Genomic DNA, 121,082 nt, shown 5'->3' on the forward strand with positions numbered 1-121,082 from the left:
AAGGCATGTCTGAGCTCTGTGTGAGACAAAGTGCACAGAGGTCTTTTCTCTTTAAGTCTTCAGGAGCAGGTTGAATGAGTATTCCCAGGAGCGCTGATTCCTCATATAAGCAGCAGATTTATTTAGCGCAGAAGGTGGAGCCACTTGGTTATTGGCCACAGAAGAGTTCAAATCGCCCAGTCGTGGTATGTGAACGACCTCGGCTTAATCATCCACCTTCCTCGCCCCGGTAGCTCTCCCCCATATTTGGGTGAGGGGAGAGTAAACAGAGTATCTGTTCTAAGGTGGAGTAGTTAAAGAATGACAGACATGGTATAGAACGGAGGATGAATGATTGAAAGTGGAAGGCACAAATCAACTCCCGTTGGTTTTCTCATTGTACTCCTCTCTGACAAATGAGTCAGTTAAGAATTCTGAATTGAATCCTGACAAGAAATATTGCATCATTTTATGGTTTGTGTTATTAACAACTCGGACGTGGGAACAAATTGATCATGCTCGTTCTTTAGAAACCAGTGGGAGTACTCTGATTATCTGAAGAGTGTTTTTGTAACTGCCCGGTGAGAGCCTCTGTATCCTTCAAATTCATTCGATAAAATGATGATGATGTTTACATTTACTGTAACCATCATCATTTACCATAATTTAAAATAATTTCATCCCGAAACCACAAGATGATTCAATAATGCGTAAGGATGTTGGGCGTGAATGCTGCTACGTGATGCTAAAAACAGAACTTTCCCCAGCTGCCTCGGGTGATCATGGGATGTTAATAACTGAGACCAAGTGCAGGAACTGCAATACAAACGAGACAAAACCCCTCTGAACATACAGCATCTGCACGTGAAAGGCTCACAGGAATATAATTTATGGACAGCGTCTGCATTTCTTTGAGGACATAGACAGGTTTCCAGAGATGATTCTAGAGAGTGGGTCAGACAATTTGTCTGTGTGCCTGTGCAACAAGGGGGGTCTTATCAGTGACCTTGCTCTGAAGGTCGCAGTGCATCATGGGATTCCACCTCAATTTAACATTTGCTCATGCCACGGAAAACTACCCTCCTCCGTGCACACTCAGACCTCCAGGAGTTTGACCAGGACCCCTCATCACACTCTCAATCTAAACAGCACCTCTACCAATTTATAGTCTGATTGCGCAAAATCCACACACATTATTTAAAAACCCACCTATTTTTAGGCGTCTGCTTGAAAAGTGCATACCCAAACTAAAAAGGGTGTATCTCTGCAACCACTAGGGCTTTTTGTTTTAAATAATGTTTTGTTTTTGAATAATGTTGGTGTTATAATAAAAGGTAGACATGTGCAATTTTGTTCAGATAAATATCAGTCTATATGTTACTGGTTAAGAGAAATTAAAAGGTTTCAGTTCCAAAAAAGCACTTTCAGGATAATTATTTCTTTGAAATGATGCAGCTGTAAGGTCTAACTCTAACCCAAATCATAACACAATATGTGAACATCTTCTCTGTATACTTTGACAAAGTGAAGCAGAACAACGTTAGAGAGGGTTTTAGTTCAGAAAATTCAGGCGAGGTCTCATTGGGGCCCATTGGGGCACATTTTAATGCTATTTGAGGGATTGGTTTAGATTTGGTTAAGAAGTGTCTCATGGTGGTCATGAGGTAATGTGCTCACATTTACGCACGCCTTGCTTGCAAAGCTAATGTCAGCGTTTGTGGTTGCTTTTCGTTGGAACTCCTGTGACGTGGGAGCTAGTGGGACTGGGCTGTTGCACTTTCCCGTAACACATGACTGCACAGATGGGCTCAGTTACACATTCCTGTCAGCAGGATCTGTGGTCACTCACAGACCCTGCTGACAGGAGTTTAACAGAGGGAGTTTAAGGGATATTTAGAAGCCTCTCCTTTTCGATCAATAACCTTATTTCTCAAGCCAAAGCAAGTTAAGAAAGCAAGGAATTATTTTTATGTTTATCTTTGTTTCTCGAACTTTCATCGCTTTGGTATTGCTGGTAAATTGCCATGGAAGCTTGTATGTCTTCTATACATTGTAGTATGTTCTAAAATGGTTCTGAATGAGATTTTGGGAAGTCTCAAAAGGAGGCTTTGTCCTGTTGGCTCTACTGCTCTGTTGACAGATTGACATGCAGATTGAAAATGTAGAAGTGTTGTTCAGGGACGAAGCCCTGAGGAGTAGCACAGGCTTGTAAAAGAACACAACACATTTAGGTGACCCTGAATGCAGCACTGTTGAGGTGTTAGCAACTTTCTACAACAAATCCAAAGGAATTTTACTAATTTATTTTTCTTCAAGTATCTTCTTTTGTTTTGTCATTTAGATTTTTTTAAATGTTCATTAACTCTTTGAGACTTTCGATGCACTTTCAATACAGTGAATCCAACCTGACTAAAGTAAACAGTGGGAAGGCGTCTGATCAATAGGGTCTTTGTGGCTCAGTTACAGTGCAGGTTGCATACTCCAGCAGAAGGAAACTTTTATCTCCGCCTCGGTTTCGCTCTCGCAAATAGAGGACGGGCTACAATAGAAGGGGAAGCATAAGGTGCTCCTCGGAAACAAGCCACCCATTGTTCATTCATTTGCATTTAAATAAAATACCTAATTTTGCCGTGGAACTTCTTATAGGTCAGACTCTGATCTACAGCTGGCATCCGCCCTAAATAACGCATGCAGGCAGAGTTGTCATGTTACTAATGTTAATTTAACAGTTAATTCCTGACTCTTAGGCATGAAAGAGGAACAAAGTTAATCTTCACCATGAAAACCATGAAGTTTTGCTCTTTTGTTTGTAACATTGCATAAAACTTGCTTTAATCAGAAGTAAATTGCACAGGAATTGTGTATTTATTTAATATAAGACACCATCTTAATGTTTCTTGGGGAAAAAAAAGCTTGTAAAAATCTACAAGTAAAATTAAAAGCAATCGAAGATGCCCATCACTACAGAAACACATCATGAAGCATGCATCAGTGATTTTAAACCTAATGTCATACTTTATGTCCAAATCCACGATGCTGCATTAACATCTATGCCACCAAACATCCACCTGCTGTGCACACACCGGTCATCGTATCTTCACATGTCACATGTTCAAACATAGTCTCTTCTGGGGTATCCATTCACTGACATGATCTTGACAGCCGAGTAGTCCGCCTGGGGGGCCACGGAGCCGCCACCGCTCAGTGCGGTAGCCGGCGTGGGCGGGCAGGAGCAACATAGCAGGGCTCCCCCGAGTATGAGGAGGCAGGAGGAAGCCCAGCCAAAGTACAGAGCATTCCCAAACTCCCTCTTCCCCGTCTCCTGCAGCAGCGGGTCGTAGAAGCCCAGGACGATGGCGTGCGCCGTCCAGGACACAGCCACCAGCAGCAGCAGTCCGGCCACCGCGAAGGTCACTCCGGCGGTCACCACAAGCCGTGGCTTGCTGCTCACGTTGCGGCTGCAGTTGGTGCACTTGGCGCCGGCCACCGACAGTCCGATGCCCGCGATGCACAGCACCATGGAGACGATGACCAGAGCGCGAGCTGCTTGCAGGTCCACCGGCAGCCCCAGCATGGAGTCGTGCACCCTGCAGTGCATCTGGCCCGTGCTCTGCACAGAGCAGTTCATCCACAGGCCTTCCCAGATCACCTGGGAGATGACGATGTTCTGACCGATGTAGGCGGCTACCCGCCACATGGGCAGGCCGCAGGTCACCATCACCCCCAGCCAGCCGGCCACGGCCAGGATCATCCCGAGGATCTCCAAGCCTGCGGAGTACATAGTCGGAGCCGGGGATGAAGAAGGAGCTGAACAAGACTCTTTTTCCAGGGCTCTGTGGGATAGAAGCCCCCTCTGTGTCCGCAGGCTCAACCCTCCCGAGATGAAGGCGATATCGGATCTCGTTGGCTCAACGTCCTATAAGACTTTTTTAGTGAGAGGGAGAAACAGATTCTACCTTCTTTATACAGCTTAGACGACTGAAGGTGGAGTCAGCTTAAGGTGGCATCATGTTTACCCTCAAACTACGCGTGCAAATGGCAATGGTTTCACATTATTTCAACTGAAATTGTTGTCACATGGGAAAACCATGAGTATTCTTTCTGAAAAAAACTATATAATGATGTACTTGTAGAGACTTTGGATGCCAGTAAAGAATAACATGTAATGGATTCTGGAGGATGATGTCTTAAATCACATTTACAGAATAAATGCTAACAGCAACCATTTAGTCAGTTCTGATTATATTACATAAGTATGTTTGTACCAGCATTCCATTTTAAGTCTTTTAGATGTGAGTATATGTGTATGTGACAACCTTGAGGAACATTGCTGAATCACTATCTGAATGCAACAATGACAGACCCTGTTTTTGGCTGGTCAGATACATAATCCCTCCTGGGAGAAACACACACACACACACACACACACACACACACACACACACACACACACACACACACACACACACACACACACACACACACACACACTGGGTTTGAGTTAACAGGCCTCATTGTCAGTGGGTATGTTCGAGGCGTTGTCCTTTAAAATGGAGGATATATGATAAAATATAAAAAAATACACAGAGAATATCATCCCGAAAGTATTATTACCGGACATAAAGCAGATGGTACTCTTTTAAATCTCCATGTGTCATAAGATTTGAAACCATAAACTTAATGGTAGGTCTGTGTAAAATGTTTTTGGGAACCTCAGAGGATAGAGAGAGAAGTCAATCTAACAAAAACTCTAAATTACTATGATTTTACATTGTATATTTTCAATTACTGTTATATCCTTAGCTGAAAATGCATCATCCGTTGTGCAACATGTGCTGAACACCAAATGAATAAAAGAATACCTCACAGGTGGGGCTATCAGGGTCTCTTGTTGTTCAACAGACAACAGGACCGTTGAGGTCGGCGGACAGTCGAGCTCTGTGTCATTACAGGCTTTCCTCTAATTAACAGAGGTCACTTGGGGTCAGCGGTCATGACTATCTCTGTTATCTTGTGGTTAACCCCCTTCACAGACATGTACACACACACACACACACACACTCACTCACTCACATCCTCCCACACATCTGACTGTTAGCATCTGCACCATTTCAACTGGCAAAGGGATTTTGCATTATTGCAAAATAGGAAGGATGAACTTTAAAAAAATCATCAGCTTTGAATATTCTCAGTTTGTTCAAAGAATGTTTTTTTTTTAAACGTAATCTTCATCTCTGGTAATCCAGTTTCAAAGTCGAAAGTGCCTTTTTTTTAACCCCCCCCCAAAAAAAAATCAATCAAGGCAGGATGGGTGTGTGCGTGTGGCGCCCCAGTTGTCTGCAGCTCTGTATGGCACTACCTTCAAAGTCCGCCCACTGTTTAGCGGCCCAATCAAATGCAAAGGAGTCAATTTGAATCTGTCTTGTAACTAGGGATGCCCCCCCCCGATACCCGGTTCTAAACGGGAACCGATAAGACAGTAGTAAAAACCCAGAGTGCCGATAAGGTCCAGAGTTAACGGATGTGCTATCTCCACGGAAAAAAAACAGCTTCTCTCTGTTTCTGTTTCTTTGCATGAGCGGATGAGTATAGCTTCACTCTAGCACTCACACCGACTCCTGCTCAGTACAGTGTGAACTGTTACCCAGTTTATTGTCAAAGGCAATAAGGTGACCCTTTCTCAACAGTGGAGTAAAAGGGATTTAGGTAACAATTATGAAGTTGTTTGATACATAGTTATTCATAAAGCCTAGTTTATGGTTCTCCGTCACGTCGTGACGCCGTCGTTAAGCATTCGAAGTTCTGCGTCGAGGGACCATGTTGCTCTGCAATTAACCGCCATGCCGCCAGGGGTGTGTGTCTGTGTGGCTGTGTGGTTTCCGGGGTTATAGCCGAATTCCGGTCACAGTAAACAATGGCGACCAAGTTAGAACCGCTGCATTAAAGTTGGAGCTCATCAATATTGAAGAGCAAATGCTTATATTGCAAATGTTGAAGCGCAGGCGACAGAGAAGACGTTTGCGGAGGTGGTCTGTACGACCACTAAACCGGTCAAGGCTGGGAAAAAGCAACTGCCTGAGCGGACCAATCACAGCGCTTGCGGTCCGCGTCAACGCGACGCGTAGTTAGGATTTTTTGGAGGTGCGCGTCAGGCTACGGCGTAGGGGTCTGCGTCGACGGCGTAGGTACGGCGTCGACCTGACGGAGAACCATAAACTAGGCTTAAGGGGAGCAGCTGTGTTTTTATAAGTTGGTGTTATAACTCATAACCCAAACCTATAACAACACAGACCAGCAGCTTCAAAATAACAGTAGTTTATGACAAAAACAATAGTACTAGTATTGATAAATTCCTAACAATACACATCCCTACTTGTAGCCAGGCGGCAACCTCCGGTTCTTTAAGTGTCTTAAAATTTGCATTTTCTCCACTGACCAGCAGGGGGCGACTTCTCTGGTTGCAAAACAAAGTTTCGTTGTATAGAAGTCTATGGACCCGTACTTGTACAGCGCTTTTCTAGTCTTCCGACCACTCAAAGCGCTTTAACACTACATGACATCATTCACAGATTGTTGTTATCATCATCTGGTTTGGATTTGCAGCTGTCTCTGTGCAAGGAGTGTTCAATATGAGGGACGTTTTTGTTTGTGTCTCTTGGAAGCTCTGACGGCCAGCAGTCGGGAAACGGCGTGCAACTGCGTAGATCCCCAGAAAAAGTCAGATCAAATCAGATTCTGCTTGATTCATAACAGCAGACGTGATTGGCTGATGCATCCAGGAAGCTACTCGGTGGAGGGAGAGACAGTACTGTGTTTTTTAATCTTCCTGCAGGATCAGTTAAGTAACACCAACACCCTGATTACAAGTTTTCCCACAACGTATCTAAATACATGGACTGAACCAAAAACGATAAAACATGACATCATTCACCCATTCACACACTGATGAGAGGAGCTAACATGCAAGGGGCCACATCAGGATTATCAACCATTCATACACTGTAGGCGCAGCTACGGGAGCAATTTAGGGTTAAGTGTCTTGCTCAAGGACACATCGACATGGGTTAGCACAGCCGGGGATCAAGCCGCCGGTCCTCTGATTGAAGGACGACCCTGCTCACCACTGAGCCACAGTCACTCTATGAGAAAATAACTTCTCTCTTGATTTATTCCCTCAGTAAACATTGTAAACATGAGTTTATGTCTCAATCTCTGGTTTCAAGTATTCTTCAATACAGCATGATGTTCATTTAGTAAATTATGCTCCATTTAGAGTCAAACAGACCATAAAGCAGGGTATGCTTTAGGGCGGGCTTATGTGATTGACAGGTCCCTGCCACTACCAGAGCAGCATACGGGCGTCTCTACGTCGCTCCTCCACATTCCAGATATGGTAACTTCGATTCATTGGTTGCAAAAACAAACAACATGGCAACGACCGTAATCCAAGATGAAAATGGCGAAATCGTCAAACTGGAGTCTTCATAACATCAGTCCACAAACCAACAGGTTACATCAAAATGATTACATCCACTTCTTATATACAGACTATGGTTGTAATTGTACGCTGCTGAAATATTCCGTTTCACTGGGGAATACGTCACATTAGAGAAGCTGTAGACGATCTAAGTTCTGTTTCAGTGGGATATGAAGACTTAAGTCACACATTTGTTCACATGAGGGCAGACTTTGGACACTTTATTTTAAGATAGAGCATGTGCATTATACAGTAAGTGTATGTTTTAACAGGCAGAGGGAGCCACTGTTGCGTTCTCCCTGTGTTGTAGTAATTACAGTATGTTTGTCTGGAAACACCATTCATTAGAATCTAAGCTGTTTAGTCACATGTGATAGTGGATACATTACTGATTCGCAGATCATTTCTAAAAAAGAAGATTTTTTTTGGTTGGCTCTTTTTAAATCTTCTTCATTGTACTTTATGTGGGAGCTTATCCTGATTATACTGGAGTTTATTTTATTTAATTTGAATGATTTTCATTTTGAATTAGCTTTATTAAAATTGTTCATTATCCGTTTTTATATCGTGATTTTATAAAAAAAAAGTTTAACTAGTTGCCTTGCATTGAGCACTTTGCAATTGTGTTTTCAAAAGTGCTCTATAAATTATGTTTCTGGTTCTATAGATGTGAGAAAAGACAGTTTGTTGTTATCATCATCTGGTTTGGATTTGCAGCTGTCTCTGTGCAAGGAGTGTTCAGTATGAGGGACGTCCAAGAATCAAATGTTTGTGTCTCTTGGAAGCTCTGACGGCCAGCAGTCGGGGAACGGCGTGCAACTGCGTAGATCCCCAGAAAAAGTCAGATCAAACCAGATTCTGCTTGATTCATAACAGCAGACTTGATTGGCTGATGCATCCAGGAAGCCACTCGGTGGAGGGAGAGACAGGACTGTGTTTTTTAATCTTCCTGCAGGATCAGTTAAGTAACACCAACACCCTGATTACAAGTTTCCCCACAACGTATCTAAATACATGGACTGAACCAAAAACGATAAAACATGCATAACTGATACAAAACCGCCACTCTTTTCCGTACTGTCGCAATAAACAACTCACCGTTATGCAACATATACAAATAATTCACACGCGGAGCAAGTTGAGTTGGTTACTCTGTAACATACGGAATATGACTTGAAACTAGAATCTGTCTGAGGCAAGGGTATGTGCTCCGATGGACAATCAATGACTTTAGTTTAAAAAACACGCTGGCTTATTTTAAAAAGGCCGAACAATACCTCACTCAATCGGACGCACAGAGACTGATTCACATTTTAGTTTGGTCTTGTCACGACTTTTGCAATTCTCTTTTCACCGACTCACTTTTGGGGTTTCAGGTTTCTTGATTTGCGTACGATGGTCCAGTTTTTAGCCAGATTTACGTTAAAATCTATATAAATTCAACAAAAGCATAACCTTTTCTTTGTAAAACCTTCCTAGTGATGACTTTATGTAAAGCAGATACTTTAAAAAAAAATCTTATAAAATCCCATTCCTGCAAAATCATGCATTCAATTTTGAATAAACCAGCTGGTTTCCTTCCACTGAATGATATATTTACCGGGAGTCAAAACATTCCCACATTCTTTTATCTCATGCACATGTGTGTTGTGTGCTGGATGCAATAGATCCGGGCGGTAGATAGATATTATAGATATTATCTCTGAATAAAGGCTACTCTTTATCCGCACCACACATGACTCTTGTAAGGGAGTTCAACTTTAGTTTATTTTCTCTGCAGGTGCAACCACTTGTAAATATACATGTAGTCACTCGCAGAGAGCAACCTGCTGATCATTCACCTGTCATGGGAACGGGAGCAAGTCGGACCGGTTTCCACGAGTCTACTGTAGGTTGTTGTTGTCTCACAGTGAGCTTTCCTTTCTACCAACGACTATCAGAATTGTGACAAATTCTGTCTCCATTCATAGTCAGTTCACACTTTATTTTCTTTGGATTTTGTTTGTTATTGCGTTTATTTCATCATTAAATCATTACAGCAGACATAATTAAAGCCCAGATTTGAAAGATCATGTATTCGGAAGTGAATTAATAACAAGTGAGGAAGCAAACGTTGTTCCTGTGTTTTGTTTGAAAGCAACAAAAAAAAGGCCCTAATTCCTGTCTCTAACAGAGAATACAAAGGAGGAACTGAACGGTTCCTCAGGCCAAAATACAAACCTTCAGTCACTCCCTAGAATGTTTAGTTTCACGACCGGCTATCGCCTATGGCTTTTATTAGCCCACAATACATTTTACACCACCTGGCTTTCACTCCCGTTCAGACATACATGAGATGTAATGTGATCTGCAGCAGGTTTCAAATTCCCTGTATGTGCAACATACTTGGCCAATAAATATTTCTGATTCTGATTCTGATTCTGAACGAGTCCTACGTCACCAACATAAAATGAACGAAATAGACTAGATTGCACATTTACTCCGGTACTGTACTTAAGGACAAACCTGATGAACTTGTACTTCCATTTTATGCAATTTGTATGTAATGTTTGTGATAAACTGAAGGACAAAGTGCTTCTTAATGTGTTGAGGGAATTCTTCTTCTTCTTCAGCAAAATAAAATATTTAAAAGAAAGAGGTAGACTTTAGAGTACTTTTAAATACATATTATGTAATATGATGCATTTCTGTATAATATAAAGAAAAACATTTACAGCACTAAAATGCATCATACACATTAATCCAGCTGCAGTAAAACAGTGACTGGGAACATTTCACAGATCAATGAATAGTTTTACTTTTGACACTTAATTAAATAAGGTTTTGAATGCAGGACTTTTGCTTGTAGTGGAGTATTTGTTTTTCCCGTCAACGTCATGTGATCACGTGTCATGCCCAGACACGCATGAGTCACTGAGGATCCCACAACCACACTCACGTGCTTCAGTTACCCAGTGAAACTGTGACTGGTACCTCGACGCGCCAAATACAGACACGATCCACACACACACACACACACACACACACACCTACACCTACACACACACACACACACACACACACACACACACACACACACACACACACACACACATGTTCTTCCTCCTCTGACGCATGAAACTACGTCCTTTTTTTTACCTCTTCGCGTTTCATGTTTGGTACAGTGGAGTAACTGCAATGAACACACTATTCATTTAGCATTAGTAAAGCATGAATAAATACAAATTCCTCATTTATACAGCATTATTCCAGCATGAACACTCATTAGTAACTCATTAGTATGCAATTCATAAACACAGTTATAAATGTTTCATTCTTGATAAGCTTGGGTTTTCATACTTTATAAATGATGGATTCCTTGTGCTACTGACGTGCATCGGCTAACATCAACTGGCCGGCGCGGGCCAGGGTGATGATACGTCATCACGTGGGACACACGTTTACGCTCTAGGAGCACCCGGTGGGTCCCACGATGCCGGGTCAGAAAGTCTCAGTCCCATCAGCTGGCTGGAGTTATTTCTGACCAGGCACTGTGGTAGGACAGAGCAGGGATTCTCAACTGGTGGGTCCCATTTTCTCAACTGGTGGGTCCCGCTTTCAGTGGGTCGTGGGCCCTTGGCCCATACTGTGGTTTTATTTTTAAGGGACTTTTTTATGCAGCGGAGTGTTGGGTTTTTTGCCGGCTCCGGTTTCAACTTGTTTTGCACTTGTCCATCCATGTTTTCAGCAGCGTGTGGTTGAGTCAAACCATCCTGATATGGGGGAGACTTTGGGTTTTTAGGATAATTAAATTAAACCGCCTACTGAATATAAACTTCACAACTGATGGCTCTGCCTGCATGACAAACTCGGGGGTCGTGAGGATAATTGAGTGCTGCTTAAATTTCTGTAAAGCGCACTGTTTTTCAGTATTTACTGATGAGGTAATCACAAGAACAGTTAATTTTGTGTATATTAATGGTTTTGAATTGCACTTTTTGTCTAATTTATTTTGAATTTGTGGAAAAGCTGCTGCTCAAGACAGTGACTTTTTCCATAGTAAACTGTTTGTCATAGATTCACTGAGTGTGTATTCTCAGTTAAAGTTAGGTAATTTGAGTCTTTGTTGGACTGTTTTGTTTGTGTATGGAAGCTATTGAGTCTGTTTACAAATGGCTGAAGAAGATTCTGAATGGTTATGTATGTTGTAATACATCGTGTCCTGAAGATGCACTTTTTGGTTTCTAATTAAAATGCAGCTAATTGAGTGTAAAAGGGAATATTTCCCTCTCTAGCATCGCCACCAGCTGGTCGTTTTGGTTTTTTCATTAAATTTGTTTTTGTGTTGGCATACATATTCTCTACTATCTCAGTTCAAACTGCACCATCTTTTCATTCAATACATTTGAGAATGTTCCTCGATTTGGGTCGCGGCTTGTCATTCAGGGGGGATGGTGGTTCCCGCAGCCAGACCAGTTGCGAACCACTGTCCTGGAGCGTAAACGCGTGTCCCATGTTGATGACGTGTCACCACCGTGGCCCGCGCCGGCCAGTTGATGTTAGCCGATGCATGTCAGTAGCATGTTTTTTTCAGTTTGCTGGTACAAATGATTGATTATGAGTCTCTCGTTATCACCTGGATTGGCCTACTTACAATTGAGGAGGAGGATATGTCACTCTTACCTGTCTTAAAAACTTGAGAGGCCTCGTTACTATTTCATTTTGGTTTGTTTTCACTCCGGCTTGTCATCGTTCAAAAACACACACACACAAAACCTCTCCGCCCCGTTGCCCACAGATACGTGCGCGCGCACACAGGTGAGCGCTGAGCACACACACCAGCGGACAGAGAGCGTCGAAAAATATGTCGCGTGAAAAGTATCTGCGTTTTAAACGCTCCCAGTGTGAAGATGCAACAGCAGCTCTCATATGAGGAGCACCGGAGTTCTCCTCGCACCGGAGCAGCTCTCTGAACCCGGAGCAGCTCTCCTGCTCCAGGTGAAACGAGTCACGGTGCTCGTGTCTTCTACCATCAATGAGCTGCTGGCTTCACATATTACAAAAGTACAAAGTACACGGATATAAAACTAAGTCATTAATAAATACATGGACAAATGCCTGTACTTTCGGGTAAATGGTTACGGTACGCCGTTAACAGGTTACGTTTGCGCATGCGCGATTTGACGCGATGCCGTGAGCTCCGTGAGCTCGTCTTTTCTTGCTGTTGTGTTTCTCAAAATAAAAAAACAGATCTAAGCTCAATATTGAGCATGAATTGAGAGAGGCCGTATCAAATCTACAACCCCGTTTATAACATATGTGTCGAGGAAAGCAGCTCACTGCAGCCACTAATACTGATACAACCTGATGCTCACATATCTGCACTCATTCTGTTTTGTTTGGCAAAAAAAAATTAAAAGCTTATTGTTTTCCACAATGAGCTATTTAGTAGTAAATAAATCTGAGTTATTTTTTGCACAGATAGAACTTACACAAAACATTGTCTGATGGGGCAATCTGATTTACTTGAAAGTGATTGCAATTTTCTTTATTCTGTTATTTATAAAAGCACAGCTTTAAGTGTTTGTGTCGGAGTCGCCGCCGCCTATTTTGCACTATTACAATACTTATAGGCAACTAGTTATCATGTCTTCCGTTCCATGAAACGCATGTTAATGCTCAGTAGTACACATATGGTACTTTAATGTATTTGCATTGTAATAAAATGTGATCATTTTAAATGGGCATATATGCAGCTGAAACGGGTAGCCTAGTGCATCCCACATTTTTCAACATAACATTTTAAAACATTATAGTCATTATTGCCTTTATAAAAATGATTGTTTTGGGGGGAGGTGGGGTAGTGCACTATAGGCCCCTTAAGAGTTTGTCCTTAATGGAAAAAAAACATTCCCCTTACATTACTTTTACTTTTATACTTTTAAGTAGTTTTTAAACCAGTACTTTTACACTTTTACTTAAGTAAAAAGCTTGAGTTGATACTTCAACTTTTACAGAAGTATTTTTTAAACCCTAGTATCTATACTTCTACTTGAGTAATGAATGTGAATACTTTTGACACCTCTGTACTTAACTAACGAGTAGTAACTACCTGAACTTTTTTTTATCATTTACTAACACTTTTCAAATGATCCTGTTAATAAGTCCTTAATACTTAATTTACAAATGGGGAATCCATAATTTATATAGTATGAAAACCCAAGCTTATTAATCAAGAATGAAACATTCATAACTGTGATCATGTGTGATCATGTAATCATGTTGGAATAATGCTTTACAAATGATGAATTCAGTGTTTATTCATGCTTTACTAATGCTACATAGTGTGTACTAATTATAAAGTTCTACCAAGTCCTGTCCTGTCCAGAGTCTCCTCAGATTGTACTCTGTAAAACTGACTACAACAATAATACCAATCTCAACTGTTTGACTACAGTATGACTAAAATCAGCAGTATTGCAACTTTATTCCTTTTACGCAAAGATTTGCACGAGTAGAATGTATAAATCCACCACACGAAACTAGTTTCTCTGTTCTCTCACCCAAAATATCGAAAATTGCTGCTGCAACTCCAAGATACTGGAAAATTTGCCAAATGGAAGGGAAACAAGGGACTTTAAGTATGCCAATGACGGAAGAAGACAATATTCACCAAAACCAATGCCCTTATTGTTTTAAAGCATCTATTCATCTGACTCCTGAGGAATTGAAAGTTTCCGAAAATCAGAAAACAAACCCACTTCTGTCTAACCTGACTTGCAACAGCAGTCATTTTGGTACATTCACCTGGCACTCTCATTCAGACAAACATCAGATGGTATCTGCTGCAGAAATTAGATATAACAAACACGGCTGTAGTGTAAAAAAGCGAAATAGCTAAATAGACAAATGAAGACACCTAAACGCTTATTTAAACTGAGGGCAGATGTTGTTTATTAAAATACTTTTTCATTGATATTCCGACTGACCCGGCCGGTTTTGATTGAAGGGTTGGACACCTGAGGGAGCGCCAAAGCCAGCCGTTACCCGTGAAGTCTGGGCATGCCTCAAAAGGCCTGCTGACACTTGTTACCTTGGCTCCCTCTGGCATTTTCTCACGGCTGCTGGAGTCTTTTCAGCCGCTGCTGCACACTTCGCACTGTGCAACGTTGCCTCGATGAAGGAACTCACGCGCTTCATTCGTTTTCTGGCAATAATTACTAAACACTGAAAGTTTGCATTATTCGAACCCTCAACTTTTAAAAACACTATTGTGCATAAGCAGCTGCATATGACGTGACTTTATTTTACGATCAGTCTGATTTGAAAATATTGAAATTACTCAGCTGATCCAACGGGTTGTCGCTGTGCTGAAGTTGCTGCATGTGTACAAATTGTTCGAAGACATGAGACTAATCTCACCCCGAAACCATCTCTCCTCAGATTCCTAATAATGGAAATTCCTCCCTGCCTCCTTGTGTGTGGAACCCAATCTCCATGGCCAGGCCCTGAGTAGCTTTAATGATCCTACCTCGGATAAAATAGAGGCATTATAGTCCTAACGGCAGTTTTGGCCCTTAAACACTGCCTCCATTCATTTCTGCAACAATCTGATTCTCTCTCTACCTCTCTTTGCCCCCTCTCACCATTCCCTCTTTTTGCAACAGTGTCAACAGGAATCACTTGGCATAGTGTCCGCCGTTTCCCCCGAACATCTCCCTCCTGACATCTCCTCGCTGCTGTGGCGAGCTGTCGATAAATCGAGGGGGACCCCGGGACTGCAGAGCGCACCGACGGGAGGAGGCTCGCAACCCTTCGGCCTTTAAGGACCAACATCACCACAAGGTCAGCTTTATTCTCTTGGTTGTTTTTCACTCACTGCGCTGTGGACAATTGTTTTGTTTTCCTTTTTAATGGAATCATTTTTAGAAATATTTAAATATAAATATTTTCTTTGGCCAACGATGCTCTTCTGTTACTGTTACAGTACTGTGCGAGTGAGCCGGTTTAAGTCAGTGTAGGATGTAACATGTCTTTGATTCTTAATGTATAATATATGTGGTATTGGACAGGGGGACTGATTAATAAGAGAATGATCTCAGCATTGAGCAAACCAGTCGCATTTTGTAGTTAATAGTTCAAAAGTAATTTATTTATTATGGACAAAGCTGTACATTATACTAGTCATATTCACAACGATGGACCTTATTAAATCCTGTGCAGCAAATATGTAATCATAAGACGAAGAAATATTAAATAATACAGCTTAATGCTCTTGCATACTTGTTCTTCACTTCAGTGAGTACGATTAGTGGTCGTTTGTGTATTCCACCTTTAGTGTCAAACTGATTGGAAATGCAAACGACTTCACTGAAACAAGTGTTCTGACATCAGAGGTTCAAATGTTTGATGAAAACCCTGAAAGTCTGAGAACATCTTTGCTGTGTCTCATGTTTTAATGAAACAACACCTGCTCCATTACAGCCCGAAAATACAATCTTTAGATCAAGGAAAAAATTTGGGGACTATACTCAAAAGTACAAAGTCTTCAACGGGGAAAGTTGTATTTTCAGTCACTGTTACAATAGTACATCACAGAAAACGTATATTAAGAAAATACAGGACTCCAAAAGCAACCTGATGGATTTTGAAAACTAAATGTGAAGTCAAAAAGTACAAATTTACGATCTTCAACGCCAAAGTTGTATTTTCATTCAATGTACAGCATATAAGAGGAAACTGAACAAAGGAAAAAGCTACCTAATGGCTTCTTTGTGGGTGCGGCTCATGGCATTTTTCTGTGAAACCGATTTCAATAGAATATGTGTGAGTCACAGTGTGGCTGTTCAGCCTGTGACGAAAACTGACATGATGACACATGCCAATGGTGGGGGGGGGTGGGGGGGGTGTAGTCATCACGTCACAGCTCCGTGCGACAATGTGTGTGTGTTTGTGTGAAGCCCCTCCCGACTTAAGTGTATAAAAGAGCCGATCCGTCCTCACTCTGACATTTACTCTTGGGGATCTCTTGAACAAGACTTCACTGACTATTAGAGACACTTTTGAACCTTTTTCCTTTTTTGGTTTGGGACGACTTAGCAAGAAGACATGGTGTCTGCCGGCTTTCAGATGATGGGCACTGCCCTGTGCATTATTGGCTGGATCGGGACCATCGTAGTCTGCGCCCTCCCCATGTGGAAGGTGACAGCGTTCGTCGGCCAGAACATCGTCACCGCTCAAACCACCTGGGAGGGCATCTGGATGACCTGCGTGCACCAGAGCACGGGCCAGATGCAGTGCAAGGTCTACGACTCCATGCTGGCCCTCTCTTCAGACCTCCAGGCCGCCCGCGCCCTCATCATCATCTCCATCCTCCTCGGCATCATCGGCATCCTCCTCGCCCTCGCGGGGGGCAAGTGCACCAACTGTGTGGAAGATGAGGTGTCCAAAGCCAAAATCGGCGTGGCGTCCGGTGTGGTCTTCATCCTCACCGGCATTCTCTGCCTCATCCCTGTGTGCTGGACGGCAAACACCATCGTTCAGAACTTCTACAACCCAATGCTGGGTGGCCCTCAGAAGAGGGAGCTCGGAGCTGCGCTCTTCATCGGCTGGGGGGCCGCAGGCATCCTCATCCTGGGTGGAGCACTGCTCTGTGCCAACTGCCCTCCTAAGGATAACTACTCTGCCAAGTACGCTGCTGCCCGTCCAAATGCGCCCAAGGACTTTGTATGAGGGTAAAAGAGCCAAAGAGACTGGGAAGAATAAAAAAGAGACTTGAGTCAAATGCCTTGTGGTCCATGACATGGATTCATGTTGCACAAGGATTTTATTGTGCTCACAGTTTAGTTTGATGCTTTCATGTTGACTTACAGCACTTCAAGATGTGTCTCATCAGCGCAAAGATGAGGACCACGCCCAAACCAAATGGGCCGAGTGATGCATTGCTTAATCAGTGGAAGCTAGACATATGTAAACATATTTGTGTCCATTTTTTTTCATAATTTTTTTTGATATGTGACTGTTTGAAACTGTAAATAAAGATTCTTTTTTTTAATCAACACTGATTGATCATCCTTTATTTTGTTCCTTTAAATCTGTATTGTTAAAACTGCTCCATCTACAATTAAACGGTGACTTCAGAATAAGGCCGCACTCTATCAACTAAAAACTGTGATGTATGAAAAGGTCATACAAAAATTTGCCATATGATACATTTCCCCCCCCCCAAAAAAGAGTGTAAAATAAAACCCTTAGTTCACTACCCTGAAAATGTATTTCAAAAGAATTTCTGGAGTGTAAGTAAACCAAAGGAGTGTAAAAATAAAAATAAACAGAATTTACTACTTTATAATACAACATGTACTCATTTCCGAAACATGTTTCTAGTCATTACCAGTCCAACACTGCCCCTTGCTGTAAAAACAAAAATAACATCCAGTTTTCACACATGATCATGTGTACACACACGGGGAACAATACTTCTATCACCTGCAGCTGTAAGGTTGAACATTTCTGAAACATGTTTTCATTTTTAAATAAGATTACCTGAAAAGTGAATTCATAACACCGTTTTCCTCTTTTCCTCTTGGGTGTATACAACATTTACTTTACAGCGCACATATTCCATTTCTAGGAAAAAGTGGGTCAGTTACTCATGTGTCGTATTACTGTGATTAAAGCGTTATAAATGTGTGAAATATTTTTTTTCCCATCGTTCTTGGATTTTTTTACTGAGCGAGGAACAAAGCCCAGCAAAATGGTTTCTCAGGGGATTCAGATCATGGGCATATCGATGGCCTTGATCAGCTGGTTCATGGTCATTGTGGTGTGCCCATGAATAGAAGATACTTCACCTCCTTAAACAACACAGCTTTAAGTCGTGTGGGGTTCAGGTTCAAGACTGCAATTACGTCTTGGAGGTCGTACGAGTTGTTGGACAGTTAACTCCATCATCAGGGATCCGGCTGGATAATCAGCAGAGACATGAAATGTTTATGGCTTGAGATCTGTCTCTTATGAAAACAAGTTTTCAGCCCCCGGTTCTTTAACATCTTTCTAACTCAAGCCTTTTTTTTTGTGTGGAAATTGCGAAAAAATTGCAAAAACGACTTTATCTCTGCAACCACAAGGGCTATTGGAATAATTTTGGTGTTATAATAAAGACTATATTTTGTGAGATTTGCCCAGATGTATAGATATCAGTATATATGTTACTGGTTAAGAGTAAATGAAGATGGCACACAGCAAAAATGAATAAAAAAAGAAAAGCACTTGATTAAAATTGAATGAATGATTATCTCTTAAGCATGATGCAGCTGCAGGGTTTAACATCTACCAAATCAAAGCGCAATATGTGAACAGTCTGTCTGCAAAGTTAGACTTTGATAAAGTGAAGCAGAAAAGAATTTGAGAGATTTTAGTACAGACCGTTCAAGCGAATCTCCAAATTGTCCGTTTTGGATTTGTGCGTGCCATTTATATTTTCTCATTTACCATGCTATATATTTCACTTGTATATCACTAATGGTGTTCAATACATCCAAATACAGCAGTCACATACACAAAATAAACCAAAAATAATGCTCTGTGCCCTCATATCATCATGCAATATTTGCGCATAATCGTATTTTTCATTGCTTGGCCATTTAACTCACCGCCGGAATTGCGACCGTAAAATGCGGGTTATAAGGCTACTAAATAAATAAAAAAAGTCGCATTTACTCATAAACAAGCCACGGCGGGTTATAAGCCGCTGTTGCTGCTGCTACTGCCCGCGTCCCTGCTGTCCGAGTCGGGCGTCGAGCCTGGGCTGGTCTGCTACCGTCAGTGATTGCTAGCTGCAGCTAGCCCTGACAACACTTTTTTATTTTTGTGCTGAATTTTCCGTGTTGTTTACTTGAGCTCAAACAGTGCAGCCACAAATGATTGTGGCTAGCGCTGTGGAGGTGGTGTGGGAGGCAGGGGTTCCCTTGCTTTCAGACCTGTTTTCCATCGCGCCTTCTCAGGTGAGCGTGGCGGTATCGTCAGTGGGTGCCGGCAGAGAGCCAAGCGGAGTGGCGGGGTGAGAGGCGCCGCGGGGCTGGGAGGACAGCAGGGAGCTTGGCTGCTGCTGCTGCTGAGAGGACCCTGTTTTACAGTGAGATCACTCATCAAGGAGATTTGGGAATATTTCACGTGAATTTTGTACCGTATGTCTCTACAACTGCTGCTAAATTTAGAATCGGAAAAATCCACAAACTAGCCGCACCGATATTTAAGCCGCACGGGTAAAAGTTGAGGAAAAAAGTAGCGGCCTATAACCCAAATTTTACAGTATATGAACCTAATGCGCCTCATTTTAATCCTTACGTAGGATCTCACTATATCAACCACAATGAGATTGACAGCACTGTTAGCCAACCAGAATAATTTTGTTGTCAAACGCTCACTACGATTGACTGAAATGGACCCAGAAATGCTGTTCTGCGTATTACAAGGTTAGTCGTCAGTTAGCAATGCGGATACAGCGATCGGCTTTGTTTAGTTAAAGTCAATCATATTTCTCTAAAATCGCTGGGAACGTTTTTTTGTGAAGCATGGCTGTATTGGGTTAATGTTTTGCTGATTCTTTGTTGGAGAATACATTTAAGGATATCTTGTAAATCTGTCACAGTTCATCTTCCATTTTCTCCTGCCACTCTGGCCGTTTCTCAATACCCAAGTACACAAGTACGGACTTGTGAACTTTTGGAGTCTGGATTCGGAGTCTGGACTTGGGAGTCCAGACTCTCAAGGACGGGAGGACGCAGGACGGTCTTTCTGCAATTGGAACAGCAACTGACTTGATGACGTCACCACCTCAGCTGTCATGAGTCAATCTGATTCTTCACTGTAAAGTATTTGTACAGTCAAACAAAATATGACAGCCCTGCTTTTTGCACTGGTTTCACAGACAAACACATATCATTGTATATATATATTGTGTTTATAAATATATATTATATATATATTATTGTGTTTATAAATATATGTTATATGTATATACACAGATACACATATCATTGTGTATATATTGTGTTTATTAATATATATATATATATATATTATTGTGTTCATAAATATATGTTATATATATACACAGATACACATATCATTGTGTATATATTGTGTTTATAAATATATATTACATGTATTATTGTGTTTATAAATATGTTATATATATAGAGAGAGAGAGATCATTGTGTGTATATTGTGTTCATAAATATATATATTATATATATATACAGATACACATATCATTGTGTATATATTGTGTTTATAAATATATATTATATATATATTATTGTGTTTATAAATATGTTATATATATAGATCATTGTGTATATATTGTGTTTATAAATATATATTATATATATACACACAGATATACATATCCTTGTATATATAATATGTTTATAAATATGTATTTCATATATATATATATATATATATATATATACAGTTATATATTTATATAGATACACATATAATTGCAAAGAATTCGGTCAAAAGTAATAAGACACCGCTGTAGTTCAAAGTAAAAGTTAAATAAAAATCTTAAGTTATACATCTTAGCCTTTCCCTCTGATTTAATGTGACTGTGAATAAATAATAAAATAATAAATATTGCTCGATAGATCCTCGAAACCGAATTAATAACTCATGTTTAATCGATACGGAGACATCGGAGCCAGCGGAGCCAGCGGATCATTTCAAAAAGTCCAGCCGAGATCAGGTTGCTCTCGGCGGGCAGCAGAGCGCTGACGGCCCGGTGCTGCGGGGCTCAGCGGTCCCGCGAGTAGGACCTCAAACCGTCGGCGTATCTTTTTAAGTCGGCTGATTATTGACAAACCGACCACAGATTTTATGCTTAAACAATTAACTTCTCGCCTGAAAACATCCTAAAATAACATTTTGTGACTCAACAACGGTAGTATTCATAGAATGTCAACTTTCAGTTATGAGTTTTCTCATCTGCCATTGTTCCCCGTTTGCTGGTCCGAAATGCATTCTGGGATATTGGCTCTCTCAAGTACGCTCAAGTCTGCTCTGATGCATCCCCGGTAAAATGGGCGGATCAAGTCACATCACATGCCCACTCTGCTGCACCTACTCCATTCAGTACATAAGCCTCAGCTTTACTCACAGTCACCAGATCGTTTTCCATGTTCTCCGTGTTATGCCAGATCATCCAGCACTTCTCCCCCTCAGTACGATCCTAAAGAGCTCCTTGAACTTCTCCACCTTGCCTCTGTCCTGGTTACCACCATCAGATTCTGTCCCCGTCCCCAAGATTCCTGCCTTCTTCCTTGTCTGTTTCCTTTGTGTTTTCTGCCGGAAAAAAATCTCTATTCAACCCATCATTCTGTCATATTGCGTTCGGGTCCTTCCACCACCCGTTACAGAATCTGCAGGTTGTCTACTTTCAAGAAAGCTATTTCGTTCGTCTCTAGCCAACCCTGTCTCCTAAAAATGACGTTCCCCCAGAACTAACACACATTCTCAATTACGTTTGACCAGAAACATATCTCCTCCCTGATTATGTTTGTGTTTGACGTATTACAAATACGTTTATAATTGTGTGTTTGTGTTATTTTCTTGCTTTCCTGCTGAATTTAAGCATATTTTAATTTCTAAACTCTGCGGAGGAAAATAAAAAGGATTCCCTCAGAAGCGGCAAGCGAAGAGGGGCGGGGTGAGGCCGATAACGGGTCTGGTCTGAAGACCGCTTGCCCGCCAGTGTGAGACCGGTAACAGCCTCCGTTGCGCCGGGTCCAGTCTTCTCTCAGTCGGGTTGTTTGGGAATGCAGCACAAAGTGTGTGAGAGCCCCAATTGTGGGGCTCTCGTGCCTAAAGCCTAGAAGGACACTGGCATTCATTCAAAAAAGCTGAGCGTGTTCTATAAAAGCAGGTGATTGACGTCATTATTCTAAGAGGAGTTTTAGATTAACCTAAAGTGAACTGTTTCTGAGTTTTAACCGGGAGAGCTTTTAATTGGTGCGTTATGGCAAAGTAGGGTTGGACACCTGAGTGAGCGCCAAAGCCAGCCGTTTCCCATGAAGTCTGGGCTTGCATGGAGCGGCTTGCTGACACTTGTTACCTTGGCTGAAAACACTGAAAGTTTGCATTATTCACACCCTTAACTTTCAAAAACACTATTGTGCATAAGCAGCTGCATTTTGCGTGACTTTATTTTACGATCAGTCCAATTCAAAGATATTGTAATTACTCAGCTGATCCAGGGGGTTGTCACATGAGACTGATCTCACCCCGAAACCATTTCTCCTCACATTTCTAATTGTGGAAATTCCTCCCGGCCTCCTTGTGTGTGGAACCCAATCTCCATGGCCAGGCCATGAGTAGCTTTAATGATCCTACCTCGGATAAAATAGAGGCAGTATAGTGCTAACGGCAGTTTTGGCCCTTAAACACTGCCTCCATTCATTTCTGCAACAATCTGATTCTCTCTCTACCTCTCTTTGCCCCCTCTCACCATTCCCTCTTTTTGCAACAGTGTCAACAGGAATCACTTGGCATAGTGTCCGCCATTTCCCCCGAACATCTCCCTCCTGACATCTCCTCGCTGCTGTGGCGAGCTGTCAATAAATCGAGGGGGACCCCGGGACTGCAGAGCGCACCGACGGGAGGAGGCTCGCAACCCTTCGGCCTTTAAGGACCAACATCACCACAAGGTCAGTTTTATTCTCTTGGTTGTTTTTCACTCGCTGCACATGCTCATATCAAGCGTATCATATCAAACTGTTTTGTTTTCCTTTTTAATGGAATCATTATTAAAAATCTTGTATTTGTTTTCTACTCATTACAAAAGCAGCAGGTTTAAATCAGTGTAAGATGTAGCATGTCCTTGATTCTTAATGTATAATAAATGTTATTTGGCAGGGGGACTGATTAATAAGAGAATTATCTCAGCATTGAGCAAACCAGCTGCATTTTGTATCTGCATCTGTTCAGCAGTAATAAAGTGGCTGCAATAGAGACCCAGAATGTTCAACTAATCTAGTCGTATTCACAATGGAGGACCTTGTTAAATCTTGTGCACTAAATATTTAATTATTAGATGAAGAAATTAAATAATACAGCTTAATGCTCTTGCATAGTTATTCTGACATACATTTTCACTTATGCAATTTTTAGTGTATCCGGTTAGTGGTCGTTTGTGTATTCCAGATTTGTGTGAAATTGATTGAAAATGCAAACGACTTCACTGAAACAAGTGTTCTGACATCAGAGGTTCAAATGTTTGATGAAAACAATGAAAGTCTGAGAACATCTTTGCTGTGTCTCATGTTTTAATGAAACAACACCTGCTCCATTACAGCCCGAAAATACAATCTATAGATCAAGGAAGCATTTGGGGATTACAGTCAAAAGTACAAAGTCTTCAACGTGGATAGTATTCTCAGTCACTGTTACCGCAGTGCATCACAGAAAAAGTACAGAAAATACTTTGTGGGAGCGGCTGATGGTATTTTTCTGCAAAAAAGGAGTCACAGTGTATCTCTGATCCTGCGAAGAAAACTGACAAAATGAGACATGCGCATGGTAGGGGTTGTTTGTCTTTGTGTGAAGCCCCTCCCGACTTAAGTGTATAAAAGAGCCGATCCGTCCTCACTCTGACATTTACTCTTGTGGATCTCTCGAGCAAGACTTCACTGACTTCCAGAGACACTTTTGGACCTTTTTTAATTTTTTGTTTTGGGACGTGACAGCGTTCGTCGGCCAGAACATCGTCACCGCTCAAACCACCTGGGAGGGCATCTAGATGACCTGCGTGCACCAGAGCACGGGCCAGATGCAGTGCAAGGTCTACGACTCCATGCTGGCCCTCTCTTCAGACCTCCAGGCCGCCCGCGCCCTCATCATCATCTCCATCCTCCTCGGCATCATCGGCATCCTCCTCGCCCTCGCGGGGGGCAAGTGCACCAACTGTGTGAAAGATGAGGTGTCCAAAGCCAAAATCGGCGTGGCGTCCGGTGTGGTCTTCATCCTCACCGGCATTCTCTGCCTCATCCCTGTGTGCTGGACGGCAAACACCATCGTTAAGAACTTCTACAACCCGTTGATGATGAGCTCTCAGAAGAGGGCGCTCGGAGCTGCGCTCTTCGTTCTCTGTGCCAACTGCCCTGCTAAGGATAACTACTCCGCCAAGTTTGCTGCTGCCCGTCCAAACGCGCCCAATAACTTTGTATGAGGGGAAAAGAGCCAAAGAGACTGGAAAGAATAAAAAAGAGACTTGAGTCAAATGCCTTGTGGTCCATGACTTGGATTCATGTTGCACAAGGATTTTTTATTGTGCTCACAGTTTAGTTTGATGCTTTCATGTTGACTTACAGCACTTCAAGATGTGTCTCATCAGCGCAAAGATGAGGACATGTGTATGTACCAAGCCCAAAGCAAACGGGCCGAGTGATACACAAGAATGTGTAGACGTATTTGTGTGTATTGGATCCACATTTAACTTGATTTGATTTATAGATTTATTTTTTGCTTTGCTTTTATCCATTTGTTCCCTTATACATATTTCATTTGAAACTGGGTATTACATTTGATTGAAACTGTAAATAAAGATTTTTTTTTTATTAAAACGTCTCCATCTAAAGATAAAACGGTGGCTTCAGAATAAGGCAGCACTCTATCAACTCAAAACAAAAATTCTAATAAAAAATAAAAATAAATAAAAAGTACAGTATAAAATAAAACCCCTAATTCACTACCCTGAAATTGTACTTCGAAAATGTGTCTGGCGTGTAAGTAAACCAAAGGAGTGTAAAAATAAAAAAGCTGAATTTACTACTTTAAAATACAACATATACTCATGTCCAAAACATGTTTCTAGTCATTACCAGTCCAACACTGTCCCTTGCTGTAAAAACAAAAATAACATCCAGTTTACACATATGATCATGTGTACACACGCGGGGAACAATACTTCTATCACCTGCAGTTGTCAGGTTGAACATTCTGAAACATAAAACAAATGTTTTCATTTTTAAATAAGATTACCTGAAAAGTGAATCCATAACATTGTTTTCCTCTTGAACATGTTGGGTGTATACAACATTTACTTCACAGTGCACAGATTCCATTTCTAGGAAAAAGTAGATTGGTTACTCATGTGTAGTATTACTGTGATTAAAGAGTTATAATTGTGTGAAATAATTTTTCCACGTGATTATAGCTAAACTTCATACTTTTAAATCTTCATCAATTAGAGAATAAACGGTTTGTGGACAAGGACATTTTTCTTTTATCTGACCTTGAACCATTGGATTCAGGCAGGTCAGCACTGCTAAAGGTCACCAGGTCTCTGTTTGTGTGTAAACTCCTCTTAGCCAATAGGAGCTAAGGACTGTGGCATCACATACCCTCATGCCCTGTGTCCTCTTCTTCTAAGACGACAACCTATAAGTACGAGCTCCCACCGTCCCACTTGTCTCTCTTCTTGGATTTCTTTACTGAGCGAGGAACAAAGCCCGGCAAAATGGTTTCTCAGGGGATTCAGATCATCGGCATATCGATGGCCTTGATCGGCTGGTTCATGGTCATCGTGGTGTGTGCCCTGCCCATGTGGAAGGTCACCGCTTTCATCGGGGCCAACATCATTACGGCGCAGACCATCTGGCAGGGCATGTGGATGAACTGCGTGGTGCAGAGCACGGGCCAGATGCAGTGCAAGGTGTACGACTCCATGCTGGCGCTGCCACAGGACCTGCAGGCCGCCCGCGCCATGGTCATCATCTCCATCCTGACGGGGATCATCGGGGTGATCTTGTCAATCGCCGGCGGGAAATGCACCAACTGCATCGAGGACGAGCGAGCCAAGGCGAAGGCCTGCATCCTGGCTGGTGTCTTTTTCATCATCTCGGGTCTGCTCTGTCTCATTCCTGTGTCCTGGTCCGCCAACACCATCATCAACAACTTCTACAACCCACTGGTCATCACAGCCCAGAGGTACGAGCTGGGGGCGTCGCTGTATATCGGTTGGGCGGCCGCTGCACTGCTGCTCATGGGAGGGGGGCTGATGTGTTGGAACTGCCCGCCCAAACACGAGCACCCCCACTACACGCCCCAATTCAGACCCGTGAAGTCAGTCTCCACATCAAGAGAATACGTGTAAGATGGTCAGCGCTTCCTGACATGGACTCTTGAGGTCACTCTTGAGGTCAAAAACGTATATTCACCGGCAATGTAAATATAGTATGAAATCACACCGTAGCCACAGGCTTGACACCTGAGCTTTGATTGCTGTTAGCCTGTGTGTCAAAGTGACCTTTCTCACAGCGGACATTTTGTCTTTGTCAAGCGAGTGTAGCTGACACCATAAACAACGACTGCATCCCGTTTAGTTTAGCCAGCGGGGCCCGGAGATTGGGCCCCTTGGTTTACTGTCACACCTCAATGGATCAGATCATCAATGTGAACTTCTCCTGCAACAATGAGAGAACATGTTTGCTGTGAAAACAGTCCGTCTCACACCCAAAACAGGAAATATGGCTTTTGTTCTTGCCTCAGTTTGACATTTCAAAATAGAAGAGCCTTTAAGGACAATTTGAATCCACGCTGTTTTGTGGCTGGTTGATGAGTAACTAGCATTTTAATTATGATCCTAATGAATCCGTGTAAATATTTAGTCAGTTCTTATGGCAACATCCCCAAAAAACAAAAGGCAGAAATACTTCATGTAGGCATCTGTCTCAATAACTACAAAGGTGTCACTAACAACTAAAATGTTTAGGTCAAGGAGAATCTATGCATTTTTATCTGCTGTCCTTTTAATTTTCACACAGCTTGTGCCTCTGAATCTTGTAATATTCTGGTACTGTAAATAAACTCTATACTAACTGAATGATCACTGTTTACTTGCCTCTGAGGAACGCGAAGCATGGAATAGCATCATAGGGATTTATAGAGAGGGACGAGGTAGCCCAATCAACATGACAAGGTACTGTATGCTGAGGACATGACGTGCATCAATGCAGCGGGCATTAATTAACCCAAATGTGCAATGAGTTGGGATGTAGTTCCCCTGGAGACAAGCGATAGAAGATAAATCACCTCCTTAAACAATTCAGGTTTAAGTCATGTGGGGTTCAGGTTCAAGACTGCCATCGCGTCTGGGGGTCGCTTTGACTCGGGCTGTTGGACAGTCAACCCATCATCAGGGATCCGGCTGGATGCTCAGCAGAAACATGAGATGTTGATGGCTTCAGCTACGCGTTCTTTAAAGCCTAGAAGGAAACTGGCATTCATTCAAAAAAGCTGAGGGCGTTCTACAAAAGCAGGTGACTAGCTTCATTATTCAGAGAGGAGTTTTAGGTTAACCTAAAGCGAAACATTTCTGAGTTTTATAACCTGGAGAGCTTTTAGTTGGTGTGTTATGGCAAAGCAATAAGTTCATGAAACACATTTACGTCACTGGATCGCACTGTGGAAACGGTTGTTTGTGCAGTGTCACATTCCTGGATAAGGTGTGTGAAAGATGGAGCGGGTTTGTTTACCCGACAGAGGTATTTGTCTTAGGATCTAATAGTTTGTTTGCAAAGTGACGCCGTCAGCTGACTTGACTGGCTTCCTGTGTCTCATTACTGCAGTGAGGTGATTATTATTAATACTGAAACCGATCTCCTCCTCCTCCTCGGCTCGGGACTGAGTATCTGTCTGGACCGCGTCACATCTTGATCTTGGCACGTGCCATGTTGAGGTCGGCTTGCTGTCCATGCTTTTTATCTTAAAAGAAGCGACCACATCATTTAGTCACACAAAAATACAGAGAAGCCTTTCCTTTCAAATTGTCTGTGTTGTAACGTAAATATGAAATTATTTTTTATGAACAATAAAAACCACCTCTTAAAATAATAGCGTGACCTTCAGAGTGAAAAGAGATAATCTTATTATCTTTTAGTGTTTCAGTCATCATTTGCATGTGGGGGTTGCATTAAGATGTGACTGATTGTAAATTAGCACGTCAAAGAGGCTGTTTGTGGACAATCACCTGGTCGTAATTTGATCATCTTTCACAGCCTGAGCGGGTTTCAGTACCTTCTGAAGTCCCAAAGTGGCTGCAACTCCATCCAATAACCACATCCTCACTGCAGGAGAATCTGCATATGAGAGTGCATTTTCCAAGACCAAAAGCACAGCATTGTTTAAAAAAAGGGGTGGCACTCCTCTAGCTCGAGGAAACAGAATCTCGTTTGGCCAGAAGAACTCACCTGACGACGAGACAGCCCTCCTCCTGTGCGCTTCTCTGACAAACAAGGAAGAGCGCTGCGTCACTCCGAAAGAGGACCAGACCAGTGCGCTGAAACTTTCTTCTCTCCTGCCACAGACGAAGCCTATTCACCATGGGAAGGATCGGCAAGGAGGTGGCAGGTCAAGTTATAAGCTTCATAGGCCTTGTTGGGGTTGCGGTGACCTGTGGGATCCCCATGTGGAGAGTGACCTCCTTTGTTGGAGCCAACATCGTGACAGGCCAGACCATTTGGGATGGCCTGTGGATGCAATGCGTGATGCAGAGCACCGGGCAGATGCAGTGCAAGCTGAACGAGTCTGTAATGAGTCTGGCCAGGGACCTACAAGCCGCCCGAGCCCTGGTCATTATCTCCCTCATCTTCGGCTTCATCGGCTTCATGATCACCTTCATTGGGGCCAAGTGCACCGGCTGCCTGGACAACGATTCCTCAAAGGCCAAGGTGGTGATCATAGGTGGCTGTTTCATCATTGTTTGCGCCGTCCTGGTCCTGATCCCCGTCTGCTGGTCCGCAGCCATCACCATCGCAGACTTCCAGAACCCCTTGACCATTGATTCACAGAGGAGGGAACTTGGAGCGTCCATCTACATCGGCTGGGCCTCTGCTGCAATTCTTCTGATCGGTGGGATCACCCTAACCACGTCCTGCCCTCCTCGAAAGGCCATGTATGGATACCCGGGGTACCCACCAGCACCGATGTACCCTTACGCAGGCCCAGGCCCAGGCCCGTCAGTGTATGGTTCAGCGTATGGTCCAGTGTATGCGCCCGCATCCAGCCAACCGTACACAGGCACTGGGACATACATACCTAACAAACCATATGCAGTACCAACCGCATACTCTGCCAGACAATACCTCTAAACCACGACAAGACGGAAGAGGACAAACACTGAGATTTCAGCCAGGATGACTGCAAATTGTGATGCCCTTATAAAGTAAAATAGCATCAAAATACGCATTGTATCTCTAGAGGATGGTATGTATTCCAATGCATTGTTGGAATGTATGATGAATGCACTCAAGCAAGCCCTGTAACTTTTTTTTAGATATTATCAATCTGTCATGAAATGTTTTCTCTTTTGGATTGATTCTGTGCTCTAAAGTAGAAATCTTCTCACTCTATGAAGTATTGATGTCAGATGAATATTGTGTCAACATGGCTGTGTGCCCTGAAAGTTGCATTGCTTTTCACTGTTTCCAGGAAGTCACTGTCCATATATTTATTTTTTTATTGTGCAGAGCGGCATTTTTAAATAGTGATGATTTGTGAAGTTTTCTGTCAATGCATCTTTATTTTTAAAGATTTTCAATAAAAAAAGTGTTGTATATGAACATTTCTGTTTGTGGAGTCATTAATATATTGTTACTCTGTGTTATTAAATAGTATCTATGACATTTTACTGGGCCAGGGCCCTCCTGTGTGAGCGGGAGGCAGAAACTATATTTAAAAAAGGCTATAAAGGCTATAAAGGATATAAATATGCCTCTCTAAAATATATAAAAAATTATAACATCGAATTTTCTGAAGCAAAACAATATATATTTATGTGTGATCAAAGATCTTGTTAAAACATATAATACAAAAAGAAACATTTTAATTGATCAAATTTTTTTTTATTATTATTATTAATTAATTAATTAAACCATGTGAAAATAAAGTCAAAATACTAAAAAGAGATTCTTGTTGTGATCCAATCAACTATTTTATTAATCAACGTGAGTGCTGATTGAACAAACAACAACTACTAAATCAATCATGAGATAGTATGTTCTATATGGTGATGATTAAACGGAGGTAATGAGTCAAACCATAAATGGAGGCTCCTTCCGTTGACTTCTGACAACCCTGATGATACTCCCTCCCATGTTGAGGCTTCCTTTAAACCTGAAACTGTGACTGAACCTGATCTTCCGGTAACGTGCCCAATAAAAAGTCTGGCCACTAGCAGACCGTGGCTTCAATCAGCAACGAGCCTCATTTACATAGTGGTTTCAAGCTGATACTCATCGAAACTACCCCCTCTCAGCTCACAGGACATTTCAAGAATCTGGTTGGGCAGGTAAGCCGTTCAGCCGGCTGGTTTCAGGTCATGAGGGAATGGCATTTTGGCTCCACCTTCAAAAAATACATCTTTATAACCAAAGGAAGCGCTCAACCATCATTACTCAACCTTACAACTCGAGCTAAGCTGACCTGCTCCTGAAAAAGCTCAACTCTTCTGCCGCTGTTCGAGTGACTCAAACAAGACCTCATCATGGTATCAATGGGACGACAGATGCTGGGCTTTGCCCTGGGCATCATTGGCTTCCTGGGGACCATCATTGTGTGCGCCCTGCCCATGTGGAAGGTCACGGCCTTCATCGGAGCCAACATTGTGACGGCGCAGGTCATCTGGGAGGGCTTGTGGATGAACTGCGTGACGCAGAGCACGGGCCAGATGCAGTGCAAGATCTACGATTCCCTGCTGGCTCTCCCAGAGGACCTCCAGGCGGCCAGGGCCCTTGTGGTCATCTCCATCATCGTCGCTGCCTTGGGGGTCATCTTGGGTGTTGTCGGAGGCAAGTGCACCAACTTCGTGGACAACGAACACTCCAAAGCCAAGGTGGCCATTGCCGCTGGGGTCGTCTTCATTTGCGCCGGCGTTCTCATTCTCGTTCCCGTCTGCTGGTCCGCCAACACCATCATCAGGGATTTCTACAACCCCATCATGACCAACGCCCAGAGGAGGGAGCTGGGGGCCGCGCTCTACATCGGCTGGGGCACAGCCGGGCTTCTCATCCTGGGTGGTGCCCTCCTCTGCAGCTCCTGCCCACGCAAAGACAGCCCAGAGTATCCAGTCAAGTACGGCGGCGCCAGGTCCGTAGCCACCAGCCGAGAATATGTCTGAGAGGTCTGTTCTCCTGAGAAAGACTTTTGATCATCTTAATTTTTATGAGATCCTCCTTCGTTGTGAATTTATGACAGCACCACAAGTTTATTTTTTTCTTAAAGTGACCGAGTGACTGAGAACAGTTTTTTGGGAAATTCAGATTTCTTTGAGGCAAGAGAAAGTGTTTCTTGCTGAACAAGAAACATAGTACAAACAATATGGTGTGAAGAAACATCTCCCAGCAGCATGCTGACTGGACTGAATGAGCGCTGTTCTCTATAAAGCTTGTATCAAACCTCTCTGTAAATGCAAATCGAAGCTGTGCTAGGACGATGTTAATGATCAACAAGGGCAATGATAGCAGGAAGCTTGTACACTACCCTTGATGTATTGTGAATTTACTGTATAAAATATTTTACTCATATCTTTGGTCAAATGCAATATCTGTTAACAAATAATATCTGTTTTTATTTAATAAAACATTTACTAAAGTGATATTCTTTTCTCTGCCTATTTATTTTGAACTTGGTTTTTTGCTGTTTACGTTCACAATTTTTATTCTAAAATTGACAGTCTAGATCAACTTAAAATAAATACAGAAACAGACCAGTGAGAATCAAAAATGCAGAACATTTAGTTTTTTCAGCAGGGATCAATTTCAAGCATAACATTTCCAAATGTTGGCCAGCGTCTCATGGGAGCTGACAGAAAGGCCGATCACATTTATTCCTAGAAACTTAGTTTACGAGAAATAAAATTGTCAGAGGTTACACATTAGAAAGTTGAATGAAGCAGGAAGGAGTGTAACAACAAAGTGTGTTTAAAAACATTCGGCTCTGTGTCGACATCGCAGTGCAGACGTTAAACTAGTTCAACCAGTTTCATAGTGTTGAGTTCTAGCCAAAACGTTGTCATGGAATCGTTTACAGTGTGTTTGTTTCCACATGAATTAAGGGCCATACCCATACTGCACCAGCATTTAAACAATGAAGACGTATTTGCTTCGATTTGAGTAAAGAAAAGACTAAATAAATGATTGATGAATACATTGGCACTATAGGTCAACACTGATGTTTGAGGAGGATAAGGCTGTCGTTATTCTACATTTTTGTCCTTGTCATCAAATCCCAAGAAAAGGCCGAAAGCAACCGTGTCCTCATTCTTTCTTACTTCCCTCCTCAGTGTCCGGCACTACAGGCCCAAGCACATTGGTTTCTACTAAATCTTAAAATATGTTTCACAAATATAAAGTAGACTGAATAAGGTGAAATAATTGACACACTGGGCTTTGTCGTTTTCAGCAAATACTCAAACATAAATAAATTATATTTATATGGTTGTCAGCTATGATGATTGATCCATTTGGTGCTTTAGGGAGTATTTAAAGCATGATGCGGGATTGACAAATACAAACAAACCTTTACAAATGGATCTTAATTCATTCCAAAACTTCAACATTTTACTTTATAAAAGAGGAATGGGTCCTTACACAGACAGAGTCAATTAAAGCTGAAAGTCAGTGAGTCAACCTCATAGTCATTAATTCAGATAAATATAATATTTTAATGAATTAGGCGGAACATGTGTAACTGTCCGTCCAAATGAGACTGTCCCCCAAAAAGACATGAGTGCTTATGTTTTAGTGACAAATCCCACTGGTGTGTATGAGGACGTCAGGTGACTTTAACACGGGACACCGATGTTTGTTTCTCAGGGTCTTCCTTCAATCAGAGGATCGGCGGTTCGATCCCCGGCTCCGCTAGTCCACGTCGATGTGTCCTTGGGCAAGACACTTAACCCCAAATTGCTCCCGTAGCTGTTCCTACGGTGTATGAATGTGAATGAACGTTAGTTAGTCCTGATGAGCAGGTGGCACCTTAGCAACTGCCGTACAGTTTCCTATTTACAAAGTAATTGATCAGCTGATTTGGAGAAATTGTGTACAAATGAATGTCATTGTATGACATCTAGGAAACAATTTCTGCATTTTTATGATGTTACACAGGCGACTCATTACGAACATAATGTCAACACAGCATTACAAGGTGTTTCACTGGTTTGAACACACCCTTTTTTTATACCTAGTTTCACATTTCTAACTTGGCCTCAGCCATCAGAGAGAAAACCTCATTGAACCTGTTGTGTATTAATGACGGTGTGCAAAACTCCCTGTTGTCAGAGTAGACAATGGAACAAATGCATCACTGTGTAACTAAGCAGTGATTGAAAAATTGGTTTCAGTCAAATCATTTTTGAGAATGCCTTTTTAAGTATATGTTGTACCTGATGATAAACTATATTTCCCACTTTTTTTACAAAGCTTTTAGTGAGCAACCTAAGGATATATGTCCCATAAAGGCATACTGTTTATAGTTTTACAAAACCAGAGAGTGAAACTAAAATAATCTAAGTTATTAGTGCAACTAAGCAAAATTGAAAGCATCGCCTACGTGAAGGCGTAACAAAATATTTTGACAGACAGATGCACATAAATACGTTACATGAGCAGAGGCAGGAGCTTACAGTCCAACATCTTGCTTCTGTGCCCAACAATATTTAAATTTGACGGTATGTTTCACTTACAACCAGCTGTGATTTATTTTAACTTCCTCTCAAACACTCGTTGGTGTGGACACATGTACGTATTTGGAGGCGTGTCACTGTTTGCTTTGATCCTTTGCTGATTTCCTTTCAGTAAACCTTCACGTCGGCGCCACTCAAACCCTCCCTTTGCCTTACATTAAATAGTAAGTGAATCTTCTGCCACATACGTCTTTTTCCTTGTTGAGAGTACCAACAAAAACTTTTTGCAACACGATCCTCATCTGCATCAAGAAGAATAAGTGAAGCCCCAACCTTTTATTGTCCCGCCACACAAAGAATCCTGCACGGCTGGTATTCTGTTTCCTTAATAGCTCGGCTCTCACGCCTCCCTTTCTTCATTGTAACTCTGCCTCAGATGAACGTAAACACCCCGATCGGCTCCAAACATTCTCTCAGAGACACACTCGGAGAGGGAAGGTGATGGCTTCCATGGGGATGCAGATGGCGGGGTGCGCCATGGGCCTCCTGGGCTGGATCGGGGTGCTCATCGTCTGTGGCACGCCCATGTGGCGGGTCACGGCCTTCATCGGCAGCAACATAGTGACATCCCAGGTTGTGTGGGAGGGCATCTGGATGACCTGCGTGTCCCAGAGCACGGGCCAGTTGCAGTGTAAGGTGTACGACTCCATGCTGGCTCTGAGCGGCGACATGCAGGCGGCCCGGGCCCTGGTGGTGGTTTCCATCGTCGTGGGCATCGCGGGGATCTTCACAGCGTTCGCCGGCGGGAAGTGCACCAACTTCATTCCAGACGGGAGGGCCAAGGCGAGGGCTTCGGTGGCAGCGGGCGTGTTGCTGATCATCAGTGGACTCCTCTGCCTTATCGCCGTTTCGTGGACCGCCAGCACTATCATAAGAAACTTCTACAACCCCGTGCTGCTGGACGCCCAGAAAAGAGAGCTGGGGGCCTCTCTGTACATCGGCTGGGGGGCCGGAGCGCTGCTGCTCTTGGGAGGAGGTCTTCTGTGTGCCAGCTGTCCCCCCAAGAAAGATGAGACCCCCTCAGTGAAGTACCTCCTAAACAATTCTGGAAACGGCAAAGTTGAATCAATTTACTCTTTTACGCCGAACAAGACGTATATCTGAGATTTCTAAAGGGACAAATGAGAAGTCTGTCATGAAGTAAAATAAACTCAGGAGTTTAATCAGCTGGTGTGAAACATGAAGGAAAAGGACACACAATGAAGGAAATACGCACTTTATACTTATTAAGATATTAAGAGAATCACTGTTTGGATGTTGGAAGAAGCTCTCTGTCTGAGATGGCTTCGAATATTGTTGGTAATGAACATTTATACGGTGGTAGAAACTGTGTTTTACATCTTTGGGAAAGTGGTTGGTTCACTTGGCACCTTGCACCTTTTTGATACTGTAATTCTATTTTTTTTCACAATAAATTACTTTCCATTGTAAGTGCTGTTTCTCTCACGCTTCCTGTTTATGTACCTTTAAAAAAGAAAAAAAGCACCTGAGGTTATTTATAACCGGAGAACCTGTTTGACAGGTAACTGCCACAGATCACTATACGGGGAACAAAGATGGTGACTCAGTGGTTTATAATCCTGTTGGCCGAGCTGTTGGTAAAGCATGACCTGCTTTCAAACATCAACGTTTGCAGCATAAATACTCGTAAACAAATTAAAGTAATACATGAATAATATAATATGTAAGTGCTACATAAATTAAATGTAAAGGGGTTTATCTAAAAACAAAAGTAATACAATTACTGTTAGATTTATCTCCTTAAAATCTTAAATGTTTGCTTTTGAATTGGCTTTGATTTGAATTGTCAGTGTTATTGGTTCACATTCAGCCAGCGGGAGCGTTGTCATGCAATCAGGCTGCGGATCAGAGAGGGAGGGTGGAATTACTCCAAGGTCTCCGGAAGAAGAGCGTTCTTGCTTCCTCGGTCGTTTGCCTTCATGTTTTTCTCTTCAGCGACTCTCTGTTGTGAGCGTAACGAGGGAATGAAGACAGAGGTTGATGAGGATCAAACTTTAGGACGAGGGAAAGATTCACGACCTCTTATGTAATGTGACATAAAAAAATAATAATACACGTGATTAGACTTAAATAAGATATTCATAAGATTAGTTATTCAAAAGAAAATTGACACCTAGAATAAATGCACAAATTAAACGGATAAAGGGTGTTTTACTTGTTGTCAGACATTACTGTGTCTTTAGCTTTGGCCATTAAACAACATTTTGACGTTGATATATTTTTATGTCTATATATATGTATATATATATATCTATATATATATATATATATATATATATATATATATATATATATATATATATATATAATATATTCTTAAATAATAAAGATCTGTGTGTGATAATTCTCCTACAAAGGTGATTCTGCAAGATGATGCTTGATATACATTTCTTTCATTTTTCTTCTTCAAATTTCAAACATTGAATTTTGAGAATCTTTTCAAATATAAAAACAAACAGATTTTTGGTTCCTCCAGTCAACAGCACTACAGGACCTGATTCCTTGATACTGTGACATACTGCAACCTAGTGGCCATTTGCCTTCATGGCTAATCATCAGCCATTTTTATCTAATGACACCGGTGACAGAAAACAACCTGACATTCACATAAAAGTATCTCTGCGGTTGCTGTCATCATCACATCTGATCATAATGAACCCAGTGTGCCTGCACAAAGACCCCTTGTATCTGCAGCTTATCTCATCATACCTCATATTTCTTTTAGTTTACATGAATCCTCGTTGTGGGCTGAAAAGAAAAGCTGTATGAACGTGATTCTGCTCTTTGTTCCCCAGGCTGTGTGAGGGTCCCGCCGCTGTCCCATGGCTATGCAGGAGCTGGGCATCAGCCTGTCCATGATGGGTGTCGCCGGCACCATCCTGATATGCGCCCTGCCCATGTGGAAGGTGACAGCGTTCATCGGCACCCACCTGGTGGTCATGCAGGTGTTCTGGGAGGGCCTGTGGATGACCTGCGTCAGCGAGTACACCGGCCAGATGCAGTGCAAGCTCTACGACGCCCTGCTGGACCTGTCGCCGGACCTGCAGGCGGCCCGCGGCCTCATCTGCATCGGCCTGGTGCTGGGGTGCCTGGGCTTCCTGGTCTTTCTCCTGGGGGCGCGCTGCACCAACTGCCTGGGCCACCCGGCGCTCAAGGCGCGGCTGGTGCTGGGCTCCGGGGCCGTCTTCTGCCTTGCGGCCCTTGTCACTGTGGTCGCCGTCTCCTGGACGGCCAACTCCATCATCAGGGACTTCCACAACCCGCGCGTCCCCGAGGTGCTCAAGAGGGAGCTCGGGGCGGCCATATACGTAGGCTTCGTCGTGTCCGGGCTGCTGTTCTGCGGGGGGGCCATCTTGTGCACGAGCTGCCCGCCACAGAGGGCCGGGTTCCCCTCCGGCGGGTACACACTGGCCAAGACACCCACGCGCAGCAGCTACGCCATCAAGAACTACGTGTGAGGGCATCGATCAAGTCACCACTGAAGGATAAATGCATTGAACCGTGTGATATGATGCAACTGGCCATATGTAGGTATTTAAAAACAAAGCGTGTTTAAACATATGAAAGGACCCAAAGGTGTGCTTTGCAAGTCATTCTAATATGTCGTCCTTTTAGAGTCACATGGATTTGACTATTAGCAAGACCAGGTTGACCTTCCTTAAGACCCAGAGCAGTAGATACTGATAGTAGCTCTGCTGTCTCTCTTCATGGAATCCTGCATCAAGGGACATGAGGAGAGACGGAGTCCAATGTCTAAATATCGCAACATACACACATACCCGGAGGCTTAAAGAAGGAACGACATCATGACCTCTGCCTGCATCTGTACAGTGTATAAGCCTGGCAGGAAAACGACCATATTTGGTATTTTATCAATTTCTGTACATCCAGCACAGGCCTTTGAGAAGCAAAAACCTTCTGAATTGAAGGTAGCGATGCATCTTGACCACATTCTTGTATTTTTTTATTTTGTTTTACTTGTATTGCTGTGGGGCTTCTCCTCTCGAATTCAAGCTTCAATAAACCTTCAGCTTAAGACACAGAGTCTCCCGCTGCTTCTTCAGTCTCCAGCTCATCTGCTCACAGCATTTACATCATCACGGTGTCAATTTGCAGAATTTGGCCATTATATTGATTATCTGACATCTTTTGAAATAAACTGAACAACAGTCTGTATTTAAAAAGAGGACGTAGTCGTCGTGACCCATTGGTTTGTGGACTGCCGTTATGAAGCCTTGAGTTAAGCGATTACGACCATCACTATGTTGTTTTCTAGACAACTAATCAGAATCAGAAACCGTTTATTTGCCAGGAATGTTTACACAAACAAGGAATTTTTCTAGGCGGAAGGTGCATACATTAGACGAGACAAACAACAATCAACGACAACAACAGTGCAATGGGTATTAATGAACAGAATACCATATTTGTAACGTGGAGGAGGCACAAAGAGACGCATTGTCTGGTAGCGGCAGCGACTTGTCAATCAAAGTCAGCCCCGCCCTAAAGCGCACTCTGTTTTATGGTCTGTTTGACTCTAAATGGAGCATAATTTACGAAATGAACATCATGCTGTATTGAAGAAGACTTGAAACTAGAGATTGAGACATAAACTCATGTTTACAATGTTTACTGAGGGAATAAATCAAGAGAGAAGTTTTTCTATTTTCTCATAGACTTCTATACAACCTGATTTATTTTTTGCAACCAGAGGAGTCACCCCCTGCTGGTCAGTAGAGAGACTGCAGGTTTAAAACCTTTCACTCCTACAGGAGGTTGCCAGAGAACACACGACCAGTTGACTTTGTAAGTCGGGTCCCATTAGCTGTCATTGTTTCTCCACTGCCCCACTGCTGCTCCTATTGAATATCTGTAAGAGTGTGTGCTTGTTAAATCAAGTCTCTCCCTCAGAAACATGACACATCAGCTGAACAATCAGACAATCAGACACAGTGGAGGCTCTGTTCTCTCTCTCTCTCACTCTCTCTCTCTCTCTCTCTCTCTCTCTCTCTCTCTCTCTTTGCAAAACAACAGGGAGAAAGGGATTGTTTTGATACCATGGCAGAGAAAACAGAGGAATTTCCCTCCTCCACCCAAGGCCTTGCCTCCTTTTTCGGGAATGTCTCTGAACAGACATGCAAAACAGTTTTGCCCACCCAAAACATACACAGAAGGTTTTAAAAACAAAAAAAACGACACACCCCAACCTCAACCCCAACCCGCCTGTACGCCTCTGGTCCGCCCGCAGACAGAGAGGAGGAGGATCAGGGCCGGGAGTCATGAAGTGGCAGCTGGAGCTCGTGGCCCTCGGCATGGCCCTCGCCGGGTGGCTGTGCGCCGTGCTGACGCGCTGCCTGGCCCTGTGGACGGTGAGCGGCACTGTGGACAACGTCACGGCCACCCTGCCGGCCTACTGGGACGGCGTGTGGCTGGAATGGGATCACTGGGATGTGGCCCACGACGGCAGCCTGCACTGCTCCTTCTACCAGTCCCTCATGTCTCTCTCCGGGAGCTTTCGGACGTGGCGGGCCCTCGTCATGGCCGCCATCGGGGCCGGGGGTTTTGCCGCGGCCGTCGGAGCCGCGGGGGTCGTGTGGTTCCCCGCGCGCGGCCAGGTCAAGGTGTTCTCTGGCGCCCTCTTCGTCCTGTCCGGGATCCTGCTGCTGGTTCCCATCGCCTGGACGTGCCACCACACCGGGCAGCCGCTGGAGGGCGCCGTGCTGCTGCAGAGGGACTGGGGGCCGGCGCTGTACCTCGGCTGGATCTCCTTCGCCCTGATGGTGGCCGGGGGCGCGCTTCTCGCGACCAGATGCCCCACCGCCGAGAGGCCGGCAGAGCGGCCGGGGCCGGAGGGGCCGGGGGGGCCGGAGGAGTCCAGTCACCCGCTGAGTCGGATCAGCAGGACTGTGTTCACACACAGCCAGTATGAGCGCAGAGCCGAGCCCATCTGAGGGGGATAATGAATATTCACGTGGGGTGCACTGGCTTAACTGAGCTTCAGAAGGTGAAGCAATAGCACTGTATCACACACTATTGCTACTAAACTGTACATTCAGGCAGTACAGCCCTTTAAAACTGGTACTTAGTTCACATTAGTTATACAGTCTTTGTTTTGAGGGGGATTATACTGCACAAAAAGGACACGGTGGAATAAATTGCATTGCAAATGACTCGAAGGTATATTGATTAAGGTATATATTGTTTACAGGAGTTATTTGACTTGTTTTGACGTTTTACTCACTCTGCCACTCACTTGATGTAATAGGGTTAGCAGTCATTTGGAAACATCTGTAAAGTTGTTGTCTTTAAAAAAGAATGGAAAGGAGGCAGACACTGTCTTTTAAATGGGTTGAAACATTTACATACGCACACAAACACGGTGTGTGGGGGGTTTATAGCTCCATAATGTTGTTACAATGTTTTAATAACTAAAATAAATGTTTAATACTAAAAATCTATTTGATGATTTTAACAGGAGTCCAAAGTGTAGAATCAGGACTGGATGACATTCTGAGCGCAAAGGGCCCGCAGTCATTTAATGCAAAAGTAGAGGGAAAGTGCAATATGCGGATAATCTGATGTTATCTTGTCACCTTTCGCCTTTGAATAAATTTACAAAGAGAGAGGGCACACTCTTTTTATAAATCTATTTTTAATCCTATATAGTTTACAGAGTATGATGTAGTGCTCGGAAAACTCTTGGGGTGGATTCTGCAATTAACTTAATAAAGTTACTCTTTTAAAGCAATATATACAAACATTGTATTCTTTTCTGAACACCGAATATATATATATATATATATATATATATATATATATATATATTATATTATTATATAATATATATATATACACACAGACACAGACACAGACACACACACACACACCGAAAGGGAGAAGGAGACACACCTGGTTGAGATCTGCACATTTCTAAGTGCACTTTTCTAGCTCTTGTTTTGGGACTACAGGCAGAACATTTCAGGAAATTATCCTTTAAGACATAATAGATGGTTTGTGCTTGAGGAGCACAAGAAAGAATTGTCCTCAAACTGCTCAGGATTTGTGTGGATGGCTATATTGACCAAAAAGAAGAGTGATCATAGTTTGGCCGAATCTCACCGGAGGCTGGGGTTTCTCATAACCCTGTGATGGAGCATAGTAGGATTTGCTTAAAGGAATACTAATCTAGGATGTCATAACCTATATTTTATACTATAAGGTATGCTGGTAAAAAAGAAGATATTTAGATATTATTTTAGCATTTTATTGATTGATAATAGAAGGTGTAAAATGTCAAACGTTTTATTTAATTTGATGATTTGTTGACTTTGTTACCAAATTATAGGCGTGGCAGACAGTGCAGGTCTCCATTTAACCATTGTGATTCATTTTGTAACTTGAAAAGGATTTAAGTATAATGTAATGTTCGTCAGGTCATCATTACATTAGGCGCATTGTGATTACATGATCAGATGATCAATATATGACACAATATATAGACCGAAGTTTCTGTTGTACAAGGTTTTGATCGATCTTCCACGAAAACTTATGCAACAAGTCCGTTTAGAAAGTGGTTTGGTGTTGGAGCATGACGTGTGAACGTCTAGGAGTTCTGTCCAGTCGGCTGAAGGAACAAGAGGACTTGAAGGACCTGGAGGAGACGAGAACTGGAGTGCTTGGAGCAAACATTTAATCCTCAAACCTACAAGTGGTAGATGTTGTAGTTATGTTGTAAAAGCTGTTGCAGTAATGTTAGAAGTAGTTGTTGTAGTCATACTATATTATATCTTTTTTTATTTTTGAAAGCCATAAAAAGTCATAGTGTGATGTAATGAAATATGGTAGAATAGTATAATAGGCCACATATGTTGTAAAACATGTAATCATACAGTATGCCATAAAAACAGCATATCAAAGTTATAAAAAGTCTAAATATAAATTGTCATGATAAATAATGCTATAGAAATGTCACAGATCATCAAATAAAAAAAATGTAATAATCATAGCGTATGATGACATGGATATGTTTTGAAAATGTCACAGTATATATGAAAAAATCATAGTATGGTAAATCAAAATATAATATGTCAAACTAGAAATCCTGGTTGTATGCCTCCGCCAACTAGTCATGTTGTAGTCGGTCCAAAATGTCGTCACTTCATTTCATACTATATTAGACATTTGTGTAAAATTGTTGTGATGAATTCTTAGGTTATGCTAACAGCTTGTTTTGTGGGGTCAGCGAGACCTTGACCTTTGAACATCAACTTCTGATCAGTTCAGCCTTCAGTGTGAGTGATGTTAATGCCAAATGTAAAGAAATCCCCTTCCTGAGGTTTAACGATCATGAGGATGGAGCGGGAGGACTAAAGAAAGTCATCACATTACATTCACAGAACATTCATTCCCTGTGAGTGAACCAATCTTGACATTCTTCCAAGTTTTCTCCTCAGTTGTGTGGACAAACACATTTTCTCATCAAGATACTTTACATATACTGCAATATTTCAATGGACAATCTCACCATTTTGTAATAATTAAAGTCTTATGGTGACCATTTGTGGTGATGTAGTGCCCTCTGTTGGGCTTCAGAATAAACTACACAGTGATGTTGCCAAGTTACACTGTAGTTTCTATTCAAATATACATTTTATATTCCTTATAATTACAGAACACTCTCAGTTCCGCAGATTTTAATAGAGAAAGAAATATTTGAAGTGTCTTCTTCTTTCTTGACCTTGTGATGCTGCAAACGACTATCAACCAAATGTAAGGGATTATCCTCAGAACTTTGTTGTGTTGGCCCTCTGCTGCAGGACAAACTCTTCCAGCTGATGGCACCTGACTCCACCTGCAGGAAGATCACCGACCTGTCTGACAGCAAGCGTCACATGGAGCAGTGAAAAGACGTCTCTGATTCTCAGACCAATCAGCACTGGATCTTCCCCCTTCCGCTCATCTCCACACGGCAGAACCTCCAGTCACCAGTCTGTCAAGCTCCAACACCGCCCTCATGGGTCCCGGCTCTGGTTGAGTCAGCCTGGAGCTGGGAGGGTTGACCATGTAAACGTATTGTTTAAAAAGCACTTATTAAACAAAATCTAAGAAGTCATTAGGAACAAAGTGATTTAGCAGCCGCTAAGACTAGAAAACATATTGCATTTATAAATACAATATGTTTTTAAAAGCTATCATTTAGTCATGAAAAAGAACAGTATTAATAAGAGTACCTCCTTGCAGTAATAAAATCCTAAAAGATACATATCCCTACCTGAAGGCCACTGTAGTTCTCTGGCACACTTAGAAAGGGAGGGGTTTGCAGAACATTTGAATCCAATCTTAAGCAGTAAGATATGTTTCTAATAAGTACATATCTCAAATTACCCAATGTAATACATGTGTGCCTACTCCATAAAGGCACACTGTTCACAACCACTGATGGAAATAGTTTGGAAGATAACACATGGTTTAGTCTCTTATTCAAAACTGTGACTTAATTTTGTTTTCTAACAAACTGTGTGCATGAGGAAAACACTGAGCTTACACAAACAAAACGATTTCGTTAGATATTTATTTGCTGCAGAGCAAGCTTGTTCATTATGACAAAATATAAGTATATGTTTTGAAGTAGTGATCCATAAAACTGGGATTTGAGCATGACTATATGGGACACAAAAGGTTAATGGAAGGCAGAAAAGTTATGTAAATGGTAATAAAAACCTAAATAAATAGGTGAATGCAAACCGGAATTATTTACTGACCGGCACGTTTGGGTATAAATACACAAACAAACTTTCAAAACTACATTCCACCCAGCATGCAAATCTGGCAAAGTTAAACAAATCCTTTAAATCATAGAGAGACTCGTAAACGGTAAATTAGCATGAATCTCATCAAAAGTATAGGCTCTTCCATGAGTTTGCAGTTTGTGTGCCGAGGTCTGGCACGTTAGTGTGGATAAGGTGCAGAGTCCCGACGGACTGGGATTTCTAGAATTTCTCATCTCCCTCCTCCACGTCCTTCAGACTGAGAACCTCCAGAGAGCCTTTGCCTCTGGTCTCACAGCGGATCAGCTCATCGATCTCCCTGAAGCAGCCGGGGTCTACCAGACATACCTGAGGAGGAGGAGGAGGAGAATGTTACCAAAAAAATAAAAAAGGCACAGAAGATAAAAGTGTGGATTTTTGATTATTCTCCACCCCCCCTCACCATTTCCAGCTGCTCGTCAAAATCTTCACTCTCCACAACCTGCAGGAGCGGCTTCAGCTTCTCCTTCAGCCTCTTGGCCTCCTTGGCTGGCAGCATCAATCGCAGCCTCATGTGGGCCCTCTGGATCTCCATAGACTCCTTTAGCTGCCGAATCACTTCCAGAGCCTTGAAGGGAACAACAGGTAGACCAGTTTGTCAGAAGTCACGCAAATGGAACGTCGTTCCAGACTAAAGTGAACGGCAAAAGCACAGAAGACGCAGAGCGTCATGGACGGATTTCTCCTGCATACAGAACTTAAAGACCCCTTCTTGGCCAAAACTTGACCATGTCCCCAATAATAATAATAATAATAATAATAATAATAAGCTTCTGCAGAGTGTTGCGTTAAATGCATCACTGGAATTGCAACAGCACGTTGACTCCAAGGCGGCGCTAGGTGCATTCACAAAGCTCACTTCCTGATGAGGGAAATCTGCATTTTACAGTCTACACAAAGGCACACAAACACATTTCAATCCATCTGCAAATTTTCTCACATACGCTTTGAAAAAGGACAAAACATGTTAATGCATAACAATTGCAAAAATAAATCAAACAGATCAAATAGATTCTCCGTGTTGCACGGCACTTTGTGTCGTCTCTAAATCACGAAAAGTCTGACGGATGGTATGTGTCTCCTCACCTGCTGTTTCGTGCTCTTGTTGGCCTTGACAGAGTAGTGGATGTCCTTCATCGCCCCCTCGATGAGAGTGACTGTATACGGCCTCTTGGTCTCAGGGTTGACGCACTTCTCGGCCACGATAGTCGCAATGTCCCGGAACATCGTCTCCAGCTGAGAATGCCTTTCCTTGTCTGACACTTGGAGCTCTCCTTTGGCCAGGATCTGTTCGAGGAGGTGTGGGGGAGTGAAGGTGAATACAGCAAAAGGCCCCTTGAGGGTGATACGTGGGCAGGGAAATACTTCTTACCTGTTTACAGATTTCTGTCAGATCATCTGTCCCAAAAGACTTGGTCAAGTCATCCTTCTTAGCCACCTGCCCTTTGGACACATTGACGAAGACGGAGTGCGTCTGCAGAACCTCGTCCAGGTCTTTCTCTCTGGAAGAAAACCGCGATGTGTGGCAATCATTTTTCAATACAATGTCAAACCCTTTCATATATATCGTATATTAAACAACGACAGCTGTACGACAACAACAGGCGCGTTGGCTGAAAGTCGCCTCTTAACAGGGTCGCATGCCAAACGGAAACACCGGAGCATCGACGGACGTTAAAGTATCATTTATAAATCAAGACAGCGAAAGTCCGTTGACTTTGAGAGACAATTGATGGGACATTTCGTCACTGTTTGGTCAAAACATGTCAACACTTGTGGGTGTTACTCACGCTCCAGCACGCCAGTTCACAACTTTATTCTTGTAGCAGGCGATTTCAAACCGCTTCCCTCCCTTCTTCATCCTCACCACCGCCACATTTGTCAGTCGTATTTGGTTTGTTGGCGTAAATATAGACATACTGATGTTTATCAGGACAGTGCTAGGTCGCAAAGCTGCTGTTGACAAGAGAAAAATAGTATGCCGTCAGATAACTGCGTTGTCAATGCGCTACGAGTGCGTTTCCAAATAGTGTCCGCTGTGAAACATCGACGTCGAAGATCAGTTCCGCTGCAGTTTTGTAGATTCAGTCAGTAGGCTCGTTCGTTAGAGCCGCGCCTCGCCTGGAATCCAGACGAGAGCAGGCGGCCGCAGCAGGAGGCGTTGACAAAAAACTGCAATCAAGTCGGACAGTTGTCAGCTGTCAGCTGTGTATACGCAGGAAGTCACAGAAAAAAGTACTTCCTGTTTCCGAACTTTTGTTTACTTGTAGTTTACAGATCACGTTTGGATTTATTATATGTGTTTATAAATATATATTTATGTAAAAATGAGTGTGTAGCTGCATCCTTTGGTCTTTTGATGTCTGTCTGTGAAATACACTACTAGTAGTTTTGATGTGTGTTGTATAAATACGATTTTGTATTAACAACCACACAATAAATGTTTTTAGATCAAACATGAGACTAATAGTCAACAATCCAGCGTTAAGTATTACAACTACACATAAAATACGAATTTTCTACAACACGTGGTGTTTGCTGTCAGATCTAAGAGCCAATCAGCTCTCTGATGTGGCGAGAGCCAGGCGTTTCCCATCATGCACTGGGCCAAGCAGTTGGGGGAGAGCCACTGCAGCGCCTGCCTCTGAAATCGACGGTCGGCTTAGTCTCATGAGAGTATCGTTGACCACGTGTGCATGACGTCAGAGCAAGTCGGGAGCAAGTCGGACACAAATCTAACCGGCATGTATTGCGCGCCGATCGATTCTGCGCAGAACTGGCTCTTCTCGAACGAGCCTAATTTCATTTATTAATTAAATGAAAATGAAATAATTAATGAAACGAAATACTAATGCCTACTCAAGTGCCTCCAAAAGTCCTTACCCAGAAGTTAGTTAGTATTCATACACTATCGGTTCCCTCGTATCAAAAATGCTCTTTTAAATGTGTTTTGGTAAAAGAAACGCAGTTGCTAAAAAATTGCAGCATGAGACTACAAATCGTCATCACGCCGACTCGTCCTCTCTCACAACCTTGTTGTATATACTCGCTGTCATACGACAGTGGTGTAGTTCGTTAATATACTAACGTTTACGTTTTGCTTCTTGCGAGTACGTTCACAAATGATACAAGTGGTGTTCATTTGTATGGATAATTATGCTGAATCTAACTTGCAATAATCATAAACTTGTGTGTGCCACTAATCTTATTCACTTTCGCCGAGGGAACCAGTGCGACGCCGACTACAAAACATATGTCACACAAACATACGTCATAACTGCACTACACTGCTCTATTATCAGAATAAACTAGTTCTAGCCCTTGTTTGGCACGCAGGTTTTCGCAAGAGATCGATATGTTCTGCCACCACACCCCCGCTTTGAAAGTCGCACTCCACAGAGAACTCCACTTCCCAGCATGCTCCCCGGCCACAGGCAGGTTGCACTCCACATCAGCTGCAGAGGACTGTGTGTTTGAATACACCATTTGCAGCTATGCTGAGCGCCTTCGTGGTTGTTACGCTTTGCATGAGTCGCGTGTCTGCCTCGGATACTAAAGGTGAGCTCGTTTTCAATGTTAACGACACAGGGAACTAACTTGGCGTTATGTTTTGTCCATTGCTGGTAACATTGCTAGGTAGCATGTATGGCTAGCCACCCGCCTTTTATTGCAGGTGACCTAAGGTCGCTGCTTTCGGGTTAGCGACAGGTTGCATTTGAGCGCGTGGTGAAGTTAGCGGACCGTTGTTATTGATTCACGTGCAAACAGAGTTCTCACTTGGCTAACATCCTTTTTTTCCTCCCCCCCTCCAGCCTCACAGGATGCACTCAGTCCCAGTGAGAGCTACCTTCAGTCGGTGTGGCACAACAGGCTGTACTTGTATTCAGCCGCCGCGCTCGTCTTTGGGATCTGGTTCTCACTAAAGGTGGCTCTAAAGAAGGTGAGTTGACCTCTCTGCTTCACTTCATCTGTTATGGGAAACGTACTGTCCTGGTTGTTTCTAGGAGACTTCTTTAAAAAAAAAAAAAAATCCTCAGTGTTTCAGGCACTCTGCTCATGATGTCACGAGGGAACCAAAATAATCATTAACTATGTTAAACATAGAGAAATATCGTCGTTATGTATGCGTTATTATGCTATGATTTTACTGGTCTGGCCCACTTGAGATCAAAATGGGTATCATGTGGCCCCTTAAGTAAAATGAGTTTGACACCCTTGCCTGTTGCAAATACATGCTTTTAAAAAAAACTTTGAATACACTAATTAAGGCAAGCAGAAGAAGTTTCATACCGAAAAAGTTCTTATTAATATTTCCCCTAGATTTTCAAACTTGACCAATTTGACCCATGTCGAACCACGTTTCGGACTAAACTCCAAAATTTATCTGGTCACATTTTGCTCCCCAAAGTAGCATTTCATATCATAGTTCCGAGGTGAAGACAACAAATCCCACACTGAAGGAACCATGTAAAAACTGAAGAACTGAGCTGTTAAAATGTTCATGTCTAATGATGTATTTTTTTCTCTTTTTAAATAAACCATCTGGATTGGAATGAATAAATCAGATTCCTGTTTCCCAAACATTCTTGGATGTCTGTGACTGCGTGAAAGTGATGCTCCATGTTCTAAGACCGACTGTCATTTGTTATCCTCATGTAATTTACTATTTATTCGTCTGTTTGCTTTGACATGCTTTTGTTTAAGGAAAAGTTCTCCAAAGTTGAGAAGAGCAGCGACCGCTCTGACAGAGACACTGGGGCTGCTCACGTGTCTGGAGTAAAAATCTTCTATGGCTCGCAAACCGGAACAGCAAAGGTACAGTCAAACTCCGTTTACTGAGAACATCCTCCCCCACCTCATGATTGTGACATATAGACAAGCTGATGCTATAGTATGATGATATAGACAAACACCGGCGATGATGTTCTACCTCACTATTTGTATTCCTTATAGTAGACACTACAAAAAAAGTAGTAACGGAACCAAGTTACTACAAACCTGAACACAAGTTTCATAAAATTAGGGGTTTCGGCAGCGGGTGTAATGCATTTATGTGTGACAGGCGTTAACTGGGACTTCTCATTCGTTCAGGGCTTTGCAGAAGAGCTGTCGGAGGAGGTGAAGACGTTGGGTGTGCCGGCAAAGGTGATTGACATCAAAGACTACGATGCAGATGATCAGCTTGCTGATGAGGTGAGCCCCGTCCAAAGAGAAGATGCTTTTTCCCCCCTTTCTTGTTAAAAGGTCAGACGGATGCGGCTTGTAGCGGCATGTGGCCAAATCTCAGCGCTAAATCTCAGTGCTGCACCTCCACACGTAACCTGACCAAAGGATTAAGGATCTCTCACACGGCCAGAGGATAAATGTGTCTCATGAATCCTGCTCAGCTGACGAAAGATGGCTATTTTCACAAGTGTTCTCTTTTTCATTTTGTGGCCACAGGCACCGTGTAGTGCGTTGAGAGATGGATAGGAGGTTTCTGGGCTGCTACACGCAGCAAGAGGGGGAAATAAACTGCTTTGATCTATGGGGGAAATGGCCGCAGGCACCATAGATGCAGCTGATCCTTTGACCATCAGTCGAGGAGGCACTGTCTGTTCGACAGCTAAGACACGAGACGACAGACTCAACCCTGACGTTTTCTGTTCATTTACACAAGGCCCCCCCTTGTACTTAAGAATCCAGATTGATTATCTGCTGTCCTTCACGAAATTTTAGCCATAGCTGAAAATATGGTTGCCATTTTTAGCGATCTTGTGACTGTTACGTGTACACGTGTCATGCGTTTGTGTCGTACATGATTTGCAGTACATTGGTCCGTGCAGCTCAGACGCTGTGATACTTCACCTCCAAGGACTTCGCGACTTTCCTGTTTTTCCATCTGGTTCTTCGTCAGTTGAATCAATTTGCACATTTGTTTTGTGCCGTTGGCGGTTTAGTCAAACTTTCCGGGCCTCGGTCAAACAACTAAACTTGCTTCACCGCTGTCTCATTGTCATCGTCATTGTGTAAAACGGATGCACACAATTAATGCAGCAGAGCATGTGCAGTGTCGTCTGGTTCCCGTTCTGACTAACAGGAATATTTAAATTTCACTGGTGCAACAAATATACAACATTTATACGATTTTGAGGTGCACTTTTTACTTTTTTGCTGTCCCTATTTCTAATGTTAAAACGTGATTTCTACTGATGGAAACCGAAGGTTTAAATTTAGTTTTGGGGAAGAAGAAACCCTATATTTCCAAATGTCTAATGGAATGCTCTTCCGTCATTGTTTCTTCTTTGGATTGTCTCCGTTCAGTGCACCAACAGGTCAGTTTGCGTGTTTCTCTTGGCGACCTACACTGACGGACAGCCCACAGAGAATGCAGAGTGGTTCTGCAAGTGGTTGGAGGAGGCGTCCACCGACTTCAGATACGGCAAGACCTACCTCAAAGGCCTCCGATACGCGGTGTTCGGTCTCGGCAACTCTGTCTACGCCGGCCACTATAATACGGTAAGAAATGCTCTTCATAGTACGCATTATCAGAATGATATGCTTTCACTATCATTTACTCTACGTATATCCACAGCACCGAGGTTTACGGTATATTCCAGGTTTAAACTTGACCTAACGTGCAGTTCACCCAGTCAAAACCTTTTTGTCGAACCAGGTGGGTACCAACGTGGACAAGTGGCTCTGGATGCTGAGCGCCGTGCGAATCATGACCAGAGGAGAGGGAGACTGTGACGTGGTGAAGAGTCGTCACGGCAGTATTCAGGCCGACTTCCTGGCCTGGAAGGTCAAGTTCCTGATCCGCCTCCAGGCGCTGGTCAAGGGTGAAAAGAAGAGCTGCGGCGGGAACTGTAAGACTGCAGACTCCTGTAAGAACCACAGGAAAGACGGACAGGAAGAGGAAGAGGAGATGGCAGCTTCGCAGAACAACAGCTCTGAGGTAACGGAAAAAAACTTGATTTTACTATAGAGGGGCAAAGCCTTTCGGTGTGCCCCATGGGACCTGATTACGGAAGAAATATGCATATGAGTTAAAGGCGACGTCACCCATCGGCTTGTAGATTTGCGGTTTTAAAGCTACATGTTTGGCGGTTTTGATTACGCCCGCAGCCGCCTTTTTTGCAACCAGGGAACGGAAGTGACCTTATCTGGACGGCAGAAGTGACGTAGAGACAGATCATGCTGTATTGAAGAAGACAAGAAATTGAGACCATAAACTCATATTTACATTGTTTACTGAGGGAATAAATCATTTTCTCATAGACTTCTATGCAATCAGACTTCTTTTTGAAACCAGAGGAGTTGTCCTTTGCTGGTCAGTAGAGAGACTGCAGGTTTTAGACACTTCAACATTAGATTCACTCTTCTGAACCGGAGGTTGCCGCCTGGGAGCAAGCCCCCCTGTACCCCTCTTTGGCCAGTGGTTCTCAACTGGTCTGGCTGTGGGACCCACCATCACCCCTGAATGACAAGCTGTGACCCAAATCGAGGAAAATTATCAACTTCTCAAATTGATTTAATGAAAAGATGGTGCAGTTTGAACCTGAGATAGTACAGGATAGCACGGTATGCACGAAAAAAATAGGTAGAAATAATCCCTTTTTTATAGTCTACTATTAAACAAAAAGTCCATCTTCAGGATACAACGTATTACAACATGCATAACAATTCAGTAACTTCAGCTTTTTTTTAAACTTGCACAAACAGGAAATACAAAAAAGACTAAAATAATGTAACTTTAGCTGAGAAGTACTCACTGAATCTATGACGACCAATGCTGCACTATGGGGAAACATTCTGTGTCTTGAGGAGCAGCTTTTATATACACACTCAAAATAAATTAAACAAGTGCAACTAAAAAAAGATTCAAGTACACAAAATTAACTTATCTTGTTATTACCTTATCGGTATTTAAATATTGAAAAACAGTAGACATGAAGGGTCGTGACCTACCAGTTGAGAATCACTGTCCTAGAAGGTCCAAGGTCCGCCTATCATCATAGTCTTACAAAATCCTGGGGAAACACTGATATCAGTTGTGTGTCTTGTCACACACTGTCTGTTTACATTGTTCAGGAGAGACACAGTGACATGCTTGGCTTGCTCTCACAGTGACAGTTTGTGTTTCCATGTCGTTTCCTCTAACAGTCCCCCGTTTGTGTACGTCACGTGGACAGGAACTCTGTAAAACTTGCCTTGTCCATGTTCATTTTGGACAATGAAGCCGTCCAAAATTGCTCTCCTGGCTTCCTCCTGAGCTGTTATAATTCACAAAATGACAGTAAGAAAGACAGTTTACAGTTCAGCACATGGAGTGTGTGTGGGGGACACGTCCTGTGTTACCTGAAGAGCTTGACAGACAGTTGCAACCTCACTTCTGTTAGTTAGGGATGGGTATCATTTGGGTTTTTTCCGATACCGGTGCTAAACCGATACTTTTAAAACGATACCGGTGCCTGAACCAATACTTTTTTATTGCCAAGGCAATTTTTTTTCTTCAAATTGAACAATATATTAACCTTTTAAAGTATACTATACATATAAATACATACATACAAACAAAACACTTCAAACTATAAACAACATATATTTAAAAAAAGAACAGACTCAAGCATCAGGTGGCCTGATGGGACCGTGTGCAACAGAACTCAGAAACTGTTGGATCCTAAAACTGCTGCTTTACTGGACTACACGTCATCATTAATATCAACTGGGAGAGATTTGTTCCAGCAAGCCGAGGACGGACGTTCAAAAGCTCGTGCTCGTGTCTGCAGCGATCTCTGTGTGCGCGCACTGTGTGTGTGTGTGTGTGTGTGAGCGCTGGAAGCCCCGCCCCCTTGAGCCCCGCTCTGCATGCAGGCGGACAACAGAGAGTGGAGGAGTGCGCTCTGATCCGCGCTATTTTAATAGTATCCATACATTAAAATCCTATCGTTTTTAATGTGTGGGTACCGCGTTACCTTTTTAGTATCTATATACCGTGCAACATTACAGAGTTGTGTAAAAAAAAAAAAGAAAGTATTTAAATCGGCTCAGGCACCGGAAGAGAGCACCGAAATCTGCGTTGCTTTTCGGTCCGATAGGTGCCGGACGTGTTGGAACCGGTTCTCGGTACCCAACCCTAGCTAGAGTCCACTCGACCCAGAACACAAATAAGTGAAGACTATTGGTGAGTACAAGTAAAGGCCTCATGCTGCACTCCTGCAATGTTTTTTTTTTTTTTTCAGCGTTGATTTTGATGGTGTTATAAATGTTCTGCACATGAAATGTGTCATCGCTGTCGAGGCCATCATGTCAAAATACGAAAATAGCACTCACTTCGAACCCCACCTCCTCCTGTCCACATGTCGAAGTTGTCCTGCGGGCGAGACACTTCTTCCCCGATGGTAGCGGCACCTCGCAGGGTAGCCTGCTGTCAACAGCTTTTCATATGCACACACACACACACACACACACACACACACACACACACACACACACACACACACACACACACACACACACACACACACACACACACACACACAGACAGACAGACAGACAGACAGACAGACAGACAGACAGACAGACAGACAGACAGACAGACAGACAGACAGACAGACAGACAGATGACCGGTTGTCATGGCACTGATTGCACTCGCCGCAAAGGTGACATTGAATCAGAAACCGAGAGTAGCTGAAAGCTGTGGCGATCATGATCAGGATGTATCTACCCACTGTACCGCTCATGCATTTCCTCATGCTGCCACACGTGTGGGCGGGAGCTTTGCATCGTGATGAAGACATCCTTAGTAAACGTGCATATGCAGGGTTCCCTAAAATACCTGCACATGTTTATGTACATGTTCCAGATCATATAAACATTCAAATGGTACTTGGTACCATTTTTAGAGCGCCGCAAGAATGAGTCCTTTTTTTTTTTTCTCTTCCGGTTGCCTCATCTCAAAGTCAGTGGGGCTTTTTGTTTAGATGCCTGAAATAAGGTCTGTGCTTCACACACGCTTGTTGCATGTACTATCACTCATGTGAGAGCAGTGTAGTTTGTTTATAGCTTAACGTTCGCTTTTTTACTTCTGCCGATTACATTTGTGCTTAAAAAAATTGTAACGGTGGTGAAATTTTGAAGATTTTCTTGCTGAGCAAAACATAAAAGTATCAAACTTATTTTCTGCAATACGGCAATGAAAAATCATTGGTGATGACGTGTGATGCTAAATTGAATGCTAAACTGGATGCAAAAACCTCCGTCATCCCTTCAGCAGGCTATAAGCTAGAGGTCGGCCAACCATGTTCTTGACCTGTTTTAGTTTTGTTAAAAACGTTTTCACCACATTTCAGGCTTTTGTCTCCCCTTTCTTGTTTCAGGAGGATCTGCTGGAGTCCAGCAGTGACGAGGAGGAGTCTGGCCTGCAAGATGAGAAAAAGTCTGGTTCAGTGGTTGACATGGAGGATCTGGGCAACCTCGTGAGCAGAGCCAAGAGAGCAAAGGTCAGACTCTGTCCACAGCAACAGTGATGTATAACCTGCATAAGTAGCGACTGTGGCTCAGTGGTTAGCATGCCCGTCTTTCAATCAGAGGATTGGTGGTTTGAGCCCTGGCTCCGCTATTCCATGTCGATGTGTCGTTGAGCAAGACACTTGCCCCCAAATTGCTTCCTGTTGCTTTGTCTACGGTGTATACATTTTTTTTTTTTAAGTCGCTTTGGATAAAAGCGTCAGCTAAATGTAATGCAATAAGTCTACAGCGATTCATCTACAGGTGTTAGCTGACGCTGAGGCAACACCACAGAGGGGAATAAGACAATGAAAGTGAGCATTCAGAAGTGAATACGGTTTGATTTATAGTATTTAGCTGCCCGCTTCACAATAACAGTTAGGTCGTTGAATAATTTTAAGTTGGCGCTCCTGTCATCACCCAGCAAGTTTATTTTCAGCGTTTCCTGCAGTCTACGATCAAGCGCCAACGAGGCATTGAGCCTTCACCATCTCGGCTCAAAGGAGTCACTGAGGGAGTAGTGGCAGATGGGTTGATAGACTCCAGACCCCCGTCAGGCGAGAAGCGGAGGCTTGCGTAAGAGCCAGGACGCCCACTCCACAGACTTGTGAGGGCCGAGTGACTCAAGAGAAAGCAGCGTAAGAAAATAAAACGAGAAGGAAGGAAGAGGCTTCGTCGAAACTCTTTGCACGCCGATAAACCACAGAGATAAGCCCCGCCCCCTCTCTGGCGCGTCCAGCTCGAATGATGCGACTATGCAGACTGTAACACAAGCAGTTCAGTTTGTCAGGTGCAACATTTATGAAAGTGTTGGTCAGTTTGTCTGCTTGACAATCACATTTTGCTGCAATAAAAATGATTAAAGTGTGATGAAACTTAATCTTCTTGGATACAATATGTTGACAAAGTTTTCCTTTGGGGACAATTTGCGGTGAAAAAAATCGCAATACTCAATATATCGCAGAATCGTGATAGTATCGAATCGGGACCCAAGTATCGTGATAAAATCGAATCGTGGGACCTCTGGTGATTCCCACCCCTAGTAGTTTATTACAATGTCCTTCCTGCTCTTTACAGAATTGTTTGTATAAAAAAAAAAGCAAAAACATGACTGTGGGAAAAGAGACATCTTTTAATGGCTCGAGGCGCTCTGTATGCGTCAGTTTAGTCTGCCGCAGTGGAGGGAGCCGGATCTTCTTATTTTTTAAACTTTCACAAGGTGTTTGTTTCATTTATTTTTTATTTTTTTTACGAGGAAGCCGTGTGTTTCCTCCCAGTCATTTCTTTCCCCTGAGGATGCTCTCATTTATTCTTGTAATGGCCAAATGCGAAACCCGGGTATCGACGTCACCTGACGCACATGCGCTCTAACGGGCCACCGCGTTTTACATATGCTCATTCGCTGAGATGACTTGTATCGTCACACTCTTGTCAGGATGAACATTTTGCTGTTTCTCTCTCCGTGGAAACAAATTAGTGTTGTTTTTTTTAATTTATTTTTTATGCGTAATTTGGTCACACAGACCAGGCAGCGTGAGCTGTAATTAGTTTGTAGATTAAACGTTTGCCAAGAGACAAGTATTTAGCCGAGCTGCAAATTAAGTGCTAATTTACAGTGTGGAACCACATCTGTTTTTCAGTTAATGAGCTGAACATGTTGCAAATTTTTTTTTTTTTTTTTTTTTTTACAAGAAGAAGCTGCAGGCGGGAGTAAGGCTGTACGGTATGGGCAAAAATTCATATTACGGTATTTTGTAAGATTCTGGCGGTTTCACGGTATATCACGGTATATATTGTTTTAAACAAGTAAACACATTGATCCCATTAACAGCACCAGTCAACTAGACAGCAGTACTGTCAGCGAGCCGTCCATAGCTGCAACAACAGCAGGCAGCAACATTGACTTTTTACAGTTTAATACTGGGAGCGCAGTGGAGCTACTTACCTGTCAGTGTAACTGGGCTCAGTCAAGGTTCACACTTGTTATAAAATTACAGCGCCGAATTGCATGGTGGGTAGAGTTCGCGCACAAAAAAAAACAGGAAGAGACAGACCGGAAGACACGCCACACAAACAGCTGTTCGCCGCCCAACTTCCCAGCATTCAATTTGGCCGTGTAATTTTGAACCATGAGTGAACCAAGTTACACTGACAGCTAAGTAGCTCCACTGCGCTCCCGGTATTAAACTGTAAAAAATAAATGTTGCCGTTTGCTGTTCTTGCAGATATGCACGGCTTGTTGACGGCGCTGGTCGCTGACGGCACCGCTGTCTAGTTGACCGCCATAGCGCAACAACAGTTGTTACGTGTAATCACCGGTATGATGGTATATGAAAAATTCATACCGTATGGAAATCTGAAACCAGTATACAGTTTGAACCGGTATACCGCACAGCCCTAGGCGGGAGCTCACTTTCTTGTGTTGGACCACAAGGTGATGGCAGAGACTCTCAGCTCACGTCTCACCTTTACGCCACACTGCCGTTTTCCCTCCCTAAGCAAATATTTGCATGCGCTCTGTGTGAACATCAGCTGATTTTGTCACTTGAGTCCGTGTTCAAGGGCTTTCAGTCAGGGTAGGTGAGTGTTTTTAAGTGTGTTGCCTAGGGTTATGTCTGGTGGGAGGAAATATCAATCCACTCGAGCGTCGCAATGTTATGTTTCAGTGATGCAGTGTTGAAAGACTTGCTCAGGTTGCACAGAAAAAAGGGCGACGATGTCGGATGCTTCGTGGCGATACCTCGAAAACCTGGAGTGATTTTCTTTCTTCAAATTTGGCTCAAATGTCCACTTGGACTTTTCTTGAAACACATTAATTGATATGCTCATTATGACGATTCTGCACAAAGGTCTTATAGGATTAAATGATGAAGGAAAGACATTTTGGACAGACATCGATAAACTGCAAGTCGATGGATTTGGCGGAGCAAACAACCACAAGATGGTCATTCTCATGCATATGTCGGTGTGCTCCTCTATAAAGACCCAAAGACTGGGTCGGGGCCCCGCATGTGGGTTGCAAGAGATTTCCTTATGGTCTTTTTTTCTTTTTTACTTAACATTTATATCTGCAGTTTGTCTTTGAGCCACATGAGGGAACCATAATGCTTGTATTGTTCTGATAAGTGTAGCCGATTTGATAACATTTAATCGAATATGAAGGCGTGCATTCTATGTGTTTTACTGATAAGAGGAAAAGAATGAGATAGCCAGTAAACTCCGCCTAACTGTATTGATGTGGTCTTATTTAATCTCAAATATTTAACATGTCTATGTTTTCAATAAGACGTGCAAAACTCTTTTTTTATATCGCCTTTATTTCTAAATGGCTGCTTTACCCATTTGAAGATCATTTAAGGTGATGCGGAAATGGCAGTAAAATGTATTAAATCAGTAAAAAAAAGTTTTTTGGGTGGGTTTTCAGAAAAAAATATTCCTGACTGGGTACACACATTTCTTGCATTAAAAAAAAAAAAGAGGATGATTGGGTTACTGCTAAACTTGATCATGATGATAATCAATTTGTTTAATATTTCAGTTTTTCTTCAAGTGTTTCCAATGCTGTGATTCACCGTTCACATTGCCCAACCAGTCGATATTAATCTTTGGCTAAAGTTCTACTTGTGTCCTACCAAGTGCTGACCAGCTTCATTTCCATTGTTTCTCTTCACAATTTTGCACAAACGTTCGTTGCGTCGGCATCTAAACTTTGTCCCAGGAGGTGTCCGTTTCTGTCAGAGTGGTCCATTTCATGCTGTTTGGGCGGTTGCCAGATAGGAGTTAGTGTGGCTGAACGGATCATTAACCCGAGCAGCCACACAGATTTCCTGGTCTGGGTTTTTGATGTTTTCAGCTCCGTGTCTAGAGGGAGGAAGCCGAGAGGAACTCCTCTGACTGAAAGGGCCGTTGTGTTGCCTCATTGAGTGTAAAATGATTGAAGTCTTCTAGCCCGTCTTTTGAATGCCAAATATGTGATGATTATTGTGGATTTGTCAGTCAGGTTATTACTGGTAACATATCGACAATACGGGGCCAGATGAATAGATACAATATTTTAGCAATACCACCCTTCAGACTTGTTTTAAGGCGCATAAAACACTGCAGACTGATTTTATTCAGTTGGTTACAATCTGCAACCTCACCGCTAGATGCCACTCGATCTTATTCTCCCAAACAGACCTGCACATCGCTCCCCCACCATCTGTGGTAAGTCTGAACAACTCGGCGTCGTCCCAACAAATTGCCGGTACGTGGACATTTTTGATTTTTAGGGCTGTCCTCGACCCCAAAAAATTGGGTTGACTAACACTCATGTAATTTTGCCGACTAATTGATTAGTTGAAATAATCGACGGCTCTACAACATTTTGTTTCTCCACAAAGAATCACACAAAGGCACCATTTTAAGTTCTGTTTACCAGACGTGTGCATTAGTTTCTTGGAAATTAGTCATTCAGCCTTCAGCTTCAAGCTGTGAACATTAAATGTTGTTGCCTGCCAGTATGACGGTATATGAAAAATTCCTACCGTACGGAAAACTGAAACTGGTATACCTGTTGAACCGGTATACTGCACAGCCCTACGCTGCAGTCTGCCCTTGTCATTGGCAGTGGCTGCAACGTACCAGACACTGATGGAGGAGCAGAGGATGGACTCAATGATGGCAGTGTAGAAGTCCACCATCATGGTCTTTGGCAGGTTAAACTTCTTCAGCTGCCTCAGGAAGTAATATTTACATATAAATGCTGTACACTGCAATAGTGAAACCCTGACCTGAATAATGTTTTTGGGCTGCAGCAGCTTGGAGTATAAAGTCCAACAATTGTCTTTTTGTTATGCTGTGTAGACCTTGTGTTGCATTTCCCTGGTCCCCTGAAGGGCCTTAAACCCAGATAACCCGGCACTTTCCCGACACGGTGATGTCCCTTTTATTGAAAAAGGATCTTGTCATGCAGTGGTTATGTGGCACACAAAGTCATACGAGGACTGCAGAATCTCAACCCTTGATCTTCAGTCAAATCCAGCATCAAACAAAGGAGCTGCTTTTAACTTTTAAAGTGGTGAGCATCAAATCATGTGGCAAGCAAGACGCCACATATTCTAACTGGCTTTTTAAAGACTGCTGTTGTCTACTGTTGCAGTTTAAAAATATCTTTGTACTGTGCATTTTCCTGTGGAAAACTCTTTATTCCACTGACCCACATTTCAGGACTCCCACCTTGCATCCTGCAGCAGTTTAATCAGTGTCAACATATTAGGACTTTCAAGTGGCGTGCGGGATTAATCGGCAGGCGGCGGGACAATGTCTTAACACGTGATGACAGTCTATTTGAGTCGTTTGATTTCTCCCAAATGCACTAAAACTTGGCAGATTAGAGCAATATAATGCCTCATTTTCATATGTAAACACTATTTTTCTGAAAACACCATTCTTTTGTTTGCTGAAACACTTTTTAAAAATGATTTGCAATTGTTTTACATTGTTTTGTATTATTTACATCAGTTTATTACTTTTATAGTTATAGTCACGTAAACAATACATGACTTTGAATTTTATGTCTCCACAGAGCCAAGAGGAGGCTCGAGCAGACGGCCAGATGGTGAAGCTATCCAAGGTGAACGGAGTGAGGAAGACTGACGATGAGGGGGAAAGAAGAGAGATGATCACCCCGGCCCTGAGAAAAGCACTGACAAAACAAGGTGAGGCAAATAGAGATTTGGATTCTTTTTTTTCTTTTTTTTTGTGGGGGGGGGGGATTTGTAGGTATACAAGAATGAAGTGTTTTTTTTATGTTTTGGGGGATTTTATGACTGACTAAAGTGTAAACTTTTTGTCCATTTCCAAAAGAACATCTGCTGGTGTGACTGGATAATATATTCATATTATCTAGCTGCACTGCTTTGCAGTAAAAAATAATAATTACATTACAGACCAGCTGCTTGTCAGCATAGCCTTAACCTTTCGGTTTCCACAAGGGCAGCAAAGTTGTAATTCACTTTAAAACATGAGTTATGAGTCACGTCATTTTTTCAAACTTCAGCATTCAATCTTACCGCCGTACACAAATATCCAGGAGAGGAGTCAATTTAGTTTAAAAAAAAAAAAGTTAGATAGAAATCTTGTTTATAAATGCTGTTTTTAAACTTTTGACTGAGCGGTATGACATGCAGCAAAGGCTACGAAGTAACAGCCTTTGTTGAGAGTATAATCAAACCCACAAATGTGATGCTCCAGATACTCAACTAGCTCAAAGGAAGGCCAGTTTTATAGCTTCTCTAACCAGCATAACTGTTTTCAAGGGTTTTCTAATCATCCATTAGTCTGAAATCAAACCCGGGACATTGCAACTCTATGGCATGCGCTGCAAACACTCTGCTACCAGGTCGCTCCACTGGTCTCAATGCTAATTAGTCTGGCACAAAGGAGTCCCGCGTTGGAACAGCTGCTTAGATTATGTGTAAATTCATCATCTGATCAAATTTCATCCCGGTGTTATTAATGGCCAATGTTCTAACTCATGTTGATTATTTATATTTCTCCCGATATCACTAACTTATCTCGGGACTCGTGTATTTAGATGTCGAGCAGCCTCCAGGTCAATCAGCTGCTGAAGCTGCAGTCCTTGTTCCAGCCTGTAATAGTGTTGCCTGTGTGAAACGTTGGATGTATTGAAGTCGAGTCTGAAGTGGTGAGTCTGGCTCAGCTTTTATGATATTGCACCTTTTTAAGGTTTCAGTAAGTGAAGCCACATGCAGTGTCCGTGTAGGCGGTCGCCTCCCTTACAGCCTCAGCGTCTTGGTTGGCGACTCATTAGTTCTGTCTAAAACGTTTCACCATCTCTTCTCTATTTAGTCCATTCACCAGCGTAACAAAGGCCAGCCATTTTCAGCCAGTTAACCCCCCACTGTTGGCTTACACAACTCTCTATAAATAGGACTCTGAGCAGGACTTCACTTCATGGCGCTTATGCTGGCAACAGTCAGAATTGGTTTGTTTCATGTGCAATGAAAGAATGAAGGATGAATGTTTTGGCATTGTTCTCATGATATTGGGTCTTGGAAGGCTGCATTTCCTGTATAGCCCTTTTTTTTCCTGGAGTGACATGGATGCAGAATCCATCGAGACTCTTGTGTAATGTCCGAGAACATTTGAACAGAATGCTGCACATTTATCAAAATAGTTTGCTTGGAATCAGCAAACTGTCTATGAAATCTGTTTGTTTGTGATGATAAAGAGACGTCCGTTTGAAATAGCCATGGTAACGGGTTAGAGCACATGTATCTCGTCAATTATAATCAATAGTGAACGCTAATGACGTAATGATAATACGGTAGCATGACAATGCAGAAGTACACCCTCTCAAAGAGCAGTGAACTGTTAAATCTTATGAATATTCAGACATTGGGTGGTAAAGAAATGTAGCGGTATTTACATTTTAAAATTATTCTTTTTTTATTGTAATTTTAAATCCCTTATTAGGCCCACAAGGGGAAATGTATTCTCTGCATTTGAACCCATCCTTAGTAATTAAGGAGCAGTGGGCTGCCTCGTGAAGTGCCCGGGGAGCAAGTGTCTTGCTCAAGGACGCTTCGACATGCAAACCAATGTGGGGAGACCAGAGATCGAACCGGCTACCTTGTACCACTAAAACCACACAACCAGAACAATAAATAGAATGGACTCCCGGGCTCGGTTAACACAAATGTGCTTCAATGGGAGGGAAAACCCTGCTGCTCATTCTGACATGATGATAAATGTCAAGGTCAGCAGAAACAATTGAGGTCATGTCCATACATCGTATGATAAGTCGATAACATCATTATCGTGACAGGCCTACTGTCACATATAAAAGTGTGATTGAAACATTAAAAGAATATTATGTCTTCTTTTTAATCACTTTTTATTTGTGAAACTAGTTCCTGTGAGATACTGAAAAAAGACCTTTCCAAACAAATTAGGCTGATTTTAAAAAAGAAAAGAAAAAAAGAAGAGAAAAACATTCCCTTCTCTTTGAAACGCATTCCATCGCTGCTCGTTTTATTTCCCTCAGGCAGCTCAGAGTGGAGAACAGAGTATCAAAGTATAAATTGTTTGAGGAATGGCCAATAATGTCTTTTATTTCAAGTTATTTAAGTCCACAGTTGGCCCACTAGAGAGTCGATCTGTATTGCGTTTTTGTTCGGTTCAGATGGAAAGCTTGTGGGTAAGGACTTGTTTCCCTTCAGCAGCTGTCTGTAGCAGCGCGCTGCCTTGAAACGGCAAACTGAAGTCCTCCTTGAAGAGTTGGTCGAGAAGCAGGCGGTCACTCATACCATCACTGGAAGCTGTCTCAGGGACCACCTGCAGGGAATTTCTTCAAATCTGTCATAAAAGGCCACCTGGAGCTCAAAAGGTTAACTGATTTAGAATTTGTTGGTTAAAAAGTCAGAAAACACCTCTTTTCAGTTTTCAAATTTTCATCCAGAGTGACTGTTAGATGTGAGGATGTTTTTTTCCTCCACACATCCATGCACTTATATACCTGTGCATGTCCGGCTTTATTGTTGTTGTTGTTGTTGTTCTGATGCCTCCTGGTGATTTCGGACAATATCAACCTCCCCTCTACCCCCTTGTTGTTTCAATTATTGATGCCTGGCACAATTCTTCAGCTGATGCCATTTCTCAGAGACAACATTGACAGGGGAGATGGAAAGACATTCATCTCCAACCACCTCCCCCTCACCTTGGCCTCTCCCCTGACTCATTGAAGGACACCGGAGGCATTGGAAATCGATTTCCCCAAACAAACACGAGAGAGGGAAACGTTGCTTATCAATAATGCTTAAACAAACCGCCAGCGGGGCGACGTCCACAATCTTGTTGGCCTGAGTATTTTTGTAATGCGTCTTGCAGTTGCTGGGAGCAAGGTTAGTGCAGGACGTGGGCTCGTAAGGGTCTTTTTGTTTTTTTTGGGTGGAAAAACAATTTGGTGCCAACTTGTTTTTTCTCCACTCCAGACAACAAAGGAATATAATTGTGTTTGTCAGCTAGTTCTGCTTCTCAAAAGAACGTCTTCGATCAAAAGGCAAACCGTTTAATTCAGCTGGTACATCAAAACCTGAGTATTTTCCCCATTCAGCCTTTATGAATAACAATTGTATTTGACTCATCCAGCATCAAACTGACACAAATATCCTGCTGTGTTTTTGATTGGATATTTCAGCTACAAGGATTTAACAGCATAAAGGCTTCACAATAAAGAGCTGCCACCTGAGTTCCGCATTATTTCTGCTCCGTGCCCGCTCGGCTTAACCGGAAAGTCTCTTTGTTGGGCCCTTCTAGATTCCCCATGAAGCCGCCCCGATACCATGTTCCAGATCTAAGTGATACAGATGAAGCTATTCTCTTTGACAGACATCACAGACGTGTGAAAGAAACGGAGAAGCCAGCAAAGACTCACCCAAGCGTGGCCTTTTGTAGCCAGTGGCATTAGGGCTGCGGCGGTACAAGAGGATAAGGAGGCAGACCTATGAAGTACTGTATCCTCCCTTTGTGCCGACGGGAGCATTTGAAATGGCCGCCCTCTCCTCCCTACTGCTGACGTGCCCTTGACGGGCTTTACTGGAGATGTTCAGTAGCCCCAGAGGACTGTGACTGAATGGGACTTTTTGAACGTTTAGCAGGTCCCTGCTGATGAACCCCGCTCTGACAGAATGGGATCCCCACCTTTTTCTGTGTTAATTATCTGGCCCACGTGGCTCTGGGTCAAAAAGGTGATTACTGCTCTTCTCACATTGTTGATTGTTGTTTGTCTCGTCTAACGTCTAATGTATGCACCTTCCTCGTTTGTGTAAACATTCCTGGCAAATAAACGGATTCTGGTTCTGATTGTCTCTCTCTCTTTCTCTCTTTCTCTCTCTCTTTTCTACAGGCTACAAACTCATTGGAAGTCACTCGGGAGTGAAGCTTTGCCGATGGACCAAGGTAACTGAGGGGGGATGGGGGGGGAGCTTACTCAATAAAGCGTGTGACACTCTTTTTATTTGAATTTATTATTTTTTTTAACCGAATGCACGAATCACGTGAAAGGTGTTTTGTTTTCTGTGGATCAGTCCATGTTGCGGGGGAGAGGGGGCTGTTACAAGCACACGTTCTATGGCATCGAGTCCCACCGCTGCATGGAGACCACCCCCAGCCTCGCCTGTGCCAACAAGTGCGTCTTCTGCTGGAGGTACGTACCTGAAGGATGAAGTTTAATTCTAATTTAAAATGTTGTGTGTCTGTATATCAGGCTAAGAATGATGTTTGAACCAAACCTCTCTGTAAAAACCTTCAGAATATAGATGGGAATGAAACGGGAGAGTTTGTATGTAAATGCTACTAAAGTGGACATTTCTCGCTCGGCTTAAGAAAAGAATAATACAAAAAAACATGCTTCAAAGATATGTTTGGTAAAATGGCATGCATTTAAAGAATATCTCACATAACCCTTGCAGTACTACCCAGTAGCCCTAGGGGTACTCGTACCCCCATAGGAGACCTAGCTCAGATCAAACCAACAGTCAGACCTCAGATAGCAGTCTGAATTCATCTGTTGAACAAAGCTGTCTGGTTCATGAATATCAAGTAAGACTGCCAAGCGACTGCATCAGATCACTCGGCACAGATTTGAGAGAATAATTAAGGCCGGCCCGAACAATGCAGATGAGTCTAAAACTACTGTATTTCACAGAACATTTGAGCCGTATCCAGTTTTAAGCACAGATAACAGACAGTTATTCTATACAATGAAAAGCTTATTTTGCTGGGTCCTCCTAACACATAGAATTAGAATAAACTTAAGTTAAAAAATGAATAAAAACAAGGCGCAAAATATAAAGGATATTGCTACAATGTCCAATGTTCACCAGCCTGATGGCCTGCGGGTAGAAACTGTTCGTCAGTCTCGTGGTTCTGGACTTCAGGCTCCTGTAGCGTCTGCCTGATGGCAGGAGCGAGAAGAATCTGTGCTGGGGGTGTGTTCTGTCCCTGATGATGTGGTGTGCTCTCCTGGTTACTCTGGTGGAGTGAATGTCTTGACGAGAGGGGAAGGCTGCCTGGGCAGTGCAGCCCAGGACAGGAATCAGTTTAGTGTGATACGAAGCTACAGAGTAGTGTTTGCCACACACACGCACACACAAAGTTTGGTTTCGTATGACCGGTGTGTGCAGGATGAGCCATCAAGCTTTAGAAAACCCTAACAGAAGCTAGAGACACCCTAACAGCCGTTTCACTGGAAAACTCTGCATCATCTATCGCAGCATGTGAAGTTTATTAAATTATTATTTATATAATAGATAAAGATTGCAAAATATGGCTGCAAGAGTAATCGGCATTTCAAAGTGTTTTACTATTGTTGGATCCATGCTTCGCTTTCTCCTCACCTGACTTGTTTAACCTCGTTAGTCAAGATTACTTGCACAATGTGCCGTCATCCCGCCGCGGCGAACCGGTTAATGATTTACGCGCAGAAGACGAATGGCGGGCATGACCGCGAGGCCCAAAGGTGGACACTGATTCATCACGACAGCGGAGAGACACCAGGGTCTTTTTCACTCCATTCGAAAAAGGTGACCGCGCTGGGCACGGAAAGGTCGCTGCGGCAAACTGCTTCCCTGTCACCACAGATAAGCCAGTCTCCTTTTAAGACGGCTATGTGGCGTGACAGGAAGTAAGCAATTTCAGGGCACAAATGTAATCTCACAGCGGCCCTCACCGGCCACCTCTTTGTAGTGCGTGCGTGCGCATGCACAACAGACTCGTGATGAAACTCATGATGCCTTCAGCATTTGTTGTTGCACCTAGACATCACACTTAGACAGTCGGAAGGTGTTATTCACACCCAACGGATGTAGCGTTCAAGACGCCCGTGCGCTGCTTGTTGTTTACTCTCATGAGAAACTCAATATGCAAGACTGGAGATGGAGTTTGAGAGAGAGTCTTGTACGACTGGCTTATTTCACGAGTTTACAAGCTAATTTAACATCAGTTAAAAAACGAAGTCATCATCAGACGATAGCCGGTGGGTTCCCAGATTACAATTGTAACACTGTTTGTAGAGATTCAGTTACTGCTGATGGAAAAAAATAAAATAAAAAAGCTTTTTAAATAACAAAATAGCAGTAAGAATTTATGGGAAAAGTTGGTTTATCACCAAACTATCGGAGCACAGCTGGTGGCTGTTCTTAAATAAACAGAAATTTGACGAATTCTGTAAGAGAAGGCAGCACAAATGACAGGATTTTCAGGAAATAAAATGTGCTCATCTGTCGTTTAACTGCCTGTGTTGACCGCTTAATTTATCCGATTGTTTTACGGTCAGGCAGGTTGCATTGTTTCAATTGAGGTCACACACGTGTGTGTCGACGCGGCTGAGTTCCGATCTGGCGCGTCCTGTCACAAAGGTGGCATGGAAAAGACGAGCGTAACCACGACCGTAGTGTCCCAGCAGGCAATGAACAACTGGTAAAGTAGCACCGGTTACGGTCTGTCTGCTATTACGCCTCATCTGTTTACCTGCGTGTGCCACCAACAGACATCACACCAACCCCGTGGGCACAGAGTGGCGCTGGAAGATGGACCCCGCTGAGAAGATCCTACAGGACGCCATGGAGAAGCACCTTGGCATGATTCGACAGTTCAGAGGTTCGTTTTTTAGAAGGTCACACATGCAAACATGAGCGACTCTCCCGCTCCACCTCTTGGTATGCCTCTGTTTTCTCTCTCCGTGTTCATTTGTCCATCGGACGTTGGCACACATTTTTGGGCTCATTAGTACTTGCGTGTACTCATACCACTGGCATTTGGGACTTCTTTTCTCTGGCTGCCACCAGCTTTGGCTGAGGACGGCTAGTTAGATGCCCAAAGCTCAGCCAAAACAGAGTTTAGTGATCATCTTCTGAAAGAAAACCTTTTGAGAGAATACTCTGAGGTTTTAGGAAATGTTGTCAAAACATGGTGGTGCCACAGTAATTCGACTTTTATTAAAGCAAACAAATTTATTTTAATTGTTTTGTTTTTTCCAGATGGATTTAAAGGTTTTTGAACAAGATCTTTACTGCCGCTAATGTTTATAGTTCTCATAGATTAATCTAGTGATAATTCTATTTTTATTAAATGTGCTATATACGATATTGTCTGCATTTTTTTTATTTTATTTTTACCTCAACATGACTACAGCAAACCAGCGGCTTGCAGCTAACGGTGCAAACTATGGCGACTGACAGGACTAACATTTTTGCATTTATTTATCTTGTTGTGACCTGGACTTATATTTTAAAAGGCAGGTTTAACGACCATGCACACACACGGCATTAACAGATTTAACCTGCTCAGCATTGTTTAATTTAGTGCTCCTTTCACTTGAAATCTGCTGCGCAGCTGGAACTCCAGCACTGCCACAGTATAAACGACATCCACGTTGATTATCCACGTTGATTATAATATTGCAAAAGTATTCTTAAGACCTGGCTTCATCCTGTGACCTTGCAGACAGAAGGCTGCCTCTCCAACCTCAAAGTCACTGCTGATCCCATCATGAAACAGAGAAGCAATTGTACTCGGGGGAAATAATACAGATGCTGAATACTTGTGAGGCATATCTTCGGCAAAGGGCTACTTTATAGATAATATCATTCTCAGAGCAGTTATTCATGATTTATTATAATGAATGCCATTATGGAAAATGTTTTTTCCTTATGTTATCATAATGGAACAATAGTGCACATAAGCTTATGTTGACAGTAAGCTGGTTTTTAGTTCACTTAAAGTGGAGGAAAAAAAGTCCCAAAAGGGATTACAGCTGAGACGTTTGTTCAGGGAAATAAAGAAAAGACATTTTCAGATGCTTTTACAAAGAAGTGCTTTGCAAGTCTAATTAGAAATCTACTAGAGCAAAATGAAAGCCTGTATTGTCATCATCATCCAGAATTTTCTTTCCAGTCGCTCCACAAAATCGCATTAGGCAGCCTGCAATGGCAGACTCCTTTTACCACTGACAGTGATGCGTTTTTTTAAATGTCTCGCACAATGAACAATCCAGACAATGCCTCTGAAAACCCACAGTGTAATTAAACAGGTTGGTGTCCTGACAACCTGTTGGGTATTGTGTAAATGAATGAAAACAACGCACCGGAAATCTCAAGTGGCATCTTACTTTCCTCCAGGCCGACTGTTGTCTGTTCAGATCATTGGTGACTAAATACGTTTGAAGTCATTGAGCTCTGGGTATCCACCAACATCTGCCACAGAAAGCCTTTTCAATTCCCCCGATTGGACAACAACAAGTGTCCAGGGCGCTCCAGCAAAAGCGCCCTGAATGCAAAAGCTCTCTTTATGTGGGTGCTCTCGACAGTGCGATAGAATTCGCATGAGCTTACTTTATCTCGGCACATTTGCTTGTGTGCAGGAAGAAGCTTTGGCGACGTTCTAACCTTTGCCGCGAGGTCAACTTATCAATGAAATGTTTTGTTCTGTGATTCTCTTACTACAACAACACGGCACCTTTCATTTTTATGAAAGACTCACTCCAGTCGCGCATACTGTGCTTCTACACACTACGGACTTCTATCCAAGTAAATATCACTACGTGAATGCATGCATTGAGTCCAAGCATTACCACCAGGAAGAGTTTGCCGTGTCTCCCTACCTCCCTAACACAATCTTAACGAGAACTAGAACTCCTCAAAAAAAAAAAAATAAGTGTAATGATTGACTGAATAAAACACAAACAAAAAAGCGGGCGATAATGACGTCTGAACCATCTTCTGTGATGTCAAAACCAAAAAACAACGGAAGTCGAGTCCAGAAGACGTCGAAGGTTTTCGGTATGAGTTGTCTTCATAATGATCCAGCGGCCCAAAGCCCTCAAACAAGGGAGTTAATTATGTGAGAATGTAATGGAATTTCCCATTACCATAAGATGTATCCATTTAATGAGGTTTCACACATTTGACACATGCTCTTCTCAGCTGCTTGTTAGGAACAGAGTTCAGTGGGATTCCTCTTCGGGGACAGTTTGTCTTCGCAGCTGTTGCAAGATTTGATTTGTCCTTGAAAGGCAACACAGTAACAGACACGCCTATCAATAATTCATAGAGGGTCTTATGAAGCATATGAAGGCATCAGTCCAAATATTCACCTAATTAGGATTCACTGCATGTACTCTTAAATTAAATAGCATCTGCTGTAGCGAGAGCAATATCGCATTAAATTCCCGTGACAGTGTATGAAAGTATTTCTCCCTAAGCTTTCACTGTTTGTTTATTCCCTGTCTCCATCAAAAGTATGACATGTCAGACAGCGTTTAATACTTTTGTCTCTTTCACTGATGCTTTACTTGACTTTTACTTGCTCAAAAGCAGACTTCGTCAAATCACAAGTTCGATCTAATATTCAAATAAATCACGTCTAGCTCTTCTTCATGTCCCAGGTGGATGTGTTCAGTGTGTGGATTTTATCAGCGCGATGGCGTCACAACCGTGAAGATGCAGTCACAAAACCTTCTAGGTTTGCAGTTGAGATAAAAATGAAGGCATGGTTTCAAAGCTGGGCGTTGTCCGAGCAAGGACCCGATTTGGCTTCGCAGCCTGTGTGATCCCATTGCAAAGTGCTCTCTAGTTTGTCATTTTGTTTTGTAAATTTGGTGATCCAAACGTAGACTTTCTTCGATTGACTTTCCTTTGGTGTAACAAAAACTAAACTGAGACTTGATTCCTCGCCCTTAAAGTCATCTTATTGGGTCGGGAAATCAATTTAATTTTGTACTGTGTGCAGTGGTCTATTCCACTCTTACTGTAAATAAATAGTGTCTTGTTCATTAATAATATTCCGTAATCTTAAAGTTGAAATGCAATAGTTATGAAACATATGATATTCGCCCCTAAAACAGGAATTTCTGCTGAGCTTTTCTTTATAGCACCCTGTAGTCGCTGCTGGTAAATGCGCTGAAAATTGGGTCCAAGACCCCCCAGTGGAACGGAGAGAGGGAGGAAAAGATGGAGAGACTGGGCTTCGAGCCCAACTCCCAAGGCTCACAGACTTTCACAGTTTCTCCTCTCCTCCGCTCATTTTTCATGAGCACCACACGTCTCTCCTGTGATGACTCAGTTAGACCTCACTTCAAAACCCGACCTCAGCAGTTTCTTCCCATTTTGATTTATTCTTTCACCTCCTTGTTGTTGTTGGGAGATCGTTGATCAGGTCAAAGGTGGAATCGACATGAAAACTATAATCTATTAAGCTGTGACTTCTCTCCACCTCCAGGTGTCCCCGGAGTTAAACCCGAGCGATATGAGGAGGGCCTGGCTGTCAAGCACTGTGCCCTCTCTCTGGTTGGCGAGCCCATCATGTACCCTGAAATAAACACTTTCATCCGCCTCCTCCACTCCCACCGCATCTCCAGCTTCCTGGTCACCAATGCACAGTTCCCTCAGGAAATCAGGTAAGGGCAGAAACTGACTCACACAACTTGTTTGTGTCGCTGTTTGTTTCTTCTCTCATAACAAACATTCCAGCCAATCTATTCTGGCTCATTTACGTTTTCTGTAGCGTATTATGCTTTCGCAAGCTCTTTTCTTTGAAGTCTGGGGGGGGGATGAATTGTAAAGTATGGAGGAGGGTGTCGCAGCAACAAGGATCAAAGGATCAGTCTCCACAATTATGACGCTGTGTCCTTTAACGAGGGGGTTTGTGAGCATCAACAGGAAAGGTTTTGTGTCTGAGGAGGAAACATACTGAAGTGACCTAAGTGTCCCTGCACTACGGCTTTGACTCAGCACTCTGTTTCAACACAACGATGTGGCTGTATTCCCCTCTGACATCTCTTTCAAGCAACATTGCCATGCACCTAAAATGGCAAAGCAGACATCTATTGTATTATTGATGCTGTTAGCTGACACAAAGGTTGCTTTGCATGAGGGAAATACTAATCCCACTGTTTCAGTCCAGGTAGAGATGGCAAGACGCAGCCGTGCATAGGAGAGTCTCCTGTTTAGCGACCTCAGAATTGCATCTCTGCTCTTTGACCTTTTGAACTTCAGCACACACTTCGGCGGTTTGCGGCGGTCGATATGAGAGCCGGGACCTGCAAATCTGAGGCCATGGTTCTCTGCTGGAAAACGATGGATTGGACCCTCCTGGTGCCCCAAGTGAGGGAGTTCAAGTATCTTTTGTTTGAGGGTAAAATGGAGCGTGAGATGGACTGACGGGCGTTGTACCGACGCTCAATTCACCGGTCCATCTACGTTTGACCCTTAGCTATGCTCATGAGCTTTGGGTGCTGACCAAAGTATGAAACGGAGGATACAAGCAGCCAAAATGAGCTTTCTTTGTAGGGTGGCTGGTCTCAGCCTTAGAGGGAGAGGGCGAGGAGCTCAGATCTGCTCCTTCGTGTCGAAAGGAGCCAGCGTAGGTGGTTTGGGAATCTTAACCGGGTGTCTTCTGGACGCCTCCCTATAGAGGTTTTCCGAGGCATGTCCAACTGGACCCGGGGTAGACCCAGAACATGCACGAGAGATTGGAATCCAAACCTAAACGACCGTTGACCTCTAATCTCTCGTGTCCAGAAGCCTTGCAGGTCATCACCAAGACGTAAACTGACATAGCCGATACGTCCGCTAACTTGCCTGTCACTGACTGTCTTATGGTATACTCGTAGAGCAGGTAGATGCCGAGGACGGCAGCCGTCGGCCATCTTCTGTCTCTGTCAGAGCCACCTTGTTGGAGATGAACTGTTGCAGCTTATTGAGTCTCTATCCAGTGCAGCTTTGTCAAGGGGAAACTGTTTTCTTGTATAGAGATTGCATGAAGTAGAAAGAGCTGCATTCCCATACTTTCTGCCTCACTAATTGGTTGTCTTGGCATCTTTGCATAATTGCCCCTCTTGCACAGAAACTTCATATCGCCAGTCTACAGACGCATGAAAGGGCAGGGCCTGCTTGTTGGTCCTGTGAGTCTTTTCCACATTTTTGGTTCTACTCTGGTGCGTCCTCTGCTCTTTCAGACACGTATTGATGAGAAGTATTTCTGTGTCGTTGTTTTTTACTTTGCCTCCTTATTTTGCCATCATTTGTCTGTGAATTTGTTGCTTTTAGCACATCGACATAGTGTTTTAATTTGAGTTGCATGTAAATTACTGGGACAACTGCACGCTTCAGAGAGATGACGATGCACTCATGTGTTCTGAGAGTACAGAAAAATGTCTTGATGACATTTGGGGTGATTAGCTTTGTGAATTTTAGCTTAGTGTAATTCAAAATATATTATTTTTGTTTTCATATTACCTTTCCTCACCAGGTTCTCTTCTCTCTCAAACTGGATCCTTCTGATCCTCATATCTGTTCCATATTTCCTCTCATTTCCAGGAGCCTGGTTCCGGTTACCCAGTTGTATGTCAGTGTGGACGCCAGCACCAGAGACAGCCTGAAGAAAATCGACCGACCGCTCTTCAAGGACTTCTGGCCTCGCTTCCTGGACAGCCTCAGGGCCTTGGGAGAGAAGGTGAGCTGCACACTGAGCTAATTAGAAAGTCAAAAAGAGGTGAGCGCGTGAACGAGAGGGTTAAACGGCAAGTTACTGTGGAGCGAGATGCTGCTCAAAATGTCTGCTCGGTCAAATTTACCTGCAAGAAGAAAGTACAACAGTTGCTCAACAGTTTAAATACGCTAAAGCTGTACATTTATGTCTGGACCACGCAGACTACCACCGCATTTGATTTCCTCAAGTTTGCGGTTGGCTTCAAAATCATAATTAATAATATATAAGTAACGTGTTCTCAGCATGTTTTTATATTAACATTGGACTTGTTTATTTTGCAGGTTTGTTGATTAAGAGGTTGAAATGTATTGTTCAGATGTTACAATTTATTTATTTTTTAACATGCAGCATCTGTTGGTTTTTGTGTCGGGCAGATGAGGCTTTTTGGGAAGTGTGCAAAAACCCATGACTTTAAAATTCACAGCAACAGAAAGCTCAGTGTATTTATCAGAGGTTTCAAAACAGTCCAGTAAATATGTCTGATTGGATGCAATGCCTACATCAGCAGACGATCTTCACAACACAAGTTCATTTCTTGGTAAACTGTGAATAGAAATATGCAGTTGTGGGGATTTCTAACAAAAGTGGCCTCTTATCTCCAACTCGCTGTCAGACGGAAGTGGCAGATTCTTACCTCCTGTGCAGACTCAACTTTTTGAGAGAATCAGAGCAGCTGATGAAAAGGCCGATTGAGTCCTCCCAGAAGGCACAGATTGAGATGTCCTCTGCACTTACCAAATGCCTATTTGATTGGGGACAAGATGACAGTGTATGATGGAGCAAATCAAGCCGTAGACACTTTATACTGCAGTGCCACTGCCTCCCACTAAAAGAATAATAGTACCTTCTTTTTTTAATTGTGTAAAAGAGCATCCAATAACCTTGCGCAGCATTGCCATCATTCATGTGCAGAGGGGAAGTCCAGTATCACAGCCTGAATCTACCTCACCAGACACTTTGTGTTGGTGACGGGGAAAAAAAACCTAAACGCTTTAGCAAACTATGGATAAATTAATTAGTGCTCAGCTTGAGGTGTCGGGGAGAGAAGCCGCTCGAGGGCGACTCGCCTACCGGTGGATTGTTGATCTCCCCATTTTCACCACTCAACCAATGAGCAAATATCAATGTGAGGTAACTGCAGGGGTGAGCAAAAGAACAAGGCCACTTTAGTTATATTAATCAATGGCCTTGTGATGAACTACCGTTAAGACGATCCATTTTTGCCAGCGCTGCGTCACATCTGGTAAAATGTTATGGTCATCACAGTAAAGCATGCAGTCATCAGAGCATAAAGAGTTTGCAAACAGCCTCCTCAATCTCGACTATAATGACTGTAAATTACATTTTTAAATGGTAAATACATTTCTTTCGCAGACAATGTTTAAACCTTCAATCAAACAAATATTAAAGGTTCATCCAGTCGAGGGCAGACGAGTGACAGCAAAGTCACTTTAGCCTTACGGCACATTCCCCGCATGCTTGCTGGAATCTCATTATTTCCAATAATGCGTTGCAGTCTGAGAGTTCAAGGAGCTGTCAATCTCAAGAATTGCTTTTATAATTGCTGTCAAACAAATGGCTAATTTGTTGTTAACATTTACGTTATGCATTTTTTTTTTACTCACCCGGTTTCAGAGAGAGAGAGAGATGTTATTTCGATATATTTATTTACGTGACGTGTTTAAAGAGTGATGAGTTGAATAGCAGATTTGGCCATTGATCCTTAAATGGGACAAGAGCTCATTGTGGCTGCCAGCTCTTGCTATTGATGTCTTTCACTTTAATAGATGTCCACGGTTGTTGAATGGACATAAGTCAGGAGAGTCATGGTTCATTTTAAAGGCCATGTTCGTAACCATGGCATATTCTAGTATGGATGGAATAAAATAGAGAGCAATGGTTTAAATGTTTCTTTGAGTCAATAGTTTTATGGCCAAAAGTTTTAAATTGAAGTTCAGGTGATTCAGCATTCTTAATAATTGGCCTCAGGGAGCTGTACGTGTACAAGTCAGTCTGACGATATCGTTTCCCTGTGTGCAACTTCCCCGTTTCCAAAAATAAACTCCCTTTCTGTCTGTCCCTCCCCCCCATGTCTCCTTGTCCTAAGTCTCCATTTCACCGTGGGCTCTATCTCCATCCTTTCCTTAGCGCTCATCCCTCTCTGTTCTCCTCCACCTGGCCTCCCCTGACAGTGCGCAGGGGGGGATTGATGGAGTTGTGCCTCGGTGTCGGATTTGGAACAGAGGCAGCCTCACCTCCCTGCTTCCACTGGCCAATTACCCCCCCACCTACTTGGCTGAAAAGACCTAGTCTTACAGATAACCTTCCGGGTACAGCACGCGGAAACGAGCGAAAGAGCGCTCGCTCTTCTCCTGTTCTCGTTTCTTTGTATTGTCTGTTTCTCGTGTCCTACGTCCTCATCATTCCCCTTTTTCTTTCATCTGCCCCATGTCTTTTTTTCATCCTCAATAATCCTCTTTATCCTGCTGTACACGAAGCACAATAGCCTGAGTCTATCAGTCTCAACCATTGCGCTGTAAGCAGGGATCTTTATTTACCCAGGGAGAGGTAACCGAGCACCAGATCAGGTTGGCTTGGCCTTGACATCAACACAAATCTGGTATACAGTATTTTTCCAATACGTAGTGAAGTTTGATATATTTTTCTACTTGTATTTGTTAATATTTAATTTCTTCTACAATGTTTCCGTCAGTGTGGACCTTTAGTGGTCGCAATAAAGTTCAAGTGTAATTTATTTTTTTAAATCGCATTTTCAGAGACGTGGTGGACCTGCATGTTGTTTGATGTGGTTCCGCTCTCATAACGCGCTTCCACATCCGTACCTGGGGGTACTAGTAGCTCATTGTTTATTTTGTTTAATACCCTGCTTCCTTCCCTGTGAGTTGGGACATTTTTGACAGCTTTTGTACCTGGATTAAACAAATCATTGGACATGTAATTGGAAAAGGTGTCACAAGTTAGATAAAATACCATGAAAAAAAAAAGGATTGGCCCTGCTCTTAATCCTTCAGATCAATATGGGAAACCCTTCACATGTGCAACCGACAGAAGACAGAAGAGGCCGGTTGACAGGACGGATGTGAGCTGCTGTGTTGCCTGTGGAGGACAGATGTTGGTGGCAACACATGATGGCTAGCAAAATTGTGCACCAGCTCACAATTTGACATCATTGTTTTAACCAATAGCAACGCAAGCTTGTTAACGACCTTTTGACCTTCTTTTTTTTTTCCCCATTTCAAGAGTTTTTTTTGTTGTTGCGTTTTTTATTAAATTGTTGCAGCTAATATGATGATTAAATCACCTTATCCAAAAGGCAAACACCTAGCTTATGGCAGCACACACTGTTCTAACACCATCTAATTCTGGTTCCTATAACGGTCTACAACATCTCTGCGAGTTCAGCTATAAAAACATTAGGCTGTTTTTACAACAATTAGACCTTTCTATAAAAATCGAGACAGAAGTGTTGCACAAACATGTTGCTGGCGCCGAATCTGTCGAGCGACACCAAGCTGGCATTGGGCTTTTTGTGTTCATGTGTAACTTGATGGATACATGAGATGTCTTTGTTGGATGTGGTTGTTTAGGACCTATCATACATTAAATCTATTAAAAACATTAAAAAATGAACATATATAATACATTAACTGTGCTCCACACTGTTACTACAACATTATCTCGTTCATTTCCCCATTTCCATCCATCCAGAGACAGAGAACGGTGTACAGACTGACGCTGGTGAAGGCCTGGAATGTGGAGGAGATGCAGTCTTACTCAGAGCTCATTGCTTTGGGCCAGCCGGACTTCATCGAGGTCAAGGTAGGGTTCAGCGGCACAGACTTTATATCTGATTGTGTTCGCTACCTCTGTTATTTATCAGTCATTTTCACAGTGCAATTATTGTCTTCATCATTGTGCCAGCTTTCTTTTTCTTTATTTCTCTATTGATCATCCGAATGGCAAAGCCTTTCACATGTGCTCCTCATTAATGAGTTTTCACAAAACAAATAAGCCGGTAGCAGTGGCTGGTTTTTACCGCATTAATCTGTGCGAGAGGAACTCTTATGATATCTCCCACCACACAGACATAATCTCCAGTTTCCTTAAATCAACCAAGTTATGACATGATTTAAGGACTTCCCTTGTCTCAGACATACAGTGTTTAATGTATTCCCAGCTGAAAGGAAACCAGGAGAATTAAATGGCAATTTAGTTTAATATTTGGTTCAGCCAATGAGCACACCTAAATATTTGAAATGGGAGAGTCGGCATCTCCCTCGCTTGTCTCTCTGGCACGCCACCAATTTATACATGAACGGAAACGGCTGAACTAACTTCTCTTCCATTTCTAAGTTTTATCCAAAAGAGGGCCGCAAAGAACAAATGTTTACTCTAACTCGGAGCCAGAAAAGACTTTGGTTTGTAATCTAAAGCTTTTTATTATTTAAGAGCTTTGGTGCACTTTTGTGTGCGAGCAAATTTGTGTTTGTCTAACTTTCTGAATTATTCGTAAATGCGTGGTTCGATGAGTGCGAGTATGTTTCTGGTCGTGCCCTTACCGCATCACAGAGGGCTGGCCATTCAGCAGGATCTATAGGTTCTCCCTGGATATTAGGAATTGCGGAGGGTGAGGTGTCTGCAGGCGGCAGTGTAGTTTCACTGGTGCCCTGAGTGCTTGATGTGGTCTTGGATGTCCCTTCACCTTCTTTAAGAAAACAAGCTATTGTATTTAATACACGCTAACATGTTTCTATTGTACTTTAAAGTATGGATGTGGCTTGAATAAATACTATTAAATAAACTCACCTGATGCAGGCTGTGTGTTCCTGGCCTGTGTGTTACTGGCCCCTTGAGTGCCACTGGATGTCCCTTCTTTTGCAGCTGTATTTAAACAGAGTTCATCATCCATGCTGTTCGTTACACAATTGCATTTGGTCATTTCTATCATCCTACCACATAGTTGCATTGTACAAATACATTTTATCTGACCATGTAACTTGTAGTACAGTGTACTGCCACCACTGCTACAAGGCTAAATAATGCTACTGATTACAATTAGTCGTATTAATGTGATGTGATTTATGAAGGTAATAATTGATATTAATAATAATAACAAAAACGGCAACAATAGTACTAGTTGTGTAGGCTACTTACAAAGTTCAGAGGAAGGCGAATCAGGCGTCCTTTCTCCAGCAGGTGCCGGCCTCTGAAAAAATTGCCTAAGTGCATCTAGCCAATTTAAAATAAAAACAAAACAAAAAACACATGTACATTTTAGTATATTCCTGGGGAGGAACTGTACAGAAGGGTGAACACCACCACTATCCCCAAAATGGTTACTGTGTGTGCATGCACCTGCTAGTTGTGAATTCACTAAACAGAACTTATGCCATTTATAATGAATGTAGACAGCAACTGTACTTTTCATAACTAGCATACGTGATCCAGATACTGGTCTTTTGACATGTACATCCATGTAGGTTATCAGTGAAGTTACGTTTGCTAGTAATAGCCTACGTAGCAAATTAGCAAAGTAACAGTTGCTAGCTAGCTATAGCTAGCCTAAGTGACAACAATGAAACATCCAATATTAGGTGATGCACAATAATACATGTATTTCATTTGACACCTTAATGGCTGAGATGAGAAGACTTACCCCTATACTTGACTTTCTTTTCCTCTTCTTCCTTTTTTCGTTTTCGTCCCTGTGCTCCAGATGGTTTAGACCGCTTCATTTTTGCAAATGTCACGGGCCAGTCAAAGTGGCCGCGCAATACATTTTTCAGATCACGCACATTTTTCAGACCGCACAAACGATTCTTTTTTTTTTGGAGTGAGCCGTCTTTGGAATAGAAGATCTTTGATGTGACGTGTCAAGTCTTGACCAATCAGCGTCCCGTTTTCTCGACAAAAAAATTCTGATTTTTGGCCGAGTTGTTGTCATCTCCGTAATAGAACATATTTGATTTGTGACGTGTTTTGGCCAATCAGCGTTAAGATGTTTACAGCGCCCGTTTCTCAATATGCGTGTCTCTCTGTACTTGATGAGAAAACTCACAGCTGAATCGTCCCTGCTCGCAGGAGCCAGCGCCGCCCGCCCACGGTCGCGTGGTCGGGAATTGCTCACAGTGCTGAAATGTGCGCTGTGAGGGCGCCCCCAACCCATTTGTCACCCTAGGCAGTCGCCTAGTTCGCCCATAGCAATCGCCGGCCCTGGACAACACACATGGGCTGTCCATGCTGGTCTTGATTACTGTAGCGCCATCTACACAAAGCCCTGCATCGCCTTCAATCGGTCCAAAATACTGCCGCTAAAATTATCACCAGTTCAAGAATACAAGATAATTTAACTCCCTGCATTGGCTGCCAGTTCATTTTCACACTGATTTAAACAAATAAAAAATAATGTTTTGTTGGTCTTCTAGACTTTAACCGTCTGAGGTCCACAGCCGCGTCAACGCAGATTATGATGTTTACGGAATGTTTCTATTAATGGCTATGTGAAAAAAAACGAATGAAGTAGTCCATGAATATGAGTTTACAGATAACTACAAACCCATCCTCGGCATTGTGGAGGTTGGTTTATGTTTTTTTTGCCGCTTACCCTCGTGGTCTTGATTCTTGGCAGTACATTTTCTTCGTACGACCTCTGTGTGTGTGCTCGTAAATCGCACGCATGCCGTCAGCCGAGGTTCGCACTGCGGAGCCAGGCTCGAGAATGCGCAAAGCTTAACTGAAGGTAGAAATTGTAAATATAATTCATAGAAACAAAGGGGTTCATTAGTTTATGGCACAATGCCAGCTGCATTATCACTTAAAACATTCTCAAAGTCTTGGAACTGGATCTCTAGAAGAGTGGGAACCCTGCGGTGAGAGGGTTTGACAGTAACATCGTCTCATCCTCATTTTATCCGTCTATCTTCGTACAGAATATTTATACTGAGACTTGACCCGACTTTGTTGAGTATAGATGCTTCATATCTGAATATAATGGCCAGTGTTTGCCCTCTCTACCTTGTGCCACTGCTGCATTATGATCTCATTGTTTCCATCTATTCAATGTCACCGCTCTCCCCATGCTAGGTGACGAGGGTTGCACGGTTATTTTATTACAGGGTTGCACAACGGGATTTGGAGTGAAGTGCTATTTTGCTCCATAAGAAATACACCAAAATAAACTAATTATAGAGGGTGGAGAATAAGGAGTCTCAGAGCCAGAGGAAAGAAGTTTTTAACTCTGGTGGTACGGCAGCTGATACCGCTGTAGTACTCAATTCATGCGGTCATGAATATTTATTTGTTTGTAGTGGGCCCCGCATGTTTGCTTTTTTCCATTTTTAATGAGCTTGTCTAAATGAGCTGTGGACACCCTTTGTTTAGGGTAATGTTCTTTATTATCGCTTGTAATCCATATCCTTTCAGCATAAAACCTAAATAATCAAACTAGGAACTTTAGTTCTTAGCTTTCATACAGTATTCTGCCTGTACTGTTCTGTGAATGTGCAGTTTATCATCGGTTCCTTTTAAACCGTGCCTGGACTCAGAGGCCAGCACAAGTAATGATCTCCTGCTCAGATAGCAGAGATAAGAGAGAGAGCCCTGACCTTTGAAGTCAACTTAAGCTGAGATTCTGTTTTCTATTTTCACTCCACCGCGGGGGTGCGAGATAATTGGTTTGAACAGATGATCCGCTCATCCTCGTCCTGTCTTTCCCCCAAAGAGTTGTTCCGATACCAGTATGTGAAAGGCCTTCGATACAGCCAAAAATGCCTGATCAGGTATGGGTGAGTATCCCATATCATGTTATCTTTGCCTTTTGCCGATGCAGGAACAACAACAGCACGTATCACTCGCTACGCGACCCACATGTCCTTTCCCAAATCACTACTGAGAATGTGCGCCTCGACAGAGATGAGAACGAAGTGGAGATGGCTCACTTGTCGGCTTACGTTGCACATGCGCAGTAACGATTCAGGCAGAGGTGCTAGTAGACGGTGTAAAGTTGTGGCTTACAAAATGCAGCAGTTTGGCAAATTCTTACACTGGGAAATGCTTTAAACACACTGGGGGCTGCTGTAGCTCATGGGGAAAGTGGTCGTTCTGAAACCACAAGGTAGCCGGTTCGATCTCTGGTCTCCCCATAGTTCGCATGTCGAAGTGTCCTTGAGCAAGACACTGAAACCCCCAGTTGTTTCCCGGCGGCCTCACGCTTAATTACTAAGGATGGGTTAAATGCAGAGAGCTATTTCCCCAAGGAGATTAATTAAGTATAATGTCTTTCTTTGTCTTCTTTTGTATTGAATTTGTACACTATCGGCATGTTCAGCTACTGGTAAGAAAAAACACACACACTCGCACAAATCCCCTCGTGTGTCTCATGACACATCGTGCCATGAGAATAGGTGAAAGGCTTCCCACGGACACAGTTGGCATTCATGAAGCGCCTCTCCCCACACGGAGCCATCACACGGGAATCCCTCCTCGCATCCGCTCATTCATAATCCGGAGCGCATCTCCGATTGTCCTGCGCTACCTGGTAACCGACTTCCATCGCCGCTGGGATCCCGTTTCTCCCAGCTATCGGGGTTCTTTTTTCCTTTTAACCTTCACGTTTCAAGGCTCTGCTCACTGAGCTGAATGGTTCTCTTTTAAGCAGCACAGATGCACAGAATCACACCGGGGAACTGCCCAGAACAAACGCTCTCATCCGGCAGCAGGTGGGAGTTTTTTTCCGGTGTTAAGTGCCTTACTCTCAGACACCTTAACAGAGAGGAACAGAGTCCAAATGATGCATCATACACCATTTATGGAAGCGCTTGCCTTTGTTGACATTTTCCGTGTTTTTCCTGATCACAGTTGTGTAAGCTTATGTATCGGCCCATGCTTACTAAGTTATGCTCTTCGCCCCCCTTCAGGGCATAATCAGTGGATAATGGATCTGCTGGTCGTCTTATGAAGACAGTATAAACAAATCTGTGTTGCGCTCTCAATGCACACCCTTGACATCTGCTTTTGAAGTGTCGTCATCTCGGAGAGAGAATAATGAGGAAATGTAATTACACGCTTTCATAAATATTTCAATGAAAATATGCATTTAATCAGGAGACTGATTTTTCTTTTTTACATTTATTTTCTTCTTTAAAGCAGCAAGAGCAACTTGTTAACATGCTCTCCACGTCTCTGTTCTTTTCCTCTGGTTTTTGCATCAAGGTGCTGATGCTGCAGAAATAGCAGCACACCAGAATTAGTTATGACCCAACTTATTTTGTTGAGCGTGTGCCAGCACGTACATGCTGGAAATAATAATGTTGCTGCCTCTTGCAGCTTATTGATTTAACTGTTCACACTAGACACTTAAGCACTATCTGCAGATCATCAGTTAAACCAGCGTTGCAGTAAAAAAAAGGCAGACCAGGGAAGATAAAACACACTCGCTTGAGCTCACAGTTCACACCGATTCAAATTCTTATTTCTTTTACTTTTTTGCTTCCTTCATCTTTAATCGGAACAAGAAAAGTTAGTTTTTCAGATTGCTTAACATTAGAAAATGTATCACTTTTTTTTTTGGTGCAAAAACTATTACTCATGATTGTCAATCCCTATGTATCTGTGATGTAGCTCCACATTCATTTGACACATTTAAAAAATATTGATGTAATCTAAACAACATATTATTGCTCAATCCATTCAAACGGGTAGTTATACCATGAAACCTGTTAGTTTTTAGAATATTGCACAAAAGAAAACACAAATGTAACCTCACATACATGGATACAATCGATCATGAACTCTGCTTAGCCTGACAGTTGACCTGTCCAGCCCCTGACCAAGTTAGTTTCTCAGCATAAATTACCATGGGAACTGAGCTGGTTCTTTATGGAGCCGAAAGGGTGTGGGTATGGGTGTGTGGAGAAGGTGCTTTTCCTGTTCCCACTAATTAAGTGTTTTTGGGAATCTTGCTGGCCTGGCACCATGTGCCCATATTAAAACTAACAAACGCTCACTCTCCTCCCATCAATTATGCGCGGCGCCCTAATTACGTTCGTGGAGACGCGTTCATCACGTCACTTTCTGTCCATTGTCCAGCCGGTGAAATGTCTTTGCACCCATTCACGACAACACAAAATGGGAAGCGGTGTGTGGCGGTTCAAGCTGGAATTGTACTTCTGGGGGATACCTGTGGCCATATGTGCAAACATACTCAGTCTACGCAGTCTAAAGCTGCAATGAGTTGATAACCTCAGAAACATTAAAACGTGCTTTTCAAGTTTTGTCACCCCGACACTCATTCAACATGCGTCTTTGCGCTGTACAAGTCTCTTTTTAAACTGCAGTCATTTTTTGGTCCTCAAGTACATCTAGTTCACTCTCCCTAAAGAGTTTCCTTTGGCGTCTTTTATTAATGTACATTATTGTCCCATGTTTTTGTGTCTAACAAACTAATGGGGACAACCATTTTTTTTAATTGGTCCAGCATTGAGTGATCAACCTGCACACGGCAGCCCTTTTGCTTGATCTGGTCCGTTTTTTATCGTCCGTCTTGCTCAAGTTAATTCTACTTCCACATTGTGGAAATCAGCTTACATATAATAAAACATTTCAGCCTCTCAGTGGCAAAAGCGAGCACTTCTAGTGGACGCACATCGACAGAGAGAAGTTGCGATTGCACTGCAGTCGGTTTGGCGATTGCTGACTGCAGTGTTAGCTGGGACACAAACGTGGGAAAATATTTTTGGAAGCTACCAAAGTAACCCTTTTTAATTGTTATCTTTTTATTCTTTAATTTATAAGGGCAATATAGAATATTCAGAGCATTAATAAAACGAGAATAAAGTTGTCCCATCTCTGAGAGAAAATAGAAATCTCGTATCTCTTCTGTCTGTTGTGTAGTGATGTACCCATGTCCTGCTCATTTCTCTTTACTTCCCCCTATTTTTCACTCTTTGCCTCCTTCGATCCGTTTTACTGTTTTTAAATCTGCACTCAAATGTGTCATGCGTTGTAAATGTCACAGCATTTTTTTTTTTATGTAATCTGTGCAAAAATTTGACCAGCCATGTCGCAATTAAAGGATTCCCATATCCGTCTCCTTCTTTCCTCTACATTAAGCAGATTTTGTTTCTACTTTCATGGTCTGCTTTATTGCTACTTAATAATTAACAACTTGCTCAAAGGCTTTATGATGTGCTGTTAATGACTGGAAAACAAAAACCCTCACACTTCTGAGTCAAAGTTGCGCACTGAAACTTCGCTGGCTTTTCTAGTAAAGATTTCTCGTAGGAGTGTGTATTGATCCACATGGCATTTCATTATATCAGAGCGAGCCCAACACTAACAAGACAGCAGGGAGCATGGCATTGGACAGGCAATCAGATATACCCATCAAATGTGTCTTTACACAGGAACTGAGATGTTATTATAATTAAGCTGCACCCACATTTTCACAGTTTTGTTCATGCAATGCTTCCTTTTTTTGACACAAAAATAGAACAAGAGCAGAACTCATCAATCCATGACCATTTTCTTTTTTCCTGGAGGAGATGAAGATCAATATGCAGAAAACACACAAACCCTCTATGAATGACCTAAAGACACCTCTGTTGTCGATTCAATAGTTATCAGTTATCACTGATCAGTGCTGAAGATTCTCTGGTTCCCTGTAAAGATGTGCTGCTTCCTGTTTTTACATCATCGTGGGGTTAATGCCTGAGGTTTCAGATGAAAGAAATTTGAGAACTTACAGGTCAACCGACTTTCTCTTGCATGTTTTACAAATGGAAACACCCTTTCAGCCATCAGCCAAAAGCAGTGACGTAGGTCACCACAGTAAGTTTATCAATAAGGTTACGTTTTAATGTGAACGGCAGCACTAGCTGAGTCTACATTAGCTGCTAAATTTGGGCAATAACTAAATATGTATCCTGTATTCTGTTAAAGAGAAAAAGATATAAGGGCTTTCGTTCACCAAAACTCGGCGCGTGCCGACCGCCATCTGAATTACTCTAATAATATATTACTATGAATATGTATATATGAACATAACGTCGTGCAGAAACCTACGTCGCGTCATGTGGGAAAATGTTTTTAGAAGCACGCCAAAACATGTCAGCGTTCAAATTTGAATACATAAGGAACCCCAGTGGAAATCTGCATAATTATTTTAAAAAATCAAAAAATGAATGGACCAATCTGTGTTTTGTTTTTTTTATTTATCTGACATTTCATAGACCAAACTAAACTCGGAAAAGGAAAATTAAGAGATTATTAGCGTTAACATTGGTTTCAGCGCTACTCTCTTGCAGATGATCATTTGGTGATGGTGCAGCAATGTGTTTCAGTTTCATATTTCATACCCACCTTTGGCCTGGCATTTGTCCAAAACCCAGGTCTACAGTTGATAAAGATGAATGTCCCTGTCTTCATAAATTGTATTGAGCGTTTCATTTCCTCAAAGCCTGACCTTCGGGACGGTGAAAATCACAGTGAAATCTTCCTCTAATCCTGACAATCAATTACTTAATCAGTCTCACTGGCAACAGTTAAAGGGTCGCCGTTGGGCTGAACTCTCCTCTCTTTCTCATCACTCTCTTGTCTTTCATCTCTAAATGATCTCCTCCGTGTCGCCCCCCCCCCCCCCCCCCCCCCCTCCACCTGCCCGTGAGCAGCGCCGCGTTCTCTACTGAACACATGACCCCCTCTGGCTGCCGCGCTTTGGCCGCGCTATCGACTGCAGCACCGTGAGCTCAGTAATTAGTGCGTCTCAGGATGGACTGGTGGCAGTATGATGGAGTGAGTCGCTCCATCATTTCACCATCTCTCAAATTAGCCGTGACTGATGGGAGTCCAGAGCATTAGCATCAGCTCTGTGGAATGGTTTGGATGGCAATAATAAAGTTTATGTAAACTATGCAATATAATGAGAGTAGCTCAATGCTTCAGAGACACAACATCATGGTAACACTTTGCAACTTTGTATCTCAGAAACGTAGAAATTTAAGCATAGATTATTCCAGATGCAAATTTACTGACATCCTTGGTCTTAACTAACTAACTCTAGGGAGAACATGTTTTTTCTGAGAGATCCAAGGCTGGAGACATAAACATTTGAAAATCCCTTCAAGGCTAATAAAATAAAGGATATGAGGTCTCCTTTCTTGGTGTAGTTAAACATTCATCTGCTGTGTTTTAATTTAGCTGGAGATGAAGGCCAATGTAATGCCAACGGCCAGAAAGCAAGGGATTTCAGAAGATGATTTGGTGGAAAATGAAAGCACCTGTAAAGGCAACAAATTATGTCTATTTTCGATAAGTGCCTTAATTGTCATTTAGGTTTACTCTTGGAGTTTTTTTGTTTTTGTCATTGGAACCATTTTTTTAACAATGTTGAGTGGGTTCCTCCTAACTATGTAGACAGATGGGTAAGAAATAAAAGGAAAAAACAGGCGTCGCAGTAAATTGTTGGCGCTCTAGCCATAGATGTGAGAAAATGTAGGCTTAACCCTTGCCGTCCCAGGGAACAGCTGATTTTGTGGGAAACAGACAAGCGCATGTCATGTCAGACCCGGTTTCAGGTTACTTTGATGTTCAGTTCAGATGTATACAGGTATCGGACAATTAATCGACTGTTTCAGCTTTTTCCTGCTCTAAACTATTGTTAGTATATCAGCCCTAAAAACATATGGCTCTTCATTCTATCTATCTATCTATTAGGGATGCTAATTTCATTATTTAAAAAAAAAGAAGATAATCAACCCCTCGATAGCCGATCATTAGCCGTTAATCGGCAGGATTAGTTTGCAGGCTGGGGTGGGTTGAACAAGCAGTTCATGTATTATCAGCCGCAGTGTATGAGCTGTAGTGAGAAATAAACGCGATGAGGAAACTCTCAAATGTCTTTGAGTAATTTATTGAACAGACACTGAATGGATAGAGCTCACTGCCCACGGATGGTTTCGGAGGTCTAACAGAATATAACAGAACAGTATATATGTTTCACACAAACGGGCAACTGAGTCTCCAGCTCACCCGTACGGGTCAGTTGGCAGACGCACTGTTGTGGGCATTGTCGTGGACACATGGACACTTTCCCAATTAGTCTATCTACCTACGTGTGTGTGTGTGTGTGTGTATATGTATATGTATGTGTGTGTGTGTGTGTATATATATATATATATATATATATATATATATATATATATATATATATATATATATATATATATATATATATATATATATATATATATATATATATTACACGTTAGATTGACATGAGTGCTGTGCATGTGTTCATCGAGGTGAAGTGTTGGTCCTAGGGAACAGCTGATTTTGGGTGCAGATGCATTTTGTAATAAATATGATGCATTGCTTGTGGATGTGTTTGTCCCCCATCACCAGCCGCAGCAACCTTTGTCGTTGAACCATTCATTATTAGTCCGTCATTTTACGTGGTGGGACCCATTCATCCTGTGCGATTTACTGTCCAGTTGTTGTCCGATGTGTGCTTAATCATGTCGGTGTCCAATCAATGCCTCTTACCTGCCACTGGTCTCTCACTCGCCTAGGAAGGAAATGGATCACCAAAATAGAGGAGAGGGATAAGTTGTTGGGCGAAGAGATACATTTGGTCGAACGAACACAGCTTTATTTTGTGCACAGTGAAGGGGGGGGCCTTGACGATCAGCCTGGATAAATTCCATTAAAGGCGAAACACGTAGGTATTTGTGCACAAGTGAAAGGCTCTTACTCTTTCCCTTTGTCCCGCCCAGCCTCTCACAACGTCCTCTACGTAACAGTGCATTCATTCCCTCCGTGTATATCTCCCAGATCTTTTCCCATCTCCTATCGCTCGCTCCCCATTCCTGGAGATGTACGCTGAGTCGTTGATCTTTATTCAGTGGGGCTTCCGGGCGAGGCTGATAACGCCAAAGTCGGTCCCCTCATCAATTCTGTCGGGCACCCAGCTCCTGCAAAGACGTATGTGGTCAAACTACCGAAGAAACCTGCTGCAGAGATCCCCCTCTGGCCACTCAGTGGACGGGCTCCAATAGATGTGAAATAGCCGGGCCAATGGAAGACTGTTGTAAGAATGTTTTTTGTGTGCGATCTGCCACGGAGAAAAGCGAGTGACTTTTTCTCTCTTCCTCATGCAAACCACTTCTTTCATGGGTATAAAGTCCTCTTTATTTAATTTAGGACTCTGGCCTCAGCTCAGCAACCAGATTGGTGGAGGTTTCTGGAAGAAACAGCTGTTTTTTCTTCAACTTCAACAGTTCAACTTCCCAGAGTGTAATAGAGCGTACTACAGATAATTTGCAAAAGTCAGAATAATGCTGACGGATAAAGTGGGAAGATCCACAGGGTCTGGTTTCTCGTAGCCTCGTAGAACTGTTTTACCGATCTCGAAAAAAGAAGCATATAAATAAATGAGAGGTAAGACTAAGTAATAAAGCATAATCTAATACTCGTTTGTGTATGGTTTTGACCAACGATCATCTCAAAGACTGCAATATGACACAGTACGTGGAGCGTAAAGCTGTGCAGCCGAGGTTGGTTATGAATGGCTCACTGGAACAATGGGCTTATGCAGGTTTCTCCACATCCACTGCACAAAGGTTTTTGTTTGCTTCAGAGATTATACAGTAACCAGAAAGACAAAATAGCTAAATGCTTGACTTCATCGTTATCGTGCTCACAAACATTTTTACACACACACACACACACACACAGAAAGAGACGGTTCCTCTTGTTTTCTCTTCCATGAGCTCACTGGGTGAGGATCAGACAGTGTTTTCTGGCCAACACTTCAGAGAATTACGGTAGCATTGTAGCAGCTGCTGCCATGGCTCTATTACAGCACGCTGACACACAGGTTGTGTGTGTGCGTATAAAGATAGAGACTTGTTAACAAATGCTCAAGTGAGTAAAACAACTTGCAATGCTCTAAAAATTGTGCATGTTCAGCATAAGATGCATCTGCACCCTCTACAATATTATTTGTGTGCAATTTAAGGTTAAATCTCCTAAGAAATTCGACCAATATTATGATGTTTTTTCTTTAGGAACTGAGATGTCCAAATATTCTTAAATGTATATCATAACTCAGATTTTGTAAAAAAAAAAAAAAAGTCCTTTGTAATCTGAGGATTGCTGATGCAGGTCTGCTATATCTTGCTATGGCATGTACATGCTGCGGTCGGTAGCTATTTGTTGTTTGTCACTAATGGCACATGACGGAATACATTCATCAACATCAGAAAAGGAAGCGTGGGGAGACTACTCCACTACCCAGCATGCTCCTGGCTATCCTGGCTGCCCGGTCAAAGAAAAATAAGATGGATGAAAGCAGCGGGATGTTGGTGACCGCTGAGCCCACATCTTCACAAAGACCCGGAGCCATCGTGGTCTCGAATCGAGCTGCACTTGACGGGTGGAGAGCAGGACTCCGGGGGGGCGAGAGGAGGAGGACTCTGTTTACTTCATGATGCTTGGTGCTCCAACCCAGTCAAAGTTGATGGACACCACAGGGATGTACTCTACTGTGTTTTGTTCGTCATGCGTGTGTTACAAACGGGCTACAACCGCATTAGGTTGTGCAATAAACGATCTTTGAATATTGGAGGGTCCTGGTGTGAAGCCTCCTGCCGAGTGCTTCACTTCATACAGAACCGGCATCAAAGACGCGCTCCCTTCATGGCTCCCTCACACCTTTCAGCTCTCCGCCCACAGCCCGTCAATAGCTTGTCTCTGCCATGGGGAGCTGTTGTTCTCCTTGTCAGTTGCCTCTCCCTCCTCCTGGCTTGTAACCACAGCACAGTCGCTATTGATCAGAAAACACTCAGCGTCCAGCCTGATTGATTTTTATGGCATAGGCCAGATGGTTTACCGCTTCCTACTCCATTTCTCACACCCGCTGAATGGGAAGATATGTCAACTCTCAAGCTGCTGCTGCTGTGTAAAACCTTTTGTCAATCATATATTTAAATATATTAATACACTGACTGTAATACTTTTTTTTTATTTTGAAAACAAAGAAGTTAGATCTTATATGTTCATTAGTGTGTTTGTAATGTATTGATACGTTATTAGGTTTGATGTTTTAAATGCACTATTAAGGTTACTGTTGTCTTTGATCCTAAAAGTGAATGTTTTAAACATACATATATATGTTCTTATCAGGCCTAATAGTCCAGTACCCGTCAGAGAATGAAATGTGAAGCCCCGGTCTTTTGTGTGCTTACATCTCTGACCCCGTGCTCGTGTGTGCAGGGAGTGACGTACTGCGGGGAAAGCTCCGCCAGCACCCTGACCATGGCCAACGTCCCCTGGCACCAGGAAGTGGTCGCCTTCGTCCAGCAGCTGGTTGACATGCTGCCTCAGTATGAGATCGCCTGCGAACACGAGCACTCCAACTGTTTGCTCATCGCGCACACCAAGGTAAGTTGGCTCCGCTTCAGAGGGACCCACATAACCCGACGCACCCTATCTGCACTCTCAACTAGGGCTGCAACTAACGATTATTTTAATAATCGATTAATCGGTTGATTATTGTTTCGATTAATCTCGATAAAAAAATGTTTTTATCAAAAAAACGTTCATTTCCAACCCTTTATTCAAGAACAGAAGTGACAGTGCAAAACATCTTCAGAAAGTGCACAAACAGGTTGCTCCTTGAACATCCCTGAGCTGTTAATTAAAACAACAAAATGGACTAACACTAAAAACATGCACATCTATGCTTTACATCTGCCAAATGTGAGCCCTTTTTACTGTAATTGATCCCTCCAGAGGCTGCATTTAGCATACCCTGCTTTATCAATATGTATGAAATACTGGGACAGAGGGAAGCTGTACTGCTCCATATAGAGCGTCCTCTTCCTTAAACTCTTTCATTCTGGGTCTCTTATGACCACGACGTCACGTTGTTGGCTAAGCCCAACTACGTGATTTGCTTCATTCTACTTTGAGTAAAAAAAATTAGAAAAAAAACCTGCAGCCAGATCCGCCGGTGTGCCGGTTTAACGTTAACGAGTGACAGCGTGAACTGAACCAGACCGGGGGGTGACGGCATGTTTCATCACGTTACGTTTTTTTACAAGCAAGACTGAACTGTAACGGAACATAACATAACTTTAACGACAATACACAACCAAACACGTTAGCTAACGTGATAGCAAGCTGACTAGCTTCCATTAAAAACAAGTTTGAGGAACATGAAGACGCTGATTGGCCAAGACTCGACTTGTCAAAGATCTTCTATTTATGAGAACATCACAACCTCAGCTTTTCTCGTGTCTCACTCCAATCTCAGATACGCTGGCCGGCCAGTTGCTCTGCTGCGCTCTTTTTTTTTTTTCTTCTCCGCGACTTATTGCCGGCGTAATAATCGCGCGACACAACGAATCGATAATGAAATTCGTTGCCAACACTTTTGATAATCGATTTTTTATCGATTTTATCGATTCGTTGTTGCAGCCCTACTCTCAACCAATTACACACAGTGAGCCATAACATTCAACTTCAGCACTCTATTGTGTGTTAAACCCTCCAGAAAATATTCCATACTCAATGAGCAATATTCTGTACAAGATGTAATGGATGCTGGCCAAGGAAAGAGACGATGCGCACATCAGCAGGGCTACTAGTGTTAACAATATGGAAAGCGTTTTATGTCATTAATGCTGATTAGTAATTGTGTGAAGTTCAAGACACTAACTAAAAAGTAATACTCATACTTTGCTCTAGATTATGTGCCCTTTTTTTGTTATGATCACCACCAGGAGATGATGTATTTGTTTGTGTCTTTCTGCCTGTCCACGGTTAACCTCCCATACTACTGCACCCATCAGCCTTATATCTGTTGTGCTCATTTATGACTATATGCTCAAAGACCCCTTAATTTAAGGATTCAGCAACTTCTTCAGTTTGGACTCTTTCCGGATTATGATTATAAATTGTTCTTCTCTGGATTAAACTGAACCGAGCACTGACCACATCGTCCTCTGCGTCAAATGTGGCTAAATCATCAGGTCAAACTAAATCTATTTAGCCATAGATGGATGTGTTTATGCTGTCAGGGCTAATATAAAGACTAGTGATCTCTTTACCCTCTACCTGAACCAGAAATCGCACAACTAAATAAAAATGTAAAAAAGTTAAAGTAAGTGTATCCTGTACACTCACTTTGCTGACAGTATTTGGTGCAGTTTACTTTCAGTTCTCAACGTTGTCAGTGGACTCCGACTGTGGAGCCGCATGAGCTTCCCTTCACACGCAATGATGAATAATGTGGTGATACGCTTTGCATTGGTTTTTATTCTGCAGCAGCTCTTTTCAGAAACGGACGCAAACATCCTTCATCTCCATTTTCTTTTAGAGAGGCTTTCCAGACGGGTCACTGCAGTTTATATATATGCAACCATCAGTGTGGTTTATTCTAACGGCGGCTAACCCACAGTCAGTGGTGGGTTCTGCCGGGGAAGCTATCGATCTATATTTAATGAATGATGATTAACTGCCATGTTGTCTCTCTCCGACAGCCACACCTCTCCATCACTCACACACACACATGAACATTGTACTTGATGTTCAATCAAAGTTTTAAAGCTCTTGAAGGGGGAGAGAGCGAGAGAGATCATTGTTTAGTTTTTTACCACACAGTGTAAAAGCTTATTTTATGTTTTTGTGTAAAATGCAGCACGAGTTGCTTACCGGTATCTAAGAAGCTAAAAAGTCAAAATAAACGTCTCCAAGCAGTTTCACAGTAGTTTGAAATTCTGAATTTTGAAATGATTGAATGTCTTATGACAGACCTTCTTTATGTATGAAGTTTTAATCAAACAGCAATGTGAGCCGAACTGGACTCAACTGTTGAGTGTCTCTGGGATCAAACAACAGAAACATCCCTGTTATGAAGAATGATGGACGTCAGGTGTTCATTCTGAAATGTAATTTAGATCTTATCTTATCTTTAAATATGTTTACTATGACTGTGGGTGGGATTCTTCAGTCAGCACTCCCTGTCATACCTGTATCTATGTTTAGAATGGACACGAGACTGCCCGTTTCTTCGCTTATGTATCGGTCGGCTACTCGAGATGGACAATCGATAAATATATATGTATCATTAATATATGGTCCGAGAAGTTTAAAGTGTCACCATACAGTTTGAGTAGCCTTTCAATCATTACATTTCAGTGTTCATGTTGTTTTCTTTGGCATACATACCAGACCAACCAACAGTGCTGCTTCTTTTTTTTCTTTTTTCTTTGTAGGACGGGCTTCATGCCATCCTAATTTCGGATCCCTAACTTGGGAAATACCTAAATTAGGACGGTTCTCTTATCGCTAAATTACCTTGTTAAAATGAGTTGGGATTTTATTATCCTGAACGCAGTCAAGAAACATGTTTTCTGTAATACCAACAATTCTAAAGGTCACCCTAAACTCAGATGAGAGGCGGTTTCTGCAATGAACTGACATGTAGGCCGTGTATTAACGCAAACAACTATCATCATAATCCTCACTGTCGTTACCTTCTGGACAACACAAAGCACACACACTCGCCTGTGACAAATGAGGTGTTAAACATCCAGTTGTTCCCTCTATTCCTCACACACCAGCAAGGACACCCGATCAATATTTCACAGAATTAAGTTCCACCTTCCTCTTTTTCACCTCTTTGTCATCACTCCTCTTCTGTCTCTCTTTTTCTTCTCTCCATTCTTTTCTCACCAACACAATAACATCGGGGGCCATTTGTGCAGCCGCTCAACTCATTTGCACCTCAATTCATTTGCAGCTCCTCGCCCACAACATGTCTGTGTATATATATATATATATATATATATATATATATATATATATATATATATATATATATATATATATATATATATATATATATATATATATATATATATATACGCGCTCTCATTTTCTTCACATCTTTCCACTTCCTGCCTTCGGCCCCGCAGATCGCTCTGAAGCAGCGTCTACCTGCCTGTTAACTAACAGCTCTGGCTGAGCCTCCGTGAGAAGAATGAACAGTGGTTTGCACTCACAGCCTGTTTTTTGTTAAGGAGCTTTTTAGTAACGGCACAAAAGACCTTCAGTTTCAAACCTTGAAATTGTGCTTTTTCTTTTCTCCTACCGTGTTTCTCATCAGGGTGTGTGTTTCTAAATTTGGGACAAAGATGGACTTGCACTTCTTTGTAAAATTGCAGGGTAGAACGTGTATCAAGGTTGTTATTGTATAATGAAACTGGAGAAAAATTAATAAGAAATAAATGGTGATGTGGGAGAGATATGCATAAATATATGCGTAGACTGAGAAGGGGAGCTAGCAACGAAATTGGTATGTTATCGAAAGGGCACATGTTACTATGTCCGTCTTTCAAAATAAATTGTTAAAGGGTATATACAAAATCTATTGTTTATTGTTATTATCTATCTATTGAAATAACGTGAACTTGATTTTATTCATCGGAAATGTATACAATTTTACCCATGTCCCTATTATTAAATAAAAATGAAAGAAATTACCATTAAATTGTGAGAGAAATGTCTTTTATTCTTTTATTTTACTTTTTTTTAATATAAATAATAATTGCTGACAGATTGATACATTTGATTTGAGGACATCTGTGACTCCATACAGACACAGCTTGAGAGATTTGCAATGTTTTTTATTATGCTATTTAATCTCAGACATTCTCCCAACATCATCACCCTCCCCTGGCTTCATAATTAATTTATTTGTATGTTTTACCTACAATGGCCCAAATACGCCGCCGTGCCACTGTGGCTAATACAGATACTGACGGCTTTCCTTCTCTTTTTTAGTTGACTTACTTACTCTTCAGTTTTGGCAGTCATCAATAATCCAGCAGTTTGGGAACTGAAAGCATTTTTTAGCTTCCTCCCGCGAACGAAGAGTCTGATGTTTCTCTGTTAAGTGTCTTCGGCGTCCTGAATGTCTCTCCGTGCAGCAACGTCTCAGCAGGAAGAGAATCCAGAATATGAAGTCCTCCTAGTTTTCTTTTTTTATGTTAACTTACATAACAGCAGAGTTTAAAATGTTCCGTTTGTGCGTGTGCGCTTACTGCACAGTTCTCAGATCTTCTAGTTCCAGTTGGACAATATTGCTGTTTGATGTGTCTTTTAAAAGACATCAGAGCTGTGTGTGTGTGTGTGTGTGTGTGTGTGTGTGTGTGTGTGTGTGTGTGTGTGTGTGTGTGTGTGTGTGTGTGTGTGTGAGAGAGAGAGAGAGAGATCACTCTTTTGCAGCACGCATGATGATGTGCTGACACATCATCATCATTAGTTTCTTTTCAACCGCTGGGATCTTCCCATTGAAAAGCATTTCTCTACCTCTCTCGCCCCTCGTTCTACTTTCTCTGCCAGCCTTTTCTCTCTTTCATCTCCCATTCTTTCGTCTCTTCTTCCCTCGTCCCTATTCTCCGTCCTCTCGCATCCGTCTCTGCCTTTTTTCTTCTTTTTTTCCTCCCTGAGGACGGTGTTATGGAGTCACAACCCTCATCCTGAAAGACCTGTTCACTCTCAGATCGGTTGACCTGTTGTGTTTCACAGTGAGTCCGACTGAAGGCAGTCAAACGTCCTGTCAGATTTATTAATACTTCTCGTTCCTTAATGAGACAAAACAAATCTTTAAATATGCATCAGAAATCTGACAGATCATGAAACTTTGTTTTTTAATCCGTCCAAAGTGCTACAGCCAACAAGCGTCTGACGAGAGCTGCAACTCACTGAATATCTTCATGAGTGATTTATTTTAGATCGTTTGGTCTATGAAATGACAGAAAATAATGAAACATGTCCATCGCAGTTTCTCAGTCCAAAGTAATGTCTTTAAACATCTTGTTTTAACGGTCCAAAACCAAAAGACATTCAGTTAAATACGATGGGAAACAGAGAAATGCAGGAAAGTTCCACATATGAGAGGCTGGAAACTGCATTTTTTGCCATTTTTGCTTCAAATTGATTGTCAAAATAGTCGGTGACTGTTTTCATTTCTGAGAATCGATAATCGTTGCAGCTCTGTCGTTACCTACTTGCACTTTTGCTGCATTCATGCCATGTCAGCAGAATGGGAATAACGTTTCTTACTACAAATTAAGAGCATGAATTATTTCAAACTACTTCACAGTTGCACGGGAAATATAAATTAAGCCTACAATTGCTGTTCTTATTCAGTTATTTCGTCACCACTTTGCTGACAGGTCTGTAGTATTTTTCACCAAATGGGAGCTTTTGAGGCCGCCAGAAAATTACTTGGCGCTGGCCTGTACACCCTGGCAGGAAGGCTGCATTCTGTTCCCTGGGTGGATGTTTGTTTGTGGCTGTGTCCCTGCTTAAAGGCAAGAAGAGGACATTGGCTTTGAAAACAAATTTGAGTCCCAGTTCAAAGTCAGAAAATATTTGATTTGCTGTATGCAAAACAATAAAAATGTTATGCCAACAACATGCAGCACGGACGGGGTCGGCTATCACTAAAAAAAGAAGAAAAAAACTATTCCAATAAAAATGTCTCCCCATTTTATTTTGATTTTTTTTTTCTCCAAAGACGGCATAAAAAAAGGAATTTACAGAGCAAATCTCCGTAGTGACGCGGGACGAGTTTCATTTCCCACCGACTGAGATGCGACGTGACGGCCCTCCATTAGTTCTCTGAGTGTGTGTGAAAGTACCGCACAGCTCATTGATCAATGCACACACAGGAGGGTGCTCCGAGGGGAAGTCGTCCTCGGCGATCGGCTCCGCAAGTGAAAACAACAGGCCGCCGTGTTCTCATCCCAGACGGCACAGCTTCCCTTTGTTGCCTAGAGACCCAAATAGTTTGCCAAGATTCCGGCCAAACAAATATCTTCCCTTCTCATTACTAGAAACATTATCTCCCCCACCCACACCCCCTCTTTGTCAGGCCTCATTAGCAATGCAGTGGGTAGCTGCATTCTCTAACGACTCGCGCTCAGAACGCCCAACGCCTCTACCGCCATCTCCATCACTAAATGGCAGTTCAGTCTTTCTCTCGGCAAGCAGATGCGAGTCCTTCATGACTACATTTTGTGTCATTTCGAACTGGTGCTTTTCTGAGAACGTTGAGTGATGTAATGCCAGCTCAGTCTGAGGATTTTAAGGAAGCCACAGTGCACACACGGGGGGTCGTCCGGGCCGCAGCAGCCACAAACCTTTAAAATGCGAAACGCTGAGAGCTAAAAGCACAACAATCGTCCCCGAGAGACGACTCTGCACCATGTTGCACTCAGTCGCATATGATAGAAACAAAATGAACGGCTGAATAAAGTCATCGAGGAATTTTGAAGGTGCTCCCTGTTTCTCCTCAGTCTTCCCCTTCTCCGCAGACAAGCGAGGGAAACATGGCATTGTATCGACTGGAGAGCACAGTTGCATGCAGGGAAAGCAGAGGTCACGCTCTTCACCCCTGTTGGCTGGTTTGGGAGCACAAGCAGGATTAGAGAGGCAGAATGATGTTGGGAGGCTTCTCCGTCACAGTCAAACTATAAAGCTGGTCTCTCTCTCTCTAACACTCGCCTTTCAAACACACACACACACACTCACACACACACTCTCTCTCTCTTCGGCTCCTTCTGTCCATTTATTTCCCTATATTTAGCAAGATGGATGGATGTCGGGCGAAGTAGTGGCAGTGATTGATAGGAGAGATCTGAGGAGAAGGGAGGATGTCTTTAACCATTTAAAGACTAAACTAACAGCGGGCGGCAGATTGAAGAGCGAGAAGCTCTATCAGCACCGTGGATCTCTTTGATCACATCTTTAGATCATGCTACATGAGCGATACTCCGTTTATTTCTCCCTACTTATCTGAGCATATTGCCTTGCATCCATTTGTAAGAAATGTGCTGTATGAAAAAACTAAAAGGTTTATGTTGTTTATTAGCTTTTGATTTGCTGATTTTTGTGGAGGTCCTTTCAGATCAGAGCTACTACGAGGAACTATAACTGTGTGTATTTTGGCGACCCCTGTGGTGTTAATGAGCACTACCACTTTTGTTCAGAGTCCCTCTAGAAAAGAGCCTTAAAAAAAAATATATATATATATATTACAAAGGCTAATTGAAGAATAGAAGCAGTTATATCTGTCCAATTTTGAAAAGATTTGTCCAGTTATCATTACAAATGTCTTAAAAAGGTTTCCACGTACGGATCGACAAACAGAGCTTGGATGGCTGCTGCTCGCTCATCTTCCACCACCTTGTTTAACCCCCCCTTCTTCTCTGTGTGTGCTTTTAGTTCAAGGTGGACGGCGAGTGGTGGACGTGGATCGACTACGAGCGCTTCCAGGATCTGGTCCAGGTTCAAGGAGAAAGCGGGGGCCAGCGGGCCTTCTCGGCCCTGGACTACATGGCCAAGACTCCCGCCTGGGCTCTGTTCAGAGCCAACGAGCAAGGCTTCGACCCCGTTGAGACGCGCTTCCAGCGGCGCAACAAAACCAAAGACATTTCAGGATGCTGATTGATGAGAGGGAGAGATCGGGTGAATAAAACGAGGACAAATCTCTATAGCAAAACCCCCAAAAATGTATTTAAAAAGTAGGTTTCAATGTTTATCCTTGTTGAGTTTCCTGTTGCCGACAGCTTTTACCTTTTTAAAAAAAAAAAAAAAATCCCATTCTCCCTCAAACTCCTTTTCCTTCTTTTCGGTTCTCTAAACTGTTATTTTCGCGACATTCCCCTTTCACATTCACTTTAAGTGCTTCTCTTGCTTCCTTTATGTACATAGACCTTTGATACTCTCCTCTTTCTTTCCTTTTTTTGTAAGTGGGTCATTATTATAAATGCCAACGGCTTTGATCCGTAGAACCATCTGGCAGCTCTTGGGAGGGTTTACACAGTCAAGGTTGAACCTGGGAGTGGTTTTCATCATCGTCATCATTTCTGAATTTTTTTTTCTTCTTAATAATCAAAGTTGGAGTTGGGCAGCTGACGCGATTGGCATACAAGATGTATCTCGTCTCCACACTTCGTCTCTGGGAGCGACACTTTCCCAGACGGCCGTCCTCCTACTCGTTTGGGCTGTGGTTGTATTTACTCGGTCGCTGAGAGAAGAGGCTGCCTCTCCGCTGGGAGTCGAGCTTCTCATCGCTCTCTTTGTGCTATTTTTATTCATCTTTTCATGCACTGTTGCACATTCACAGCAGTGTTTGACAGATAGTGCTGTCAGTCTGACAGGTTTGCTGTGGATAAGTGGGGGGAAAGTGGACAATGTTTAAAGAAATATCATAATAAAGCTTTTTGAATAGCTTGACATCAAAACTATGACAACATATTGGATACGACTGTTACTGGTTTCGCAGTATTTTAAAGAAACTATCGATGGATGACATTATTATATTAGAAGACATTTTTTTTATTTTATAAAGTAGGGAAAGCCACTAGAAGGGATCCTACTTTATTACAGTTTTGTATTGCAGTTTGAGGAAGAAAACATCAAAATTCCTCCTGAAGTTTACCGTATTCTCAGTATCATCTCAATACGTCTCCCGGCTCCCGGGCTCAAAGATTAATAAACTCCTAACGCACTGCACATTAGAAACAATTCATCCAACTTCCAAATGCCTGCGGTCCAGGTATGAAGAAAAGCATCGTGGGTGGAGATGTAGCTTCATATTGCACGCCAGAATAAAGCCTTTACTGATATTTTAGTAAATCCAGATGTAAAAAATCATTTCATTTCTTTTTTTACTTGAATGTACATTGAGATGTGAACGTTTACGTCCGTTGTGATTCGTTTTATTTGAGTTGGAATCCAGATGTGAATGTTTGAGTCCATTTTGATTGGGTTCGACTCCCTGTTGAAACAGCAGGTGGGGGGATACATCGCCATAATAAATGGATGTGGATTAATCTGCTTTGTCATTTGTGAATTTTATATGCAGCACACATACAAACCGGTGTATTAAGGCGCCGTCATACTGTATTTCTGGATGACATTGTTTTTTTCCCTTTTTCTTTTCTGTTTTTCTTTTTTGGTTTACCAGCAACAAAGTGGGAAGTTGACATTAAAGACGACTATAATTGTGGAGAAAGCTTTCAGAGCCGTACTTAGAGGCCAACGGAAGAGCTCTAATTTAACAAGGATGGAGAAGGAGGGGACGTTGAGAAGGGATACAACTGCAGCTCCCGTTTTTCCTTTGAAAGTTTCCTCGGATGTAATTTGTTGTTCCTGCTGCATCTTAAAAATTCGAGTTTGAGGGGCAAATTCTTTTTATACTTTTCACAGTATAGAGAGGACTCGTATTAATGTTTTTATCAATAACAGGGTAAAGCACATAAACTAGTGTGTGTGTGTGACAGTGCGTGAATGGGTGTGCAAGTGTATGTATGTGTGTGGGGGGTCCTCGGCTAATCTTGCATCAGCCTGGCTGTACGCTCAAGGCGCTCCTTTTGTAAAACCGGTCGATTGTTTAATCTCTTCATTGACGCTCACTCCTCTGAATCGGCCGGTGGAACAGCAAGTGATCGACAGCTTCAGGAGCATCACTACATTTCTCCACCTATTGACTTTGTCGTGGCTCAAAATCACACATCCAGAGAACAGGTTTGAACTGGAGCATCTACTGGTTAAGTCCATTCCCAGTATGTTACGATCCACTAAAGTTAGACACAATACAATCTGAATTTTGTCGCCGCCATCTTGGCTGTGAGAGAGCGGGAGGGGCCGCTGAGCGAGATTCAGCTCTTCTTTGTTGGGGGGTCGGTGCTCTGCTGAGTGTATTTCTTCTAGTTTCATGCTGTGAGCATAATTGTAAGAAATGTTATTTCTCAAATCTTTCTCTCTGCAATTTTCTTTTGTAGCCGAGAATAATGTAACCAAGTGCCTCACCTCCCCTGGAGTTCTTCGTGCGGTCGACCTTTGCTTGGGTTTTCAGACAACACACACAGCCGGGTGCAGAGCCGGGAGGCATACACACAACTCCCGTCTGCGGGAGTAAGTGAAATCTAGAGTCCACAGTTCTTCTGGTTATTCCTTTCAAATGCTTTAAGTTTAAGCGACATATAGCATCTTTAAGGGTAGTGAGGTCAACTGTCAAATTACGTCAAGCACACACATTTTTTTATTCTTCACATACGAAAGGGTTGTTGGCGTTTACATATCTAATTTGAAAATAGGAAATCCTTTTAAATGGTCTTTTGTGATTTTAAAAAAGCAAACACAAAATGTTGTTAAAATGTCATGTTTGCTTATTTTGTATTGATAATTTAATTTGATATAGTAATAGGAAATCACGCTCAGACTGTTTATTATTAAAGAAAGCAGAGCCTTCCTCATGTTCCACTGATGAAGGTGAAGGTGTGTGACTTCCATTAGTGTAATAATTACCATCGACAAGCTCGAGAACAATCGTTTTTTTTTTGTGCAACTAACAAAATACTTATTTCCATCCTTTTTGTCTCAATAGTTCATGTTCTTTGTGCACTTTAATACATTAACAGCAAAACATCTCAGAGGGGAATTGGCATATAGCTGAGTTGTCAGTGATGTGAGAAGCACAAGAGAGAGAACGCAAGTGATGATTGAGGTTGCTGGGTGTGAAGTCAAGTAACCATAAATATGCAGCAGGGAGGGCACTGCTTTAATCATCTGTAAACGAGGCGGGGAAAGTTGATGAGTAAAAGCCTTTGATCCGGAAACTACTATGTCAAAAAAACACAGCAAGCATGCAAACCCTGCTCGAATTAATGAAGGTCGAAGGTTAAAATTGACTGCTAGTTTACACGGAGACGTGGCAGGAGCAGGTAGCTCGTTTCAGGAGAGAAAACCTTCCTGGAGACGGTGTGAAATGCCCTGAGGGGTGATGGGTAATTGCTCTAGTGCCTGAAGGAACACTGGGTAACAGGGTGTGTGTCTGTCTGTAGGAGTGTGTGTATATGTACATATATATATCTCCTCGGAGCAACCTCCACAAGGCCCCACTTCAGGTTTTGGGTACCACAGTTTTGCCACTAAAGAACCATAAAGATGTGGTTAGCGTTGGTAATGTCGCAGAAGCATTGCACACACACTCTCACAACTAAAAGACAAGTATCAGCCCTTTTTGGGAAATGTAACGACAAAAGGCCCATTTGTCTGCTGTAGTGTCTCTTATGTGTTCGGGGAACGGTGAAGTGTTGGCGGCGTCTGGAACATAACAGACATTATTTAAAAAATGTGTTACCTCTGTTCACAGTGGAATGTTAAATACGTGGGATTTAAAATGATATCCGTCTCTTGACTCTGCACTTTTTGATGTTTGTGACGCTCGGTGCGGTTACTTCACCGGTGCACTCCGCCAGAGTCACGCTGAGTGCTTCAGCTAAATGACTGAAGTGCATGAATGATGAATGGGCTCAGTGGTGCTTTTTTAGTGTATTCAGCGAATCTGCTCTGTATACCGTACGCCCCACTTGCCTGATGTCTGATGAAATCATTTACACTTATCGAAGAGCTCCCATTACCATGGAGTAAATATGTAAATGCCTCTTTAACCTTGTCAAATAAAATCAATATGGATTACACACAATAATACAGTGTCGAACAAGAATAAAACATTCTCTCAAGGTCAGAAAAACAGAGCACCACATGCTCTCCACCTCACTCTATTCTCTTGTATTGTCACGTACATACACAACTACACTCTTACAGAAAGAAGAAATAAAGGCTTCATCATCCACACATTTTTCTGGCCGCGCCCCACGGTATCCCAGAAGTGTTAGATGAATTTTTCAGTATGCAGTGATGATTTTTAAATGAGAAATTTGTTGTTTTTTCATCCTCCCCTTGCAATCCTCCCCTAACACCAGAGACAAATAATTAATAATTGAGACCAAGTGAAACAGAAGAGATGACAGTAATTGTTAACGGAGAGCGTGCATGCTTTGAGAGAGGAGGGATAACATCAGATTATGTGGCCTTCAGTCAGTTTTAGTAATTCTGTTCATGCAAGTATGTATCACAGGAACATTGCTGAAGGTGAGATCTTTTTCTCTTTTTTTTGTCCTACACCCTCAAGAACTGGCTCCCGAACCCTCTTAATAAGCCTTGAGCTCAAACATATGTGAAGCTAAAACACACACTTGGCTGTGCCCAGACACTGACAGATGGAGACTTAAATGGCTGCAGTTCATCCAACATTGCTTTGTACTGTAGTTTCCTCACTGACTAATGAGTTCTATTTGAAAGCGAGGACCTAATTAAAAAGGAGACGTTTTTGGGGCATCTAGAAAATAGAATTTATTTTTTAATTCCTGTCCAAGAAAAAATAAGAGCAAAATCAAGATATCCATTAAAACTTGTGCCCATGAAATACACCCAATGTTCTCACAGGTTGTGTGCGTGCGTGTGCATGTCTATTCATTTGCATCTGTATGAGTGTCCTGTTTGGGCATTCCTCAGCTCGTCCCATTGCCTTCTATCTGTGACTCCCCTCATCGATGTGGGTCGCCTCCCCGACCTGCTGCTGGACGTGCTGAGCCTTTGATGGGATCACTGTGACCGGGAGATAATTCAGTGTCATTGTTTAATTCACTGGCTGTGGGATTTTATTGTGATGATATGATGATACTGTGCTATCACTTTCCAAAAGGCTGTTGTCCAAATTATGAGCAAATTTAACTAACACTATTGTATTATTATATTATTAGTATTCTCTTAATTATTAATATTATTTATCTTCATTGTTAGTATTGCTATTATTATTATTAATATTATATAAGGCTATTGCTATTTTGGTTTCTTATGTAAAGCACAACAGAGGTACATAGTTCATTATATGCTTTCAATTGATTGATTTAATTTTCACAGTTACCAAATGATTTATATCAATATTTCGGGACCTCTCTTGTTGTTATCCGGATTGATTTTAACCACCATTTATATATTTATTTGATTGAAGTTTAATTTATCCAGTACACTAAAGACATCTAACATTTTCAAATCGGATGAACTTCCATGCTTCTATTATATTTTGTCTGAAAGGGTGACCTCTAACTACCTAACTATTCTGATACATGTGTGAATGTGCGTCGGCCCTCTGTCCGAACATGAACAATCAGACGTGCACGGACAAGCTTTTTCCGGCACTCTATAAAAGCAACAGATTTGAGTGGAGCAAGAGCCAAATGTAAAGATGCCTTTGCCAAAGAAAACAGATCCGGAACAATCTAAAACCCAACGGACAGCGTTGCCCAGTGCAGAGACACATTGCAGAGACGCGGATGCAGTGGATGTTTATTTTTTTTATTCCATCATATAACTACTTACTTTGATAATTCCAGTTACAGTAACAGGATGGTATGGAGGACACAGAAGTTAGGGCAGTGCAGCAATCACAGGCAGTCAGTTCTGCAGGTTTTAAAGGTTTTAAATTAAACAAACAAAAGAACTGAAAACATAGCTCTGTCCAGAGCTCTATCAATTCACTACACTAACTAAACTATATCAACCGGGCCGCTAGCCGATTTACCGGCTTAATCTCTGTCGTGAAGAGGAGAAGCCTCTCTTCTCCTCTTGTCGCATGTTTCTCCTGCTCCGTTCCCTCCTTGCCCTTTGTCCACCTCCCTGATGAGGAGATCAGGATCAGGTGTGTCTCTTCCCACACCTGATCTCAATGCTCTCCTGACGAGGAGTGGGTGGAGCCTTCTGGCTGGAATGTAGATGCCAGCCACTACCCTTACCCTCAGGCCCTTACACAGTTGAATTCCTTTTTTTTCAATTGGAATAATGTTTTTCCTACGCGCTAATGTGGTCAGTAATTGGTTCGGTGTAACAAGAGCCACCACTTTTCACCTCACTCGACGCCTCGGTGGCGCTCAGCTGTGACCTCCCTCGCGTTGTGGCAGTTCACTCAGCTCATTTTGCTCACTCGCTTGTGTCACGTATCATCTGGTCGAAATGCAACTGGCTCAATAGTGACACTTAACACCTCCCACCCACCAGAAGTGTTGGGCTGCGGCATCATTTCCTGTCTGCAAGTGCAGCCTCTGGGATACAGGTGCTGTGGGTGAGCGACCCTCGAGTAGCTTGAGTGCTAATCGCCTCTTTAAACAAAATGACCGTCTAACGAAAGTGGGCGCCTTGCATTTTGATGCTTCATTTTCCAAATGGAGATTTGCATTCTCGCGCCGTAATGAATTCTCGCCTGACAACTGTCTTTACTGCTGTAAATCACACGGCGCCGCGATGAATCACAGAGAATCTGTCTCAGTAATGAGAGCTGAAATGCGGAGAGATTACGAGAGATATGTGCTAATTGCCTGCTGTGTGTCCTGGATCGTTCTTTCCCTCCTCGGGCTCAGCTGTCATATTGTCTGTTTCACACCTCGTTGAATAAAGGGGAACAGTTCGCAAAAGAAAAAAGGCTTTGCACCATCGAAAGCGATTAAGATATCACTTTAAGGGTTTAGGCCTTCACTATCTTCTCTATTATCTTTCTTTATTCAGATAACTGCCAGGAAGCTAAGCTGAAACCCTTGATGTTGAGCTGATAAAATATCTGGTCATCTACCCAATGATGACTTGGTTCTATTATCATTTTTAAGGCTGTGAGTTGTATCGTCGCTATTTGGCTGCACTATAGGAAAGGAAACGGAGAAGATGTGTTTTCACTTTTGCTTCCTTTGCATGAAAATAAAAAAAGAACAAAACAATGGACCAATTATCATAATCAATTATGTTGAGCCGGGCTGCAACCGCCACTTCTGAAGAGTGAAGCCATTGCAGAAGTTCCGGTTGCAAAAATAAGTCAGATTGCATAGAAGTCTATGGGAAAACGACTCTACTTCTCTCTTGATTTATTCCCTCATTGTAAACAAGAGTTTATGGTCTCAATCTCTAGTTTTAAGTCTTCTTCAATACAGCATGATGTTTATTCAGTAAACAATGCTCCATTCAGAGTAAAACAGACCATAAAGCAGGGTATGCTTTAGGGTGGGTTACCATGATTGACAGGTCACTACCCTACGGGAGCCGTATACGTTGTCTCCCCGTCAGTTCTCTGCCGTCCAAATGTTTTCACTTCCATCCAAATCCAAGATGGCGACAGCCAAAACGGTCAACTTGAGGCTTCAAAAACAGCAGTCCACAAACTAGTGGGTGACATCACGATGATTGCGTCCGCTTTTTATATACAGTCTGTGTTGAGGGGCAGTGAAATTCAGTAGAAAGCGTTCAGATTAGAAGTAATGCATGTAGCTTCAGTGTTCGTGTTGGATATTTTGTCTCGTAGCACATTTATTTGAATGATAAAAACTTTCCAGAGAAAGAGGAAACATATATATGAACCTGAAATGAGATACAGATTGCAAAGAAAACTTATCCGCCTCCTCGCTTCTTAAATCTGAGGACGTCTGTGTCAGAGAGAGAGAGAGAGAGAGAGAGAGAGAGAGAGAGAGAGAGAGAGAGAGATCATCGGCCGGCGTCAGGCGGAGCATATTTCCTTGTAACCTTTATGTCCCGTCGTCTGCGACGCGCTGGCGAGGCCGGAGCGCTCTGATTGATGAATGAATCGCAGGCGAGAAGCCAGGTCGGACTCGTGAGCTGAATCACACGGAGCTGATTATTATCCATCGCACACACCATTTGAAATAAAGACCTGTGGCACTTGAATCAGCTTGAGGTGAGAGATTCTTTTTTTTAGATTGGCCCCCGAAACTGAAAAAAAGCTATTGGTGCCACTTGTGTGTTGGAGCCACAGGTCGTGTGATGTTTTCTGCTATTGACCTCTCGCGTAAAGTACAACTAAACAAAAAACACACCTGAACTAGACGTTGTCTAGGTCCAACCCGGCCTGGTTTTAGTGGTACAGCGGGATAGTGTAGCTTGATTCGCTTAAATTAAAGAACTGGGACATAAAAATAGACATTGCAAGCAGTGTGGCTGCACAGAGAGGACGTGGGTTGAGGGGTTGGGCTGAGACCGGGCCCTTTAGTGACATGATCTCACCTGAAATGACCACGTGTAATGTGTAAATGTATGCACCGCCTTTACAGAAACAATTTGACGATTGGTTTAGGCAAAAACTAAATCTCTAGATTAGATCTCTAGACCACCGTTGAGGAAACTTCTGATTTTCCTGCAGCAAGGTTCAACAGTTTCCCGTACCCCTCTTCCCTCCAACAAGCCCAGCCTGGGTCTCCAGCAGCGTGGTGTCGGCAATGATGGGCGGAGATGCTTCTGCCGGGGCCAGAGCTCCCCTCCTCCCGCTGGAGCTTCTGTCTGCAGGCCAGAGTGAATCTGAATCTGATCTGAGGGAGTTTCTGGAGAAACCTGCATGATTTCATTTGATTTTGCGTGGAATCCAACCCGGTGACACCGAGCGCAACTATATAGCAAAGCCAGCATTCGCGATGATGTTCCCGTTTACTGATGAAGGTCATTGGTGTAAAGTCCATTTTTTCTTTTTTCTTTAATTTCTTATTTTCTTTGGTATTTTTGTCATATACGGATATGCAATGATGGTTGCTGGTTTCGTTTGCTGATGTCAAGTCTCCATTTGACCATGTGACAAGAGGCAATACGGCTGTATGTGTGTGTTTATAACTAGTAACGAGCACACCAGGGCCCGTCATAACTACTTCTGTCACTGTGAGAGCATGACACATGAACAGATTTGTCTGTGGTGATGGACCCACGGGTTATTATTTAGCTCATTGTTTTGGTTTTAAAGCACATTTACTTTGCGCTAATGCACAGTCCCATGGTTTTCATCGCCTTTTCCAGCAACACCTCTGCCTAACACACTGTACAGTGTGTTCTCATCCCCAGAATGCAGACGGGCTTCACTAATAGACCAGGCGGGGAACAGCTGCTGGAGAGCCAGATATTTTTCTGCCGAACAAACCAGAGCTGAACGAAGCAGGAATACTGCAGCCCCATTCATCAGCTGGACAGAAACACAACTTACTTGAAGTGAATGCTAATGTGTCGGCTGGATGTGTAAATAGGAAACTGTTCCCCGACACGTTCACCATAACAATAAGGCGATAATCTGCTGGGCCTTTGAGTCCATTAGCTTCTTCTGCCCCCCCCCCAAATGAGGCAAACATTCATTAGAGGTTATACCAGCTTCTACTTCGCCTTCTGCTGTTCCCAGTTGGAGCGCGGCTGTGAGGGAGGACAAAGACAACTGTCCATTCATTCATTTGTTTAGTTCTTAATCTGATCCGCGTAGAAGTGGCAGCAGGCTAAGCAGAGAAGCCAACACTTCTCTTTCCCCAGTCACGTCCTCCGGCTCCTCATGGGAGGTCCCACCTGGGCCAGGTGGGGGTTGGGTCTCTTCCCAGTCTAACATGCCCAAAATAATAAGTAATGTTTGACTGAAGCATATTTCCCTCTGACATTTATTTGTCCTGCTGCCTGTGGTTTGGCATACAGCCTCCCGTACATGAGTGAATATATGGATTTCAGGCAGGTTGCCAAGCAAAAGGCCTGGCCTTAGTGCCAATACACACTCTGCAGATCAATTCCATAAAACAACAAAATAAAGACGTTTTCCCCGTCACAATGGGCTGTACAAAGGCTAAGAGACGCGGGCGCTGACTTTAGGTAATTGAATGAAATTTGACACGTGCACGTTGGCGCTAAGAAGTGTAAAAAGTGTGTGATGCCGCGAGACGTGTGTTGCGCCTCATTGCGTTAGAAGTACAGCTGTTATGCGATACATTAGCATTATTGAAGTGTCACATTATACTATGCATGGGGGAGCTGATGAGAGAAGGGATACATGTGGGAATTATCTGCATTCCTGCTCCACTCTTCCTGAACTCGTGTAAAACATGCTGAGCTCTGTGTTTGCTTAGCCGTGAGCATTAGCCACCGCTCTCACTCGGGGCTTAAACAGGCCTATTTATCTGCGGGGAGAAAAAGAGAACAACAAAAACATGGACCGGCACCAATTGGATCCCCCTTTCTGGTCTAGAAGCAAAGCCTAGTTCAGGTCTGGTTTAGAAAGGTTTTATACATTCAATAGACTAGCATCATCGGTAAAGAAGCCAACACATATGTAACTTTGATCAGTAAGTTTGCAAGTAGACAGCCGGTGATGGATATGTCTGTATCACATGTAAATACTCCTTCATTACCATGCAAATCTGCAAACATTAAGCATTTATTCTGCAAACGGTCATTAGTCAGCATAAGGACATTTATTTCAGTCCAGTAAGAGCCTAATGAATCTGCCTTTAATCCTCAGTGTGCTCTGCTGCAAATTCACCTGCATCCTTTTTATTTGTTTCAGACTTGAAGTTGCCTCTGCGATTAATAAGTTGCTTGTCACCCTTTTAGTTTTCAGAACTGGCTTCACTGGCCAAGAATCAGTACACATCAGTATATTTATAGTAGTGCAATGGTGCAAATATTCTGGAATACAAATTGAATGCTAAAGTAACAGTTTGCATTATATAGATGATGTAGGTGGATATGTACAGTATATGCATGTATACATGTCAGTTTTCAGTACATTCAGTATGTACTGTATAGCAGCTTAGTCCCATAGGCTTATAGAGATATACACGATAGACATATATATATATATATATATATATATATATATATATATATATATATATATATTTATATATATATATATATATATATTAATTATACAATAGATAAAGATAGTGACAGTGTATATTTAATTCGTTTAACCCCAGTTGAGCCCCAGCAATTTTTCTGGTTTTGCTATTTGAATCATTTCAAAAGGTATAATATACAGAAAGCACATGTGAGACCAGTTAAGGAGAGAGGGATAGGTATCTCGAGACTTGCACCGGCATCTCGAGACTTGCCGCGGCATCTCGGACACATGCCGCTGCATCTCGGGACTTGCCGCGGCATCTCGGGAGGGGGGGGGATGCAGATTCTTTAAAAACTAAGTAGACGGGCATACAACCTCATTAACAGAATATTCCCCCCATACAGAATATAGATCTAAACTCAACATTAATTGAGAGCGGCCGTATCAAATCTACAATATAAATATGTGTAGAGCACACAGCGGACAGCGAGAGAGAGAGAGAGAGAGAGAGAGAGAGAGAGAGAGAGAGAGAGAGAGAGAGAGAGAGAGAGAGAGAGAGAGAAAAACAAAAATATGTTGCGTTTTCACAATGGGATTTGCTGCTTTAAGCTATCAGTATTTTAAGCTATCAACGATCACTTGTAAAGCCTAACAGTTCATGTATTTGCAGGTCAAGACAAACAGCCTGCGGAGCTCCATAAATGACATTTCTGACTTCGCATATCGAGGAAATATTCTTCCAAAAGCCTGAAAAACACTGCAGTGACAAAGCCTGCACACTTTGTGGTTGTCATTAAAACTAAATATTAGTTATTTTTTGAACGGACTATAACTTTATTTTCATTTTTCAACAAAACGATAACACTTTTTTATTATTTTGAATAATTATTGTGAGGAATAATTAACATTGATATGTGATCAGACAGTCACCTATACTAGTGGCACCTCTAGTAGTGGCACCTCTAGTAGTGGCATCTCTACTAGTGGCACCTATAGTAGTGGCGCCACTACTAGTGGCACCTCTAGTAGTGGCACGTATACTAGTGGCACCTCTGGTAGTGGCACATCTACTAGTGGCACCTCTAGTAGTGGCACCTATACTAGTGGCAACTCTAGTAGTGGCACCTATACTAGTGGCACGGTGCCGGTGCCACGATTAAGTTGTGGCAAGCTGCCACAAAAACTAGTGGCAATGCCACAAAAACTAGTGGTAATGCCGCAAAGTTATGGCAGTTGATGTTTAGAGATGTTTAGAGAACTTGCCTCGCGTCGGGAAATTACCAACGTAATTATCTCTCACTTAGTTTCCGGTTTTATGCAGTCGCTCCCCGCTAACTAGTCTGCTCTCAGGGCGTTATCTGCTCTGCTCTCCTGATTGCAGAACATGCCAAAATAAAAATAAAGTCCCGTCGCCTTTTCGCAGCTCGCAACGTCAATACTTTACAAACAGTAAGTAACACTACTGGAATATTTGTACAGTCTCTACGGTTACAGACGTGGTACTTTGAGCGCAATCCGCCATTGTTAGGGGTACTAAATTAGTTCAATAGTGAAACGTTATAATGTAGTCCATCGTTTCTCTTCTCACAAGGGTTTACAGTACTTTTGCCATTTAAATGTATTAAATCAGACCTGTGATTGATGATCTAGAAGTGTTTGAGTTTTTTAAAACTCATTTTTGAAAAAAAGGTTAAGTGCGCACTGATATGGAACTCTCTAAATGTAAACAGGCTGTACAGTACTTTATGGCTGAATAAACTACCCCCCGTGACTCTAAACCAATCAGAATGCTTGATTTGATCTACCCGTATTATAAACCAGTATATGTGTTACTGGTTTATTGATTGATGATAGAACACAGAAAAAAAGAAAAGAAATCCAGGATGTATTTCCTCTTTTTAACTGTGCATATCATCGCCTTTAAAAAAATATAAAATAGCACAATGTGTTAAAAGTATCTCTGCAAAGTTTGACTCTGATTAAGTGAAGTTAAATATTTTTAGTAATTCATTTAGTGTACATTTCGTGTACCGTAGGTTTAGGTCAGCTGAAAGCGAAAATGCCCTAACTTTCTTCCTGGACCTTGGACGTCTCTGGTTCCACAGCAGAGGGGCTCTGCTCAAGCAGATGCACCAATACGTACCAAGCAAGGCCGTGTGGAATATTGTTTCATCCATAAGTAAGTAATATTTCAGTTTTTTGGCTGGAATGTGGTTGATATCTTGCTGAGGCTTTGTCTGACAGTGGTTTTGGCGCAATTGGTGGATTCTGTAGGTCGTAAGAAAAGTGTGCTAATCATGTGTGGCATCAAGCTAGGGATATAAAAATAAATTGGTTAGGGAACTTGGGGAGCTCTCTCGAGTCACTTTCAAGTCCTCTTGAGTCATATTTATGGTTTATGTTAATATGTATGGTTGAATTGTGTTATAAACATGTAAAATGAACGTATATGCTCTTGTAAGGCCAGGCTTTGCAGTTTTTTGGGGGGCTGCTGGATTACATACTAGATATAGTTTAATTTAATATCACTAATATGATTCTGTAGATTTATTCATGTATTTTCCAGTGGCGTAATTTCTCACGCTCTCTGTTAATATTGTTTTAAAACCCAAAGTGGATGTCTAAAAGTGAGTATCTGAAATGAACAAAGTGCCAACGTGATGTGAGAGCTTTTTGTGTGCGTACGACCGTCATTGTGTGAGGCTCCTGTCTCTGCACATGGGCCCTGTGTGAGGCTCCTGTCTCTGCACATGGGCCCCGTTTGAACACATGACACAGAGCACAGCTGGGCGGAGAGAAGTGTATGCTCTGGCTATGCTCTGCATCTGCGAGCGAGCCAGCATGGCAGGAATACAGTTGGCCGGAGCGGGAGTAAGCGATCCAATTCAACAGGCATGAGTGAAGCGCGTCAACGCAGCAGAGCCTCCTGATAGCTATCTCAGATACGGTCCCAGCATCCTCAGGAATATCGAAGGACGGATGGTGATTGTTGCAGCATACAAGTGCAGTCGCTGACATTTTCCGCTAAACACATTCTCAGCCCGTTCAAACGTGCCAAAAGGCTACAGTCAATGGAGGAAAACACCCATTCTGTAGGCAGTGCAATGCAACATAATGAAGGTCATCGTGCAACGGCACTTGACAAGTCGCAAGTGGATTGACTGAAGGAGTATGCACCACATCTCTTCCAGTGTGTGTGTGTGTGTGTGTGTGTGTGTGTGTGTGTGTGCGTGTGTGTGTGATCTCTAGGGCTCAGAATAATATGCACAATGGTCACAATACTTTCCTGCTTCAGTAATTGTTTCTCTACCCTCAGTGGGTTAAGTGTAACTGGGTGACGGTGTGTTGCCTGCAGGTGGAAAGTATACGGTTTGTTTCAAGGTCTCATTGGACTTTTATGACCCACACTTGTTATCTCAGACTTTTATGTTTGTCTTTTGTATTTGCAATCTTCCCACTTTGCATTGCAAACCGCTGCCCGGCGATTTCCCCTCGGGATAATTTTTGTTTCATCTCATCTTTTCTTGCACTCTCATCCCTCGCTGACCCTTCTTAAAATCTAACAAAAGAGCACATAGAATGCTGCACACACACACCAAACAAAAGAGTTCAAAGAAAGGACAGGAAGTTAAAATAATAGAAACTCTGTGTTCGACAGAAGTACAATTCCAGTGTAGATAGACCAATTTATCATAAGTATGATGGGAAAAAGTCCTAGAATTTGGGTCTATTAAAAAGAACTCCCAAAATACTCGGGATGCTGGAAACCAGGATTCGTCCTTCTAGTCGTGCAGCTCATTTGTGTCATTTTTGAACAGAACACACCTGGACCTCTCTGTCTGTTTACAATTTACACTACCGTTCAAAAGTTTGGGATCACCCAGACAATTTCGTGTTTTCCATGAAAACTCACACTTTTATTTATCAAATGAGTTGCAAAATGAATAGAAAATATAGTCAAGACATTGACAAGGTTAGAAATAATGATTTTTATTTGAAATATTAATTTTGTTCTTCAAACTTTGCTTTCGTCAAAGAATGCTCCATTTGCAGCAATTACAGCATTGCAGACCTTTGGCATTCTAGCTGTTAATTTGTTGAAGTAATCTGTAGAAATTTCACCCCACGCTTCCTGAAGCACCTCCCACAAGTTGGATTGGCTTGATGGGCACTTCTTGCGTACCATACGGTCAAGCTGCTCCCACAACAGCTCAATGGGGTTGAGATCTGGTGACTGCGCTGGCCACTCCATTACAGACAGCATACCAACTGCCTGCTTCTTCCCTAAAAAGTTATTGCATAATTTGGAGGTGTGCTTTGTAGGAGGAAATTGGCTCCAATCAAGCGTTGTCCACAGTGTATGGCATGGCATTGCAAAATGGAATGATAGCCTTCCTTATTTAAAATCCCTTTTACCTTGTACAAATCTCCCACTTTACCAGCACCAAAGTAGCCCCAGACCAGCACATTACCTCCACCATGCTTGACAGATGGCGTCAGGCACTCTTCCAGCATCTTTTTACCTGTTCTGCGTCTCACAAATGTTGTTCTGTGTGATCTAAACACCTCACACTTTGATTCGTCCGTCCATAACACTTGTTTTCCAATCTTCCTCTGTCCAATGTCTGTGTTATTTTGCCCATATCAATCTTTTTTTTTTATTGGCCAATCTCAGATATGGCTTTTTCTTTGCCACTCTGTTTAGAAGGCCAGCATCCCAGAGTCGCCTCTTCACTGTAGATGTTGACACTGGCGTTGTGCGGGTACCATTTAAAGAAGCTGCCAGTTGAGGACCTGTGAGGCATCTATTTCTCAAACTAGAGACTCTAATATACTTGTCTTCTTGCTGAGTTGTGCACCGGGGCCTCCAACTTCTCTTTCTACTCTGGTTAGAGCCCGTTTGTGCTGTTCTCTGAAGGGAGTAGTACACACCGCTGTAGGAAATTTTCAGTTTCTTTGCAATTTCTCGCATGGAATAATAGCCTTTATTTCTAAGAACAAGAACAGACTGGCAAGTTTCACATGAAAGTTCTCTTTTTCTGGCCATTTTGAGAGTATAATTAAACCCACAAATGTGATGCTCCAGATACTCAACTACCTCAAAGGACGGCCAGTTGTATAGCTTCTCTCACCAGCATAACTGTTTTTTTAGCTGTGCTAACATAATTGCACAAGGGTTTTCAAGGGTTTTCTAATCATCCATTAGTCTTCTAAGGCGATGAGCAAACACAATGTACCATTAGAACACTGGAGTGATAGTTGCTGGAAATGGACCTCTATACACCTATGTAGATATTTCATTAAAAATCAGATGTTTCCACCTAGAATAGTCATTTACCACATTAACAATGTATAGAGTGTACTTCTGATTCATTTAATGTTATCTTCATTGAAAAAAACTGTGCTTTTCTTTGAAAAATAAGGACATTTCTAAGTGACCCCAAACCTTTGAACGGTAGTGTATATTTCTATCTTCTTGAGGCGTGCAATAGACTTTGAGTCTTGACAGAAGACAATGTGTTGGTGGCTGTTGTATATAATAGATTTCTCAGTCCAGTTTATTAGTATGGGTGGTATTTTAAATACTTCTTTGTCTATGCACCAGGTGAGGAAACTGACACTGAATGCTCTTCACTGCCCACATGTGTGAGATCTCAGTGTTGGACTGTCTGTGTGTGACGGACCAGTGACTTTTCCTGCGTATTCCCTGCTTTTCGCCAAAGCATGCTGGGAAAGCCTTAAGCCTCCATGAACTTGAATGGGAATAAAGTAGTATAGTAATGCTGTTGAACCTCATTTAACGGACATTTAACTGCTATCTATTACCAGCTATTTAGGACCCCTAATTGCCTATGTTGTGGACTTCCTGTTGTGAGTGTGCCTGTATTTGTCATCGTGGTTTTGAATACGTGGTTTTGAATACTTTGCCAGGTGTTTATGTGAGCAGCCACAAAGCTTTACAGGTGTGTAGTTGAGAATAAAATTAAAGGCCAAGTTTGAAGATGGGCGTGGCCCGAGGGAGGGCCCCAGAAGCAATGGGGGCAAGGGCCAGGGGCCATTCAGTTAAAAAAAGCAAGATCCCTCCATCATATCCAATATCCAGCAACTCTGCGCTCCTTCGGCAGCTGTCAGGCTGGTATCAGTGACGATTTTCACGTCATTGCACCAAATCCAGAACAGACTTATTGACTCATTAGATTCTAAAATGACCAAGTTAGATAAGGGCACAGCAGGAACACAGAGAAATTGTGACTCAATCATCAGGAACACACACACACACACACACACACACACACACACACACACACACACGTGCACGTACACACGGCTCATGGTGAACTGGTGAAGGAACCGAGCACAGATTGGATATGTGTCACATGGCGTGTGCTGTCTGTGTGTGTGTAAAAGTGTGGATGAAAGGGAAGGATCAGAATAGCCTCACAGTGTTCTGTGCACAAAAACCTAAACCAGATAGCACTGCTTACACTGCAATTCACTTCAAAGTTCTAACTCTAAATTGCTTGAGTAATAATTTACCAAGTTCACTTAGTTTAATTATTGCAGGGTTTTTGTTACTGCTTATGAAACAGTCTCAGTGTAATACTGTTACCTACAGAAGATGGCCATCAACACATTTATTGGATTTTTATACAGCTACTGTTCATGCTTGTCTGAGCCACCGGGTCGGATCCCACGTGAGATCAGACCAAAACATGCAGGTTCTCCAGAAACTCCAGCTCACGGAGCCACACAGACACCACGCTGCTGGAGGCCCAGGACGTATTGCTGCCCCCGCTGGAGGGAAGGGGGCACGGGAGAACCAGAACCAGGTCTGAGGGGGGCAGACTGTCAGACCCCTTCTGCAGTAAAATTAGAGGATTTCTAAAGGGTCTCTGGTGCGCGGCAACACAAAATAGAAGTTCCTTGTAGTAGCTTTGGCTGTATACATTTTCATGAGTAATTATTTTGTATTACTTGTTGGAAACAAGTTCATCATTACAAAGAAACCAATCCTGATTTAAATGGTTTACTCATGTTCAAACATCCACAGAGCTCCTGTCCTTTAGGCTCCTAGAAATTAAGGAAATATAGATTGTGCACAACCACTGAGCAAATCCAAAAAGTAGCCTGTTGGTATCACAGTGCAGTTAAATAGTCAGCTGTATATTTTGTTGAACAGGAATTAAGTTTCAAAGTTACAGGTTATTCCTTCCAAAAATATGTAATCATAATAGATGACTAAATCAACCTGCATGTAAATAATAGTCCTGGGTGATTGGAACCTACAATCAGGCAAATCAGAGTTTTTTTCTTTTCTACCGTATTCTCTGATTACACAGTAGTATAAATAAAACTGTTATATAACTGAGTTAAAAATGCTGTAGATCATTGCTTTATAGCGCACCAAGCCCAGAAGTCTCACAGCATCAGAACAATGTGTATCTGCAGCATTTTTTTTCCCTCTCTCATCATTTCCATTTCTTTTGTCGTACTGTAAATAAGCAGCTTTAAAGACAGGAACTGTTTCAGCTGCAGCTTCTACTTCCTATGCATACTGGACAGACATTTTCCGGCGTGAAGCCACAGTCCATAGTCGCAACGTAGCCATCTGTGCTGATGTTGATGCTTTATCTATGTGGTAAAATTGTAAATTAAGTGTTTGTGCACCTTCATCTTGGCCAGGATTAAATTGAATACAGATACTCGTACACTGAACTAAAGAGACATTCCTGGTAAAAAAATATAGCTTGTTTTTTTGGGAAGTGACCTTATTTGGACGAGACGCTGGAGCTTGGTTCCGTAATTATTAACAGTTGATGACTGAAATGTTTAATTTTGGATGCTAATGTCGTGACAGGTATCCGTGTCTGAGCACAGACACGGATACCTGCTGATTAGTGCTGTAACGTTATAAAAATAAAGTACGACCCGGAGTCATCAACCAGTACTTGCAGTAAAAAACTGGAGCACAGTTCTATCAATCAATGTATTCGTCATATGAAATCGTACTGCTCTTTTCTATGCAATCCGGTTAGCTCCTTCAATTCTCTTGTCACTCAAAGCGCACAACTATAATACAGTTGGTTGCAATTTTGGCAGAACCTTTTGTTTTGTGCTGTGGCGTTAAATGGGGCAGATTACCCCGACATCTAGATTACCACTGTTAAATGTACAATACCCTGTTAGACACAGGCATTCATTTGAATCAAGTGACAGGAATAGGAATAAAGAAAAAGAGAGTGGGCGTGCAGAAAGTGCTCTGCCATCAGCCCTGTAGCCTTCAGGAGAAATCAACCACTGGCTTCATACAGGCATTTAACAGAAAATATGTTCCACTATTTACACACATGAAAACTGGTGTTGCATTCAATGAAAAGTGGACATTTTGTACATCTATCCTGCAATTAACCCTCGTTTTAAACAGCATTTCACTGACTGTTGATCTTTACACACAGAAGTCACTGAAATGGTGCGACCAACTAGAGGAACCAAATTTCTCCAAGTTTTATCTCAGGCATTTAAAAGTCATGTGGCGGCATGGCTTACTGTGAGTGAGGGAGAGCAATGCAGAAGGTGTGACAGACTTTGGGTACATGCTCGGCTATTACTAAATGGGGGAAATCGTGTGAAATGCCCACAGCAGAACCACCCGTTCTGATTCGGCTCCAAGTAAGGAGGGCGAGCAGAACAATATCTTCTTCTTCTTCTTCTTCTTCTTCTTCTTCTTCTTCTTCTTCTTCTTCCTCTGCATCTCCTCAATGTGGGATCAGCCGGTACTCTCACACTTCCTGGGACATGTTACCTCTTCACTGTGTCCCGGGTTTTGCTCTGGGTTCTCCTCTCAGATATCTACCCCCATAATACCGTCACTAATTTGTAAGAATGTCCAGAAGCCAAACTCACATTAATTGAGCCATCTTAATGCTTAAATGCACATTCATCCAAAGACACAATCCCGCATGTACAAAGCAGCTATAAGGACCTTTCATTCTTCGCTGTCCTGGTGACTCTTTTACTTCTGCCGAACATATTATGCACAACTCGTCACTTACGGCAATGTCACAGTTCCACAAACAGACTGTTTTACCCGGTAGGAGAAACACGCACCTGCAGACTGTCTGATTCATTCATGCATCCATCATGGGGTCTGGTTGTGTTTCTGCCTCGAGACATCAGTCAATGTACTGTAGTCTGAACAGGTGCAGGGTTCATGCAATGAGACAGTTTCCTGCTATAGATTAATGTTCACCTTAGAATCAACAAAGCGGTCTGAACAGAAAACTAATAATTAACTTCATGCTTCATTTATTTGCTTTCTGTCTCCATAGACAACATGTGTTTGCCAGAAGCAGTTCAGAGCCAATTAGATCAACACATGTATTGCTTTTGGAGCCAGAGCTCAATGAAATGAAAACGCAGTAAAAATATATATAATTTCCCACCAACCCATGATTCCTTTCAGGCTGTCATGAAAAATTGGAACTCTTGAATATCAGGTGTTCCTTTTTTCTTTTTAAGGACTTTTAAGGACTTTTTTAATGTGTTTTATATTATGTTATAACCGGAAAACACATTATTGTTTTGGCTTGACACATGTTCACTTGTTAAATTTAGTGCTGAGAAGTATAACACTGTATACCCCCCACTGTTGTTGTTTTAGGGTGCAGGTCGTTGCCCCGGTTGGAAAAATACACTATAAACAAGAGTAAAAACAGCCAATCGCTTCCCTCCTCTTGATTGCGTAGTGATTTGGGTCGCAGCCTCTCTTTTGGGCTCTAGTCCGCTCTCATTAATCACACCGACGCTCGGCGCACGTGCGTGCGGATCTCCAGTCCATGGATTTTATACTTTGACCAACCGGACCTGTGCAGTCTTTGTAATAATGACACTTCCCTGACCGCGACTGGAACCGGATACGACGTGGGATCAGAGATTTAAAAAAAAAAACGAGATGAGTTTGAAAAAAAAGTGTAACTCGATTGAATGCGCGCTGATCCCGGACTTCATCTTGGCCAGAAGAAATAAAACAATCCATTTTCATCTGTTGAGGATGTGAAGAGATTTCAAACAATAAAGGAATAATTCACTAATTACACACCGAGCGACCCGGAGTCATCAACCAGGCTGATTGAGGAGTCCACCTGAGTCCACCTCAAGTCTGAACTGGATGCTGCTCATCGCATCGATCAGCGGCTTTGATTGATCACCTTCAGACACTTAACACCATCAGAGGTAAGTTGGGGGGATAAGACCAAAACATACCTTTTAATAGATATGCTCATTATTATAGCCTGTTGATGTTCATTGTGTTGTTGTTTCCACATTTAGACAGACAGGCGCCCCCCTCCACCTGTTGTTCTGATAGGGCATGATTGGCTGCCCAAGAGTCTCCGCTCATACTCGCCGTATAGTTTATCAGACGGTGGATTCTGTGGATAATGTGTGAGGAGAAATAGCCTTGATTAAATATTTAGCTTTTTGACTAACGAGATTCTTCAAGGACTGCAGCAGCAAAAGCGACTGATCCGTTTTTCATTCAGTTTAAAATAAATGACTATCAATAATAATAATAATGATTATTGTTGTTGACCGCTGGCCTGCGCGAGATCAACCGTCTCGAGGGCCTGCCCCTCCTCTCCAGCACGCGACGTGCTGTTTGCACATTTAAGCTTGCGTATTTTTTTTTAAACTAAAATCACTCGCTCACAAACACAACATGAGATCGGAGCAGAACGACTTTTAATTACGCCTGCTAGCTGTTGCGTGTGACGAGCAGCTCACAGGAAGCGTGCGTGCGTGTGCAGGCGCGCGCGCGTTGTTGGTCGAAGTGTAACATCGGAGCTGTGAAGGGGTTCAGCCGAGCTCTCATTGGCGGACCCCCCGCCGGGAGGCCGGCCGCCCCCGCTCCAGCACCACCATCCTCATCCTCGTCCTCCTCCTCTCTTTGCGCAACAGCGTGCGCCACACGATGGCGCACGCTGTTGCTCAGGGCGCGCTCTCTCCCGCAGACGTGTCGCTTGTCTGCGTGATGTGCCGTGACTGTCTCCCCGTGTTGACCCGCGGAGCGCTCTGCGCGCGCGCGATCCACTGGGACGTGAAGGCTGCGTCACCAGCAGCCTCTCCTGTTCATTTCACCTCTTTATCTGTCATTCTTGTCTTCATACAGTCTCCCTATCTTCTTCTCTCTTGCGGGCTCCCGTCGGTCTGGCATTCCTTATTTGTCTGTGTGCTCTCTCTCTCTGTCTCTCTCTCTCTCTCTCTCTCTCCCTCTCTCTGTGTCTCTCTGTGTGTGTGTGTGTGTGTGTGTGTGTGTGTGTGTGTGTGTGTGTGTGTGTGTGTGTGTGTTTTGTGAGCACAGCTGCAGGCGGCTGAGTCTGTCATTGGGACTAGCTAATGAGCCCTCCACTCTGTCTCCCTATGTGGAGGAATGATTGCACTGGAGAGTGAGTGAGCGAGCA

General features: G+C 42.6%; 10 protein-coding genes and 1 pseudogene across 11 annotated transcripts in view; 8 read left to right on the top strand and 3 right to left on the bottom strand.

Annotated features, from left to right (window-relative positions):
- The window catches only part of LOC306742370 (claudin-4-like), a gene marked incomplete at both ends in the record, with an annotated part of 660 nt that extends 653 nt beyond the window's left edge, over nt 1–7 (bottom strand). The window contains one exon of the mRNA XM_079224739.1: nt 1–7. This exon is cut by the window's left edge and continues 653 nt beyond it. Coding sequence (XP_079080865.1) covers nt 1–7 — 7 coding nt within the window.
- Nucleotides 8–3,091: 3,084 nt separating this feature from the next.
- On the bottom strand, nt 3,092–3,760 carry LOC306742369 (claudin-4; the record flags this gene model as incomplete). The annotated part of the gene is made up of 1 exon (XM_079224738.1): nt 3,092–3,760. One exon carries the CDS (start codon nt 3,758–3,760, stop codon nt 3,092–3,094), a length of 669 nt encoding a protein of 222 aa, XP_079080864.1.
- Nucleotides 3,761–16,457: 12,697 nt separating this feature from the next.
- Nucleotides 16,458–17,495, top strand: LOC306742660 (claudin-4-like). The gene has a single exon (XM_079225059.1). The coding sequence runs from the start codon at nt 16,544–16,546 to the stop codon at nt 17,165–17,167; it is 624 nt and encodes a 207-aa protein (XP_079081185.1). The 5' UTR covers nt 16,458–16,543; the 3' UTR covers nt 17,168–17,495.
- A 696-nt stretch (nt 17,496–18,191) lies between these two features.
- On the top strand, nt 18,192–24,665 carry LOC306742166 (claudin-4-like; annotated as a pseudogene). Its single transcript has 2 exons — nt 18,192–18,260; nt 24,153–24,665. The product of its transcript is annotated as a claudin-4-like (transcript).
- Nucleotides 24,666–25,955: 1,290 nt separating this feature from the next.
- LOC306742658 (claudin-4-like) lies at nt 25,956–27,257 on the top strand (the record flags this gene model as incomplete). The annotated part of the gene is made up of 1 exon (XM_079225057.1): nt 25,956–27,257. The coding sequence occupies one exon, from the start codon at nt 25,956–25,958 to the stop codon at nt 26,589–26,591; it is 636 nt and encodes a 211-aa protein (XP_079081183.1). The 3' UTR covers nt 26,592–27,257.
- Nucleotides 27,258–28,770: 1,513 nt separating this feature from the next.
- Nucleotides 28,771–30,057, top strand: cldnf (claudin f). Its single transcript, XM_079225054.1, has one exon. The coding sequence runs from the start codon at nt 28,819–28,821 to the stop codon at nt 29,584–29,586; it is 768 nt and encodes a 255-aa protein (XP_079081180.1). The 5' UTR covers nt 28,771–28,818; the 3' UTR covers nt 29,587–30,057.
- Nucleotides 30,058–30,907: 850 nt separating this feature from the next.
- cldne (claudin e) lies at nt 30,908–32,090 on the top strand. The gene has a single exon (XM_079225058.1). It carries the CDS (start codon nt 30,981–30,983, stop codon nt 31,611–31,613), a length of 633 nt encoding a protein of 210 aa, XP_079081184.1. The 5' UTR covers nt 30,908–30,980; the 3' UTR covers nt 31,614–32,090.
- Nucleotides 32,091–34,565: 2,475 nt separating this feature from the next.
- On the top strand, nt 34,566–37,657 carry LOC306742656 (claudin-4-like; the record flags this gene model as incomplete). Its single annotated transcript, XM_079225055.1, has 2 exons — nt 34,566–34,712; nt 37,016–37,657. The coding sequence occupies exons 1-2, from the start codon at nt 34,620–34,622 to the stop codon at nt 37,655–37,657; spliced, it is 735 nt and encodes a 244-aa protein (XP_079081181.1). The 5' UTR covers nt 34,566–34,619.
- Nucleotides 37,658–39,475: 1,818 nt separating this feature from the next.
- On the top strand, nt 39,476–40,653 carry LOC306742703 (claudin-4-like). The gene has a single exon (XM_079225110.1). The coding sequence runs from the start codon at nt 39,479–39,481 to the stop codon at nt 40,148–40,150; it is 672 nt and encodes a 223-aa protein (XP_079081236.1). The 5' UTR covers nt 39,476–39,478; the 3' UTR covers nt 40,151–40,653.
- Nucleotides 40,654–43,753: 3,100 nt separating this feature from the next.
- sbds (SBDS ribosome maturation factor) lies at nt 43,754–45,923 on the bottom strand (the record flags this gene model as incomplete). The annotated part of the gene is made up of 5 exons (XM_079225107.1): nt 43,754–44,314; nt 44,409–44,573; nt 45,092–45,292; nt 45,378–45,507; nt 45,796–45,923. The coding sequence occupies 5 exons, from the start codon at nt 45,921–45,923 to the stop codon at nt 44,189–44,191; spliced, it is 750 nt and encodes a 249-aa protein (XP_079081233.1). The 3' UTR covers nt 43,754–44,188.
- Nucleotides 45,924–54,453: 8,530 nt separating this feature from the next.
- On the top strand, nt 54,454–98,585 carry tyw1 (tRNA-yW synthesizing protein 1 homolog; the record flags this gene model as incomplete). Its single annotated transcript, XM_079224587.1, is given in 10 exon segments — nt 54,454–54,490; nt 60,064–60,196; nt 64,589–64,638; nt 64,640–64,707; nt 67,051–67,160; nt 70,779–70,956; nt 72,878–73,013; nt 76,779–76,889; nt 90,339–90,506; nt 98,364–98,585. Coding segments are annotated over 9 exon segments (1,146 nt in total). The 5' UTR covers nt 54,454–54,490; nt 60,064–60,093.
- Between the last annotated feature and the right edge of the window lie 22,497 nt (nt 98,586–121,082).

This window comes from Taurulus bubalis, assembly GCF_910589615.1.
Source record: "Taurulus bubalis genome assembly, chromosome: 10".
Classification (NCBI taxonomy): domain Eukaryota; kingdom Metazoa; phylum Chordata; class Actinopteri; order Perciformes; family Cottidae; genus Taurulus; species Taurulus bubalis.

Coding starts and splice junctions, on each gene's coding strand:
- LOC306742660 (XM_079225059.1), top strand. CDS start 16,544: ATGGTGTCTGCCGGCTTTCAGATGATGGGCACTGCCCTGTGCATTATT.
- cldnf (XM_079225054.1), top strand. CDS start 28,819: ATGGGAAGGATCGGCAAGGAGGTGGCAGGTCAAGTTATAAGCTTCATA.
- cldne (XM_079225058.1), top strand. CDS start 30,981: ATGGTATCAATGGGACGACAGATGCTGGGCTTTGCCCTGGGCATCATT.
- LOC306742703 (XM_079225110.1), top strand. CDS start 39,479: ATGAAGTGGCAGCTGGAGCTCGTGGCCCTCGGCATGGCCCTCGCCGGG.